At 33.9% G+C, this 144,179-nt stretch overlaps 1 protein-coding gene across 4 annotated transcripts; it reads left to right on the top strand.

Annotated features, from left to right (window-relative positions):
- Positions 1 to 30,448: 30,448 nt before the first annotated feature.
- TES (testin LIM domain protein) lies at positions 30,449 to 133,632 on the top strand. Of its 4 annotated transcripts, XM_052000727.1 has the most exons (8): positions 90,338 to 90,362; positions 95,392 to 95,451; positions 98,739 to 98,824; positions 116,648 to 116,900; positions 118,351 to 118,683; positions 125,334 to 125,549; positions 126,206 to 126,364; positions 132,357 to 133,632. In XM_052000727.1, the coding sequence occupies exons 3-8, from the start codon at positions 98,739 to 98,741 to the stop codon at positions 132,546 to 132,548; spliced, it is 1,239 nt and encodes a 412-aa protein (XP_051856687.1). In that variant the 5' UTR covers positions 90,338 to 90,362; positions 95,392 to 95,451; the 3' UTR covers positions 132,549 to 133,632. The 4 variants fall into 4 exon arrangements, with proteins under 4 accessions (XP_051856686.1, XP_051856685.1, XP_051856684.1 ...); XM_052000726.1 differs by lacking the exons at positions 90,338 to 90,362; positions 95,392 to 95,451 and adding an exon at positions 30,449 to 30,808; XM_052000725.1 differs by lacking the exons at positions 90,338 to 90,362; positions 95,392 to 95,451 and adding an exon at positions 55,261 to 55,481.
- Positions 133,633 to 144,179: the final 10,547 nt, after the last annotated feature.

The following is a 144,179-nucleotide window of genomic DNA, read 5'->3' as shown; positions in this document are numbered from 1 at the left end:
ACAGGGAAATTACATTTTGGGATTCCAAAACTATAGCTTTAGAGTGCAGATCCCCAAATTACCTGAGGAGTAACAGCTATCTTCTTGGGAACCAATCCATGAAAATAAACACAAATTGAGCAGATAGCCAAGGGGCAGTGCCACATGTACAAAATAAATACAAATTAATTTGGAAAGATAATGGGATGGGGAAAGCATTAGTCACTAGGGGATCAGGAAATGCTTCATATTAGAGATGGTGCTTGAGTCATATTTTAAAGGAAGCTTAGTACTATAAAAGGCAGAAATGAAAAGAAAGTGCATTCCAAGCATGAGGAACAATCAGTAAAAAGTTACAAAGACAGGAGAGATGGAATGTTGTGTGTAAACTACAGTAAGCAGGCCAGTTTGGCTGGGCTGTAAAATAAAGCTATATTGTAAAGAGGAATTACATGAGAAAAGTTGGGAAAGGTGGACTGGAGCCAGAGTAAAAAGGACTTAGTCAAACAGAAGTGTGTAGTTTTTCTTGGTGGCAATAGGAACTTATTAGAGCATGTTTAAACATTTGTAGGAACTGAATTAATCAACTCTTTTCAGGTCTTAAATTCTGATTTCTTTTAGGAGTTTGCTGAATGCCTTTGAAGAGTAAATGTGGTATTTAAAAATGCCTAATTTACTAGCAGAAGTAATCTACAGAATGGATAAAAAGCACTGCCTTGTAGAAAGAGCAGTGAACTTGGAGTCAGAAGAGCTAGGTCTCTTACAATTGTTTTTATATAGAGATATAGATAGTGTGTGTGTATGTATATGTGTGTGTGAGTGTGTATGTATATAATGTTTCATTTATATGAGTGGGTTGAGATGGATAGATAAATAGATGATGGATAAGATAGTTAGTCAGACTGATAGACAGAATATTTATTAGCAATAACATCCCTAAGGTTTTGTGCCAGTTGTAGAATTCTCAGATTCTCTGATCAAGATAATTGTATGTCCTTGAATAAATCATATGACCTCAATTTACTTCATTTTGTATGAAAATAAAAGCCTTGCTGAGTGAAAAATTGTACCTCATTATCATTGAGGTAATTATGAATGACAATTCTTCATACTTCAATTCCATTGCATCTATTTATAGAAATGCTAATTTCTCTCTATAGGATCAGCTTGCTACCAAAAAGATTCTAGGCTGACTGCTAATTGTCCATTAAAAGAAAAATAAAATAAATTTAAAAACTTTAAAAGGAAAAATTTTTAAATTGATTTAGGAAAAAAGACAACACATACAACAAGTATATTGTGGAAAGCATAAATATTGATTTTTTTCAAGGAAAGTACAATTAATTCTTAAGCATAATATAAAATTAGACAAATAAAAGTTTGTATTGATTTTGTTAACAATGTAACCTGAATAGGCAAATCATTATGGTTGTATTCCAATGTAGAAAACAAGACAATGATAAATATGATATCTTTTCTACTTTTAATGGATTTAATTCTGTAAAATAATACCTTTTGGAAACGTAGCCTAAGACCAAGATGAACATTGCTATTCAATCTATATTGAGCCATTGTGGAACTGTTCTCCATTCCTGAAAAGCATTTTCTCTTTAGCTTTTCCTCTTAGAATCTGACTGTTCCAGTTTAAGTAATGGACTGCTTCCTTTAGGAAGATTTTCCTGGGCCTCTAGGCTGTGGTGCTCACTATCTCCTCAAATTATCTTGCATTTACCAAGCTCTGTGCAGCTTGCATCCCCCAGGAGAACTCTTCTCCTTAAACATAGGGATTTGTTGTTATTATCTTTTTATCTCTAATGCCTAACACAGTGAGGCAATAGTTTCCATATTGAATTCAGAGTGACAGCATTCAAAAATCTGAGGCAGTTACTGCGCCTGAGGCTTTATGAGGGCCTAGTAACATATATTTCAACTTCTGTCCTCTGCCATGATTCCATTTACTGACATCCCAGGAATTCCCATCTCAGAGGAATACCATCAATTTAAATTAAAATAACATTAATCCTCTTAGGAGTCCAAGAGAGGAACCTTTAAAACTAACATTAAATTAAAGGGTTATTGCTATATTATGTGGGTGCTGCCTTGTACCATGTGGGCCCTTTTGGATAAAGCATACAAGAGAAATGGATTTCCCATTAGTGTTTTTCTTGGCAAGTCTGTTATAAAATATGACCTCATTACTTGCTACTGTCCTTTTGGTCTTCTCTGACAGTCTATATGCTTAAGAAAGCTTAATAAATTATGTAGTTCCTAATTGGCCCTGTTAACCAAAGGCCATTACTTTGGGGCTTGCTGGAAGTAATGCTGCCTCTTTATATAAGGGTTGGGTGGCTGAGTCTTAGAACTGTATTGCTTAGAACTTTGCTTGAAGCTATATCCAGGCATGAATAAGGAAATGAAAAATTTAAGCAGTTTTTACCCTGGTAATTCAGAGAATTGAGAATCTCACAGAGTTGAAAAAAAAAATCAGAGGTCATTTAGTCCAATTGATGCTGCAACAGGAATTTCTATAATATACCCCCAAGTGGTCATTCCACCTTCTTAATAAAGTTATCCAATAAGGGGAAACCTACTATGTCTGAAGGCAAGCTATTCTACTTTTGGATTGCTCTAATGGTTAGAAAAATCATTTTACTTACATTAATTTAGAGATTTGTCTAGTTCTGTCCTCTAGGAAAAAGGAGGGAAAAAAAAAAGCCTGATTCTTTTTCAATCATGAGAGCTCTTCAAATACTTAAAGATAAGTATTTCTCCCCTTAGTATTCTTAAGGATATCTTCTTAAGGATATCTTTAAGATTTACTTTCTCAAGATTTCCCCAGTTCTTTCAGCTGATTCTCCCACTGAGATTTGTCTATATTCTTTTCATCATCCTCATCTCCAAACATTGAATATGCACCTAAATCCTTCCTAAAATAGGATTACCATATTTGAAAAAGCAAGGGGATTGGGATCTGGAAAACCATTTAAATGAACCGCAATATTTTGAAGACAAAGAATTCTGAAAGACTTTAGAACTCTGATCAAAGCAATGACCAATCATATGTCTAGAGAATACCTGATGAAGTGTGTTAGCTATCTCCAGAGAGGTGAGGGCAAGTGCAGAAAGAGACAGTCTGGACTATAGCTACTATGTGGATGTGTGGATTCATTTGCTTTACTATATTTATTCTTTAAAGTCTTTTTTCCCCCTTTCTTTAGGTTTTTAATGATGAGGAAAATGGGGACTGAATAAAATCCCAGATCTTTGATAGGAGTAGCACCAGGAGAGTGCCTGAATTTTACTGTCCAGACCACTTCCTAAGGCATGCATAAAGGAGCACTGATATGATTTTCTTTTTAAGTGGACCTTTTATTTTTAAATAGTTCTTTTGCTCTAAGTCAAATACTTTGCATTGACAAAATCATCATAACCCTACAGTTCTAATCAGAAAGCCAAGTTATGATGTCAATCCCAGAGTTTATATTTTCCCTCACTCATTCCTTTTTAGGGCTAGTCACCTTGGCAACCATTCTAACTCTGTTAGAGTACTAAACCCTTTTTTTTTTTTATTTATTTTTTTTTTACAATTAGCCTATCATTTAATGGCATAATCTCCAACTAAACTCTTCATTTAGGAACTTAACCCTCCTTAAAGCATTGGGGAGTTCATTAGGAACTTGCCATGCCTAAATAGTTTCTTTCTTAAAGGTGTCTTAGACCCTTTGTTAATGAAAACTTCTTTTCTTTGCTAAAAACCTCATAAGAATTTAGTCTATAATAAAATATTTGCCTTTTGATTTAGAGAAGGTCTAAAACTACAAAGTCCTTTGAGACAATCTACAATACCAACCAAGATTCCAAAAGCATATTGGGGTCCAAAATACCTCCTTTCCCTTTGGTGAAGAAACCTCATCAGGAGAAAGGAGGAAATTAGGGTGATTATAGTGGTATAGTGGTAAATACTGTTTTAATAACTAGTACCCCAAATGTACACAAGATACATTTTTAACTTCAATCTGAAATAACATTTCCTTTTTGCTTTTAAGTCTAGACAATCAACAAAACAATAAATCAAGCTGATGTAAATATCCGTTCAAAATTTAAGAATTGGCTCTTATAGGCTAGTTCAAATTGGTTCTAAAACATCCCTGGGTGATTAACAATAGTCAGGGAGGGAGGAGAGAGACAGACAGACAGACAGAGAGAAAGAGACACAGATAAAGAGAGACAGAGAGAGACAGAGAGAGAGACAGAGACAGACAGACTCATCACATTTTTTAAATGCACAGAAGAGAACAGAAGAAAGTTCAGAAGAAAACAAACAGGGCAGTTTTAAAAGTAATATGTAAAACTTATTTTATGGTTGTTTTTTTTTTTAAAGCACAAGGTTTTAAAGGGACATTAGTGGTTTCATATTTTCATATTCATATTCATATTAAGTTAAGTACAATGCTGATGAAATTAAAGAGTGTGGTGCTTCTCAATTAGCACCACCCATGCAGCAGCTTTGTCTACCCCTTATGACATGATTACAAAAGGCATTAAGTAAAGCTACAAATGAAGGACAGGATACATCTGATTTGAAAATAAGATCATACTCTGTGATTGAAGAGTTTGACTCTTCAGGTCAAGGAAAAAAAGACACTCCGTTTAATTTGGAAATTCACAAAGGTCTGAAAAAGGCTTGTACTCTTTATGGGTCTACATCATCTTAAGTTAAGATGACATTAAAGAATTTGGCTTTTGAAATTTTAACCCCTAATGATTGGAAATCAATAGCAAGGACATGTTTAGAATCTGGACAAAACTAGTTGTAGCTTTCTGAGTATAGTGAACTCTGTAGGATATAAGCCCAATGAAATAGGCAACCTAGAGTTAATATACCAGTCACCTCTGACCAACTAGCAGGTTTAGGTCCTTATGCAGACACTTTAGCACAGATTAATTACCCTTTGACAGTATATGAGCAAATTGCTTCTGCTGCTATCAAAGTATAGGGCACCCTCTCAGGAAGACAAGATGGAGTGGAAGCCTTCACAAGAATAGAGATCCAATGAACCCTTTGCTAATTTTATGGGATGTCTGCAGATAACTGTCATATGAACTGTGATAGGACAACTTGCTAAAGAAAATGCTAATGAGGTTTGTAGAAGAATTATACTAGGACTACACAAGGACTCTCTTTTAGAGGAGATCATAAGATGTTGTGCCACAATGGGAACTGTTGGAATCCTTACTAACTGCTAACTAATTAGAGTTGATCTAATCTTACAAGAAGATTTTGGCCAGAACCTGAAACAAGGTACTAAGTAGAACTAATTAATACAAGGCTTGTGTTCACACCTTTACTCATTGGAGTTCACAAGTATGCCAGCTTCACAAAGTAAACTTTCTAACTTCAAGGGAGTTCACACCTCCCTTGAAGCTCTTTGGGCCAGAGAGCACTATGGGAGAAAACCCATAATCCCTCTCTCTTGAAAGAGCATAAATAGAGCTTCAATGGGCCAGTCAAGGAAGTTCTTCAGAGTGAAGAAGCTACAAGTCGAGATTTCACAGGAATGACATGAAGAGTGGAGCTGGCTGGAGGCTGAAGAAAGCAGAGGCAGAGGCTGAAGGACCAGACCTTTGGATTTGGCGACATTCGGAGAGAGCTCTTGGAACCAAGCAGAGAGATAGGCCTCTAAGCTAACCGGGCTATATTGGAGATAATAAAAGATCTGAACTTTTATCACCTGGCTGAGTTTTGAGAAGAAAAAGCTCACCACATTTTGGCGCCCGAACAGGGACCGATTCAGATCCATCTGAACTAGATCACAACAGGGAACAAATACCTTTTATACCCAGGCTATGATGCAGATTTCTCAAGATCTGAACATGGGAAGACTCATAAGTGCTTTCAATGTGGTAAAGTAGGGCATTTGAAAGCTCAATGTTGGCAGAGAAGACAGGGTGGGAGAACAAGACCCCAAACTCTATGTCCAAAATGCAACAGAGGCTTCCATTGGCATCAGAATGTAGATTGATTCAGGGAAACGAGAGGCAGGTTCCAGCTCCAGGGCCCCAGGCAAAAAATACTTGAAGCATTATGGCAGCCCATGCTACATCCAGAGAGTCTTTAGCAGTTCAGTACTCAGACATGATCAATCAGCCAAATAGCAACCTGACTGGGACTGCTGAGATATCATCCTGGAGAAGTGAAATCTGTTTTTCTCCAGCCTATGGATCCCTTGCCTCCAGGCATGGTAGACTTGACCATTTCACCTCCTGAGAGTGCTTACAGAAGAGTGTTCATCCATACACTGATGTGGGAAACTGGGGAATGTGTAACTAATATCCTTGTCACTAATACAGGTAGACAATGTGTGACTTATCAACCAGGAGAAGTAGTAGCATCAGGTTTACTGATATATATTCCTAATAGGCAATTTGGTGATATTTACCCAGATTTTGACTCTCAGCAACACAATCCAGGAATATTCTGGACTACAGCTATTATAGCTGACCAACCTATGCTCACTACCCATGTAAATGGCATACCACTGGAAGGATTGGTAAAGATAGGTGCAGATCATACAGTCATTAGAGGTGACAATTGGCCCAGTCATTGGCCAAAGATTAAGGCAGATGCCTATATGTCTGGTGTAAGAGGATCAATAGTAGCTGAAGTTAGTGCTACCCCTTTAATAGGGATATTTGATGGTGAAACAGGAGTTTTTACTTCTTTTGTAGTTGAAAAATCCCCATCAATATGTGGGGAAGAGACATTTTACAACAGTTAGAATTACAGTTGAGTACTTTGGCTTTTTAGGCAGGGTTGTTGTTGAAGGGCCCGCAAATACTCTCACCTGTTCCCAGTCAGTGGAAAACTATTACACCTGTATGGATAGAACAGTGGCCCTTACAAAGAGAAAAAATTCAGGCCTTATTAGATATAGTACAGGAGCAACTTCACCAAGGCCACTTACAATCTTCTCTAAGTCCTTGGAATTTCCCTGTATTTGTTGTAAAAAAGAAATCTGAAAAATGGAATGTTGACTGATTTAAGAAAAATAAATGAACAGATGGAACAATGGGAACTCTTCAGCCTGGACTTCTATCTCCTACTCAATTGCCTAGAGAATGACCTCTTTGGGTTATAGACACTAATTATTGTTTCTATTCTATCCCTTTAGATATCAGGAAGATATGAAAAGATTTGCCTTTTCAGTACCCAGCATTAATTTAGCTAATCCTTATAAAAGATATAAATGGACAGTTTTGCCACAGGGAATGAAAAATTTTTGATAAAGATGCATTGACTCAAGCAGACAGGTTTTATAACCCACCAGAAGGGCAGTGTCCAGTGCAAGCAGCTCCACTATTTTTAGATAATCATCAGGTGATGTCGAGAGATCCAGAAAGTGGTGAATGGAAGGGACCAGATAGGTTAACTGCTTGGGAGAGAGAGTTTGCTTGTATCTCAACAGATGGAGAAGGAATTAGACAGATGCGAACAAGCCATATTCACCTTGTCCATCAGAGAGAGACAGACAACAGAAGACTCTCAAAACAAAGGAAAAGACTCAAGAAACATCAGATAATTCTATCTCTGACTACATGTTCACAGTGAACATCAAAAATTGTCAATGAGACTGCTGCAGGACTTCAAAACCCACAAGAATCATTGGATTCCCTGAGACAGGATAAGATTGTTGCAGGACTTCAAAACATCCAGGAATCATTGGATTCCCTGACTAATGAAGTAATGGACAATAGATTGGTTTTGGACTATTTCTTGGCAGCTAAAGGATATGTATATGTGAATGTTATTCATATATTCTCCTTCTAGGACTTATGGACATGTATATTCATATTCTAGCTTGAGTTATATTACTATGTGCTTGTGTAATACCTCCCATCCTGATGGATTTATGTATACTTGTTTCAAGTAAAACCTTTCAGCCCAGAGGAAACCTGCTAACAATATCTGGTTTGGTGTTCTCACCTCTCTGAGAAGTTAGGGAGGACGTGCTCACCTCCTTTTTTGGTGTTTTCATCTCTCTTCCTGAGAAGTCAGGGAGGGCTTGATCACCTGTGTTCTAAAACAAAAGAAAGTGGGAGATGTAGAGGGCCTTAGTCTGGAGAAGTATACTTGAAACAAGTATACTTGAAACAAGGTTTTAACTCAGTGCAATTGATGAGACAATAGTTATCTAATTTACATATACTTAGTACTTAGCATAGTGATGTAATAGTTCTACAATTGATGTAATTGTAATAGGGTATTTAAACTGAGAACAAAGTCAGCCACAGACATTCCATCTCCCACTATCCTGGTGGCTCTCCTGTCTTCTGTATTCCTCCACTGAGACCAAAGCCATTCCTTGGTCTTCCAGGAAGCTAGCCCACACATTACAAGAGGAGCTATCAAAGGCTTATGGGCTACATTAAAAAAACTTTATGTCTACATGACATGAATAAGTTTTGCAGGAGATGCTGGGTATGGCAAATATCCCCCAATTTAATTCTGTTTATTCTATTAATTAATAAATTTTATTCTAATGGAAAATATCAAATTACTGTTGTGAATGTGTGACAATTAACTTTTTGCTAGGCCCTAGCTGATGATTAACCTGCCTAGGGACTGGAAAGTTCCTATGTACTCAGGACTGGCTTAGTCAACTTTAGTTAGGCAAAGAATGCAAAGCTGTCCTGATTATAATCAGTTTAACAAATTTCATTTAATCCATGTATACAAACTTTCCTAATAATAATGCCTTTGTGATTAGTAAGATGGGAAAGGGATCATACTCTGGGCCACTCACCACTGACTCTCCCTAAAGTCTCCTTTCTTATCTTGTCCTTGTGAATTTGCCCAGCAAAAATAATTAGATATAAGGGCAAAGACCCAAAGCTCTGTCTTCTTGAACAAAGTTCACATCATGAAATAAGATCAGGGAGCCATTTGCTTGGATGCAAACTGTCTGGCTTATGATCTTTTGAGCTCTTCTGTTCCTTCTTGGCATCTGACCCAGTATCTCCTCACAGGTATTATTTCTGAATCAGTGGTCTGTATATTGTCAACTTTTTAGGATAAAGATCAAAATCAATATCAAATGTGAATAAATAATGAAAATGACTATATGTGGCATGCTATAAAGACAATTTCAACTTAACCCATCTACATAAGCTTTTGATGCTTAAAAAAAAAAGTGAAAAAATAGGGAAAAGAACATATACAAATATAAACAATATTTTTAATTTTTTAACTAATAATTTGATACACATGAACATGAATATTACTATATACAAAGAAGAAAAAGAGATTTCATATGAAATCATGAATGTCTAATATATCTAGCTTTTTGTATATATATATATATGTAGAACATATATTAAATTTAACCTGATAGTAATAATACTCTCCTGCTTGTGTGTGTTCCCCTTTACTCTCTTTTGCCTTTTAAAATGTTTCTTTGGTACACTTTTTTTTATCTCTTTATTATTGTCACTACTCTCTAGTCTTCAGCCAAACTTTCCTTCTATTATCCCACCAAAAAAATCCAGAACAATTACAAAAAAAACCCACCTTTCCTTTATAATAGAAAAGTATAGTTAACAAAAACAAATTTGCACATTGATCATATCTAAAAATGAATCTCTTTTTTCGGTACCTATAATCCATTACCACAAAAGCTTAAGGTGGGACTTCCATCATCAGTTATAATACAATTATCATTCCATAAAGATACTTAAGAGAACAGTGAAGAAACCAAAAAAACAAACAAAACCAAAATACTCTGGAATTCACCTCAGTCCAGGTGCATTGACTAAAAATAGTCAGTCCCACGATGTGGTCACAGAAAGACAGTTCTAAGACTAAGAGGAAAGGTGGTACTCACTCATAGGAGAGGGTAAGTCTCAGGTCTCTGTCCTAAGGCAGAGGGGTAAATTAACACTTGAAGCAGTTGATGGTATATTTCCTGATTGCAAAGAGTGAAAATGTTTCCTGTTACAGGAGACTTACGGGTAAAGAAGAGTACCTGAAGTCATTCATAGACCAAGGCATGAGCCAGGGAGCAGTCTGGTCTTGGATAGTAGCACAACAAAAGAATCAAGAAAACAGAAACCCCCAGATAGAACTTTTAATACAGTGGCACGAAAAACATGAAGTTTGAGACATTATCTCCCACAGCCCAAAAGCAGAGCTGACACTAACAAAATTAACAGCCAAGAAATAGTCAGTCCATTTAAAAAATGAATAAACAACCAAAAAAGAACTTGACCATAGATAGTTACTGTGATAATAGAGATTAGGATTCAAACTGCGAAGAAGACAATGAAATCAAAATAGCTGCTTGTAAAATGGTTACAAGCCCCAAAAGAATTCTTGGAAGAATTAAAAAGTACTTTAAAATCAAATAAAAGAGTTAGAAGAAAAACTGAGAAAAGAAACAAATAATGTAAGAAAATTGGGGGAAAGTCCAAAAACCTATTGAAGAAAATTAAAAATTAGAATTGGGCAATGACTTCATAAGACACCAAGAAATAAAAAAAAAAAAAAAAAAAAAACAAAGGAATGAAAAAATTGAAGAGAACGTGAAATGTCTCATTAAAAAATAACTAACCTAGAAAACAGATAAAAGAGAGACAATATAACAATTGTTGCAGTAAAGTTGAGAGAAATGTTTACCTTCTATTATATTAATAACACATTATTAATTAGGAGCCAGGCTTTTTATTTCTTTATTCAAGTACCAGTGCCTATTATTCAGTCAGTCAGTCTCTGAAGGACAAGTGATAAATGAGATTGGCCCAACCCTCTAGGTACAGGTTCCTCAATCATAGTCAGGACCTCATCTAACTAGTAAACCTTACTTCTTTTTGATGTTAACAAAGTCTATCCTAGTCAAATTCTAGCCTTGAGAGAATAAATTCATGTCCTTGCACCACTCCATTGGAATTTAAGGGAACCTAACTTATGATGGAGAAAACCAACCCCAGTTATCTAGAAACAGATATCTTTATCAGATTGCTGAAGGTAGCTGAGTATAGTGATCAAGCATCAACATTTTCAACAGGAGGAGATGAAGACTTTTATCCTACCTCCTCATTTAAATGTCTACCATTCAGGGTTGATTTTTCTTTTTAGGGACATTCCTTTAAAAAAATATTTAAGGTATTCAGTATCTCCATTAGGTGTTTTTAGTTAATGAAAGAAAATCAATTTATTGATACTAGCTAGCTAAATTAATATATATATATATTATTAATTATACAGAAACTCTGGTAGGTTTTCATTTGTTTCAATCATGAGATTAAAAAAAAAACAGTCTAGATATTGTACATCAAAAAAGTAAAGAACATTATCTTGGAAGTTCTAGAATAAGAGGGTAAAATAGAAATTGAAAAAGAATCCACCAATTAGTGCCTGAAAGAGATCCTAGAAGGAAAACTCCCAGGTTGAGAAGAAAATATTACAAGTGAAGACAAAGAAAAATTCAAATATTGTTGACATAAGTCAGGATAACATAAGATTTAGCATTTTCTATATTAAAAGATCCAAGGATATGTAATATGATATTCCAAAGAACAAAAGGGCTGGGTTTTCTACTAATAATAATCTACCCAGCAAAACTGAGTGCAATCCTGTAAGGAAAAAATAGATATTTAATGAATTATAGCATTTTCAGACATTCTTGAAGAAACACCAGAATTGAACAGGAAATCTGACTTTCAAATAAATAGAAACATAAAAAAGTAAACATGAATCATAACGGATTTAATAATGTTAAACTGTTTATTGTCTTACATGGGGAAATGATATTTGTAACTCTTTAAATGTTATCATTATTAAGGTAGTTAGGAAAAGTATGCAAAGATAAAAGGCTTAGATTTGAATTAATTTAGTGATATCCTAAAAAATAAAATTTGGCAGGGAGAAGTAAAATGGAGCAAATTATTTCATTCAAAAGAGGTATGGAAAGAACAACTTTTATAGAAGAAGGGAGGATAAAGTAGAGGGCAGGCAATTCTCATTGGAACTGGTTTGAAGTGGGAATAACACTTATATATAGTTGAATTGAAAAGTGTTCTCAATTTACAGTAAAATAGGAGGCCATGGAGCTAAGATAAGGGAAGGAAGTCTTAGAAGAGTGTGTAGATTAGGAAGAGAGTGGTCAGAAGCAAACTAGACTTTTAAGGAAGCCTAGGGTAAAAAGAGTGAGAGGATGATAAACAGTAGGGTAAAATAGTGTGAAAATAAATACACAACTAATAATTATAACTTTGAATTTAAATGGGATGAACTTGTTCATAAAACAGAAATGGATGGCAGAATGAATTAAAATCCAGAACCCAACAATATGTTATTTACAAGAAACACATTTAAAAATGAGAGACCCACATAGAGTAAAATTAAAGGTCTGTAGTAGAATTTAATATTCTTTGGTTGTTTTTTTTAAATGAGTACTGGTCATAATCTCAGAAAAAGTTAAAGTTAAAATGAATTTAATTAAAATACATAAGCAGGGTAATTACATTAGGTTAAAAAGTACTATAGATAATGAAGTAATATCAATACTAAACATATATGTATCAATGCTATAATATCCAAATTTACAAAGGAAATGATACATGAATCATAAGTAGAAATAGTAAAACCATAATAGTGGGAAACTAACTTTTCTCTATCAGAATTAAGTACATCTAGTAAAAATTAATAAGAAGTTAAAGGAGATGAATAGAATTTTAGATGATAGATATCTAAGAGATTTGAATGGGAATAGGAAAGAATATATTCTTTTCTCAAAGGTGGATTGCACATTTACAAAAATTGATCATGTAATAGGACATAAAAAGTTCATAATGAAATGCTGAAAATCTGAAATATTAAATGCATCCATTTCAGATCGGAATGCAGTAAAATTACATTAGATATAGGATCATGGAAACACAAATTAAAAATTAATTGGAGACTAATCTAATCTTAAAAAAAAAGAGTGAATCAAAAAACAAGTTAAAGAAGCAATAAATAATTAAAGAGAATGTTAATAATGAGGCAACCTACCAAACTTATGGGATGAAGCAAAAGGAGTGATCAGATTTACAAGTGTATCTATCAAACATTTAAAAATCAATTAATTCCAATATTAAATAAATTGTTTTGAATAATTGGCAAAGAAGGAGTCTTACCAAACTACACTTTTAAAATAAATATGGTGCTGATACCTGAACTAGGAAGAACAAAAACAGAAAAAGAAAGTTATAGACTACAGACCAATTTCACTAGTGAATATTAATGCAAAAATTCTAAATAAAATACTAGCAAAGAGACTACAGCGATATGTTACAAAGATTATATGCTGTGACCAAGTAGGCTTTATACCAGGAATGTAGGGCTGATTCAATATAGGAAAAATTAATAAGTAAATAATTATATTAATAATAAAATAATTAAAACATTATTATATCAATAGATACAGAGAAAGCTTTTGACAAAAGATAACACTCATTTCTACTGAAAGAAAAATACTTGAAAAACATAGAAAAAAATAGATTTTTCCTTTAAAATTCGAAGTATCTATCTAAAACCAAGCATTATCTGTAATGAGGATAAACTAGAAGTCTTTCCAATAAGTTTGAGAGTTAAGCAAGGATGCTTATTATCAATATTGTGTTAGCAATAAAAATAAAAGAAGAAAAAAATTGAAGAAATTAGAATGAGCAATGAGGAAATAAAATGATCTCTTTTTGTAGATAAAATCATGGTACACATGGAAAATTCTAGAGATTAGACTAAAAGAATTAATTATAACAATTTTAGCAAAGTAGTGAGATATGAAATAAACCCACACAAATCAGCAACATTTCTATATATTACCAACAAAATCCTTCAAAAAAAGATGTTTCATTTAGAGTAATCATAGACAACACAAAATACTTGGAAGTATACCTGCCCAAACAAACACAGGAACTATATGAACATAATTATAAAACTTTAAAAAATAAAACAACTAAAGTCAGATTTAAATAATTAAAGAAATATTTATTGTTCATTATTAAATGAGCCAGTATAATAAAATGACAATTCTACTTAAATGTAGTGCCCTTCTGGAGGTCTCTGTTCAGGTGCCAAAATGTAGTGTCCAGACTAGCTCTCTGGAAGATCTTGGGATCAGCCTTGGTCTTAGTGGAGGAATAAAGTAGGCAGGAGAGCCACCAGGATGGTCCAAGATGGAGTAAGTTTCATTTCCAGTCCTCTCACCCCTTAAATACCTCAGTATGATTACATCATTATAGCATACCAAGTATATGGGATCTGGAGAATTATTATCTCATCAATCACACTGAGTATGTGCTAACTATAAGCACCCTGCTATGTAAAGTACCTCTTGGTTTAAGTATCCCTTGTTTCAAGTAGAACGCAGGTAGTCACATCCTCCTTGACTTTTCAGAAAAAGGTGAGAACACCAAAGGGAGGTGATCATGCCCTCCCTAACTTCTCAGGAAAGGAGATGGGCACCAAAGAGAAATGGGGAGCCAAACCAGATATTGTCAGCAGTTTTCCTCTGGGCTAAAGGGTCGTATAACTTACCCAGAGTCCCCCACTATCTGCGGCCCTCTACACCTAAAACTAATTTACTTCCTCAATACCATGCAAATTAAATTACCAAAAAATTATTTTGTTGAACTAGATAAAATAATAAAATTTATTTGGAAAAACAAAAAAATTATCAAAGGAACTATCAGAAAAAATGTAAAAGAAGTAGGTCCAGTAGTACTAGATTTAAAATTTTACTATAAATACGTAATTATCAAAACTATCTGGTACAGGCTAAGAATAGATCAGGAAAATAGAGTGGCGATAAAAAAATCAGTAGTAAAAGGGTCATAAGCACCTTGTGTTTGATAAAGGCAAAGATCTAAACTTTTGGGGTAAGAATTCATTATTTGTTTTTTTTTTTTTAAATTCTTAGGCAAACTGGAAAGCAGTCTATCAGGAACTAGATATAGACCATTATCTTGTTCTGTTTATCAAAATAAGGACAAAATGGATCTATGATCTAGATTTAGAAGGAGTTATCAGAAGTCAATTAGAGGAACATAGAACATATTATCCATCTTATTTATGATAAGAGAAGAATTTATGAATAAGCAAGAAATAACGAGCATTATGGGATATAAATTGTATAATTTTGATTACATTAAAAATAATTTGAAATTGTACTTAGCAGGAGAGATTTAGGTTTAATAAAAGGCAGGAAATTAACATGATTATCAAATAAAGCCTTCTTTCAAAAGCACACAAGGATGAGACATGATACATACCATTGGAAGGAGAACCCAATGCACTGGTGTTTAGGCTTTTTAATATTCCCTGAGCATCAATTCAGAACCCAGGTCTATCCATCTGTTTTCTCTCTCTCTTGACATGTGACTAAACCACATCCTTTTTTGATCAGACATTTCCTGAATTCCTGGATGTTTACATAAGTAACAAAAATAATTTTATATGAAATCTTAATTTAAGTTACAGGGTTGGTTAGAATAATCATTTGAAGTTCCTTTCTGGTTTTGAATTGCAGATAAAATATTGTTTAAAAGTTGAATAATATGATCATATTTTAATGTAAAACTGAGCATAAATATGTAATTAAAGAGACTAGAAACTAAATACTTCTAAGTATGTATGTATTCATACTTTACATAGTAGAATTTCATTATTCCTTCTCTAATTCCATCACATTAAATGTCATTAATTTTGCATTTCATAAGATGGAGAAAATTGTAATTATGACAAGCTTAACTTTGAAATGTTGACAGTAACAGAGCAGGCATAATATAAATATATTATGTTTTTAAAGTCATGCCTTATTACCAAAAACAATGATTGAAGAGAAATGAATAAATACCAATCGTAGGCAAGTCACTTAAATATTCACAGCTTTAGTTTCCTCATTTAGTTCCCTCATTGGGAATAATGCTAGCATCTGTCTCACAGGGTTGTTGTAAGTATCAAATGAGTTAACATGTGTACAGTGCTTTGTACACTTCAAGACACTACATAAATTCTAGCCATTGTTATTCTCATTTTCTATTGCTTTAAAAAAAAAAAAAACCTTTTCTATGAGAAAAATCTACCCATGAATCAATAACAATATTTGTGAAGGTATGACATTGGACTTTTGCTAATCACATTCTATAGCAGATCACAATCTTTATAGTTATACAATTGCCTGAGAGTAACAAAACTTATGTGTATTCCATCATGCTGATTTGGTTGTTGACAATTAAAAAAATTGTTTTAGACAAAATATCATTTTAAAGTTTCTCTCCATCAACATTATCTTCCATATGTGTTAAAATAAAGGGAAAGAGGACGAGCATAAACATTTAATAATTGTGTACTATGTATCATGCACTAGGCTAAGCACTTTACAAATATCATTTCATTTGATTCTTACAATTACTCTGGAAGTAGGTGATATTATTATTATTTTTTAATTATAGCTTTTTATTGACAGAATATATGCATAGGTAATTTTTACAACATTGTCCCTAGTACTCACTTCTGTTCCAACTTTTCCCTTCCCTCCCTCAACCTCCTCCCCTAGATGGCAAGCAGTCTTATACCCATTAAACCTGTTGAAGTATATCCTAGATATAATATATGTGTGCAGATTTGTACAGTTCTCTTGTTGAACAAGAAAAATTGGATTCAGAAGGTAAAAATAACCTGGGAAGAAAAACAAAAATGCAAGTAGTCCATATTCATTTCCCAGTATTCCTTCACTGGGTGTAGCTAATTCTGTCCATCATTGATCAATTGGAACTGAATTAGATCTTCTCTTTGTCAAAGAAATCCACTTCCATCAGAGTACCTCATCATAACAGTTTTGTTGTTGAAGTGTATTCTAATTCTGCCCATTTCACTTAGCATCAGTTCATGTAAGTCTCTCCAAGCTTCTCTGTATTCATCCTGCTGGTCATTTCTTACAGAACAATAATATTCCATAACATTCATATACCACAATTTACCCAGCCATTCTCCAATTGATCCATCCATTCATTTTCCAGTTTCTAGCCACTACAAACAGAGCTGCCACAAACATTTTTGCACATACAGGTCCCTTTCCCTTCTTTAAGATCTCTTTGGGATAAGAGTCCAGTAGTAGCACTGCTGGATCAAAGGGTATGCACAGTTTGATAACTTTTTGAGCATAGTTACAAATTGCTCTCCAGAATGGCTGGATCCATTCACAACTCCACCAATAATGCCTCAGTGTCCCAGTTTTCCCACATCCCCTCCAACATTCGTCACTATTTTTTCCTGTCATCTTAGCCAATCTGACAGGTGTGTAATGGTATCTCAGCATTGTCTTAATTTGCATTTCTCTGATCAATATTGATTTGGAACATTCTTTCATATGAGTAGAAATAGTTTCAATTTCATCATCTGAAACTTGTCTGTTCATATCCTTTGACCATTTATCAATTGGAGAATGGCTTGGTTTCTTATAAATTAGAATCAATTCTTTATATATTTTGAAAATGAGGCCTTTATTAGAACCTTTAACTGTAAAAACATTTTCCCAGTTTATTGCTTCCCTTCTAACCTTGTTTGCATCAGTTTTGTTTGTTCAAAAGCTTTTTAATTTGATATAATCAAAATTTTCAATAATGATCTCTAGTTCTTTGATCACAAATTCTTTCCTCCTCCACAAGTCTGAGAGGTAAACTTTCCTATGTTCTTCTAATTTATTTATAATCTCATTCTTTATGCCTAAATCATGAACCCATTTTGATGTTATCTTGGTGTATGTTGTTAAGTGTGGGCCCATGCCTAGTTTCTGCTATGCTAATTTCCAGTTTTCCCAGCAATTTTTGTCAAATAATGAATTCTTATCCCGAAAGTTAGGATCTTTGGGTTTGTCAAACACTAGATTGCTATAGTTATTGATTTTTTGTCCTGTGAACCTGATCAATTAATCTATTTCTTAGCCAATACCAAATAGTTTTGGTGACCACTGCTTTGTAATATAGTTTTAGACCTGGTACAGGTAGGCCACCTTCATTTGATTTTTTTTCATTAGTTCTCTTGAAATTTTTGATCTTTTGTTCTTCCATATGAATTTTGTTGTTATTTTTTCTAAGTCATTAAAATAGTTTCTTGAGAGTCTGATTGATATAGCACTAAATAAATAAATTAGTTTAGGTAGAGTAGGTGCTATTATTCTCTTAATTTTATAGTTGAGGAAATGAGGCAGTTTAAGTGATTTACCCAGTGTTATACATAATAAATAAATGATTTGAAATCAGATCTTTCATAATCCAGGTTTGGTATATTATTCACTTTGCTACCATAGTACTTCACTTAAGATTATTAAAGAACCACTAAAGATTGATTGGAAGATATAACAACAGCACTGTATGATGATTTCTAATAAAGCATATCAAATGAGATTTAAATCAAAGAGGTGTAAGGAAATTATTTGATACTGTTAAGATGGAAGTCAAGAATGGAATCCAATTCAACAATGAAGTGATTCTGGGCAATTCCAATAGACTTGTGATGGATAGTGCCATCCACATCCAAAGAAAGAAGTATGAAGACTGAATATGGATCAAAGCATAGTATTTTCACCTTTTTATTATTATTTGTTTTTTTTCCTCTTTTGTCATGTTTTTTTCCTTTTTAACCTGATTTTTTTTTTTGCTTAGTATGATGAATGTGAAAATATATTGATAAGAATTGTAGACATTTAACCTTTATCAGATTGCTTGCTGTCTTGGGAAGTAGGAAGAGGAGAGGAGAGGGAGAAAAACATTGAATACAAAGTTTTGCAAAAGCGAATGTTGCAAACTATCTTTGTATGTATTTGGAAAAATAAAATAACATCAAAAATAAGAATAGAATATTCTTCAAATATTCATGTTCAGAATAGAACAGATAAAGAAGTCCTTCTGATACACCTGTTGGTGAATGATATTATTTTGATTATATCAAATCCCAGCACTTGGAAGGTCTCCTAACTGAGATCTATAATTACTCAAAAGAATTCAGTCTAACAAATAAAAAAAAGGATGGATAAAGAATACCTATTATCAATATTTTGACATGTAGTTGGATGGATAATGCATAGATCTAGTCCATCATTATTCTTGGTGGATAACACAAACAATGAACTGAAATTGAAGTGAGCAGAAAGAGTTAAATATGGGTGAAAAATTGAAGAAATCAAAGTGATTTTAATGACCTTGAGTTTCTCCCTGTAATAAAGGCCATTTAAAAAAAAATCATGAGTTTTCCAGTGCTGCTAGAGGCCTATGAATCATAAAATTTAAGCCTTTTCAAACAAATAAAATCTCACAGCACAAAAAGGAAGAAGCACAAAGTAGATTTAATTAGGTTGAAGCACATTAGCATACATTAAATATGGATGTCCCCCAAGGTCTGTCCCTCTGTATTAGTTTACTTGAAGATTCATCCATCAGCTTATATTCAATAATCATCTCTTATTCTGATAATTCTCAGATATATTTATTCAACTCTGTCCTCTCTCCTGATCTCTAGCCTTTTTCCATCGACTACCTATTGACATTAAATATGTGATGGATATAGATATAGGTAGATATAAAAACATTATCCACAGGACATACTACTCATCATGTCAAAACTGAGCTTATCTTCCTCTACAAGCATTCTCCTGTTTTTAAATTTTCCTATTACTATCCCTATTACCACCATCCTCCCAGTCATGCAGGTTCCTATGTGTCATCTTCAACATCCATTCTGTTATCAAGCCATGTCAAAATAGCTCTAGGATATTCCCCCTTTCCTGCTCTGGTGCCTTGCTCACCTCAATTTTGTACTGTTAGAATAGTCTCCTGGTTGGTATTCCTACCTCAAGTTTCTCCCCATTCCAATTTATCCTCCATTCAGTTATCAAATCTTTATAAAGTGCAAGTCTGACCATGTAACCTCCCCTTAGACAATAAACTCCAGGGGGTTCCTTGTTACCTACAGGATCAAATATAAAATCCCCTAGCTTTTAAAGTTCTTCATAACATGGCTCTGTTTTCACAGGCTCCTTCCACTTAATCCCCTCCATAGATGCTGTGTGCCTTATTGTTCCTTGCATTAAGATTCTCCATCTCCTAATTCCATACATTTTCACTGATCCTCCCCCATACACAGGATATTCTCATTTCTTATTGCCATATCCTGGCTTCCTTCAAGTCTCAGCTAAAATCTTACCTTTTGTAAGAAGTTTTGGTGGTAATGATCAATATGGCTTCTCCTTTGAAACTTCCTCCAATTTAGTCCAATTATTGACCTTACATCTGCATAATTGGTCACATGTGAATGCATATCCATTAGAATATGAACTTCTTTAGGACAAAGACTGCGTTTCTTGCCTTTCTTTGTATTCCCAGCGCTTTGCAGAGTGCTTTGCACATAATCTCTTCTTAATAAATGTTTGCTAACATGACTATTGGAAGATAACCTGCACTTTGGGTCTTCATAACTGTTTCCTGTCACTTGTAGAAAAACACACACATAATGATTTCCCACTTGTGAGCCATGGACAGCTCCAAGTGGATAGCTCCACTTGTGATCCATGCTTGGTGAGTGAGATGCCTAGTTCTCTGACATTCTTTTGGGGAGCTTTTACTGCTTAATTCATGTAGCTACCATCCAGCAAATTATAGGTTAAGTATAACATATTCACATTCACCTTGGACTTGTTAATGGTAATTAATAGGAAGATTTCTAGCCTTTATTTGGGGTTTTCCTGTTTTTTTTTCCCCACTTGTTTATGACCTCTGGGAGAAGTCTGATATGGTAGAAAAAAAGTAACAATTTATGAAGCTAGAGAATTTGGCTTCAAATATTGCCTCTGATGCTTACTACCTATTTAATCATGGTCAAGTCACTTACATTCTTTATATTTCAATTTCTTCATCAAAAAAATGAAGTTTCTCCCAGCTCTTTATCTCTTATACAGTGAGGGTGCTGTCAACTAAAATTGCTGTCAAAGCCATGATGCAAACAGAAGCTGCAGTCCACCATTACTAGTTTAGGTTTCAGTGAAAGACTTAAGACAATCTATCTTTTTCCTTTTTTCAATTCTTTCTTCAAAAGAATAATCAGACTTCAGCTATTTCTATTCCCTCCACTTACTTTTTCACTGCTTCAGTTTCCCAGAATTAGTTAAGCTTAAGTATCTAAACATTTCAAGTTTAAACTGGTTTGGAAGTATGAGTTCTGTAGAAAATGATTGCTATTTCCACTTCAATTTTCATTTTTTAGACATGCTAAAAAGAAGACTCAGCTTAAAGATTTGATTATATTCTTTCTATAATTAACATATTTTAACTATAGGGTATCATTATCACAATACATATTTTGCTAGTGAGCCTGTATTATTCTTTATCATACATTTGAACAGTAACCCAAGAATTTTGTGTTGCTATGCAATCAACTCTTGATCATGTGACTGTGGATAGAACATTGGACTTGGAATCACATTTACCCTCAAACACTATCTGTGTGACTCTGGGCAGGTCATTTAACTTCTGTCTCAGTTTCCTCATCTGCAAAATAGGGATAATAACAGTATCTACCTCTCAAGGTCATTGTAAGGACAGAATAACTTTATATTTTTTAAGCACTTTGAAAACTTCATAGCACTATTATAAAGTCTAGTTATTATTATTATTATCTTACAATAATGAAGAAGAGAGGTAACATAGATATATCTCATATTATTTTTGTTTTACTTTGGAATTCACAATATGACTTTCCCCAGCATATTTAATACCTTATTTATTTAACTTTGGTTGATAAACTACTAAAAAGTTTACATTCCTCAACAGATTCCATTATACTTGATACCATGTTTCCTCTCTCAAAAGGAACCTTCCTGCCATATTCATCTTTTCTATCTCCCTTAATCTTTACCCATTATTCTCACTTCTCCTTTGCTTTCAAATCTACTCAGGTTTCTGATTTTTAACTTTACCTCCATTATCTAGTTCCTCAAACTTTTCTATTTTTAATTTCTGTCAAACTTCTAGAATCCAGATATACTATTTCCCTGCCACTTTTTTCCTTCTGCAACCTGGCTCCCATTTCAACTAATATATTGAAATTATCATTCCAGAAGTCCAGAGTAACCTCTTTCTCTTCAAAAACAATATCCTATTCTCAGTTCTTATTTTTCTTTTTTTAAAAATCAGTTTTTTGTTGTTATTGCTCAGTTGTATCTTTTGTGTCTAACTCTTGGTGACCCTTTTGGAATTTTTTTGGCAAAGATATTGGAGAGATTTACCATTTCTTTCTTCAGATTATTTTATAAATGAAAAAACTGGGACAAATAAGGCTTGCTCAGGATTAGATAAGTAAAAAATATTTGAGGTCAGACTTGAACACAGGAAGAGAATCAGAAAGGAAGCAAACATAGTTCTGCAAAATTGAAACAACAAAATATATATGATTATTTATTATATTCTCTCCCCTGCAATGAAGGGAATAATGTATATTTTTTCAACTTTCTTCAGAATATCCATGCAAACAACATTTGTTTTAAGATCTTTCCTACTACAGAATAATTGTTTGCTTTCCTTTGAGTATGTAGGCTCTCCATATTGAAGGGTATAGACATTCTAGAAACTTCCTTAATTTAATTCCAACTTGCTTTTCAGAATGGTTGGACTACTTCTCAACTTCTCCAACAACATATTAGTGAGTCTGTATTTCTAGAGACCATTCCACCTAGTTCATTTCTATCTTTTCCCATCTTTTATGGTCCATATGTTTTTCTATTTCTCTTGACCTCTCTTCAGTATTGAATGCTAACTAAATGGTATAATGAATTAAGTCCTGGTTTTGGCATTAGTGAGAACTGAGTTCAAATTATGTTACTTACTTAATATCTGCATTTGTATCATATATTTTCCATCTTTGGGGAAGACTAATTTCCATGAGCATTCTCTCATCTGTAAAACTGGAGCAATAAGCTTTACAAGGCCTTCCTCACAGAATTGTTTAAATCTTCAATAAGATAAAGGATGAAAATTATTAAATAAATGCCAGAAATTATATTATCCTTCTTGAAACTTTCTTTTTTTTTTTTTTTAGCATATTTTAATGCCTTATATTTCTTACTCTTCTCCTTCCTCTTTGATTATTTCTTCTGTTTTATCTCCTAACTGTAGATATTCTCTCAAGACTCAGATCTTAATTTTTTTTTTAATTAACTCACTTTTCCATCCCCTCCATCTCTCCTTCTGCAGTAGTTAGGTGGCATAGTAGCTAGATTTAGAGTCAAGAATAACAGCAATCAACATTTACATAGTCATTATTGTGTGCCAGGCACAACTAAGAGCTTTACAATTGTTATCTCATTTGATCTTCACAAAAACTCTGGGAGGTAAATGCTATTATTATTCCCACATTACAAATGAGTAAATTGAGGCAAACAGAAGTTCAGTGACTTGCCCAGGATCATATAGCTATTGTGTCTGAGTTCAGATTTGAATTGAGTCTTCCTGAATTTAGATCAGGTGCTCTATCCAATTTAATGCACAGCTTAATAGTTGTGTGACCCTTAGCAAGTTAATTTCCCTCAATCTCAGTTTCATTACTTGTAAAACGGGGATAATATTAGGATGTACCTCATAAGACTGCTGTAGGAGTCAAGTGAAATAATGAAGTTGAAGATCTTTGCAACTTTCAAAAGCTATTTAAATATTACTTGTTGCTATAATTATAATTGATAATAACTATCAGCTTCACTTATGACTTCTAAATCTTTATCATGACTCTTAATATTCCTTTCCTGAGAAAGCAATTGAATGTAAGAGAGCTGACATCAGGTGACCTAGATTTGAATCCTAGTTCAAATACCACTTAACTGAAAGATTCTGAAGGAGTTACTTCTCTCCTTAGCATTTCCATGTCTCCATCTGTAAAATGAGAATGAAAACAGGTATACTGACTACCTCACTGTGTTGTTGTGAGAATATTTAAAAGGGTTATTGAAAGATGAGTTAATCTGACTGTGCAATTCCAATTGCCCTCAGCTTCAAAACTGAATAATTCTTCCTCTTCCAACCAGTTCAGTTCCCTTATTTCTCTCAAAAGTGCCTTTGTTTAGGAGGCTAGAATCCTTGGGATTATTTTCATGTCCTCATTTTCCTTTACCCCTTATATCCATTCAATCAATGAATTCAGTTATCATGATAAGAGAAATGCAGATCAAAACAGTTCTGAAGTTTTACTGCATACAGAGAAAATTGGCAAAAATAAAGATGGTACTGGTACATGCTATAAAGGTTACAGAAAGATAGATACATTAATGGATTTTTGGTGGAGCTATGAGTTAATGTAATCATTCTGGGAAGCAATGTAAAAATATGTCCATAAAGTGACTGAGCATCCATACTCTGATTTTGAATTTTTTATTCCTTTATATTTACTCCAAGGATCACAATAAAAACATGAAACACCTCAGAATATTTATAGCAATATTGGCTATGGTAGCAAAAATATTGAAAATAAAACTAGGAAGAAAAGCAGAAACACTAGCTGAATGTCAGCTAGTATCATGAAAGCGTAGAGAATTGGGCTGAATTTATATCAGGATAAATGTAAAGTCTTGCATATGGCTACTAAAAAATCAACTTCACAAAAACAAAGTAGAAGAAAAAAATATATATATAACAATTGTTCTGAAAAAAGATCTAGGGAGTCAGTAATGTGATATGGCAGTAAAGAAGCTCATGTGTCTTAGGCTATCATAAGAAGGGCATAGCTTCATGGAATAAAGAGATGATAATTCCATTGCATTCATTCCTTAGCAGAATTCATATGGTGAAATGTCTTTGTTTCTGGATATCAAGTTTATCGATAAGCTGAAACATATCCAAGAAGGCAATGAAGATAATAATGGACTTTGAGCTCATATCCTATGAGGTTTGGTTGAAGGAAGTAATCATGTTTAGCTTGGAGAAAATTCAAGGGGGTCATTAGAGGTGTCTTTAAGGATTTGAAGGCTGTCTTGTGAAAGAGGGACTAATAGTGTTGAATTTGGGCCCAGAGAACAAAATAAGGAGTAACAGGTTGAAGTTACAAAGAGTCCAATGTAGGCCTGATTTCGTCAAAAACTTCCTAACAACAGTTTTCAAAAGTGGAATTCTGTACCTTGAGATGTGGATTCTGCTTCCAAGCAGAAGCTCTTCAACCACTTGCCACTTATGATACAATGGGGTGATAGATTGAACTAGAAGGCTGCTGAGGTCTCTTTCTACTCTCAAATTTGATGATTCCATAACTGGTTAATGTCTGAAGTTCCATTCAGGTCTAGAGCTATGATTCTATAACTATAAGTTCAAATAATAGTCCTATTATTGTCCAATAAATCCTATAATCAATAGTCCAATGAGTTCTACAACTATAAATCCAAAAACCTAGGTTAACAGAATAATTAGGCAAATTACTTAACTTCTGAGTCTCAGTTTTCTCAACTATAAATGAAGGTGATAATATTTATATACCTAGTTCTCAAGATTAGTGTGAGGAAAGTACTTTGTAGATTTTGAAATGTTTTATAATGTGCTATAATTATCATAGTAGATACTCACTAAATATTTACTGAGTTAGGTAAAATTAAATGGTATAGAAGTTAGCCTAGATGTATGCTGAGCAGCAGTAGTATGCTAGCAAACTCCTGCTTATTTTAGATAATTCTGAGGAGAATTAATTAAATAATTTAAAGACTACATATTATATACCCTGGCTACTAAAACTAATCTGTGAGTCTGAAGAGAATGGGAATATTGGTTAAAAGTGTAAAAGAAGTTAGTCTGGTTGGGTTTTTTTTCAATAATTGTAGATTTTCATGTGTATATGAAAACAATTTTACTTCTGGGACCCATCAACTAGATGAAATATTATGGAAAAAATATTACACAATTCGCTTTTCCCAGAGCCAAATATAGAGTTTTGGCCTAATTTGGAATCTTTTCCACATCATTATTTTGGCCAGTCTATTTGTTTAAATGACAAAAATCCTAGAAGTTACTCCATCCTATTATACTAGAAGGCTGAACACTATAGGGAACAGACCCACCAGTTCTCCTGTAGATGTGACTGGGATTGTTAGGAAGGGGATTAAAAACCTGGAATGCAGCAAGTGAACACATTCTTCATCTCTTTCAGGACCTTATTAATTGATTTATTTGCTTAGCCAGCTGTGACATCAAGTGATGTACTTAAATAGATACTGAAAGGTCAGCGTCATCCCTTTTGGGGGATAACAACTCTTGAAAGATAAATTAGTGTTTTTTACTCTGACTGAAGCAGAGCAGACACCAATGTTTATGTTGCACTTAAGAAACCATCTCAAAAGCACAATACTGTCACTAGTCATGACATACTGAGCTCTAGGGAAAATCATAACAAGAGAAATTAGCTCTTAAAAATGATGTGGGTGCATTGTTCCCATTTTTTAAGTAGAAGAAGTTATTAAATATCAAACACATGAGATGTTTATTATAGGTGATGAGGACAAGATGCTGTCACCCCCTCAAGGTGGTTATCAAAACCTCATGATTGTACATATGTAGGAATTGAGCTAAGGCTGTTGCAAAATTAAACCTAAATTTTGATTTATAAAATTCCTTTTATGCAATACTAACTTCTCTTTTTTACCAAAAAAAATATATCTTGACTCTCTAATATACTATTATGACCATATGACTTGGAATATATATGCTGAATGTCTTTCTCTTCCTCCAAAAAGTTATTAAGAAAATACCATTTTAATATAAACTGCATTCATTGTACTATCTAGAGAATGTTTTAGTAATTGTTTCTCGCTTGATAAAAATGGGATAACCCTCATGCCTTGTTCCTAAGAGTGATTTCTCCTTATTTGAAACTATGTCATCCCTCTAAATAAGCTTGCTACCATAGAAACTAATTCCATAAATACTGCGCTGAGCTCAGTGCATTCTTGTAGAAACATTTGTTTTTAAAATGCTCCATGAGTTATGTCTCTGTTTTCAAAAAGCGCATGGTTTTTAAGCAAATTATTTCTTTTTTAAGTGAGTAAAAGAACATGCAATAGAAAAAACATTGTGCAAAACTTTCATTTTATATTATTCTCTCTGCTTTACTTTTTCAGTGATTGGCTAGGTCCATGTAAATAAAAAATTGGTAGTTATACAAAGTAGCCTGACAGGATGGTTAGAGAGGTAGTCTTAGAATCAACATCACTTATATTCATGTCCTGCCACTGATATACACTTTGCTCGATTATCCCAGACAAGTCACATAACTTCTCAATGCCCTCAGATAACTCTCTAATACAGCAAGTTATAGAACTACTAGATTGTATTGGTGATGGTGATTGTGATGATAATGGAAACAGGGGTTCTACCCCAAGAATTCAACACATTGATAAAATATCAATATTTCATGTATAAATAAACATACCCCCAAAATATCCTCAATATTAAAGTGAAGGGGTGACTTCATATTACTGAAAATTATGCCCAGAAAAGCAAATTCTGGGAAGGTTCTACTGATTTTCAAAGACTTTAAGGACAGGTACCAATTTTTCTTAGGATCTGCCTACCTAAGTATGGAGCTTCATCATGTCAACAGAGGGTCTAGTCACTAGACAGCCATTTAGTCTGGCCACAATTACCTATTATCCTCTAAGTTTTGGAGGAGTTGCTATCTGCATTAGTAAGAAAACTCACATGGATGAAATTACAGATCCTTGAAATACTGAAGTGTTCTCTTGTAAAGTAAATAGTTATCCGTCCTGTAATCTCTATTTCCCAGGGTATTATAAACTCCAAATGACATTAAACAGTATAAACATTATAAATTTTAAACTTTGTAAACTTAAAAAATTATATAAGTACCAGTTCATTCATTTAACAAACACTTATTATGCTCTTTCTATGTGCCATACAGCAAGCTAAGCACTGGAGTCACAGAGACAAAAAATATAAAATAAATAAAGAACCATTCCCAAGACGAGGAAAGGAAGGACCTGTGGGGGAGGAAAAGTATGAGAGCAGAGACAGGGTGAGAGCTCTAGTATGTGCTTTCAGAAGGAGACAGCATTTGAATTCAGCTTTGAAGGAAAAGAGGAATTTTATGAGATGCAGGTAAAGAGGGATAAAGTACATCTCAGGCAGCAGAGGCAATCCTCAAGATTGTATAAAAATAGGAAATGGCAAGTTGCCTTGGTTAAATACATGTAATCCAAACAATTATTATTATTTCAATAAATCTAAATTCTTCTTCAAACATTATTTTTCATTTATCTGGCAAGTTAAAAGGCACCATTACTAGGTTTAATATCTTTGGCTAATGCAGAATGCTGGTCTCAGAGTCAGGGAGAGCTACATTTAAGCCCCACACATAAGGGCTGTGTAACTTTGGGAAAGTCTCTTAACCTCTCATTTGAATGAAACTCTAAGATGAAGTTTTACTTGTATCTGTCTATAGTGAAAGAGGACATTTCCACCCGAATTGGTCCTTATATTTAAAAGAATCACAAAACTAAACTAAAATAACATATATATAACATATATAAAATAACATAAAATATAAAAAATAAACAAACTAAAACCTATAAAAAATTAGTAGCAAGAATATATTCCTTTTTATGTCAGACAAAAGGAATGCCTTATTCCTAGGATAGAAAAAGGAATAGTTCATGACAGTAAATTGTCCAATAATAGTGTCTGTAAAAACATGAATAAGTCCAAGACTGGTTAGTTTAATAGGACAGTAATGTTGCTTCTCCAGCAAAAACAATAAAAACCACTTAATTGAAGTCAATTGTTCTGACAGGAGTTTGGAGGTCTTTTCTATTATTAATTCAGGCAAAAGAAGATTCATTCCAATGGATCATAATATTTATTGTATTAACAGTAATCGATATTACTTTAGAATTGGCTTTAGAATGACTTAAGTGGATTATGTTATTGTCTTTCCAAGATTTAAATAATCAGGTGAATTTGCCTCTTATACAGGATATTTCTGAACTCATTGGTAGTTTTCTTTTCTCTGGGTGATGTGCAGAGACAACCTATAATAGCACATTCTATAATAAGATTTTACACACACACACACACACACACACACACACACACATACACACAATATTTACTGAATAGTGAGAGGCAGCATAGTTGAATATAGTAGTTCTCAAAGTGTGGCATATGAATTCCTGGGGAGTTCCAGGGTTCTTGAGGTTAAACCTAATTCTATGATAATATTAAGATTTTGCTTATTAAAATACACCTTGATTTTCTAACTAAATATCTGTATGGGATCAGATTTTTTTCTTATAGTTTGACCAAAACAACATATTAAAATATAATGAATGCAGAAAAAGAATTCATCTTATATTAATCTTCCTTTAAACCATATTTTAAAAATATTTATAAAAAAATATGTAAAATAATACTACTCTGGTATGTTTGAAAACAGTTATTTTAAATAAAATCAGTTATGTTAACATATTATGGATTTATTTTAATTATTTTGAAATGAATTAATAGATATTTTAAAATTTTGGTTTATGGCATATCTCAATAGATATAATCCTAATAAATAAAGTCTTGGGAGGGCCTCAATAATTTTTAAGAGTTCAGAAATGTTTTGAGACCATAAAGTTTGAGAACCAATGGCATAGTGGATTGATTGTGAGCTCCCAAACATTTTTAGTACTAATAACCTTTAATAAATCTTATACCCCATATTTATTTTGAAAGGAAATAAATTCTAGAGTTTACCATGCATAAAAAAACCTTCTCCTGTATTCTATTAAGGATGAAAGGAAATAAAATCTAGAATTTACCATGTATATGCAAAAAAAGACATAAAATAAAATACATTGACTTCAATTCAATAACAATATATTTTTTCCTTATGCCCTTTACAACCTTCTCATAACTCTTGATCTAAACAAATTTGGAATACCAAAATATAAGGGTGGGAGTGAACATCCAGCTGGCAGTTAAAGGTATCACAGCCATAAACTCCTATCCCCTGGGGTCATGTATAGATATCAGAGTATGGATGAGAATTTATGCCATCCATGATGTGTGGGCTTGTAAGTACATATAAATGCCCAGGACAGGAAAACTTAGAACACCTGACGAGCGGCCTCAGGATCAGGATAGCCTGGCTTCAAGCTTTATCTCTGATCCATGCTGTCTATGTCATCTTGGACAAGGCACTTGGCCCCACAGGTCCTGAAGCAGTTTTAACTGCAGAACTATTGTCCCTCTGCCATGTTAGCTGTTTCCTTATCAGGAGCTCCTTATATCAATGAAATCACAATTCCAGACAATATTCATTAGTTTTACTTTTCTCTTGAAGAATCAGTTTCTATGGTGATATGTGGTAGAATTCTAATCCAGCTACCATTCTACTTTACTCTTCCATAGAAGAAGGTTTTGTGGGAGAAGAAGCAGAGGAAGGTCTTGAGCTGAAGAGTAAGAGGAAAGAGAAGAAAGAGCTTTGGTGATTTAGATGACTTTTGAATTGTAAAGAAGATCAGAGATTGAATTTGGGGAGGGAAAATTTGAAAAGAAGGGCTAGAGTTAAAAGAGTAGAAACATTAGCATAAAAGGACTCACATTGAAAGAAAAATATTTGAGGAGAAGGAGAAAAAGAGGAGGAAAGGGACCTGAAGAGGAGAAGGAGGAGGAGCAAAAGGAGAATGAGAAGGATTCTGATTGAAGGAGAAGGACCATTGAAAGAAGAGAAAGTGGAAGAGAAGTAATAGGAAGATAAGACTTAAAGGAAAAGGTAAGGTAAATAAGACAAGTTGGTAAGGCAAGGTAAGAAGTTGAGTGATGATCCAAAGTTTAAAGAAAATAGTTCTGCTGCTTGTTACCCTTGTCAAAGCAGTTTCCCACAGCAGTTATTCAAGGGAGCTATTATCAAGAAATACATGTGCTGGAGATCAAACTTGTTGAAGTAAGGAGAGCATTGGCATTGAGAGAAATTTGTAGTAATATACAAATTTATAATTAGGAATTTTTTTCCTATAGCAAAAGGCAGGAAAGGCCTAGAATTGGTGGGAGGATAAAGGAAAGAAAATAGAATTCCTAGGAAACAGACACAATTCTAGAACAGGAGATGAATTTACCCTGTGGGTCATCTGGTAACATATTCTATTGATTTGCAAAATTATGTAATAGCTAGGTTGCACATTACCAGCTCCAACATTTTAGCATTATGGAGGGAATCTACTTTCTAACAGATTTTTTTTTTACATACCCATATCTTCCTTCCATTACCACTATCCTAGGCTACCCAAGTATGAAGCACTAATTTCTCTTAATGATGTCAAGCACATAGTATGAAAACCAAGCCCAAGCATTCCCTTCCCCCCATGACAGCCTGAGCAAATTTCACCTTGTGATATTACCTCGGGAATGGGTAGAAGAATGGCATATGTATGTAGTCACAAGCCCACTCATCATCGATGGCATAAACTCATCTATACTCTGATTCTGTACATGGCCTCAAGGAATAGGAATTTATGACAGTGATACCTCTAAATACCAACAGGATATCCACTCTCTCCCTTCCATTTTAGTACTCCAATCCTGTTCACATTGGTTTAGTCCAAGCCTCTTTTCCATCATTGGAATAATTTTTTTAAATTGCTCAAACTTAATATAATTAAATGTTTGAAAATTAAACAACTTTATTACTTCTCATTCATCAAAATAGCAAAAATAATTAAAATATAACAAAATTAAATGCTAGCAAGATCATAGAAAAGTAGGTACACTAATTCTTCACTTGTGGAATTGCAACTAGTGAAATCTTTAAGATAAAAATCTGACAAGATGCAATAAAAGTTACAAAGAAGTATATATTATATCATTTCATTGTTATGAGTTTGCTCCAAAAGTCTTATAAAAATAAATGTATGATTTGAAATTTTTTCATACCAGTATTAATTATCATTGCAAGAAGTTCCCCCAAGAAGGGAAAGCTTAAATAAATGCTATTATGTTAATTTAATGAAATACTATATTTAAATTATAACATATAACAAATATGGGGATTCTAAAGAAATACAGAAATATCTTTATGAAAGTAGAAGGAGGAAAAGGATAAAGAAAAAAAAGCACATAGTGATGATTACTACATAAGAAAAAAGTAGAGATTGAATCAACAAATACAAAATATGTATGAAAACCTAAAGAGAACGCCTGTAAAGATATGAAATGTGCTGAAAATAATTTGAGTAGCAGAGCATGTTTAACTAGTGCCAATAGTTAATATTAAGCTTATAATAAAAATATTTTAAAATAAGAATGTCTCATTTTGTGAAGAAATTGAGCAACTACAGAAGAAGATGAGAGAAATACCAGCTGAGGCAGGAATAGAATCAATATTGTCATTGGAGTTGTACCAAAAGCTACCTAAGTAGGAAAAGGAAATAGATGAAGAGTTTGGTAAACAGATCAAATGCTTTGCTTATTATGTAATAGTGATATGAAACTCTGGTTAAACTGATAATATCCTTGTCCCTTTCTGAATAAAAAAAAAAAACAGATATTAAGTGTAAGGTTCTCTTAATGATAATTCCATAGTTCAAATAATGGAGAACCAACAGGGAAAGATTTCATTTTTTTCTTTAACTTTTTTTCTTTCCACTTCCCCTTGCATTGAAAAAAATATAACAAATATGGGTAGTTAGGCAAAACAAACTGCCACCTTATTATTTTATATCTCTTTCTACATTTTGAGTCCAAAATATATTTGTGTCTTTTAGAATCATGTCTAGTCATTGCATTGACCAGAAATCCTAAGTCTTTCAAGATTGTGTATTGAGTTAGAATAACACAAGATTTAGCTGCTTCTACATTAAAGAACTGGAGAGCTTGGAATATGATATTCTGGAGAGCAATGAAGCTAGGATTATAACCAAGAATCACCTACCAAACAAAATGGAATATAATCCTCCAGGGGAAAAGGTAGCTCTTCAATGAAGTAAAGGATTTTCAAGCATTTGTGATGAAAAGATTAGAATTAAATAGAAAATTTGATTTTCACATGTAGGACTCAGGAGAAAAATAAGGAGGTACTCAGGAAAGTGATATAAGGGGCTTAATAATGTAATTTTCCTACATGGAAGAATGATACTTGTAACTTATTAGAATGTTTTCATTATTATGGCAGTTAGAAGGAATGTATATAGACAAAGGATATAGAGGTGAGTTGAATATGAAGGGATAATAACCAAAAATATATAAAGAGTGAAAGAGGAATGTACTTGGAAAAAGGGAAAGGGAGAAGTGGAATGGTTTAAGTTATTTGCCAAAAAAGAAGAAAGAAAAATCTTTTACTGTGGAAGGGCAGAAGGGGAGGACAGGATAAGTGAGTTAACCTTACTCTCATCAGAAATGACTCAAATAGGAAATTACATACACCTTCAATATAGGTATAGAAATCTATTTTACCCTGCAGGAAAGTAGGAGAAGTGTATGTGGGAAGGTTGATAAAAAAGAGGGCATACTGGGGAAGGGAATGGACATTAGCAAAACACTTTTGAGGATGGACAGGGTGAAAAGAGAAACAAAATAGAATAAATTGGGGGAAATACAGTTATCAATAATAATTGTAAAAAGAATTTTGAAGCACGTTTCTCTGTTAAGGTATCATTTTTCAAATATATAAGGAACTGAGTCAAATTTATTAAAAAAAAAAAAGAGCTATGCCCCAATTGATAAATGATTAATAGATATGAACAAAGCTCAAAGGGGTTTAAAATCATGTGTATCCTTTGTCCTAACAATGCCACTGCTAGGCATAAATCCCAAAAGAGATGTTTAAAAAAGGAAAGGACCTATATGTACAATAATATTTATAGCAGCTCTCAGGGCAAAAGAAAAAAAAAAAAGAAAGAAAGAAAGAAAGAAAGAAAGAAACTGCGGGGGATGCCAACAACTGGGGAATGGCTGAATAAATTATGACATGTAATTATGGTGAATTATTATTGTTCTATTGGAAATGATGTGTAGTGCTCTCAGAAAAACCTGGAAAGTCTTCCTTGAACTCAAGCAAAGTGAATATACTATGTACTAAGTAATAGCAATGTTCTGGGATAATCAGCTGTGAATGATTTTACTCTTCTCACCAATACAATGATCCATGACTACTCTAAAGGATTTGGGATGAAAAATCCTATGGATACCCAGAGAAAGAACTGATTAGCAACATATCCGCAATTTTCAGTTTTAGAAATCTGCATGAACTATTGAAAGATTAAGTGATAGCCACTGAACGGCATAACATCTGAACATTTAAAGGAAAGTAAACGAACTAAAAAGACAAATAGATAAACAATAGTTATTTGGGGCTCCAACATAACCTTTTCAGACCTAAATGAATGTAAGAAAAAAAAAAAAGAACAAAGTTGTTTTGAATAGAATTTTAGAAAAAATAGATGATAGGTTTTTATAATGATTACTGAATGAAAATCATAGGAACACACACATATATTCAAAAATTAACGATAAGTTAGGGCATAATAAATTGATAAATTTAAAACTAAGAAATATTAAATATCTTTTATTTAGCATAACTTTTTATCAATTAAATATTATAATTAATTATATATATCCCTTAGTGAATTGCTCTCTAATTACTGATATTTTGCCTGGACTCTCTTTTTAATGACTAACATAGTCTCATATTCTAATGTTTTCCCCAGCCTAATGATTCTGAAGATCCAGTTGCTAATGTATTATCTATTTCCTATCCTCATCTGGCCTCAAATCTATCCGCACAATGTCCCCACTTCTTTAGATCTACCTGCAGCTTCTACTGTGTTTTTGGAATGGTTGTGCCTTAATTAATAACCTTTTTATTTTTTTTTTCTCCCTGGAAATCAGAATTAAGTGACTTGCTCAGAGCAACTAATAAGTGTCAAATGTCTGAGGTCAGATTTCAATTCAGGTCCTCCTGATTCCTGCAGGTGTTCTGTCCATTGTGCCACCTATCTTAAGCCACTTCTTTACTCATTTCTTCCCTCACTAATATATGTGTGTGTGTGTGTGTGTGTGTGTGTGTGTGTGTGTGTATTCCTCTTGGTGGTACCTCTTCCCTTGTCATCCCCTGATTCACTGGTCTCTCCCCACTGCCAAATTTAGGCACTTCCTATACCCACCTCCACTAAACAAACTCTCTTCCTTTAAACTTCATAAAACCTAAATTTACAGTTCAATGAAGATCCAGGGGCTATTATCTAAGAATGCCCCCAGGACATTCATTTTCTATTCTTATTAGTGATTCCTTGTACTTTCCCAAGCACTGGCTTCCCACCTTTGTATTTCCCATTACTTCCCTTCCCTATCCCCACCATTTGGTAAACTGAATTCACATAGGATACATGCTCACCATGTGGTCAGAAAAAACAAATAAAGAAACTTCTCAAGGTCTCTCAAGAACTCTGGAATTGATTGGGACATCATGGGAGACATTGTCACAGGACTGCCCAGCATTGCATTCCCTCATCAGAAAAGTGGACTTGGGTCCACTTTGACCCAAGTAGAATCAGCTCAGAAAAAAAAAATGCAAGTTGTGCAAAGTTAGAGAAGCCACCCCAAATGTTCATAGGAACTATCTGTGTCTGACCTGTGGCAGAGCATTCCAAGCTCTTATTGATCTGATCAGCAACAGTCAGATACGATGTAATTCAACTCCTAACATAGTTTTGTCTTTTTGGTCTTCTTCTACAACAATGGACAAAAACCAACTAATCAACAAACTTTACTCTCAAGTATCCTTATCCCTTGTCCTATCATTATTTATACTTTTCTAAACCCAAAACCTGGAGTACTTCCATGTTTTTACTCCTTTTGTATTTGCTACTTAATAAAGCTCTAGGAAATCATGTATATTATAAATTTATGTCATTTAATTTCAACTGAGCCTCCAGTAGAACTAATTAGTCATCTATTGTATTCTCTACAGAAACTATTTCAAATCTTCTTGTCTCCTCAAAATTCTGATGAGACTGTTTCCTTCTTTCTGCCTACCAACTTGTAGTCAAAAACTTGTCCTTTCACTTCAACAATAAATAAGATCATTTTCCTAGGACATCCCTTCAACAACAATAAATAAGACCATTTTTTAGGACATCCCCTCTCCCTTTTCCCCCATTCTCATCTGACATAATTCAAATTTCTCCCTCTACTATTTCTACCTCTTTCCAATCTCAAATGAAGTAACCTTTCTCCTTTCCAAGGCAAATTCCTCTCTTTGTATTCTTGATCTTATCCCTTTGGTTTTTCTACAGTAAATTGTTCTATCACCATTCTCTCACTAAACTAATCTTTAATCTCCTCCTGTATACTGGATATTTCCCTATTTCATGTAGATATTCCCATGTTTTCATCACCTTTGAAAGTAAAGTTTATTTCACATTTTCCCAAGCAACAGTAGAATCCAATGACTTCAGAGTAAGAGGTGGAAAGTAGAAATTCTGGTGTGGATAACAAGATATCTGGGATAAATGGTTGGATGTAAAACATGATCTGGTCTAAGTGGTCTCAGAGGGCCTTACTAGGTGAAGTAAACTAGTTAGTACAATAACTTATTAATCATTTATCTGTACCCAGCATTTTAAAAGTAAATGGGAAAAAAAATTGCAAGCACTGGAGGCATTATATTCTGATTTCTGATCAGTATGATCAGTAGTATTCATGGGGCGGGGCAGGGAGCGGGGAGGCAGCTATAGAATTGATGGTAAGATGTTAAGGATAGAAGGCTATATAGATTTTGATGGCAAACATGATCTGACTGAATGCTTTGGGATAAACTAGTTGAATTTGTATTTACTCTGTCATAAAAAAGTCAACTATTAAGAAACCTCATTCTTTTTTGTTTGTTTTTCCTCCAAGTGTAATATCATTTTTTAATTAAAACTTTTTATTTTCAAAACATTCATGGATAATTTTCAACATTCACCCTTGCAAAACTTTGTGTTCCACATTTTTTCCTCCCTTTCCTCTACCCCCTACCCTAGACAGCAAGTAATCCAATATCTGTTAAACATGTGCAATTCTTTTATACATTTTTCCACAATTATTGTGCTGCATGAGAAAAATCTGATAAAAAAGGGAAAAATGAGAAAGAAAACACAATTCGAGCAAACAACAACAAAAAAGAGTGAAAATAATATGTTGTGATCCACACTCAGTTCCCACAGCCCTCTCTCTGGGTGCAGATGGCTCTCTTTATCACAAGACCATTGGAGGTGGCTTGAATCATCTCATTATTGAAAAGAGCCATGTTCATCAGATTTGATCATTGTATAATTTTGTTGTTGCCATATACACTGATCTCTTAGTTCCGCTCACTTCACTTAGCATCAGTTCATTTAAGTATCTTCAGACTTCAGTGAAATCATCTTGCTAAACTGTAACTTATTCAGCCATTCTTCAACTGATAGTCATTCACTAAGTAAGAAACTTCATTCTTATATGTTATAAATACTTTTCTTAAAAGAAAGTCAGAAGATATTAGACAATTTTTTCTAAAAATAAAATATTTAAATCACTGTGAATTGAATTTGAAGTCTGCCACTTTCAATCACTCTTGAGCAAACAGATTTTTATAAAATAGCCTAAAACACATATAAACATAAAAAATCTATATTTGTATGTGCATGAATACTTAGTGAAAACTGAACAACACAAACAATGAAATTGACTATATCTTAACAAACATGAAATGATTACTTATTGATATGGGAGTAAATCAGAATTGACTCTCTGCAGTCAGATTACATCTCCAAATCAAATGTTCAAGTGGACTAAGCTTGTATTGGACTAATAAGCCACAGTTGAACACATTGTACCTTAACTCAACATCATGATGTCATTGATTCTCTTTAATTATGAAGGATCAATAACAGTAATCAGAACTGACTTTGGTGGGTAGGGCAAACATCAAAATCAACATCAAATTATAAAGATGATAAAAAGATACCATGTTAATTGTAATAGCTTCAACCTGTGATATTCAAACAAGTCACTGATATAAAAAACAAATGGAATGAAAAGAGGTAAAGAACCTGACCTTCAAAATCACCATTTCCCGCAGAAATTTGACTACCCTTAAAGTCTTCCTTCATATGCTCAGAAAAAAATTTCTATTTTTCTCAAATCCCTTCCTTTTAAATTTATCATAATATGTTTACTGGTTTATTGGTTATTATATTCTACTTTGGACCATTTATATTGGAAATATGCACTATCTAACTGATTAGATTGTAAGCTCCTTGACTGTGGTCATGTGTTATTTTTCATCTTTGTGTCTAAAACATTTTTGCCTATACTAGATTCAAAATTGTGTGGCAATGAAAGAGAGGATTTGACTATATAAGGATAGGGTAAGAGAGATTCTGTTTCAAGTATGGGGATAGATATGAATAAAAAAAGGCACAGACTTAGGAAAAAAAGCAGGATGAGAAGGAAAGATGACAAGTTTGACTAGAACACAGCTTACAACCAGATTTTCAACAGCTTTACAAAAACTTTATTCATTAGTCAACAGACTCAGTAAAAATGTTTAGATACAAGACTAGCATTGTCATGACAATGCATTAAAAAAATAAAAAAATAACATGGACATTATAGAAGCTAGATTGAATAGGGGTATAGAAAAGGAAAGAAAACCACTTATGAGATTATTACAGTACTTGTGACAAACTCTGTTCAGTTTCAAAGGGCCAGTGGCTCAGCAGTCAGCTGTGAGAACTCTAATACAACCACAGAAGACAAATTGTAAGCCCCTGAATCCTAGGACAACAGGTGGGACTAGGCCAGGCTAACACAGTGCAGCAGAAAAGCCTGCAGCACAGCTGGCCCCAGCACAGTGGAAATTCAGTGAAAGTCACCTGTCCACCTGCAAAAAAACAAGTCTTGGGACAGAATCCCCTATGTTCTAGGAGCAGAGCTCAACTTTTAAAAATGAACAAAAATGCAAAAAGAGTTCTGAACACATAAAGCTATTATGATGACAGGAAAAAGGAGACTACAAATCCAGAAGAGGACAGCAATGGCAAAATACCTACTAGTGAAATGTAGGGAATTATTAACTGGTCTCAAGCTCAGAAGGCTCTCTTGGAAGAGCTCAAAAAAGATCTTAAAAGAAAAAAGAAAAATGGTGAAAAGAAATGAGCTATGTAGAAGAATTATAAAAGATTTTTTGGGAAAAGCCAACAGCTTGAAAAAGGAAGCACAAAAAATAATTGAAGAAAACAACTTAAAAATAAATTTGGTGACACGGGAGGAAAAATATACTGAAGAAAATAACTTCTTAAAAAATAAATTTGGCAAAATAGAAAAAGAAAAGAAATCCCATAAAAGTACAATTGATCAAATGCAAAAGGAGGTAAAAAAAAAAGCAAACCAAAGAAAATAATTCACTAAAAATTAGAATTGGACAAAATGAAGAGAATGACAGAATGAGTCAACAAAAACCTCAAAAGTATGAAAAATAGAAGAAAATGTAAAATACTTATTGAAAAAACCAGTGACCTGGAAAATTGATCCAGGAGAGATAACCTTAGAATTATTGGACTATCTGAAAGTCATGATAAAAAAAAAGAGCCTGGAAAACATCTTTTTTTTTTAAAAAAATAACTTTTTATTGACAGAACCCATGCCAGGGTAATTTTTTACAGCATTATCCCTTGCACTCACTTCTCTTCCGATTTTTCCCCTCTCTCCCTCCACCCCCTCCCCCAGATGGCAAGGGTTTACATGTTGAATAGGTTACAGTATGTCCTAGATACAATATATGTGTGCAGAACTGAACAGTTTTCTTGTTGCACAGGGAGAATTGGATTCAGAAGGTATAAATAACCCGGGAAGAAAAACAAAAATGCAAGCAGTTTATATTCATTTCTCAGTGTTCTTTCTTTGGGTATAGCTGCTTCTGTCCATTCTTGATCAATTGAAACTGAATTAGCTCTCTTTATCGAAGAGATCCACTTCCATCAGAATACATCCTCAAACAGTATCATTTTTGAGGTATATAATGATCTCCTGGTTCTGCTCATTTCACTTAGCATCAGTTCATGTAAGTCTCTCCAGTCCTCTCTGTATTCATCCTGCTGGTCATTTCTTACAGAACAATAATATGGAAAACATCTTTTAAAAAATCATTAAGGAAAACTGCCCTCATATCCCAGAACTAGAGAGTAAAATATTCATTGAAAAAATCCACCATTCACCTTCTGAAAGAGACCCTAAAAGTAAAATTCCAAGGAAGATTATAAATAAATTCCAGGACTATCAGATCAAGGAGAAAACACTCCAAGAAGCCAGAAAGAAACAATTCAAATATTGAGGAGCCATAATCATGATTACGCAGGATTTAGCAGCTTTCACATTACAGGACCAGAAGCCTAGAATATGATATTCTGGAAGGCAAAAAACCTTGGACAACAACCAAGGATCAATTGATGAGATTTGGTTCCCCTCGATTCTTGATCAGGGAGCCAAATGATGAGGTTTGTCACAGGCAGGGAGTTGTGGGAACCCTGTTTTGTGGTGCAGATCCTTTGTAAATGAATTTATGAACCTGAAAAGTTAAACTGGCAAAATAAGTTTATTAGCATTGGGAAGTCAGCCTTTGCTAGAAAGACTACATTCTTTGGTGGCAAGGTCCCAAAAGAGGGATATAAAGTTTTTTAGCAGAAAAATCCTATCCTAGCAGAGAAATCCCAACAGGAAAGTTAAAAGGACTGGGGAAGTCAGCCAGAGAAATCCCAGCAGGAAGGTAAAGAGGGAGTCCTGTTAGGGAAATAGGTGAGAAAAATAAAGAGGGAGTAATGCTGAAAGAGAATGTCATTTAGTGGGCAGAGATTCCCTTGCAGGTAACTATGCCAAGGGAGATCCCTTGGTCTGGTACGATTCCTGCTTAGAGATCCTTTACAAGGAGTTGGGTTGAAGGAAACTTGTTATATGTGCAATTCTTGGTGGGGACTGAGAGTTGAAATCAAAATAGAGTATCTTGGAATTGAATGAGAAGTTCTAGACTAATTTTCAACTCAACAGAGAATGTAATTAGTAGTGAGTGTTATCAGAGGAGGGAGGGCTGTTCTCTCAGGATAACAGAATGAAGCTACTTATCCTATTTCTCTCACGTTGGTCTTTTATAGAGGCAAGAATTCTAGGAGACTATCTCTGTGAAGGAGTTTCAGAGAGAGAGAGAGAGAGAGAGAGAGAGAGTTTTCGGGGTCCCCCTTCAGTTTCAGGGTTCTCATGTCACAACTACCTAGCAAAATTAAGCATTAATCTTTCAAGGGAAAAGATGGAAATTCAATGAAATAAAGGGATTTTTAATCATTTCTGAAGAAAAGACCAGAGCTCTACAGAAAATTTGATCTCCAAATACAAGACTGAAGAAAGGCATAAAAAGGTAAACAGGGAAGGAAAAAGCCACCTTGGTTTTTAAAGGTTAAAATGTTTACATCCCTACATGAGAAGATGATACTTGTAACTCCTGAGAATTGTATCTTTGTCAGGGCAGTTAGAAGGGATATTCATAATCAGAGGGTATAGGTATAAATTGGCTTTAATGTGATAATATAAAGAAAAAATTAGGGATGGAAAAAGGACTTTACTGGGAAAAGAGGAAAGGTGAGGTAAAATGGCACAAATTATGACATATGAAGAAGCATAAAAGACCTATTATAAAGGGAAAGAAGAGAGAGGGATGAACTTAATCTCAACTGATTTGGCTCAAATAGAGAATAACATACATACTTAATTTGGTATAGATATTTATCTCACCCTATAGGGAAGTAAGAGGGGAAAGAGGAAAGGAAAGAGGTAGGCTAAGATGAGAGGGCAGAACTAAAATGGGAAAGTGATAAGAAAGGAGGGGCTGATAAAAGGAAGAGGAATTAGAGGACGTGGGGGTCAGAAGCAAAACATTGGTGAAGAGGAAAAGAATGAAAGAGAGATAAAAGTATAAACCTGGGAAAATTGGATGATGGAAAAAACAAAGTTAGTAACTTTAACTGTGAATGTGAATGGGATGAATTCTCCCCCAAAATGGAAGTGGATAGCAGAATGGATTAAAATTCAGAATCCTACAACATATTGTTTCCAAGAAACACATTTGAAACAGAGAGATACATATATAGCAAAGATAAAAAGGCTGGAGAAAAATCTATTATGCTTTAAGTGAAGTAAAAAAGTGAGGTGGTGATCCTGTTCTGAGACCAAGCAGAAGTAAAAATAGATCTAATTAATAGAGATAAGGAAGGAAACTGCATCTTATATAGATAATGAAGTAATATCAATACTAAACATATATGCACTAACTGGTGTAATATCCAAATTCTTAGAGGAGAAGTTGTTAGTTGCAAGAAGAAAAAGAGAGCAAACTATACTAGTGGGAGATATCAACACTCTCTCTCTGTGTCTCTTTCTCTGTCTCTGTCTCTCTCTGTCTCTGTATCTCTCTCTCTCTATCACACACGCAGAGAACTAGATAAATCTAACCATAAAATAAACAAGAAAGAAACTAAGGAGGTGAATAGAATTTTAGAAAAATTAGGTAAGATATATCATTGGAGAAAATTGAATGGAAATGAAATACACCTTTTCCTCAGTGGTACATGGCACCTACACAAAAATTGATCATATATTAGAGTATTAAAAACCTTATAATTAAATACAGAATAGCAGAAATATTAAAAGCATCCTTTTCAGATCATGATACAATAAAAATGCATGTAATAAAGAGCTATGGAAAAATAGAATAAAAATTAATTGAAAACTACTCTAATCCTAAAGAATGAGTGACTCAAACAACAAATCATAGAAATAATAATTTCATCCAAGAAAATGATGATAATGAGACAACATAACAAAACTTAAGGGATGCAGCCAAAGTAGTTATTAGGGGAAATTTTATATCTCTAAATTCTTACATGAATAAAATAAAGAGGAGATCAATAAATACACTAAAAAAGCTAGTAAAAGAACAAATTAAAACCTCCCAATTAAATCCCAAATTTAAAAATTCTGAAAATCAAAGGAAAAATTAATAAAATTGAAACTAAGAAAACTATTGAACTTATTTATAAAATCAAACGTTGATTTTATGAAAGAAACAGCAAAGGAGATAAACTTTTAGCTAATTTGATTATAAAAAGAAAATTACTGGTATCAAAAATAAACAGTGAACTTACCACTAAAGAAGAGGAAATTAAAACAATAAGTAAGAGCAATTTTGCCCAATTGCAGGCCAATAAATTTGACAATCTAAGTGAAATGGATGAATATTTACAAAAATATAAATTGCCCCGATTAACAGAAGAGCAAATACAGTACTTAAAAAGTTCCATTTTTGAAAAACAAATTGAACAAGCCATCAATGAACTCCCTAAGAAAAAATCTCCTGGGCCAGATGGATTTACAAATGAATTCTACTAAACACTTAAAGAACAATTAATACCAATACCATATGAACTATTTGGAAAAATAGGGAAAGAAGGATTCCTTTTAGAACACAGCAAAAACTTACCTAAACCAGGAGGGGCCAAAACAGAGGGAAAAAAAAATTATAGACCAATTTTCCTAAAGAATATTGATGTCAAAATTTTAAATAAAATGTTAGCAAAGAGATTACAGCAATTTATCACAAGGATAATACCCTAAGGTCAAGAGGGATTTATACCAGTAATGCAAGGCTGGTTCAATACCAGGAAAACTATCAGCATAACTGGTTATATCAATGACAAAACTAATAGAAATCGCATGATTATCTCAATAGAAGCAGAAAAAGCATTTGACAAAACAAAACACCCATTCCAAATAAAAACACTAGAGAGTATAGGAATAAGTGGAATTTTTCCTTAAAATGAAAAGTAGCATCTATCATTATATGTAATTATGTGTAATGGAGATAAGCTAAAAGACTTCCCAATAAGATCAGGAGGGGTGAAACAAAGATGCCTATTAGCAGCATTATTATTCAATATTATATGAGAAATGTTAATTGTTTCTAGGCATTTTTTAGTTGATTCTCTAGGATTCTCTAATTATACCATCATATCATCTGCAAAGAGTGATAGTTTTGTTTTCTCAGCATCTCCAATAATTCTTTCAATTTCTTTTTTTTCTCTTATTGTTAAAGCTAGCATTTCTCATAAAAAATTCAGCAAATTTGCAGGATATAAAATAAACCCACATAAATCAATAGCATTTTTATATGTTCTCAACAAAATCCAGCAGTAAGAGATAAAAAGGGAAATCCCACTTAAAATAACTGTAAACATAATAAAATATTGGTAAGATTACCTGCCAAGAAAAAAACAAAAACTATATGAACAAAATTACAAAACACTTTTCACACAATGTTAGATCTAAACAATTGGAAGAATATCAATTGTTCATGTATAGTCTGCACCAATATAATACAGAGTTTAATTTATAAGGATACAAATTATTCCCTAACTGATAAATAACCAAAGGTTATATATAGACAATAGTTGATGAAGAAATTAAAGCCATGTCTAGTCATATGAAAAAAAAAGCTCTAAATCATACTGATCAGAAAAATTAAAATTAGAACAACTTTATGGTATCACTTCACACCTCTCAGATTGAAGAAGATTGACAAGAAAATGTAATAATAAATGCTGGAGGGAATGTGGGGAAACTGGAACACTAATGCATTGTTGATGGAATTGTGAATGATTCAACCATTCTGAAGAGCAACTTGGAACTACCCAAAGGCCTACAAATCTGTATATACTCTTTGATCCAGTAGTCTCCCTATTGGGTCTGTCCCAAAGAGATAATAAAAGAGGGAAAGGACCCACAAGTACAGAAATGTTTGTAGCAGCCCTTTTTGTAGTGGCAAGGAACTGGAAATTGAGTGGATGCTCATCAGTTGGAAAATGGTTGAATAACTTATGGTGCATGAATGTAATGAAATAATATTGTTTTATAAGAAATGATGAGGAGGGTGATTTCAAAAAAAGCTTGGAAAGCCTTAAAGGAGCTGATGCTGAATGAAGTGAGCAGAACTAAGAGGCTTACACTGTACACAGTAATAACAAGATTATGTGATAATCAATTGAGATGGTCTTGGCTCTGCTCAAAAATGTAGAAATTTAAAGCAATTCCAATAAATTGGGGTGGGAAAATGCCATATTCATCCAGAGAGAGAAGTGTAGAGATTGAATATGGATTGAAGCATAGTGGTTTAACCTGTGTTTATTTATTTGTTTCTCAATTTTTCCTTTTTGGACTGATTCTTCTTGCATGACATGACAAATATTGAAATATTTTTGAAAGAATTGCACGAATTAAACCTGTATCAGGTTGCTTGTTTTCTAGGGGAAAAGGGGAGGTAAGAGAGGAAAGAAGAAAAATTTGGAACACAAAATCTTATAAAACTATCTTTACATGTATTTGAAGAAATAAAATACTATTGCAATTAAAAAAAAAACTAATGCCTGTAGCAAGAAAATGTAAGGGTATCAAGTAAGAGAGTTACAGGGCTTAGTCTAGAAAAATGTATATAATAGTTTCAAAATTAAGCTGAACTCCATCCAGGCATACACCCATTTAATTCAGAAGGGGTTGAAGTTATATATCACTGCAAAATTGGCAATGGAAGAAAGGTAAATGACTATTAACAGAATTAGGAAAAAGTGGTGATAAGAAGGAAAGATGATGAATGACTAATTTGATTAGTACACAAATTTCACAAATACTTGTCAAACTTCAGAGAATGTGAACACATCATATTTAATATACTTTTCAAAGCTTACACTATTTCAAAAGTTGTTGGAAAAGTGGCCAATCATGTAGATATGATTTATTTCATTTCTAATTCCCATCTAAAGAAATATTCAGTGTAACAAAGCTTATCAGCTTAATCAGGCACTCAATCAAAGAATTAATAAACATCTTTTAGAGTAGTTAAAATGTTAAGTAGAAGAAGTAACATTGTTTGGAAAAGTGGAAGAAAGTTCAAGCTGAAATGGAAGAAAAGAGGACAGCTCATTTATCACAGGATATGCACTATAACACTTCCAATATTCAAATGACACTTCCACAGGCCCCAGAGTTGGAAGCCTAGGACTAGATAGAGTCTGAGAGAAACAAAAAGGCAGCAAGGCTTCATCAACAAATCCTGTTGCTCTAATCTCATGTCCTGCTTGCGAAAGGGAGTTTTATATGTGAAGAGAATGTTATAGTTACAATTTACCTAAATTTTTGCAAAGTATTTGACAAAGTCATATCATTCTTCAACAATCATTTTTGTAAGACTTTGTTTTCCAATTTTTTTACCTTCCTTCTCTTCCCTACTCTTTCCCTAAGAAAGCAAGCAATCTGATATAGGTTAAATATATGCAGTCCTTTTAAACATATTTCCATAAGTCATGTCATTGTTCCTGGAACATGTGTGGGCAAGAAAATATTATGATAAGATACCTTCAAAAAAATTTAATGGTCAGGTCCAAGGACTATTTGTCAATGAGTGGATGTCAAGTTAAATGGTGCCCTGGCAACTGATTTTGGCCCTATGATTTTTTTAGCATTTTGTCAGCATTTTGCATAAAGACTTACATAGCAAACTCATGATTAGAAAATACAAAGCTAAAAGGTGATAGCTAACACATTGGATGACATATGGCCTAAAAAGATCCTGAAAGGCTTAAGCATTTTAAAGCTTTATACTTGGGTTTTAAAAATCAACTTTATAAAATACAAGATAGGTAGGTATAGTGAAATAGGAGTGAATGTGAAAAAATCGGTGTGTATTCGTAGACTACAAGTTCAATATGATTTAGCAGTGTGAAGTACCAGTTTTAAAAAGTAATGCAATCTTTTGGCTCATTGAAGAAAGACATACCTTCTGGTAATAGAAGATGATAGTAGCTAAGTAACTGTACTCTGCCTTGGTTAGGATATATCTGTAAACTATAGTTTACAATTAAATGCCACATTTTAGGAAAGAAACTGAAAAACTGGAGAGTATTCAGAAGAGAACAACCAGATGATGAAAGGTTTTGAATCAGTCTTATTATATGAGCATTAATTGAAGGAACTGAGCATGTTTAGGCTGGTGATGAGAAATGGGAAGTGGGGATGAAGTTTCATAACTTTATAACTGTAGAAGCAGCTAGGTGGTGCAGTGCATAGAGAACAAGACTCAGAGTCATAAAAACCTGAGTTCAAATCGGGCCTCAGATACTTATTAGCTACATGATCTTTGACAAGTATTTTAACCTCTGCCTCAGTTTTGTCATGTGAAAAATGGGGATAATAGCTGTACATTGTTAGGAGGATCAAATGAGATAATGATTATAAAGTGTTTAGCATAGTGCTTGGTACATAATGTTATATAAATGTTAACTATTATTATTATTTGTCAGATCTAAATATTCTTTTGATCCTACATTTTTTTTTTTTTTGAGGCAATTGGGATTAAGCAACTTGTGCAGGATCCCAGTAGTGAGTATTAAGCATCTGAGGCTGAATTTGAACTCAGGTCCTCCTGACTTCAGGGCCAGTGCTCTATCCACTGTGCCATTTATCTGCCCTGATCATGCATATCATGGATGATGGCTTTTATTTCACTTTTAATTTATCTGGCCATTGCAAGCAATATTTTAGGATTTAGAGCTAGAAAACCTTAGGGATTATCAGAATCAGCTCTTCATGTTGCGGATTGGAAAACTGAGATCAAGAAAGATCAAGTGATCTTCCAGATAGTGGAGCTGGGATTCAAACCTAAATTCTCTGTCTCCAAATCCATTGATTGAACCACTAATCCATATGAATGTTTTCTCATCTTTAAAAAGGTCTTTTTTAATGGTCTACACATATATGTAAAGTAGCTTTAAAGAAAACTTTAGTCAAGTCTATAAAAACAATTTTATGATGCTGACCATGTCTTTTTAGTCCACAAATGAATTTATAGAATATAAAATATGGTGCTCTATATTGTTTGCTAATTTTAACAAACCAGTTGACTACATTGATTTTGCTCCCAAGAAATGTCTTCCATATTTATTTTCACATGACAAGATCTTGTAATAATTCAACAACAGAAATTACTTTGTTCAGTGACTAGAGAGACTTCCATATAAAACATGCTCATTAGCCTTAAGGAGGATATCTTGTACTGAGTCCAAGTAAAATTAGTTTTTCCTTTCAAGGGTTAGGCTCTCCACATGTCCCTATTTTCTGATGATATTGTTTTAATTATGTTGAATCCTGGAACATTAAAAAGTTTCCTCAGAAAAATCCATAATTATTCAAAGGAAATTGGTTTAACAATCCACAACAGAAAAATAAAATGAATGAAAATGAATATTAGCTCTGATTTGTAGGTAGATACATAATTAATTCTTTTGGTAATTGTTATGTCTGTGCATAGTTACATATTTTGTACATATGTGTATATACACATAAACACACATATACATATATAGCATAGCAATGGATAAAGAGTTGACATTGAAGTTAAGAAGACCTTTGTTTCTAACTTCAAACTCTAATACATACTCTCTCTATATCAAACAACTCATTAAGATTATCAATTGTAGATCAGGTGCTGATTTGCATTGTCAGATAGAATTCCTCACTAAGTTTTCTTTTACCAGAACCTATATGTACAAAAATATTTATAGCAGTTCTAACGAATGGAAATTAAGGGAATGCCAATCAATTGAGAAGTAGATAAATACATTTTGTTATGTGATTATAAAGAAATACTATCATGCTTTAAGAAATGATGAGCAGAATGCTGTCAGAAAAATCCCACAAAGATTTCTATGAGTTGATGAAAAGTGAAATGTACTGTGTACAAAGTCACAACATTATAGTAAGATGAGCAACTATTCTCAACAGAACAATTATGAAGATGCTATCTCTGTTATCTTTCAAAAGAGTCCCGATTTCTCAATTGCCAGAAAAATATAAATGATGTTTGAATGTAGCAATTGTAATCACTGCATTCTTAACACCCCCAAATAGATGTCACCAAGAACTGGACGGGACTGAAAAACAACTCAACAACATTATTATATTTTTTTGACACTCACAACAACCTTGGGAGAGAGGTGGTATTATTTTGCAGATGAGTTGTCATTTTGCAGATGACGAAGCTAAGGCAGATTCAGTGACTAGTTTAGGGCCACATGACTAATAAGTGTCTGAGGCCAATTTTGAATGTAGATCTTCTTGACTCCAGGTCTGATATTCTATCCACTGTACCATCCTAACAGCCTGTAGATGATTCTCAAATCTCTATCCTCAGTTTGAACTCAACTCCATATCCCCATACTCATCTGCCTACAGGATATGTTAAATTGATTATCCCACTAGCACCTTAAATTTCATATTAATTTAATTAAATATATTCTTAAATTTATGTTTAATGCATTAAAACAAATATTCTCTTCTTTCCTAACCCTATTTTCCCTTCTAACTTCATCATTTCTTTATTCTCCCTGTGTTCATTATTTGTAACACCAGTATTATTTTTCTTGCTTTTTCTTTTATCTAATTAGTTTATTTATCAACCTCTATAAATTCCACATTCACATTTTTTGTATTATTCCATTGTTACAATTCTAATATAGGCTATCATCATCAAAATTTTTGTAATATTTAGATACTTTGTCAGTATTCCTGACCTCACTTTCCCTTCCAAAAGATCCTTCATAATTCTAGATTGGACTGTGATGTAACTCTCCTACACAAGAAAATTTCCACTGGACTGCCATTACCCAATGACCTATTGAGAAATAATATTAAAGGCTCTACATAATTTACTATTCCCTTCTCATCTCAAATATTCCCCTATGGCACTCTATAATCCAGTCAAACTAGGCTACTTTTTGCCCAACAAATGTCCTGTATCCTTTACCTCTTTGTGCCTTTGTTTTACCTTTCCTGATGGCTACAGTATTGTCTCTCCCCCTCCTTACTTGTTAATTTGCTATGTATCCTTTAAAGCAAGACTCAAGTACCATTAATTTCAGGAAGCCTTCTCCCAGATCAGTAACAACCTTCAAATCAATTTAAGAAGAATTTATTAAGTACCTTTGAAGTACTGGGCCCTGTTGGAGGTATGGAGGATGCAATACAAAGACAAAAATGACAACATTTCCTGAGCTCTTCCAATCTAATTCCTCTTTTGAGCTCATTTAGTATTTAATTTTGTTATTCTCTAATACTTTTATAATGTAATATATCAAAAGCCTCTAATTTTGTTCTTATTGGATTTTCTTTAAAGCAACTCAGATCACAATTCAGTTCAATTCATAAACATTTATTAAAAGTCTAATATGTGCCAGATCCTGTGCTAAATATTGGGGGATACAAAAAGAAGTAAAAATTCCCTTCCTTCAAGGAGTTTACAATTTAATGAGAGAGACAATGTGAACACAAATATATACATATATATATATTATATATATAAAACAGCTATATATAGGATAAATAGGAAATAATAAAAAGAAGGAAAGAATTGCAATAAAGAGACGTTAGAGAAGACTTCCTGTAGAAGATATTTTATTTGGGACTTGAAGCCAGGGAGATCAGGAGTTGGGGCAGAGGTGGGAGAGCATTCTAGGTATAGGGGACAGTCAGAGAGAGAATGTCTGAAACTGGATATTAGATCTCCAAGATTCATTAATCTGTGACCAACCTGGTGATAAGCCTCTCCAACATCAGTCATGCTGCTTCAAAGACAATTTATCACCATTTTCCAGGTTTATATTCACAACCTTTCCATTTTGGTAAGATCTGTCAGACTTTAAGACTTTGTAATTAAGCATTTGTTGACTATATATGCAGATCAATGTGCAGGTCACTGGGATATAAGGCTTAATTAAGATTCAGCCCCCCTGCACATAAAGTCTATGGTCTCATCCTAGATATGACACAGTACACTCAGATAACTATAAAGAAGAATAATATTTTATTGTGTAATAATGCCAGTTCTGTATTGGCTTCCTTATTGAATCCTGCTTGAAGACAGGGCCATGTTTTATCTAAATATGTTATCTCCCGCAGTGCCTATAATGCAATATAAACTTAATAAATGTTTATCATATTGGATTTACATGACTATTCCAGAAATAAGGTGGAAAATTCTCATAATTATGGTTTTATACCTTCTCGGCTCTCAAGGCTTCAGGAATCTATTTGATCATAAAATTGGCAAAGATCATAAAGAGATTTGTAAAGATAGCATTTGATACATATTGATGGAGTACCTATATTGTTCAAAATATTTTAGAGGATTCAATAATAAAATAAAACAAAATATGTTGGTCCCTGGACTCATGGTACATGAAGTATATTTAAGGAGACAAGATGGACTCAAAAAAGGCAAACTATAAAAGATAATATAAGTACCATAAACTGATACCAATAATAAATACCATGAGTTCAAAGAGAAGAAAAGTTAAGTCTATCTGGTATTATAATTGAAGACTTCATGTTGAAGGATAGCATGTTAGATTTCAATTGCACAAACAAATGGCATTAATAAAAGTAGAGAGATGGAAACACTCTCTTAGAGAAATAACAAGTTTAACCAAAGGCAGACATTATTTTATTTTTGTCTTTGAATTCCCAGTATGTGTGCATTGCCTTATATACAGATGGCACCTAATAAATGCTTGATTGATTGATATGGCTTATTGAGAGAGAAATCTGCTACCATGTTGTGACTTAATTCAACAATTGAATTCAAATCTACAAATGATTATTAAGTGCTAATAGCATGGAGAATACAATGGTAGGGCCATGGAAAAGATAAAAGGTTTAGTAAAACACATTCCCTTCCTCCATGGACCTACAGTAAAAGGTGATACTTGTGCACCATTGATTTACTTATCTCTATAACACTTAATATGTATTCAATGCTCTATCCACTAAGTTATGCTGTCTCTTTTAGTAAGTGACTAAGAAAGATGGAAATGTTGAAGAAGAGTAGCAAAAGTTTCCTGGAAATAGAGGCATGTGACTTGAAATGTAAGGGTCTGATAAGTGTTACACGGGTATTTAAAAAAGGGGAAAAGAAGCTTTCCAAACAAATATTATGAGTAAAGACACAGAAGTAGGAAAATAGTGAGTATGTATGCAGATAATATGTACTGAAGTAGAGATTAAGAACACAGAATTAGTATGTGAGGAGCCTAGTGAAGCACGGGAGAAGAATCAAAGACAGTGCTAAAATAGGTACACATGTATGCATTTATTTTTATGCATATACCCTTACATATATTTATATAAATATACGTTTGTATGTATGTGTGTATTGTGTACATATGTGTATATGGGTTGTTCAAGGAAGATTAGTACTTCTGATATGAGAGCTTGCCAAGCCCTTTTCAGAACTGCTCATCCACGTTTGGTGTCTGCATCTGACATCCAACTCATCTATGGTTCCAAGAAGATCTAGCAAACACAGTAGCTATACCCTAGTAAACCATCTCAGCAATTTAATTCTGTGATGTCCCCTAACAACGAGTTAAGTGGTTGCCTAATGAATACTATCAGGATCAAATATAAACTTCTTTGACATTTAAAGCTTTTCATAATTTTTCCATTCTCATTTTTTCATATACTCTGGCCACACTGGCCAATTTACTATTTCTAAAAAAAAAAAAAAATCTACCAAATCCACTCTTTTCCACAAGCTGTACTCAGCCTAGAATGCTCTACCCCCTCATTCCTATCTTTTATCTTCCCTAGATTCCTTTAAGACTAATCTCAAATCTCACTCCTTCTGGAGGGATTTCCCAGTCTTCTAACCTGGCTAGCCACTAGCTGCTAGTTCCTTAACTTTTCTACCAGCCTTCCAGTTAATGTACAGATATCTAAAATCTACTTAGTGGTTTATACTTTGTCACCCTCTCCATTAGAATATGTTTCTTAAGGGTAAACAATGTTTTGGACCTTTCTTTCCATCTTTATAGTGCTAAATACAGTTCCTAGAATATATAATCTTTGACTATAAGAATTTAGATGCACTACTCTAAAAGGACAGCTTAGATTCATTACTTTAAAACAATAATTGTCAAATAATTTTCATGTATGGAATGTGATAATTGTGCCTTATTTTCATTCATAAAACTATTTGAGGTTTCCCCACTTCTTCCTAAGGATAAACTCATAAAGTATACTTATGGACTTAGATAGTTCCATATCACCTGTCATCATAGACAATCCACATTCTCCTTATTAGTTAACCTTTGATAACTCATAAAACATTCTAATTTCATACTGTCATTTCCCTCAAGCAGTTACTGTTTTCAAAGATCTGAGGGTTAGATCTGAAAGCAGATGCAGTATACAATACCTTGCTCGCCCAAAATTGATACTATGGAACTCTCTAAAAGTAGGGAGCACCTCTGTACTCATCATGACACAGATATCATAAAAAGGTAAAGCTGGGAAGCCATTTATAGAGTTGCCATAGGACCCCAGTCAACCAGTATACTTTATTCTCCTTTGAACACTTAAACCTTATACAGGAATTTCCTTTTCTCCTCTTGAGTGCAGATTATTCCCATAATCACATATTTGGAGAGGGACTTACCAACATGAAATAATTGAAATAGGAAGGCAAAAATAATTAAATTTCCTAGTTCATTCTTGACTTCCTAAAGCTTATGGAGCCCTCCACACAGTTAAGAAAGTTAGTGATCCTTACATAGAAGGTTCCTGAATGCTAGGCTAAAGTATATGAAATTATATTAGAGGTGATAAGAAACTACTGAAGGTTTTTGAAAAGTGTAATGAATGGCAAGAACGGTGTTTTGAAATATCAGTCCTTCCAAGGAATGGGGCACAGACTGAAGTAGGGGTTCTTCATTATGTCATGAACTTTGATTGCAATCTGATGAACTTTCTGGGAATCCTCAGAATGATATTTTCAGATGAACAAACTGCACAGGATTACAAAGGAAATTGATTATATGAAACATTATTTATAAATTATATGTGTATGCATGTATACATATGTTTGTGTATATACACACACTTAAAGACAATTCATTTTCCAACCCCAGATTAAAAACCAATGGTGTAAATGGAGAGAAGAAGAGAACCCAAAAGAGGGCTTTGGAAAACTCCTAAAATTAATATTTATGGCATACTTGAAGATGTCAGAGAGAAAACTTGATTACTGGTCTAACTCCAGCAACAGCTCTCTAACCATGACACCACTACACTTCTCATATATTTACATAATTAAGGATTAGGTGAGGGAAGAGAAACTAATTTATTTGCATTTGTTGGGTTACGGGATACTTCTTGAATTCATTTTTCAATACCCAAAATTCCTTTCTCTTTTAATCACAATGAATTTAAAGCCACTTTTTGGTTGTTGTTATCATTAGAACTCTGCTTTCATGGTTGATATGCTCTAGTTGATGTTTTACTTTTTTTTTTTTTTTTTTAACATCATTGGAACATATTCCAACACAGCTGCTGCAAGAGTGCTAGGATAATAGTCACACACGGACCTAGGCACATGCAATTTCAGTATTTTCACTTTAGAGCATCAAGGACTTTGGACAAACAATCCCTTCCAAGGCAGGGATACTTTCTCTAGTGAAAGGTTCATTTGGATTTGTCTTCCGGTGGTCTTGAAATTAGGTAACAATCTTTTGTTTAAGAAATCAAAACCCAGTCTTGTTTCCTGAGTTAAGGCACGTGTAGGGGCAGATCCTAGGATGGGTGTTATGGAACAGCATCTTTCCGGGGGGTTTCTTCTCCTGGGGATAATTAATCTCCACGTGCTCTTTGTCTCCCTCTTTGCTTTCCAAGAAAGCATCTCTTAATAAACACATAGCCTGGAAACAGCACATGTCCTTGAAAAAATTAGGGCGCTAAGGCCGCTCATAGAGCAGTCAAAGGACCCTCCCCTCCTTTAGCAAGCCTCTGGGGCTGCAATTCAACTCCCTAGAGAACTGATAAACTGGGCTTTGGAAACAGCCCGCAGGGGCCTCCCAGGTAGCCTCTAATCATCTGCCAGGAAAAAGCAGCCCTCCCGCCTCGCAAAGGCCGTCATACAACTGACCCGCCCCACACCTTCTCAGCCACAGCTGGCCTGAGCCTAGGAAGGTATTTGAAGCGCTATGTGATTGGCGCGCCCTCGCAACCCGCTGAGCTGCTATTGGTTGTCCCGCGCCTTTGTTTCCTTTTTTCCACTCCGCAGTCTGAACCCCTTTAGGGCAGCGGAAGTTTCACTGCTTGCAGGGTTAGCTCGCCTCTGGGTCGGGGTTTGGAAGGGAGCTGCAACTCACTCCGGCCAGATTTTCTGGAAGCCTCCCAGTAGCAAGCTAACCAAGCCGAGGCAGCCTGTGCCGCCGCTTCATTGCCTGGGCAAGAGGGAGGAAGACCCGAGCAAGAGAATCATGGATCTGGAGAACAAAATGAAAAAGGTAAGAGAGGCAGGAAATGCATTCACCTGAGCTGGGCTGTGCCCCCGTAGCATCTCATCTCCGGGTCTTCCCCAGCCCAGAGCTTTTGCCTAGTCTCTTGTCTTGGAATAAAACTGCAGTGAAAAAACGTGCCCTAGAAGCTCGAAGCCTAAAGGGACCCAGGTATCCCGCCCGAATGGGCTTCAGGTACCCCGCCTGCTGGGGCGGGAGGGAGTGGCTGACCTCTCCTTAACTTCCTTGAAACAAAAGGCGAGACTGGGAGGGAGAGAGGGAAAGAGAAAGGGAGAATAAAGAAACTTCTGGGTTCTGCCTCGGCACATTCCGGGTGCTTGCAAGTTGACATCTGCTTTCCTGGGGGAGCTAATTGGAAAGGGGGTTTAAGAGGAGACGCCCCAAGAACGAGGCACATTCTTTTCCTGTCTCAGGAAATCTGTCTTGAGCTTTCGTGGTTTTCAGGGCACTGGTCTGACTCTGACAAGCCTGCGGAAAAGACTCATTTTTAATTCCTGTAAAGCCGCACGCAGAATTCTGGGACTTGGGCAGTGATTTTCATGAAACCTGCTTCTTCTCCTTCCTCTGGTTAATTTTTTGAAACGTGACGATAGCTGGACACTCGCTGTTTAATTCTAAGTTTGATATCGGTGTGTTATCTCCAAAAGAAACCTTGTTTCCCTTGTTCTCCCCTTCACTTGATGACAGCATGCCATAAACAGAGATTGTTAAAGAGAATAGCTCTGGGCTAGTAACTTTTCCCCACCTTCAGTTGAGCAGGATGTCAGTGATAGTCTTGAGGTATAATCTTTCCAGACATTCCTGCCAGTACCAGTCACCTGAGAGGAAGGGAGGGGATGCAGCTGGTGAGTCACAGAAAGTGGCAGTTCCAGGTTAAGTTCTCATTGCACTCAGTGGAAGATATTATCTCTGGGGATCTTGATAGTTTTGTGCATTATGAATGTAAAAGTTCCTACTTAGAAAAGTTGGAGCATTTCTGGGCAGAAGAAAGTAGAAATTTTAAAGACTTTAATAGTCTGCATATCTCTAAAACATAGCAAACCGTATTGCTGTGTTTATTTTTTAAAAAAATGAAATTTCTTTTTCTAGCAGGATTCCAGTTTTTTTTTTTTTTTTTTTTTTTAAGCGTAAGGAAGCCTTAGAGAAGAACAACTAAACGTTGCATAAACTTGTGCATTCTATGACTAAGCCACCACATAAATGGAGCTTGAGAAACAGGAAGGCATATGAAAGGCTTGGGGGAGTGCCCTGCATGTGCTGATATCTTCCAGTATGACTACGTTTTCTAATATGGTTTTAAAATTGGGGCTCATCGACAAATTTCTGTGCACCTTGGAAAGTTTTGCATGTCATTGAAAATAACTTTCTGGTGATAAAGATATCTTCAAAACTTATTTTTCATAAATAAAAACCCATTTAAAATTTTTTTAAAAATTTGTATTTAAAATTTTGAGTTCCAAATTATATGCCTCTCTCCTTCCCTGCCATTCCTCCTCCCTGTAAAAGTAAAGCAACAATAGAGGTTATATATGTGCAATTACGTAAAACATTTCCATTTTAGTTATTTTGTACAAGAACACTTGAATAAAAGAAAAAAAAAGAAAGAAAAAAGTGAAAAATAGAATGTGTCAGTTTATATTCAATGTCAATTCTTTCTCTGGAAGCAGATAATATGCTTTATTAGTCCTTTGGCATTGTCTTGAATCGTATTTCTGAGAATAGCAAGTTATTCACAATTCTTCATTGAACAATATTGCTGTTATGTTAAAACGTTCTCTTGGTTCTGTTTACTTCACTTTGCATCAATTCTTGTAAGTCTTTCCAGGTTTTTGTGAAGTCATCCTTCTCTTGTAGCACAATAATATTCTGTTCCAATCATGTACCACAGCACCACAAAAAAGAGCTACTCTGAATATTTTTGTACAAATAAGTCCTTTTTTTGTTTTCTTTTTTAGTTGTTTTGGATATAGACTTAGCAGAAGTTTTGCTGGATCAAGAGGTGTGCACAGTTTTATAGTCCTTTGGGTATAATTCCAAATTGTCCTCCAGAATGGTTAGATTAGTTCACAATTCCCCCAACAGTGCATTAGTATCCGTCCCAGTTTTTCCACAGACATCAAACATTTTTTTGTCATAACAACCAGTCTAATAGATGTACCTCAGTGTTGTTTTAATTTGAACTTCACTGATCAATAACAATTTAGTCTTTTTTCTTATGATTGTAGATAGTTTTGACTTATTTATCTGAAAACTGCCTGTTTATATCCTTTTACCATTTATCAACTGGTTAATAAATTGTATTTTTATGAATTTGACTCCATTTGCTATATATTTGAGAAATGAGGCCTTTATCAGAGACACTTGTTACAAATTCTCCCTCGTTTTCTGTTTTCCTTATAGTTTGAGTTGCTTTGATTTTGTTTGTGCAAAAATATTTTAATTTTATTTAATCAAAACTATTCTACATGTTGAAATGCTTTCCAGAATCTTCTCTGGTTCTAAATTATTCCCTTTTTAATAAATCTGACATAAACTATTACTCATTGTCTTAATTTGTTTATGGTATCACCATTTATGGGTAAATCATGCATCCATTTTGACTTTGTATTGGTATGCAGTGTGAGATGTTAGTCTACCTAGTTTCTGCCATATTTTCTCATTTTCCCAGTAGTTTTGTCAGATAATGAGTTTTTGTTACAAAAGTTTGGATCTTTGTGTTTATCATATATTAGATTACTGTGATCATTTACTACGATGTGATTTGGTTTAGCTGATTTACCACTCTGTTTCTTAGCCCAGTATCAGATTGGATTGGTTATGATCATTTTAAAATTTAGTTTGAGATCTGGTATGGCTACTTTTGCATCTTTTTCCATTGATTCTTGACTTTTGGTTCTTCCAGATGGATTTTATTTTTTTTCTCTATAAAATAATTTTTTGGTAGTTTGATTAGTATGCTATTAACGAAATAGATTGTTAAGTAGAATTGTCATTTTTATTATATTGGCTTGGCCTACCCATGAGCAGTTAACATTATTCCAGTTTTTTAGATCTGCCTTTATTTGTGTGAAAAGTGTATTATAGTATTGTTAGTAGAGTTTCTGGGTTTGTCTTGGCAGGTAGATTCCCAAGTATATTATGTTGTCCACAGTTATTGTAAGTGGAATTTCTCTTTCTATTTCTTGCTGCTAGACTTTGTTGGTAATATATACAAATGCTGATGACTTCCATGGGTTTATTTTGTATTCTGCAACTTTGCTGAAGTTGTTAATTTCAAGTTTTTTAGTCGATTCTCCAAGCATAACATCATGTCATCTGCAAAGAGTAACTGTTTTGTTTCCTCAACTATTCTGATTCTTTTAGTTTCTTTTTCTTCTTTTATTGCTATAACTAATATTTCCAGTACAATATTAAATAATAGAAGTGATAATGCTTTACCCCTGAGCTTATTAGAAAGGCTTCTAGTTTATCCCCACTACAGATAATGCTTGCTGATGGTTTTATCAATTGCAAAGTACCGGCTAGCTCCCTTGAGGGCCTCAGGATCAGCCAGAGTCAGGATAAATCAAAATCCTTGGTTTTTAGGGGTAGAAAGGAAGGAGGCAGGTAAGCTGCATCTTGGATTCTGGAGTCAGGAGCCTCTCTCCTCCTCTTCTGCCTCCAAGTGACTCTAACTTCTCTCCCTCCACCCTCCAATCATTGCCTAAGATTATCTCACCACCAAACATTCAGCAAGCATCAATGGTGAGGAGAGCTATAATCCAAATATAAACTAATAGAGCCATTATCTCACATCAGATAGGTAGCCTTAAGTGCTCTCTTGTCTGATTCAGAGTTTCAGCCTTCTACAATAAATATTACTTATCATTTTAAGATAAGCTCCATTATTCCTGTGCTCTCTAGTGTTTTTTTTTCCTTTTAATAAGAATGGATGCTGTATTTTCTTAAAAGCTTTTTCTGCATCTATTGATACTCATATGATTTCTGTTGGTTTTGTTATTGATATGATAAATTGTGCTGGTTGTTTTCCTAATAGTGAATCAGCCTTACAATCCTGATATAAATCCCACCTAGTTATAATGTATGATCTTTGTGTAATCTTTTTGCTAACATTTTATTTAAAAATTTTGCATCAATATTCATTAGGTAGAGCATCAGCCCTGAAGTCAGGAGGAACTGAGTTCAAATTTGGCCTCAGACACTTAACACTTCCTTTGCAGATTAATGTGACCCTGGGCAAGTCACTTAATCCCAATTGCCTCAGATATCTATCTCTATCTATCTATCTATCTATCTATATTCATTCATTAGGGAAATTAAGATAATTTTCTTTCTCTGTTTGGCACTTCCTGATTTGAGTATCAGCATCATATATGTGTCATAAAAGGAATTTAGTGGGACTTATTCTTTGCCTGTTTTTCCAAATAGCTTATAAAGTATTAGAATTAATTGTTCTTTAAATGTCTGGTAGAATTTGCTTTTGAATCCACCTGGCAATGGGGATTTTTTCTTAGGACATTCATTGATGACTTGTTCGATTTCTTTTTCTAAGATTGGGTTATTTAATTAGTTTATTTCTTCTGTTAATCTGGATAATTTATGTTTTTGTAGACAGTCATTCATTTCATTTAGATTGCCAAATTTTTTAGCCTATGATTAGGCAGAGTAGCTCCTCACAGTTTTTTTGATACTAGTAATTTGTTTTTTTCCCCCTTTTTAAAAATCAAATTAACTAATAGTTTGTCTATTTTATTAATTTTCCCCCATAAAACTAGCTCTAGCTTTATTTACTAGTTCAATGGTTTTCTTATTTTTAATTTTATTAATGTCTCCTTTGATTTTCAGGTTTTCCAATTTGGTGTTTAATTGGGGCTTTTAAATGTATTTATTTATTTTTTTTTCAAGTTAAATGCCCAATGCATTGATCTGTTTTTTTCTCTATATTTCATTGATGTAAGCAATTAGAGAGATAAAGTGCTTTGGTTTCATCTCATAGATTTTGGCATGTTGTCTTATTATTTTCATTTTCTTTAGTGAAATTATCTGTTTCTATGATTTGTTCATGTATCTTTATCTCTTTTAATTATACCTATTTTTGTTTTTGCTTTGTCTGAGATCAAAATTCCTACCCCTGCTTTCCTTGCTTCAGTTAAAAGCATAATAGACTCCACTCTAGCCCCTAACTTTTATCCTGTGTGTATTTGTCTGCTTCAGATGTTTTTTTATAAAAATAAAAACAAAACCATATTCTAGGATTCTAATTTTAATCCATTCTGCTACCTGCTTTCATTTTATTGGTGAGTTCATTCCATTCACATTTTTAGTTATGATAATTGTATTTGCCATCATGCTATTTTTGTTTACTTATCTCTTACTCTCCATCTTTTACCGCCTCACAAATTTCTCATCGCTGCCTCCCCAATATATCCTCCCTTTTATCAATCCTCTTCTTCTTCTGTCTTCCCCTTTTTACTTCCTTATAGGGTATGATAGATTTCTTTTTTTTATAAATAATAGTTTTTTAATTTTCAAAACATTTGTAAACCTCTCTTGCAAAATCTCATGTTCCAAATTTTTCTCCCTCCCTTTTCTCTTCCCTCTCCCCTAGACAGAAAGCAATCCAAGATATGTTAAACATGTGCACTTTTTTCTTTTAATTTTTTTATTTGAAAAAAAATTGTAAAGAAAAAAGGAAAACAGAAAAAAATACAAAAAAAGAAAGCAAAACAATTGTCATGTGCCCAGCAGAACATAAGGAGGATTCAAGATATATGACAATAAATTACCAAATCAAGAAAGCATATATATATATATATATAAAATTAGTAGAAGAAATTATATTCATGAATGACTATTTTTTCTTTACTTTCTTGTAAATTGTTCTTTGATTCTCTGCTGCTATATGCAATTCTTTCACATGTATTTCCACATTTATCATGCTGCACAAGAAAAATGATCAAAAAAGGGGAAAAATGAGAAAAAACAAAAAAGAAACAAACATCAAAAATGGCGAAAATACTATGTTGTGTTTTCCCATATTCAATCCACACAGTCCTCTCTCTGGATACAGAAGGCTTTTTCCTTAGCAAGTCAATAGGAACTGACCTGAATTACCTTACCGCTGAAAAAGAATCATGTCCAAATGATAGATTTCTATGTCCAACTGAGTGTGTATTTTATTGCCTCTTTGAGTCAGTTTTGATGAGAGTAAGATTCAAACTTTGTCTACCACTCCTCTCCTCATCTTCTCCTCTAATATAATTGCTCTTTCATGCCTCTTTTATGAGGTATAATTTACTCCATTCAATCTTCCCCTTCCTTCCAGTGTAGTTTTCTTTCTCATCCCCCCTTTTTTTGTTCATCAGCCTATCAAAGTCACCTTATAGTCACATCTTTTGTCTCTCTCTCTCTATTCCCTCTAATTGCTCTTATTACCATAACATTACTGAATTTACCTTTTTACATTTCCCTTCAGTCTTATATTTGAAAATCAAATTTTTTATTCAGTTCTGATCTTTTAAGCAGAAATACTTTGAACATCCTTTATTTCATTAAATATCCATTTTCCCTCTGAGAGATTATATTCAGTTTTGTAAGGTAGATGATTATTGGCTTTAATTCTAACTACTTTGCCTTCTGGTATGCCATATTCCAAGCATTCTGTTTCTTTAATGTGGAAGCTGTCAAACTCTATGTAACTCTGACTAGCTCTAAGATATTTGAGTTATTTCTTTTGGTTGCTTATGATATTTTTTCCTTATTCTGTGAACTCTGGAATTGATGATCTGAGAATTTTTATTTGAGGGTTTCTTTCAGGTGGTGATTGGTTGTTCTTTGATTTTCTGTTTTGCTTTTTGGTTCTATCAGTTTTTTTTCATACTTTCTTGAAAGATGTTGACTAGGCTTTGTTATTGTTATGGCTTTCAGATAATTAATAATTCTTATATTATCTTTTTGGTATCTATTTTCTAGGTCAAATATTTTTTCCAATGAGAATTTTCACTTTTTCTTTTGTTTTTTAAAACTTTAAAATTTTATTTTATCATATCACAAAGTCATTATTTTTCATTCGTTCAATTAAGAAATGATTTTCTTCAGTGAGCTTTTCTTCTTTTCCATTTGGCCAACTATTTTTAAAGGTATTATTTTCTTGGTAAATTTTTATATTTCCTTTTCAATGCTGTTGACTTTTTTAAAAAAATGATTCTCTTGCATTACTCTCCTTTCTTTTCACAATTTATCTTCTACTTCTCTAATTTGTTTTTTAAATCCTTGTAAAGTTCTTCCAGGAATTCTTTTTGCGCCTGAAAGCAAATACTTTTTTTTTTTTTGAGGCTTCATATGTAGACATTTTGACACCATTATCTTCTTTCAAGTTTATTTATGCCTTGAATCCTCCTTATCAGCATAGTGATTTTATATAGTCAAGCTCTATTTTTGTTTTTTACTTTTTTTTTTTTTTGCCTTTTTTTTGTAACTTGGTGTTTTTATGTGAGTTGGACTGTTGTCCTTGCTGTCCCAAGCTTTTTGTGCTGGGACTCTGTCTCTTATGCTAGCTTTCCCTAGACTGCAGGGCTTAGTTGCTTGCTTTCTCTAGAGAGTAAGTTTCCCTTCTGACTTATACTAAGGGGTGGGAAATCCCCATTAATCTCCCCTGGGTGTGGGGTTTTAGCTGCTGGGCTATTCTAGGGATGGGCCTTGCTGCTGGGTTGCTATGGTTACAGAGTCTTTCTGGTGGTTGGCCCTGGAGGTGGGATCTTGTTGCTGGGCTGCATGAGGGGTGGGGCCCCGCTACTGGGTTGCTATGGAAGCAAGGTCTCTCTGCTATTAGGTACCAGGAGCAAGGTCTCACAATTGGTCAACTCTGGGACAGACTTCTTTACTGGTTAGCAAAGGGATCAAGGTGACTTATCCTGGGGTGAGGGTCTTGATGCAAGCACCCTCTCCCCTTCTTCCCACCCCAACCCTTCTCTCCTGCAACTGCTATTGCTACTCTTGAATCTCTCTCCCTTCCCACTGTAGTGAGACAGACCTTTCCTGTAAGGCTGGTAGATCAATTCTGAGGTGGTTTTCTAGCTGGTTGGAGGAGAATTTAGGAGAGCTTCAGAGTGTTTCTTCCTTCCTTCTTCATTTTGGCACTCGAAATAAAAAAAAACTTGTATTTTGAAATTTACTCATTTCTGTGGTCTTATTGTTGGCCAGATCAATTGATTGAAATTATATATATATTTTAATAAAAGCAAACATGTAAAACATGTTTTGAAAATATTTTAAAGAACCAGTCATTTGGAAGACAAATTATCCAGTTGTTAGTAAATAATTAAACCAACCATGAAGAAATTGACATATTATTTATAAACAGTTGTGTAACCCTGCAGTTTTTTGAACAAATATTCCCAATATGGACTCTGAGAAATACTATCATGATAAGATCAGGTTTTTTTTTCCTCTCCAGCTTCCAACACTCAAAACTTACTTTTTTTTTTTTTAAATACATTCTGGTCTTTATTTGAAAATCATATATTTCAGGAACAGTTCCTGAAATAGTCTTTTTAAAATTCATCCCCAAATTTAAGTTTTCCTGATAGATTCAGAAATTTTAACTAATAGATTTTTTTCATGCTACTTTCTTCTGTGGTTTTCATACCTAAATTCCCCTCCATTTTCTTAGTTTCCTAGACTTCCAACTGGGAAAATAGCCAAACCCACAGTGTCCTGCATTTCCATTTGGAAATATAAACCCCATACTTCTCCAAAAAGTTTATAAGGAAATGAAAAGTAACTCACAGGTTGAAGACCTTGACTTAGGAAAAGGGGCTTAGTAAATTCAACTTTAAATTAAAAATGGATAGGAATGAATAGGAATGAAATGGGAATAAAAGAATAAATAGGAATATAGAACCTATGTTCCCTGGAGGAAGTTGGCCTTCAGCACTATCCTTGGCCAAATTTTTTTGTGACCCTCAGTTAGTGTCTTTAGTTCATCTTATTTTTTGTAGCCCATCAATCTTCCAGTATTCTTGCTTATTCATTTAAATGCATACTAGCAGTTTTAGATTTTGAAGAAAATCAGCATTGAAATTGTCACATTATCAGAACAGTGCAGCTGTATCTTTTATGAACTAAACTGTTCAATGTTAAGAAATGCTGGGCTTTTCTAGACCAATATAAGAGGACCAGCATTAATAATTCCATAAAGAATCTTGATCAAACAATGGGAGAATCTACCTTATTTTTTTTTCTATTATCCTTTTTGTTCAAATGAAAAGTGTTTAGCAAAGAACATCTAAGTAGTATATAGTAGCCATATTGTAATATTCAGTATCACAGTTAGAAACCGAGCATTTACATGGTTCTCTCATGCTTAGATAAGTCAGAAGCTTAGAAAAGTTTACCAGTTTTAGGCCTCCATCCATCTGCTTTCTCCTTTTCCATCAAGATTGGCTTTCCATGTGGACTGTTTTTGTTTTTGTCAATTAAAAAAAATTAAAATGGGGATGTTTTAGCTTTAACATGTTCCTTTCTTAACTAATGTATATTTCTACATAGGGTCAGAAGTCAAGAAGACCTGAGTTCAAATCCAGCCTCAGACTACTTAGTAGTTATGTGGTTGGACAAATCATTTAACTTTTTCTGTCTTAAGTTTCCTTAATTGTAAAATGGGGATAATAAGAGCATTTACCATATAGAGTTGTTGTGAGACTCAAATGAGATGCTATTTGTAAGTTACTTAGAAATATGTATGCTTATTAAATTCTTTTTTTCCTTTTTTATTCTTCTTTAAAAAATTCTTAAGCAAAATTGAATCAACATTGTAAGCTACAATGAGAAAATTCAAAAACAACAACTGAATACTGTAGCATTTTCATAGTGTGAGATGATTTAGAGTAGAAAGAAAGTAGAAAGATTTGGAGATAAATTGAAAGTTATTTTAGAGGTTATTTAATTTAATCCCATCATTGTATAGATTACATTCTGAAACTCAGACAATTGGTGACTTGCCTAAGGTTATACAGGTATAACATATCAGAGGAGAGATTTGAATCCAGTTCTGTCTTCAAATCCAGCATTTTCCTCCTGCTCCATTTTTCTGCTTACACTGGTTTACAACTTGTTTTGAAGATAAGCACACACACCCTTTCAGTATTCTGGAAACAAATATATTATAGAGATGCAATTTGGATAAATCTTAGCCTTTTAGGCTTTAATGTTTTGGAGAATTATAGATTTAACAAATCTCATTTATTTATAATTTTTCTCAAGCTTTCAGCAATGACAATTTTAAAAAAATAAACTAAAATGTTATAAAGATTATGGATACGATATTTTACTTATATATTAATCAAATTACTAAGTAACTTATTTAATTTTCAAAACAGCAATAAGAATTGAGTATTTTATTTACAAAATTTCCATCATAAAGGAGCTTCAGAAGTCATTTCACTAGACTGTTTACCCCTAGGCATTCACCAAAAGTTAGAAGAATGTCTCATTGATTGAAATTTAGTTGGGCAGTTTGAGCCATCAATTAACTCTTTTCATTGAGCCAGTAGTTCCCACTATTATACTGCAAACCGTATTTTCTTCATTTGATACAACTCTGATCTCTAGCAATTCAGTTGATGATTGATGTCTTTGGCTCTTTGTATAGGCAGGGCATGACACTGTAGTTGGGATATCCTAGGTAATCAAGAAATTGCTACTTAAAATGAAGTTGAAAATAAATGAAAATAAATTCAACAAGCTGTCACAATTTCAAATAACACAGAAACAAAAGGTTTCATCAACCAAACACATACTATGTCACATTTTGTGCTGTCTAAAAGTATAATCACACCCCTAAAATATAGATCTTAAGAGCAAGATTCAGTTTATCTGAAAGTGAGTAATACCATACAAAGACGTCAACAGTCACTTTGGGGTTACATTTCCTGTCTGCAACTATAATGTTTTTATTTGATTTCTATTGTCATGGTAACTGAAAGTATGATAAATATCTGTCCTCTTAAATCTTCAAAGCACATTATAACTTGGGTCATTTTTGGTTTAAGGAAGTAATGACTTGGATGGAGAATTATGTAATTTCCAAAGAGTAAATACACTCTTAATTTATGGAAAAGTGAAGAGTAATAGAGAGATAATCAAATATGGAAATGGGTTTTTTTTTTTTAATTGAGGATATTTTTCTTGAACAAAAATTTGGTCATTTCTCATTTTAACTTCATTCTTTAAGGGAACCTTCAAAAACAGGAGGGTTTTCTCAAAAACTTTTAGTAGGAATTAATTAGATCCTGAAGAGTTCAGTTTCTTCTTCTCTAAAATCAGTGTGAATATGCCATAGTTTGTTGTATATTGTATCTACAAAATCTGCACAAGTTATTTTATTTTCAAGCATTAAAAAAAAATCTTCAATTTATGTTACTTTGTTTACCTTTGTCCTTTCCTTCTCTGCTTCTCACTGTCCTTTTCACTCCTCCATATCCCCATCTTAAAAGTAGTCTTTTGAGGGTAAATACAATTTTAGTTCTCTCTTTATATCCTTACTTATCAAGCCTTGTATATAGTTGGTACTTAATAAATACCTGTTGAATGATTACCAGATGAATTGATGTGATCATTTAGTAGTCTAGAGAAGAGAGAAGAAGGACCACTAGGGGATTATTGAGAGAACATTCATATGGATATAAATACATCATGTAGTTAAGTGACTTTTCTAAGACCACACAAAAGTGTTAAGTGGTAGAGCCTTGGTTAGATCTTCAGGCTTTTTACATAAATTACTTCACCATTTCCTTTCATCATAGAGTCATTGGATTTAGAACGGAGAGGAAATATAGAGAGTATTCAGCTACTTCAGAGACTTTGCCTAAAGTCACACAAATATTAAATAATAGAGCAGGCAGCTGAATCTAGTTCTTCTGATTGAAATTCCATTATTCTTTCCATTATATCTTATAAGTTTTTGATTGATGAAAACTAACATTACTATCAATGTAGTGGCCATTTCCGAAGGCTAAGAAGCCATTTTGGAATTACCATCATTTCAATCTCTCATATGGGTTAGGAGAGAGCTTTGTGATTCCTCGAGAATAGGTATAGTAATATTTTTTTCCTCCCTGGGGTCCTTAGGATTCTGCTGCAATCAAATTTTCAGGGATTCTTCAAGTACTTATTAATCATGTACTACTATAAGGATCTCTCAGATACCAGTATAAAAATATTAGACTTTTGGACTGTTAGAACTGGAAGGAACTTTAAATATCATGAAATGTAGAGGCCATTAATCTGCTTGGTCCACATATACCTGTCCATGAAAAGATTTCAGGGGAATCCATAAAGTTGGATGGCAAAAAAATAAAATAAAATTGCATCTTCATTTAAATACAATTGGTTTCTTTAGAAGTCCTGTGTATTCTGTTCTATGCATTTAAAATCATTATTCTGAGAAGGACTTCAGATTTATTAGGCTGCCAAAAGGGGTCCTTGATACACACAAAAATAAAAAAAAATCCTCCATCAAATTCAGTCCCTTATTTAAAAAAAAATTTTTTTTTTAAACACATTGCTTTATGAATCATTTTGGGAGAGAAAAATCAGAGCAAAAAAGAAAAACCACTGGAGAGAAAAAAACAACCAAAAAAAGAAGTGATTATAGCATATCTTGATTTCAATCTACATAATTCTTTTTCTGGAAGCAGATGGCATTTTCTGTTCAAAGTCTATTGGGGTTGCTTTGGATCACTGAACCACTAAGAAGAACTGAGTCTTTCATAGTTGATCATTGCACATTCTTGCTGTTATTGTGTACAACGTATTCCTGGTTCTACTTGTTTCCTTCAGTATCAGTTCATGTAAATTTTTCCAGGCCTTTCTATAATCAACTTGTTCATCATTTTTTATACAACAATAATTTTCCATTATCTTCATATACAACAACTTGTTCAGCTATTCCCCAATTGATGGACATCTACAGTTCGTTACTATCATAAAAAGAGCTGCTGGAAACTTTTTTGCACATGTGTGTCCTTTCTCCTTCTTTATGATTTCCTTGGGATACAGACCCAGTAGTGGCAATGCTGGGTCAAAGTGGCAAATGCTGCACAGTTTGATAGGCCTTTGGGCATAGTTTCAAATTGCTCTCCAGAATGGTTGGATCATTTTACAATTCCAACAACAATTTAGCCCTTTATTTTAGCGGTACTGCTATTGCATCCCTAAGAGTCTGTGATTTGCCCAAATTGTACCTCTATGAATATATTTGTTTCCAGAATACTGAGAGTGTGTTTATCTTCAAAGCATACATATATGTTTTTAGATTCATAACACCATGAAATTCTGACCACAGTGAAAACTGACCAAAATTGATTTTTCGAAAAAGCCCATGTAATTTTTTTTTTTTTGTAATTGTCAAAACAATGAGCTCAGCAAGGGCTGCTTATGCAGAAAACCTAGTGTAAACTCTGTAAGGATATGCCTTAGTGAGTCAGTGCTTATCTGAGAAGGCTCTGCCCCAACTACTTCATAGGATTTTTGTAAGATTAAGGAATATAGATTCAGTGCATCAGAGTGGATATCCTGAGTCAGCAATGACTGCATTAACTTTTAGTAAGCCATAAAAACCATTATATGCATATATACCAACCATTATTAATAATATTAATATAAAATGATCCAGTCTTTTATTTTTTAAATGTGTTAGGGAATATAAAACTATTCCAGAAATATGATAAAGGACATAATTATTCTTTGATTCAGAGTTGTTTTAATTCTCATCATAAGTGAAACCATATAGACTAGATTTTGTGGGGAATGAATAACATCATTATTATTAGGAATAAAGTTAGGTTATTTCAGAAGAAAATGTAAGGGCCATTGTATGATATGATGTATAGAACATTGGATCTGGATCAGGGAGACTTGGATTTGAATTATGTCTCAAGACACTTAATAAACCTTCATCTCATTCATCAAATATGAGGATTAAACCTAAGTATCTGGTTCACAGCACTCTTTGGAGGTTTACATGGAATAATGTATAAAAGGTGCTTTGCAACCTTAAAAAGCTATAGAGACTTCAGTTATTTTTATTCAGAGAGAGAAAGATAAAGACATAGATTTTCATACAGTGAATAATCACCTTTCCCCCACATAGTACTTGTTGATGGGCCAAATGAAACTAAACTTGGACCCTAGCACTGGGTTCACATTTTTTTTTCTCTGACTCTTACTACCTCTTTGACTAAGGGGGTAAGTTATTTAACCCCTCTGATCATTGGTTTCCTAATGTGATAAATGAGTGGTTTGGACAACTCTACTTGAACAGCAGTTCTTTCTACAACAATACATATGAAGCCATCTAGCTCTTTCTTGAAGACCTTCAGTGAAGGGGAGAATTCATTGCTTCTCAAAACAACCCATTTCACTCTTAGAAAGCTCTTGAGTGAGGACATGTGTTTTTCTCTCTCAAGTTCAAATTTGCTGTTCCACAACTTTTGCCTATATTTCCCCTAGTTTTTCCATCTGGGATTACTTACTCTTTCATATGACAGGCACTATGGTGTTCTGGGTTGCAAAACAAGGCAACAAAACAGTATCAGTCCTCAAAAAACTCTCATTCTAATATTGACAGAGAGAAACATGGTAATAACCAGGAATATATAAGATAAATACAGAATAGCTACAAGGTTATCTGAGAGGGAAAGGCTTCAACAGCTAGGAGGCACTAAAGATATCCTACAGAAAGTAGAATTTAAGCTGAGTCTTGAAGGAAGCTAGACTTTTGGAATAAACTGACAGTATTAAGAAAAGGATTGTCATATAGTGAGGAACAATAAGTAAGTAGGTATGGCCAGATAATATCATGTGTAGACTTTAATCTAAACAGTTTGAAGGGAGTGTAGAAAGGTTGGAAAAGTCCAGGTTATAAAGAACTTTAAATGCCAAAGAGGACTTTTTATCAGATCCTGGAAGTAAGAGGGAACCACTGGAGTTTATTATGTTGGGAGAGATGAAGGTGACATTTCCAGATTTATGTTTTAGGAAAATCTCTGATATCTGTTAGGAAAATGTACTGGAGAAGAATAGAGCTATGAGGCAAAGACACCAATTGAATTAGATGCCTTCCTCACTTTCTCTTTGGGTTATGTATGAGACATACCTGATTATATTTTTCAAATAAGAAGAAAATTTTAATTATGAGTAGGGGGAAAATTAGAATTTTTAGATTAAGGGAAAACATCATTTGTCATAGTTATTTCCTCAGTGTGTATTAAAGCATTCTGTGTGTTTCCAAGAGATATCATGAGAGAAACATGTTGGACATCCGTAGATTACAGTATTTTACCAATGATAACTTGTGTACAAGATGTAACTGGCCTAAAGAATAAGCTACTAAGTAGAATATCAGAAAAGAAAGTTGACTGTCAGTGTAGAAGGAGTAAGAGAGATGGATATCCTGTATTCTTCTGTGAGATCATAGAATTTTAAAATATTCAAAGGAATAGACCTTCCTGAGGTGGCTTTTAGGGAGCAAGTGGAAAAGAATCACATAGCATGAAATAGATGGAATTGATGGTCTACTAACAATACCCCCATTAATGTAACTGCAGAACCAACCAAGTATTAAATATTTGCGTGGTCCCAATAATAACACAGAAACATGTGGCAAATGAATAGGAGCACCAACATTTTCATTAATTATAGTTCTTTGTATTTTTGAAAGTCCTCCCAGGCCTATAAAGGTATACTTTAAATATTACTAGGAAAGTGTCCTTTAAAAACTATTTAAAATGCCTATCTTTCTATTTTTTAAAATGAGAGGAAGAGAATGGAAATCTTTTGAAATGAAAAGCCAATGATCATAAATACCTTGAAGCAGCTAGGTGTCACAGTAAATAGAGATTCTGGGCTTAGTGTCAAGAAAACCTGAATTCAAATCCTACTTTAGATTTACTATGTGATCCAGGATGAGTCATTTGCTCTCTCTCATCTCCAGTAAAATGAGGGAGATGGACTCTTCCCTTCCACTGTTCTTTCTAGCCATAAATTTCTAGCCAGATTTATGGCTAGAAAAATCGGTGATCCTACAATCTCCTCCCTACCCCCTTTTTTGTCTTAGAGATTTCTTTCCAAGATTTATGAATAATGTGAAATGATTATAGTCAAAACTGTCAAGTGGAGTCAAATCACTAACAATAGCTGCCTTTTTTTCCTAGAGTTTTTTGAGAACCTTTTCCACATGAACAACAGCTGTTACTGTTGATGAAATGTTTATATTATATATTAAGTCATCAGTATACACTGCCACCACATGTTTTCTGTGATTTAGTTTAGTATGTAAGGTAAGAGGAACAGAGGGAACTTTCAGCCTTGTGTTTTCAGTTCCTGTGTTTGCCAAATACAATGCTTTCCTTGTATTTATCCAGAATACTTCAGTTTTGTAAGGCTTTCATTAGTTTTCAATTGCCATCTGATTGAAGGCATGCAATACAGGCTTTTATTTTCCCTCAAAGTTTTCTGGAATACCAGTTTTCAATAGTAGCATTTACAAAGTGCAGAATCAAATTCAGATTTCAAAAATAAGGTTGGGAAGCAAAGGAGGGGAGAAAGGATGGATTCCTTTTGTAATACAGATAAGATAGGTGCTGTTTCTATAAATCGTCTTTTCTTTTTATATGTGTTTGGCTTCTTTCCCTTAAGTGATCAAAGACTGGTCATATCAATCTATTTATTGAAGAAATTTGTACTGGGAAGATGGGGAAGGAAAAGAAGTTTATGTGAGAGTTTTAGATTAGTCTTGGATCGTTTAACAGGGCACTAATTATCTCTTGACCAGTTTATAAACCATCTACTCTATGTAGGCAAATCATAGCTGTCCTTGGCACTATGGAGTGGGGAAGAAATGAGTTCAGAAATCTTCTGTAATTGTGTACTAATCATCTGGGAGTCAAGTTCAGGGTACCGTGGAACAGAACCATCTTGAACTTCCATAACTATGGATTTTTTGGATTAATGTTCAAACAAAATACACACAAATATTGTATATGCAAAAATGTGTGTACAGTATTCACTTGTACAAAAATGATAGAAAGTGATATTTTATCCTTTTGGTCTCTATCTTTCCATTTTAATTTGCCTCAGGAAGGAATGGACACACACACACACACACACACACACACACAACAGAGAGAGAGAGAGAAAGGGAGAGAGGGAAGGAGAAAGAGATTTAGTATTTTTTATTGCTCTTGAGACACTGTCATATCATACCTAGATAGACTAAGAGAACTACAAATGCACCAAACTTAGAGGAAGCAAATGTAGCTAAAGAACAGAAATTGGTAGAATTCCTTTTGGAATTGAGGCCCATACTCATGTTTGGTCGCGCTAGCCAACCTTGTCTACATGTTACCTCTTCCTCTGAATAAAGGCACAAAATACAACTAGTCTATATAGGGCCCCAGAGACACAGAAAGGAAAAATTCTGGAAGGGAGCTTGTCTGAAGTGAGTCAATTAGAACACCAGTTTCTGGGGTTATATTTCTGTGGGTAATTGGGAAAGCCAAGACCTTTATAATTTTTATTTTTTATTATGAAAATTAACATGCAAAATAATATGTCCAGTCATAGGGTGCTTTAAAGTTTACAAAGCACTTGATGTATTCTATTTCCTTTGATTCTCACAACAACCCAATGGATAGTGTTATTATTTATCTCTTATGTATTACCAAATAGAGACTGCAAGGATTTAAGTGTGTCTTGGCCAGGACCACCACACCAGTAAGTGTGTGGGAAAGGTTTTAACTTGAGTTCTCTGACTCCAAGAATAGTATCATATTTCAGTATACAAAAGAGAAAAAAATATTGAATTAATAAGGAAGAAGGTGTTGGCAGCTCAATGTATGATTTTCTCTGAAGTCTCTATACCCAGACCTTTTCTCTAACTTGAGTTAGCAGGAGTAAGAAAAAGAAGAGATGTGTGTGTGTGGGGGGGAAATCAAAAACCCCCAAAGCTCCTCCAGGTTTTAGTTTTGGTAAAAGGACCCAGTTCAATGTGATTTCCTTAATTTGTAAAAGCTAGAAAACGTACAAATATGGACTGTAAATAAAGCTTATAAAATGCTATCAGCCCAGAATTAGTCTTTTGGTTGCCAGGAGGATGGTCTCCCAGTGGAATTTGGTGTAATCAGTTCAGTTCTTAGTAAGGTCTTTCCTGTTCGTACCCATTCATCCCCATTATACTGTCTCTCCAAAAATATTCTGTACAGCTCTGTGGTGCAGTAGATAGTGTGCTGTTCCTGGAGTCAGGAAGACTCAGCTATGTAGTTCAGTTATGGCTTCAGACACTAGCAGTGTAACTCTGGACAAATCACTTACTCCTGTTTGCCTCAGTTTCCTCATCTGCAAAATGAAATGGAGAAGGAAATGGAAAATCACTCTCGTGGCTTTGCCAAGAAAACCCCAAATGAGGTCACCACAAGACAGGACTGAACGACAACACAATGCTGCTTATTGCGTGTGACAGAACAGGAGGGAAAAGCAGAATGAGTAAATCCATCATTGCAGCAATTTTTCTGAGTAGCCTTAATTTAGTCATTCACTGATAACTTCTCTTTATAAGTGAAGTGGTACATCAGGCTTCAGCAGTGAAAAGCTTAAAGTCAGTGTGTTGGAAATCTTTCATCTGCTTCTGCTTTGGTGTTCCTACTTCTGTCACTGCCTCTTAATATACTTACCTCTTACATTGTGGGGGAAATGGGGAGGAGAAAAGCATGTCCTCCAGTTTTGATCCTTTCCTAGCTTTGTCTCTTTTAGAAACTAGTGAGAAATACAATTCCCCAAGATCTTTAGGGACTTTGGTGCCTCTCCCAAGGCAGCTAGTTTGTGCCTTGCCACATTGAGTGTTACAAGCAAAAAGAGAATTAAATTGAATCTTGGGGAAAAATAAGTAGTCTATCCAATTTTTCAGAGATTTTTTTCTTCCAAGCCACCGTGCAAATCTGAAATGTCTATTGACAATTGTTTCTTTTGTTGTATATGTTTCATTCTGCCCTCCCAAAAGACAAAGAATGATGGTTCAAAATTGCCTTTGCTATTATAAGATATGCAAAACCTTTAATTTTTCTTTACTTCCTCGGTGCAATAGGAAGGAGTAAAAGATAAGATAACTAAATGAGTTTCTTCATCTTCGCCTTCCTCTCTTTAAGACTTTAAGACTAGTGATTTCTAAGCTTTTTAGGTTGCTTTGCCCTTCCTGTTGTTGTTGCTATTTTTTTTTAAAATGTTGCATAACTCTGATGTTCCAACTCTAGGCAAAACTATGAACTGGATATTTTAAAGAATTGACATCAGTAAATATTAATGAAGTACCTGTGTGCAGAATGCTGTTGTAGGAACTGTAGGAGTTAGAAACTAAAATTAAGATATAAATTCCTACCCCTCTTTTCTTTATCTTTTCCTCCCACCATGGAGTTTGCAAGTTAGAAGGAAGATAGGACATGGATAATTAGCTATAACACATAAATGTGTTGAAAATTGTCACAATATATAGGAACTAAATATCTGGCTTTTAAGTTAGGAGATCCAAGTTCAAATCCTTCCTTCTGACAAATACTTGCTATTTTACTCAGAGCAGATCACTTAACTCCTAAGTGTCCCAGGCAACCTCCAAGAATAAGTTCCTCATTAATTGATTCAAAAGTTCTGAAAGATGTAGGTTAATAAACCAGCACATTTATTAATAAAAGAATGGTCATTTGGCTCTCTTTCTTAGATCTCAGACCCTTGTGGTATTGGAGTCACATTTTATATGCCCTTTAAAGAGTAGGAGTTCCTGAGGAGTACCAGTCAACTCTGAATGGTTAACATAATAGGTGATGAGCTATATCAAAATGAGAGTCTTGTGGTATGTGACTTGAGTCACCCACATGTTGGTCAAAAAGACATCAATTTCCATATCACCAGTATTTACAAGAGGGAGAATCAGTACATCCCTAGACCTGTCTGAGCAATCATGATGAACAGGAATACACCCCATTGTCCCAGATTTAGAAATTCTGGATTAGATCTTGCCTTGGCTAAATCTTTAAAAGAGATTTCCCATATTGGATTTCTGGATGAGAGAGTAGAAAAGGGGAAAAACCTTGATCTTGAATTCAGTAATTAATTATTAAATACAAAAGAGAAATATTCATTTTTTACATAGCTGATCATTTTATCCATGAAATTGACGAACCATTAAAAAAAAGTGTGTAGAAGAAAAGCTCTGTCTTAGATTTCCTTTAGACAAAGTAATTGTTATTAATGTATTGTATTACTATGTTGGCTCTCTCAAACATTCATATCTCAAATTTTGTTTGGGGAATCTTGGAACTTTTCCCAATTTTATAATCTGGTGGGGGTAGACAAAGCTTTTGTGGACCTTGGCTGTGTATTTCACATAAGAATTGAGTTACTGTGTAATATAATTGTTACAACTTGCTTTCTTTTTTCAGGCCCCCTTTACTTTCTTGTTCACCACACTTAGTTTCCGAATGCTCTACAAATACTTTCTCCTGACGATGGGGAAGAAGTATTCCTAGCCAGTTACAGGCTATCTCCTTGTGCTCTTGATGCTAACATTTCAAAGCCACCATCTCACCATGATATGGACATAGATAGTATCCTAATTAACCTTTCTTCTCCACTATACTCTGTGAACTCTGAAGTCTGGACTCTGTGACTGATAGGTGTTTGATTGTGTTCAGTCATGATTGATTCTTTATGACCCCATTTGGGATTTTCTTGGCAAAGATACTGGAGTAATTTGCCATTTCCTTCTCCAGCTCATTTTACAGATGAGGAAGCTGAGGCAAATAGGGATAAGTGCTAAAGTTACATAGCTATTAAGTGTTTGAGGCTGGATTTGAACTCAGATCTTTCTGACACTAGATTCAGCACTCAGTCCACTGTGCTACAGATAACTATCCATTCTGGTAGGTGATTTGGCTTCTGTAATACTTCCTAGCCTTCCCTATGCTTTGTTCCTTCCCCTTTTCACCTCCACCTCATGAACTCATGAGTTCTTTGCTAGTTAGTAAACTTTGTGAGGGCAAGGACTGTCTTGATTATTTGAATTTGTGCCCCTAGCACTTATCCCAGTTCCTGAGACATAATATTTAAAAAAATGTTCTTCTTCTCTTCTCCTCATTAATCTCTTTTCTTCCCCTTGTTTATTTACTTTATTCACTTAAAAAAGCCCCAAACTTTCCACATTTAATGCTTCTACTTCCTAGACATCCATGCCTTTTTAAACTGCTATCACTCTACTAAAATTACTCTCTCCAAGATTACCAGTGACCTTGTAACCAAAACCAATCTCCTTTTCTCAGTCTTTATCCTCTTTTACTTCTCCTTTACATAGGACACTGTTGTTGATCACAGCCTCCTGTTAGAGACTATTACTGTCTCTTTGTTTAGCTTCTTGGCTAGAAATCTATTCAGATTCTCTTATTACATTTAACAGAGACTTCTCAGTCTCCTTTGTTACTTCCTGTTTCTTACCACATAAGGTGAGTATTTTCCAAAATTCAGTCTTTGACCCTCTTCTCTGTTTGCACTCTCTACCCTGACATCCCCATGTCTTTGCTAACATTTCTCCTAAATCTTTACCCATGATATGGATTTCTCTTATTAGTTTCAGATTCATTTCTTTTATTGCTTGGAGGAATATTCTACCTGGATGTCAAACTCAACAAATTGATATTATTATTATTATTAGCTTTTCCATAAATCTGTTCCTCTAAGTATCATATTTTGAAAAACTTGGGATTATTTTTTAGTGTCTTCCAAAATCTCCAATCACTTGCCAAGTTCTTTTGATTCTTTCTCCACATTTTCTTTCCCATCTAAGTTTTTCTGTTCTCTTTATCCCTATGATTACCTTTACCATCACTATTTGCCTATCTGTATTTTAATAACTTATTAATGGATCATCTTCCACTACTTTCTCACTCCAATTCATTCCTGACCTAAATAATCTTCCCTATGCAGCTTAGATGGTGGAGTAGATAGTGCTATACCTGAGTTCAAGACCTTAGTTCAAATTCTGCCTCTTAACAGTTTTGTGACTTTGAATAAGTATTTAACTTCAGCCTCAGTTTCTTCATCTGTAAAAAAAGAGATAATAATATTACTTCTCTCACTGGGTTGTTGTGAGGATCAGAAAAGAGAATATATGTTAGGAGAAGGAACAAGCATTTATTAAATGCCTGCCATTTGCCAGGCGCTGCACTAAGTTTTATAAATATTTACTACATTTATGAATATCTCAAATGTAAAACACTTTGCAAACCCATAACTATGATTGTTATTATACACAGATTTGATTAAGTTCACCCATACCCTGCTCAAAAATCTTTGGTGGCTACTTATAGCCTTTAGAATTAATTCAGTTTTCCATTGAAGAAAATTCAGTGTGGCATAAATTTATCACATTTCATTCCTCTCTTTCTTCACTATGAAAAATGTCTGTTACCAGGTTATAAAGTACATTTGGATGGTTATCATATAGAGCATGTCCATCGATATGTACTTTGAAGACACAGTACAAATGGATAAAAAGTTGCATCTTGAGTTGAATTGAGGAAAGAGACAGGTTGGATTGATTCTTGGAAATCCCAAGAGAAATGTAATAACTCAGGCTTCTGGAAACAAAGACCCATCTTTTTAATAACAGGATTCTAGTGGAGCTGCTATATGGTAAGAAAAGGAAATAACACATAATCTAGTAAGAACTGGAAGGTGAATATCACACAGAGGCTAGTGCAGAGAAACCCATTGCCTTTTAGAAGGGAAAAACAACCAGTGAAGAACTTGAAAGAAGAACATAAGTAGAAGTGACAAAAATGTATGATAGGAAGTGGCGAAAACTGGTCAAATGGTATAGGGTGACCGATGCATGGACAGAAAGAATGTACTTCTGTTATCCTCATTTTGTCAGGCAGGCATGTTTGTTTAGTGGACCCCTGGGTAAACTTAATGAAAAACATGCATAAAGACAAAGGTTCTTAACCTGGAGTCTGAAATAAAAAAAAAAAAATCTTGATAACTAAAACTTTTGTGAGAATCCAAATAATCAATAGATATGTATTAAGTGTCAAGTACTGTGCTAAGCCCTGGTGCTTTGCAAACCTTAAAACACTACTTATAACTACTAGCTATTATTATTATTATGTATATTATACATACATATATCATTTGTATCCCTTTATTGATTTACCAACAACAGATCCTAGCCTAAACCCCACTTGACCTTTGTTTGGGTCCTGACGTTCTGAGTGAATGTAAATAGGAACTCTTTCTGATTTTGGCCAGAAACACTAATGATCTTCCTCTCCCTGGTAAATTGTTTTTTGTTCTGGGTAGGTAGAAGAGGCCATCCTCTGTCTATTTCCTTAATAGGCTTCATCACTAAATGGGTGTTGCCTCAGTCCAACTGAGATCTGGGAAACATGGGGCCATCTCCAGTCATCTTAATCTATATCATGTTTCTGGACCCAGATGATTCCAGAAGAGAAATGAGGCTGCAGACCATACCCAGTTCCCTTTTACTTAAATCTAAGTCACTTGCATGTCATAATATTACTTCCTAATGTCATTGTCCTCTTGGAGAAGGAAACACAAATAGCAAGTTTTGTGAGGATAAAAACTGTATATATTGTCTAAGCCTTCTCCCCAGCCTTGCACATAAGAGATACTGAATAAATGTTTTGCATTCAATTTGCATTGCAAAGCTGAGCCCCTTAGTAAAGGAACACATATAGATGAAACATGTCTGGCCTGTGACTTAATTCTCTTTCTAGGAACTAGAAAAAATAGAACATAGATTTAAAGCCCATCAGAGCTAGACTTCAGAACTAGATGTGCGTGTCTCTATACCAAGAGCCTTTGAAGGGAGCCAAACTTTTGCCAAGCCAAGTTGAAGGAGTATTACTGAAGAAATTATATCTTGCTAATTGTGACTTTTTAAATAGCTGAATTTTTCTTCTCCAAGTATAAAAACTTTGGAGTTAGGCCTTTTCTAAGGAGAAACCACTAGAGACATATTTTATTTATTATACTTTAGTGAGCATTGGCTTCCTCTTACAGAATTTGAGCAAAATTGATTTGAGGCAAGATATTCTGACAGTTTGTGGGTAGCTGGGAAAGTCTTGTGAAAATTGAATTTATCTTCTTCTTAATCATCTCCTTGACTAAAATTAAAGTAGATTTTGAAAAGAAATACCAAAATGCTTTTCTTCCTTAGATAAGGTTGCTGTGTTTTATTATTGGATTTTGAGAGGTCATTCTTATTCTTTTTAGACTAAAAAGAGTAATGGGAATGTTAACTAGAAATTGCCAACTAATTTGCATGATAATTAATTTACTTCCTTAGCATACCAAAAATAGCCTTTTCTTCCTGACCAATGTCATCATCATGTTTATATTAATAACTCAGGAAATTATTGAAACTATTGCCTATTTTAATAGTATTCCACGTGCTCTATGAGGAATGGAGTTAAATCCGTATATTTTTAGTCTGAAAACTTTTATCACAAATAAATTTTTTTCTGGAAATTCCCTATGTGGGTGTAAGTAGGTGTGTGTGGCTGGATGAGGGTGTATGGCTGACCCCTGCTAAGCATAAAGGGCATAAAATGAAGGGGAGAAGTTAATTTGATTCTGAGCTCATATCTTCTGGAAAAGTTTTAACTCATGTCTTAGAATCACAGATTTAGAGTTAGAGCTGAAAGATCCTTAGAAATCATTCTTCTCAATTTATAGACAATGAAATGTAGACCACACCAGTAAAATAGTTTGCCACAGGTCACAAAGGTAGTAATTTCAATTCAGTGAACATTTATTAAGAACTTATGTAGAAAACATTAGACATTGGGAATATAAATTTAAAAAAAAAAAAAAAGAAACAGTCCCTGCCTCGATAATAATAATGAGATAGCATTTACTTTGTGATTTAAGGTTTGTAAACTGCTTTACAGAGCACTTAGTATAACACTTAATAAATAGTTGTTTCTTTCTTTATGTTAATAATAACGAGGGGAACAAGCATTTATTAAGTACTTACTGTGCGCCAGCCACTATGTGAAATGCTTTACAGATACAGTCTCATTTAAACCTCACAACAACCTGGAAGGTAAGTGCTATAATTATTTTTATTTTACAGTTAAGGAAACTGAGATGGAGGTAAAGTTATGTGACTTGCTCAGGGTCACATAGCTAATATGGATTGTCCTAACTCTCAAGTCCAGCACTGTACCACCTTACTGCTTATAATAAAAGCTAGCATTTCTATATTTTACTCATATTTTCTTATTTGATCCTAGAAGTAAACTTATGAGGTAGCCCCCTTTTTATAGATAAAGAAACTGAGACTAAAGAAGAGGAAGCAGCTTTCCTATAGCTAAGTGTCTACGGCAGGATTTGAATTCAGAACTTCCACATTTTAAGTCTAGCACCTTATCTACTGTACTCCTAGCTGTGCTTAAGGGATTTATATACCTCTTGAATCTTGGGCAGATATTTAGCTTCTCTAAATTTTTTTTGTTTGTTTTTAAGCAAAATGGCTTAAGTGTTGGTTGGCCCTGATTCAAAATGGTCTACAGCAATATTCAGTAGTTAAAATGTAATGAAAAGCTTCCCATATCCTTTCCACAAATAGAATGAAAATCTTTCCATAGTTCTCATTTTTTAATAATAGCTTTTTATCTTCAAAAATACATGCAAAGATAGTTTTTAACATTCACTCTTGCAAAACCTTGTTCCAAATTTTTTTCCCTCCCCCCGCTAGACAGCAAGTAATCCAATATAGGTTAAACATAAGCACTTTTTAATATTTCCACATTTATCATGCCGCACAAGAAAAATCAGATGATATGTATGGTTATGTAATACTCAGCAAAGCTTGGACTGATGATTCTTTTTGTGTTTAGGACTAGTAAACCCAAATAGGTAAGAGCGAAGTTGAGGACAGAACAATATTCTACTATAGTAAGTACATAAAACTTTTGGTTTAGTGATCCTTAAAGATTTTAAAAGTCAGGCAAGGCATTAGGTCATTGCTATTTTAAACTTAGCACTGTCTTATCATAACTCAAATCTTTTCTGGCATCAAAACCAAAATACAAATCAGATTTGCCAAGAAAAATGTGTAAGTGATTTAAATAAGGAACCACCATGTTTCAAGTCTTATGCCCAAATCTGTCTACTTCATAAAATGGTATTCTCCAAATAAGGAAAAAATTTGACCACTGACTCTTAAAATTCCTCCTTTTGAGTGGTCTCTTTGATGGAAAGCTTCAAGCTTTCTCTATTTTATTTCCATGCTATGACAAAAAGGCACAAAACAAAACTCTTTCATTATGACTCTACAGAGAGTTACCAAGTCCCATTTTTGAGGGCTCTTTCAGTGTCACTCAGTGACCTTGCAATCACAAGTATTAGTGCAGCTGGTCTTCAGACAGAGCAGCTTCATACAATAAATAAATAATTCATATAGAAAGGAACTACTGACTTGGGATGAACATCTGTCTTTTTCATTTAAAGTTAGTCTTTTATAAGGATTTCCAGATGATGATAATCACTCATTCAATCATAGATCAATGGCTTCTTAAGTTAAAAAAATAATTGGAAGAGGTAGTGGTGCAGAATATTTCCAAATGACATTTTACTACAAAGACCTAACAAGTCAACTATTGATAAGAAAATGTTCTTAATTAATAATATTTTATAGTGACTTTTCAGGGCCTAAACATTTTGCAATTTCTGTTTAGAAAGACAGCATAAATCTAGCTCAGGGTTTTTTAATAGCTAAGATGAAATGATAATTTATTTCTTAGAAGTTTTACTTCTGCTGCATTCTGAAAATTTCACTTTGGTGATATTTAGATTCCTGTTTACTGATCTGTATTAAGGACTCCTGGTTTTCCATATCATATATGAGGAAGAATTGGATTCCATGGGAAAATGCATATGTTTTCAAATCAACCTCAAGCTTTTCTTCAAAAACCTGCTTCCTTCATAAGAATCAGAATTGCAAGTTACTCAAAGTTCATGGATGGGCCTAAATAGCCTACAGCATACTACCTAATCATCTCTCCTTACTAAATTTTAAAAATTTATTCTAAATTTTAAAAATAAAACAAAAATTTCCATAATTAAGTAGATTAAAAATATGATTGTATGTGAAACTGCAAATCTATTATGTAAAACTTTCTATTCATTTTAAATATATAATAAAATTATCATGTAACTTTCTTTTTTTTTCCTTCCCTCCTGAGAAATGGCTACCATCTGACACAAATGTGTGTAAAATCATTCTATACATACTTCTTCTATTTATCATTTCTTTCTCTGGATTTGGATGGCATCTTCCTTTCTTCATATGTTCTTTATAGTTAATTCAGGTATTTGTAATAGTTAAAATGACTTAACAAATCAAAATTCTTAAAGCAATATCTTTGTTACTGTCTGCAACATTCCCATCACCACTCTTGTAGAAAAATGGCATGATTATATCTATATATGCCCCAGGATGGCAGTTCCTATATTGTACCAGGACCCTTATAATGCCAGGAAACTTTTAAATCTCTTTGGGAGAATGCTCAACTTCTAATCTCCTACCAAAAAAAATTTTAAGTTAAAGATCTGGAATAAAAAGACAGGAAGGAACCTCTTATTATACCCCTTCATTTTATACAGAAGAGAAATTAGTCTTGGAGAAGAGATCTGATTTGACCAATGTCACAGAGGATGTAGTTGGGAACAAGAGCCAGGATATGGACTAAGATTCCATGGCCTTAAGTTTAGTGGGGAAAATTCAGTGTTTTTTTCATTATTTCATGCTGTAAAAAGGCATATATGGATTGCTTTCCATACAAGTGTAAGGAGTATACAACATTTGTGATTTCAGAAATATTAAAGTATGCATATAAAAAGTGGTTCTATGAATATTTGCATGCTAATACCTTTTTTTCCCTCTAAAATATTAAATATTTTGGGGGGAGTATGAAAAGAAGCTTAATTTTCTCTTAGTAAAACATTTACCTGACTTACCCCTTTTGCTGTGATATTTCCCAGTTGACCACTTCTGGGTAAAGTTATATATGGAATTAATATATTTTAAGAGTTGTAGTGTTCCATTTCATAATTAATATGATTTTGGGAAATGCAAGTCTTGGTGAATTGTACCTGTAAGGTAAAGGCTGGTGTAATTCTGAGTTAGTTCTAAGAAGGGTAGGTATATTTTGTGTATCTAGATTGGGGACAGAGGTGGAAATTTTGGGGGGCATAATGGCTTCAAGTAACAAATAGGGGGTGAAATGTGTAGAGCTCCTGGCCCAGTTAGGAAGACCTGAGTTTGAATAGCTTCAGACACTTACTGTTTCTTCACCTTGAGCAAGCCATTTAAATCCCTGTTGGACTCAGTTTCCCAAATGGGGTCACAGAGAGTTGGACATGACTGAAATAATTGAGCAACAATTATATCCTAAGAGGACTCAAGAATTTGATTCAAAATTTCTGGAAGATACTGTGTATAATATAAAGTAACACGAACAGGCAAACTTTTTAGTCTATATGAAGCAAAGAACCATTGTTATTACTATCATGTTTGTCTTAGCCCTTAGCCAAAACTACTTGAGTTATCTTGGGATGAAATTGATGCTCAAAGTACTTCCACTGTCTTGGCTACTTATTTGCTTCATAGTTAAGGCTTATATACAAAGAATATAAGGATTTTTGGTGATTAGCTTTAGAATGAATATTAGAGGATATGGAAGATTCTGAATTAATAATAATTAATAAATTATTTTAATTAATAAAGTTGTTGCTTAAATATAAGGCAGTAGTTTTTTGTTAAGGGCAGTTAAGTAGTATTGTGGAGATAGTGCCATGCTCACAAACAGAGAAAGACTTATCTTCCTGAGTTTAAAGTACAACCTCAGACACTAACTGTGACCATGGGCGAGTCACTTAACCCTGTGTGCCTCAGTTTCCTTATCTGTAAAATGAATTAGAGAAGAAAAGGAAATGACAAACCATTTCATTTTTTTTTTTTTTGGCCAAGAAAATCCCAAAGACAAAATTGAAATAAATAAACAATAGAATTTTTTTTGTTTGGGGGAAGGGGGGACTAATGGTCTTTTATATTATATCTTCATTTATACAATTTTAAGTTTGGGCTCATAGGCCTAGAGCTTGAAAGGACCACTGAGATCATCTTTGAAGTTGAGAAAACTGAAGTCAGAGCAGTCAAGTCACTTGCTTATGGTCATTTAAGTAATTAGGGACAGAGCCAGAATTTGGAATTGTTTTTTTGAGACCAAATCCAGCTCTTTACATCCACTGTATCATATTATCTCCCCAGCTTTGGATAGGACTCTTTAAGAAGTGTTGGTATCAGTAGCTTATCTTAGATTTGGAAAATAAATAACATCATTTCTTTTTTCATTTCTAGAAACTGATATATTGGCCGAGGGATATGAGAGGTGGGCAGGTGGTTACAGATAAAATGATTTTCTGATTCTCAGTGAGAAGTTTCTTCTGTAACATTGGCAAGTTGTGTGTTGGAGTTTAGAAGGTTTAGTCACCAATGTTGTATAAATAAATAAAAGACTGGTTTTCTATGTAATTCATTTTTTTGTATGTATTTAAGGCATATTCTTAAATCACTTGATCATTTCATCAAATTTTAATCAAACTATGGAAAAGGGTAAATAAAATTTATAGGATTTAGAGGTGGAAGAAACATGTGGTACCTAATTTTACAGATAAAGAAGTTAAAATCTTAGAAGCGAAATGAAATAAGTGCTTGGGGTTACACAGAAATAAATAGCAAAGTTAGTATTTGAACACAGTGTGGGTACAGAGTTTGTATTTTGTTTTTCCTACTGCCTGTTTGCATTTCTTTCTCCACTTCATAGATTAGATCAGTTTTTAAGTCACAGTTCCTTTTTTTTTTTTTTTAAAGAGGGTCTATCTACATGGTCATAGATTATGATTGAAATAGAAATGCAGATTAGACATGGTAGCCCAGGCTTCCAATTTCAGCCACCCAAGAGGCTGAAACTAGTCTGTGTCTTGATCTTGGAGGTTCAAAGTTGGATTGGTTTATGGCTATATAAGTATATCAGGGATTTACACCAAGTTCAGAAGAACTTTGAAATGGCTCAGGTTAGAAACTGAGTAAGTCAGAGTTCTCATGATAAGCCAAGATCAGATTGGAGATATTTAATAAAGCCTTTGCACTTTCAACTGGATCAGAATGGAACACAAGGGTAGAAACTAAGAGAGAAACAGTCAAACAGAAAGACAGACAGAGAGACTGGGGAGGGGGGAGGGTAGGAGGAAGAGAGGAGTGCATAGTTATGGTGTTCTACACAATTACCCATATTGCTTTTAAAACCTAAGGTTTCATAAAACTAACTAAAATAGAAAATTAAAAATATTTTATAATACAGATAGTCTGTCTTTGAAGGTCAACCTCATTCCAGAATGACTAAAATAGTATTAATAATATTTACTTGTTTGCTATCGTGTATGATCCTTTACTCTGGAGGGAGATTTAGTTTTGAAAGCAGCATGAAACAGATTATGATCTCATCCTAAATTCTTTATAATATCTTCCAGACCCAAATAGTCTATAAATCAGACTAGGGCATATTTGAAATACCAGATGTTTCCTAATTCTTTTTGTTCTTTTAAAGTCACTGACAAGCACTCTCCATTTCCCCCACACCCCATTCTCTATCCCCTTTCCTTGGTTATATGAAATGTTGCCAGTCTATCTAGTTACTTGGAAGTTTTGTGTTTAAAGAAATTTATTCCATTGCTGTTTTTGTCCTCTTAAGTATCAAAATGTTTTAAGTGTAATATTAGGATTCTGGCAGTATAGCTCCATGCTTGGTATGACAATAGCTGAATGTATTTTTTTAAAAGCTACTTCTTTATGTGGGATTTGGGGTCCTTCCAGATAAATTTATTATTGTTTTTAAGTCTTTAAAAGGGACCTGCTTGAAGTTTTTAAAAAAGACTTATAAGCAGAAAAGCTGCTACTCCAAAACTTCAGTATTATCTATGATTCTGTAGATTCTTCAAAGAGGACTGCCCTACCCCCTCAAATTGGCTGTATATCTTCCTCTGCCTCTTTTAATATTTTGTAGAGATTGGTGCAGTATTTGGGTTACCCAATTTTTTGGTTGGTCATATCCATAATGGCATTTATAATATTTGACATTAATGATAACTTATGAACTATTTATATCTATCATGCATGGTAAAAAAAAAAAAAAAGAGAGCATTTATCATGCTCTTATGATGTGCCGGACATTTGCTGTGTTGGGAATACAAAAATATGTCTGTGTCCTAAAGAAGTTTATCTTCTATAGGTAATGTCAATTTTGTTGTTCATTCGTTTTGATTGTGTCTAACTCTTTGTGACACAGAGGTTTCCTTGGCAAAAAAGAGGTTTCAGGAGTGGTTTGCCATTTTTTTCTCCAGGACATTTTACAAATGAGTAAACCAAGGCAGCATTAAGTAACTAGCTCAAAGGATATGATGAAAATGAATGAACAACAAAATTGACATTCATTATAGAAGACAGGAATATCTGAAGCTGGATTTGAACTTATGGAGACATGTCTTCTATACTTCTATAGCCACTGCACCATTTAGCTTTCCCTAGGGGAATTAAACATGAGGTAATTTTGTGAGGGAAATAATCACAGCTGAGAAGATGGGGAAAAGACTCATATAGGACCTAGTGGCATTTGAACTAAGCTTCAGATTTAAAAAGGTGGACTGTGATTCTTTCTCAGCTTAAAGTTTTTCATGATTTTATGCCATAAATTATTACCAATAAAATAAAAAGCTATAATTAAAAAAAAAAAGAAATAAGCTTTGGAGCAACAATTCCACATGGCAGTTTCTCATAGAGACTAACAACTCTCTATGCTGTATCTTCCTTATAAAGAGAAACCCTGTACTTTGCTCTTTGTAATTAAATATCATCATTAGATTGCAAAAACAAACAAACAAATAAATTATTACCAACAATATATTGGTGTTAAATGGGTTTTTATGATAGCAGAGAATAACTTGTCATCATCAAAATTCTTTTGGGTTTTGAAATTATGACTCATCTTTTAACTTTTCCTGTTTTAATTCTGAGTCATTGAATGACTTCATTCCAAAGTCATTGTCCCTCTAGCCAAGAATTGCACTCATTGGAGGCCTGACCAATTACATGCATAATAGGCAATCCCTGTTCCTTATGTACTTTACTCTTCCACTATGGATGTCTCTTTCTTTTGACTGTCAGGAAGTTCTAGCACTTAATGTAATCAAATCAGCATCAAGATCTACAAACAAGAGGTTATCTAGAACCTCATGTCATTGTGAAACCCCTTTTCTGTTTGGACTTTACATTAAATGCTTGTCATGAAACTATAGACCCTACCCTTGGTGAACATCACCCTCCTATTGTCATTAATTTTCATGACTAGTCAGCTTACTGTTAAACAGAAGTAATGTTGGTGGTCCCATCTGTCATGAAAACTTACATGGCTTTGTATACATGGGAGGTAGATGAAAGTTGCATTGCAAGTCAAATACTGTCTGAAATACAGACATTATGAGTATTGTATGGATATGAAAATGCTTTTTTTTGTGAAGAAAATTGTTTTTCTAAATCCTGCTTGTTCCCTTTTCAGATATAATAGGATTTGAAAATTGATTGGCATTCTGCTGACTTTCACTCTGTCTTCTTCTGCATACTTTAAAATCCATAAGCCATCATTTAGTTTTTTTTAAAAACCCATTTTAGTAATTTCCATTTAGTCTTCTGAAAGTTGTAGGAAGTTGGCCATATCAATGATTATGTTTGATTATGAAGCAAATTAATTTTTTTTCATAGCTGTGGCTTTTTACATAAGCCAATCCCCCCATCCCCAACACCTACACAGATTGAAAATATGAACAGTATTTAGTGTTGTAAGCAAATAAAGAGAGGAAGCATGGCATAGAAGACAGATGGTTGCTTACCAGGAAGATGTGTCAAGACTTACCCCAGATCCATACACTGGATGAGTCTCATAACCTCAAATTGTCCCTAGACAAGCCTCTAAAACTAATTGTAAAGTGGGTGGTGATTAGCATTAATACCAGGGGTTTTCCTGCTTGGGAATTCCACATAGTAGTGAAAATAATCACAGGTTCAGTTCCCTTCAACTGTACTTTCACTCTCAAAAAAAGAAAAAAAAAGGGGGCAAATAAAAGTAGAAATATAATCTAACATATACTAGCAGTCAGGTAACCATAACCACATTGTCATTCAGATTCATTATAGTATAGATGCTTGATCTAACCCCAAAATAGCTTTATCTCGGAACCTGAGATTTTTTGAGGTTTCCTTTTTCTTTGCCTTTTGTCCTGGAGGAAAAAAAAAATGGAGCACAAAAGGAAAAGGAAAAACCTTGGAAATTATTGTTAACTCTTCATTTTCCCTGACTTCACTTCTTCCACCAGTCACTTGCCCAGTCTTGTTGAATCTCTTTTCAAATTATAGCTTCTTTATGTCCACGTCACTATTGTAATGCAGGTTCTCATCACTTTGCACATGACCTGTTACAGTATTCCAACTGTATTCCCTGCTGCTAATTTCTCCCTTCTTCAAACTATCTTTCACACAGCTGTCATATTGATATTCCTAAAACAAACCCAACCTTGTCTTGCTTCCATTCATTAAGCTTCAGTCCTTCTGAGGTGGGTGAAAGAAAAACTCTTTTTTTGGCATTTGAATCCTTTCGTAATTTTTCAGCCTCTCTTCCCCCCCCACTTACTTCACATTAGTCCCTCTCATGCACTCTATGATTTAATCAATTGGCCTTCCTTCTTTTCTCCATACAGGTTTCACCTCCCATCTTTGTACCTTTGTCTTCCTCTTTGCCACATATCTAGAATTCTCTCCTTCTTCTATCTCATGAAATCCCTAATTTGTTTTAATGCTCAGCATAAATATCACTTCTTGAATGAAGTCTTTCTTAATTTTTGGATTCTCCTCCACCAAATTATTTTGTGTATTTGCCTGTGTATATGCTGTATTCCCACCAATACACTATAAGGTTACTGAAGGCAAAGAATATTTCATTTTTGCCTTCATATACCTTACACAGAGTATGCCCTTAACAAATGTTTATTAAAATGAATTGACAGCACATTACAGAAGCAAGATAATTTTACCAGGAAAGTAGGACTGTGATCATGGATGGTAACATGCTGTTTCCTTAGCCTCCCAATAAAGAGGAGAGGAGACTATCCTTACCCATCTCTAAATTCTCCTTTCTTTTCTTTTTTAAATAATTTTTTTCCCAAAAAATAAATATTTATTTTTTTCTCTCTTCCAAGAAAAAGAAAAGAAAAGCTCTTGTAAGAAAGTTATAGCAAAGTCACATCTAGTCAACCAAATCAAATTCTTATATTGTAATGTTTTACAAATGTTATATTCTATCCCGACTCCAACCCTTATCTGGAATTATTAATACTCATTGAATCGATTATAATAAGTTTTTCAAAGTTGTTAATTTTTTGCAGTGATGTAGTAGATACTGTATAAATTGTCTTGATTCTGCTCACTTCACTTTGTATCAGTTCATACAAGTCTTGCCAGGTTTCTCTAAAATCATCTCCTTTGTCATTTATTACAGCACAATGGTAGCCATACTTTGTTGAGCAATTTCCCACTTGATGTCGCTTTACTTTTTTCATTCTGACTTACCCCAACTCCATAGTACAGCCATTGGGAAGGAGATGGGTCTATTCTGTCTACATGAGAAAAGCATAGTAAGTTTTTTGGTCTTAAAATATAGAATTATATTGATTTGCATCAGGAAACAACTAAGGGATTATATCTCCTGTGGGGAAAGAGGAGGGAATAGTTAAAATGTTATTTTTGCTTTTTTCCCAATAATTTTCTCTAGGTTGTCTCTTAAGGTTACATTTTCCCTTTTCTATTCTCATTCGCTCTCCTCCTTTCTGCCTTTCAGATTTAACATACCTGCTTTAAAAGAGGAGCTCTGTTTTTAACAGGGAATAAAGCCTGGCACAATGCTTTTGTATTCTGTTGCCATTGAGAACTGAAGGAGCTAAATTGTGTTTAGGATATAGGAAATTGAAATGTAGTAATTAACCTGGGTGGGCTGAAAGGTAAAAAGTTCAGACTTCATCCAGGTCTTACCTAGTAGTCCTAGGTGTCTCATCAGGCTTTGCTCTGTCTCTCTGATCTCCCTTTGGACTATTGCTTGGTGTTCTCCTCAGCTCCCATAGGTTTTGCTTGTCAAAGCAAAGCTCTGACCTTAATCTCTCAGAATTAGGCTGGTACCACATTTCTTTTTCTTTTTCTCAGGGGTCTATGGGTACTCTTGAAGGGTGGTGATGGTTGTTGTTGTTGTTGGTAGTGGAGAGCAGAGGTTGGACTCCCAAAATATAGTAGGGTTATAGGCCAGTGTGATGAGGTGTCTCAAAAAAAATTCGTTGGTTTAGACCATCTCCAAATTGAGCCAAAAATTGTATTATGCTGCTGATAGTGGGATGATTTTCAGAATGGATTTTTAGCTATTAGCAAGGAAAAAGACTTGGACTCTAAATTCCCTAGCAGAATTCACAATCAGGAGAAAGACCCCATAAAGGCCGACTAAGTTCCTAATGAACTAATGATGCCATAAGGTGGGCAATTCCTAAAGGAGTTAACCATTAGAATCCTTAGCAAGTAGGCTAATCCCAAAAGGAGTTAGTGGGGTTTATGCCATTGATGAGTGGGCTAATCCTAAAGGGGAGTTAGCATTTTAAAAGGAGTAAGCTTTGTTTTTAGTAAACTTTAATAAATGGAATCAACATCCTAAATAGCTATAATGAGAAAGATGCCATAAATCAAGCAGTTCTTAAAGGAACCTGCAAAGAAGGTGGGGTATTAGTAGTTTCTTTTAAAAGAGAAAAAATTACTTTGATGGTTTATTCTTTAGCCATCTATTAACTCTGGATTCATGATAATTTTGTCAATATAAGTAATTTGAGAAGGAACAAAAGGCCCACTTAAAGAGATCATCATATCTGTGTTCCCTGTTTCAGTAATTCAGATCCTTTCCTGTCAATTGCCCCTCCCTGTGACTCACCTAGTTCCCTTATTCACCCTATCAGGGAGTGTCTTTTCTGTAATGTTTTCGGTTTGATCACCCATTCTAGTGTATTTTGCTCACAATTTGACACCATTAACACTCTCAAGTTTTTGTTGTTGTTGTTGTTGTTGTTGTTGTTGTTGTTGTTGTTGTTTTGTTTCGTTTAGCAAAAATATTGTTTAACTTTTATAAGGAGATATTTACTTCACAGATTTAGCAAAAACCAAAGTATAAACAATTTCCTTTGAAACCTGGGTTAAGACTGGGGAGATACTTGAGTTTTTACATAGAATTTTAGTTTCATAGAATTTAATTTTTACATAGGATTAGCCCTAACTAATACCCTTCTAAATATGGTTCAGCCACTAAATGACTCTGTGTTTTAGCTAATGGTACAATGGGTGCATTTTGCCCTTTTGAGTTCATTGATGTATGTGTTATTGATATTGACCTTTACCAAAAAGAACAAAAAAAGTAGAAATTGGTTATACGTTGAAGTTCACAGACATTTGTTTCTTACTACATGAATATAAGTAAAGGTTGTTCATGTTCATTTTATTAAGGTGAAGCAGTGCATACAAACATAAGTAAATATAAATATATTACAAACAAATATCAAGTAATGGGGAAGGACTGGAGAAGGTCTAACAACAGAGAGAACCTCTAGATTTCTTGAAAGAAAAGGTATTTTCAGAATTGGTATTTTTTTTTTTGTTAACTTTTTTCAGAGTTAGTAAGGGAGAGAAAAGCAATATATCTTTCGCCTATTAATTACCCTGTTGCCTTTAAGAATGGTGATTTGTGGAATTATAGTTTGTAAAATGGTAGGTGGCCCAGTGGTTAGAATGCTGTGCCTAGAATTTGACCTCAAGCACATACTGACTGAGTGACTCCTGGCAAGTCATTTAATACTTTGCCTCAATTCCTCATATGTAAAATAAGTTGGAGAAGTAAACGGCAAACCCTAAACAGAGTGACAAAATGTCAGACATGATTGAAAAATAATTGTTGGAAATGCCTTCTCACTTTAGCTTTGACAGCCATTATAGCCAAATATTAAAATAAACTTAAATTAGAGGTAGACCTATCAAAAAGTGACAAAGAATTTTATAAAATGAAGCATATTCAGTCAGATTATTCTAATTAATGAAATTTATTTTAAAATACCTGCTTCATCTTTATCTCATCCTTTTAGATATTTTTGTTTGAAATATATAAATTAGTATTTCATATGTATATATGTGTTTATATAAGTAACAACTATATACACATTTGGGGAGGTCATGCTTAAAAATCTAAGCATGGGATCAAATAGTTTGAAGGGGATTCTGCTGAGGGTATTATACTTTTCCTTTTCCTTCTATTGACTTGTTAGCAACAGGTCAGTTGAAATTTCTTCTCCCATTTTTTTCCTTTTTTTTTTTTTTGAAGAAAGATAAAAACTTTTTTCAGCAATCAAGAATCTTCTTCACATTCATCATCTCTTTTTGACAAAATCTTTTAATATTTCTGCCAAATCCTACTTAACTCAGTAGTCATTATTAAGAAAACAGATTTCATTTAATGTCAGTTTTTACAAAACAAAGTTTACTGGTATTGGCAGTTAGTATAATTAATAGATTTGTGGAAATTGCACTTATTTAATTTAGTACAAGTCATCTTTTACTTAAATAAAAGGTCAGAAACATTTTTGGTTTTAATACAGATTTCCAGTTGAGAATAAATGTCCAGGTACTGTACATATTTAAGTAATATCACTGAAAAAGTACATTGGCACAATAATTGCAAAAATAAGGAATTTTATCAGAATGTTAGTATAGGATTCTACATTATTACAGATTTCATTGGTAACAGTATATGTACTGTAATATAATCACATCATTTCTCATTAGCAGTAACTAAGTGAACTTTGTATCATCTACTCTTAATTACCAGGATTTAAAATTACAGTTGTTCATTTTGTGAACAATATAGCACAATAATTATTATAACCGACCAATGACAACCAATGCAGATTTTCACTAAAAAATGATATAAAAATAGGCTTAGAGGTTTTTTCCCATTTTTATTTATAAATCAGTACTTAAGAACTTTATTGGTAAGGGGAGACAACTGTAGAAAATGACTTAAATCCAATGTTTGAATTAATAATAGTCTTAACAACGAAGCAACTTCACAAAGGGGAGGAAACATCTTGAAAGGAATTCTTCTCCCCCCACCCCCCTTTTTTTTTTTTTTAAACAATATACATCAGTATTTTAATTTTATTTAGTTTGGAAAAAATCCTGCTAATTGAGAAAGGACTGAAATGGAAAACAAGAAGCATTTAAATTTTGAGTCACCTGATATGCCTCCTACTCTACTACTACTACTACTACTACACACACACACACACACACACACACACACAAAATCTTTACATAAAATCTAATTATAAGAAAATTTGACCCCACTTTATTATGTTTTTTTCTTTTTTTAAAATGTCTTTTATTTTCATTTATGTATGTATTTGAGCAACAAAGTAATTTTGACTAGTATAAGTAAAAGCTGTATTTGGAGATATTTATGATCATTTGAGGCTAGCTTGCACACAACTTAAAGGAACATTGGTCCACACATAAAATTATAGGTTAGGTACCAGCAAAATCATAAAAAAAGACAGGAAATTGGAACTCAAGAGATAGTACCATAATATTTATCTTTAGTTGTTGGAGAGTCATTGTGACAGAGTAGACAGCCAAGGAAATCTGGGTTCAAGTCCTGCCACTGATATATATTAGCTGATTAACACTGGGCAAGTCACTTAGCTTTGTATTGTCAGCAACTCTCTTAGACTAAAGTGAGTTAGGAGAAGGAGTTTGTTCATCTGAGAGTTGCTTACAACCATGAAATCACATGGTCTTATATTTCTATCCTTTAGTCCTTTATCTTGAAGAAAGAATGAACTAAGGCTTTTGTTTAGGAAAGAAGAATATGATTTCATGTTTTGAAATTTTAAATGCTTAGCTGCTGAATCAATCGGGTTGATCATATATTCTGACCGGGAGACAGTAAAGTTTCTAATTATTTTATTACCCTACTTTTAGGAGGGTAAAAAATTGATGAGAAAGTAAGTGAAGAGGGGGAAAAATTATCATTCTTCCAAATAGATTTTAAAAATAATTAACAAAAAGACATACACAATAGTTATTAATGTCTAGTCTTAAGATATCAGTGATATCAACCTCTTCCAAGAGGAAAAGTTCATGTAACAGTGGGTTAATGATCAAACCAGATCCAGAAGGAGAAAGAAAAAAAGGGAGATGTGAGATGGATTATTCTGTCACAGGGGTTTTAGTTGCCTGGAATAAGCCTAGGCAATCAGATTAAAGGGTCATATTAAAATGGCTTTAACTTGTAAAAGACCATTCATAATTCAGAGATAGAAGATTTCCTTTCAGGTGTCATTTAGGCAGAACAAATTAGTCAAACCTTATTAACTATCCTTACCCTCTCAGGAACAGAGCTGATAGAGAAGATGTATTTAAAGCTAATGTGGAAAAAAAAAAGCCTAAATAATCTAAAATAACAATAGTTAACTTTATATATCACTTAATTTGTGCCTAACACTGTATGTAGTAAGCATTTTACAATTACTATCTCATTTTATCCTCACAAACCCAGAGAAAGTAGGTGCTATTATTATGTCCATTTTACAGATGAGAAAACTGAAGCAGAGCTAGTGATTTGCCTAGGATCATAGAACTAATAAGTCTGAGGTAAGATTTGAACTTGGGTCCTCCTGACTCCAGATCCAGCTAGCTGCCCCAATATATATATATATGGCTGTCCATTTCAGAGTGGAAACTTTAATACAGTTTTCACTTTACCTAAATTTACTTTACACAAGGTAAAGATTCCTGAAAGAAACTTGCATTCTAAAAACACCACCACTATGCTTTTTGTCTCTGTTCCTGCCCCCTCTAGTCCTAACTTCGAGGCATCCATCCTACTGTTACTCCCACATCCCCCTCAAAATCCTAAAAAAACAAAATGAAAGTAGAACACGCTGAATAGAACACCAATGTAGTGAATCAGGGCTTAGCTTGAGACTTCCAGTGCCAAGAAACAAGACTTTTGCCCTGCTCTGCCCACCTGGTCCTCCAGTATGGTGTTCCTTCTGCTTTTTCTTCTCTCTCTGGCCCACACATGTCTTTAAACTGTTCTGGCTTCCCTCCTTCCCTGTGGCCTGGGCAATTATGCATTCTATGAGGTTTCCGAAAGGTCCATTCACATAAAGCAAGAACTGTATGTGTTTTCTTAACCACATTCTTGCCCAGATAATCAAACTTTTTTTTTTTCTTTTGTATTATATATAATGATCATGGAAAAAATCCTCACTGTTACATGTCAGAATCACTAAGAGTGCTTAATTTCCTTTTTATTTATTTTTATTTTTTTAAAACTTTATTATTTTTTTAAATTATAGCTTTTTATTTACAAGTTATATGCATGGGTAATTTTACAGCACTGACAATTGTGCCAAACCTTTTGTTCCAATTTTTTCCCTCCTTCCCCCCACCCACTCCCCAAGATGGCAGGTTGACCAATACATGTTAAATATGTTAAATTATAAATTAAATACAATATAAGTATGCATGTCCAAATAGTTTAATTTCCTTTTTAAACATTAAAAATAAAAATGATTAATTTATGAACAGTTTGGTTTTATTGTTAAATATGTAGTCTAAAAGCAAAATCCATCTACAGGTGTTATTCAGAAGTAGGGATTGGTTATAAATGTAATATCTTTTGTTTGAGAAATCTAGACAAATTTAAATATGACCTTAGCCATGCATTTATCAAAGACTCATCTTTCTGTGATTGTCACCCTGTGGTTTTGAGTATCCATTGATAGGAATGACAGCATAGAGATATGAAGGCCCCTGTTGAAAAGGCCTTTTTCTGGTTTAAAAAGCTATTTCAAGCTTTTTTTTTCAAACTTATCAAAATGATAAGTTACTGAGAGAGTTAGAATCCTGAAGAATCTGAACAACTAGTGTCCTGGTATTCAGAGCTGTTTGTCTTTTTCTTATGTATAGTTAAGCAAAACAAGTTTCTTTAATTTTTTTTTAAATGTTTTTCTTAATTTAAAAAAATTTTTTTTATCTTTTGTTTTCCTGTTTTTTTCAAAAACAAAATAGAGCATTGTCATGTGCCCAGCAGAAGTAAAATAAGTTTCTAACATTTCCTAGGTTCTAGCTGTTTACCCCCCCCTTCTATTAGATATGATTCTGGGAGCTCTAAAGCAATGGTGTCCAACTTATGTAGAAGGAGGGGCTGCTAAACATGAGACTCATTGGTGATCTAATATTGACTTAGAAGAACTCATATTAGTACTACATATTATGTTCTTTTTATTTTAAAAATTTTTCACAATTATATTTTAATCTGATTCAGTTCAGGATATTGTTTTATACTTCTACTATAAATAGGATTATTCTTTAAGTTAAACTAAAATGCTTCTTTCTCTCTTCTCTATCTCTCTATGTGTCTCATCATTTCAATTTTGAAGTAATATGTCAATCTAAGCTTTCTCAAGTCTCCTTTTCCCAAAGGATACATTTTTTTTGTTTCATCTAACATATTTTAGTTTAGTACACTTAAAAAAAATAGGCCATTTGTTTCTTAATACTTTATCTCCAACCAACCTATGCTTTGAACTTCCCATTTCCAATGGAAGAATTTAAGTAACTTCTTATTTCATATAGCAGAAGACAGATCAAGCTGACCACTTACTGCTAAGGGACTTTATAATATTTTCTTGCTTTATGAAATATTAATTTTAATATTATCTCAATTATTTTTGCATAGTCCCACCACATACTCAAACCTTATTTAAATCTTATGTTGTAACTAAAAAAACCCCAAAAAATAAAAACCCAAAGCAATAATTGTGCAAATACAAAGGATATAATGACCCTATCTTACTGTTTATTCAACATTTTGCCCTTTTATAGTCTTCTCTCTCTGACAAGAGGAGGGAAATTGTTACATTATCTTCTTCTTGTTAAAGATTGCTTATTAAAATTACTCAGTCACATTTCCTTTTGGAATTCTTTTTATTCAAGTTACTGTAATCCTTGTATGTATTTATCTTTTGGTTCTGATTACTCTGTTTGTGTAAATCTGGTTATTCTGAATTGCTTGTATCTATAATCTTTTACAATCCAATAATGTCACATTACTGTCATATAATCTTCTGAGCCTCAGGAATGAACAAAAATGTGTTGTGAATCCCCAGAGTAATTTAATATACTACTCAAATTCTTTTTAAATTTATTCATCAATATACAATAACTTGCTTACATTAACTACAATGATAACCCCCCACCTCTAAATTAAAATTTATATTATTTAATTACACTTATAAAATTTTACTGAATCAAATTCCATTGAAGAGTTTTAACATTACATATTTGGACCTTCAAGGACTAAATGGAAATCACTGCTCTGGGTGGAAACCATGAGTTTATATGCCATAATTTAATCATTTCCTGTACATAAAGCACTCTCTTTGTTTCTAGTTGCTTGCCACCACAAAAAGTGTTACAATGTTTTGGCATATGTTAAAGTTTTCTTTATTGTAGGATTTTCTATCCATTTTTTCTGCTTATGGTGGTGTGTGTGTGTGTGTGTGTGTGTGTGAGAGAGAGAGAGACACACACACACACACACACACACACACACACTACTATAGCACTTCAAGGTTTGCAATTATGATTCTGTTGTTTGTCAGATCTTATTTTAGTGTCCTTTTATGTGAAATTGATTCTGAAATAAATTATAATAAGTATTACTAACATCCCTAATTTTCTCTGCATTGGACTTGAGATAACATCATCTACCAAGGTGTTGTCACAGTTTAATGGTATAATATTCTCCTCTTCCTCCAGCCAAATAGTTTTTAAAAACTATAAATGGAAAATTAGTGGTAGCAAACTTTTTTAAAATTTTAATTTCAATCTTGCATTAAAGGCACATTGTCTTGTTTTCTCTTGAACAGATGGGCTTAGGTCATGAGCAAGGATTTGGTGCCCCCTGCTTAAAATGCAAGGAAAAATGTGAAGGATTCGAGCTACACTTCTGGAGGTAATGCTTTTTAAAAATTAAATCTGCATTATTAGCAAGTTCTTTCTATGGCAATAATTATTCCTTGGCTTTTTTTTTTTTTTTTTTTTTTTGGTACAGTGAGAGAGGGCCAAGTTTGTCTGTCATGATTGCTAATACAGATCTACCATTCTTTATTCTGAGATGTGAATAAAATACAAATCTCTTTTTTCTTCCTGTTATAATTTTGTAATGAGTTAATTTGACCACAAAACCATGTTTTAAAGGGTTTGATTTGTTCATTTTCCTTTTAAATTGCCTTTAGGTCTAGAAAATGGAATCTGATATTTTTGGAGTAGCCATGTGAGTCTTTTATTAATCTGTTGGGATTACATCTTTGGTTCTGGATTTAAGATACAACAGTGCCCCAACTAATATCTTTTCTACATTAGCATCATTAGTATGTTATAATAAAATAAAAATATAACAAAAATTTGTAACTTTATTTGACCATGATATTATAAGATGCAGACCAACTGATCAGCAATATCATCACTGGAAACTCTTAACAATAAGATCATTCCTATACTATGTAATTGAAAAAATGATGGATTGAGTCAGAAGATCTGAGCTCAGAGTTCCAGTTCTGACAATCACTAATTGTGTGACTATAAAGCTATTGTGAGAAGAACATTTTGCAAACCATAAAGCCTTATATAAAGTAAGTTGATTAATGATTATTGTATTGAATGAATGCCAGGTACAAAGTTAGACATTTGGGACACAAACAAAAATGAAAATTTGGCTTTGCTTTCAAAAGATTTACATTTTACCGGAGGCTGGGAGGTAGTGAAACATGTACTCAGTAAATATATACAAAGAAAATAAAAATAATTTTGATGGAAGGGAAGAGAAGAAAGAACATTTGAACTAGGGGTAATTAAGAAAGGTCTTATGCAGAAGCTGAACCCTATCCTGAGAAGGATAAAGAGCAGCATTGTGGAGGGGAGAGCCTCTCTGAACATTGATGAAAAGCTTTTCTAAAGGAATAGTTACTAAAACTAAAATACTATATTCAGAGAACTGCAGATAATCCAATTTGTCTGGAATGTAGACAAAGTGATATAAAGAGAATCTGGAAAGGTAGTCTGAAATCAGCTTATAGATGATTCAACTACCATATGAAGGAATTTGTGTTTTGCCTTGGAAGGAATAGTGAGCCACTGAAACATCGAGAGCAAGTAGTGGCACGGAAGACCTGTATTTTAGGAAAAAATACTTTGTGCAAGGAAGAAAGTGGACAATGAGACAAATTAGCAGGTTGTTGTGGCAGCTCAGATGCTGGTGAAAATGGCTCGCACTAAAATGGTGACTTTCTAGTGGAAAGATGGAAACATGATTTGGAAGCTGATTGGGTATATTGACATGAGGGAAGAGAATTGAGGGAGTGATTGATTCAGATCAACTTAATCTTGGCAATTAGAAAGGTAAGAGAGTTAGTCCCTGAACTGAAGTTTAACTGAAATTAAGAATACTAGGAGAAAGGGATCAGAAGAGAAGAAGTGCATTTCAGACATGGAGAATAAATGGTGTATGGGCAGTGAGGGGATGGAGATAGAATACTAAGTTTGGAAAGATAATGGGATAGATGGGCTGGCAATATGAAATAAATTGAGAAAGGTAGGTAGAAACCAAATTATGAGTAGCTTTACATTTTAGGGGTGTGTGTGTGTGTGTGTGTGTGTTTGCATTTTTAATCTAGAAAGAAGAGGGAGCCACTGAAGATTTTTGAGCAAGTGAATGATATAATCACACTTGATATTTCAAAAAAAGATTATTTTGATAACTGTAGAGAATGGATTATAAAGATATGAGCTTGGAAGCAGAGAGACCAATTTAGAGGGTATTATATTTGTCTAGGAGAGGTAATGAAAGACTGAACTGGAGTGGTGACCATGTAATTAGAAAGAAAGGGATATAAATATAAATGTAGTAGAAGTAGAATTGATAAGGTTTAGCATCTGTTTGAATATAGGGAAGGAGGGAGGAAGAGTAAAGCATGTTTTGTAGGATTGCTAATCTGGATGACTTGCAAGATGATGGTTTCTTCACCAGAAACAGAGAGGTTTAAGGCGTTTTGGGGGGGTGGAGTGGGAAGTGGATGATGATTTTAAGATGTCCATGGCATATTCAATAGAAGATATCCAATAGGAAGTTGGAAAAAGTGGCATTTAAGGAAATGTTGGACTAGATAAGAGAATCATCTATATTGAACACATATAAGGTAATAAGATGAGAGGGGGTTGAAAAAAGGAGTTGTGAAGAGGTCTGATCTGAGTTTTTGAGGTTAAATTTTAATTAGGGAAGAGTAGATATTTTATGATTCAGCAAAAGGAAACTGAGAGGAGAGAACTGGAGAGAAGGGGTTAGAGAATGTGTCAGGAGCTAAAAGAGAGAAAATTCCAGGAGAGATGGGTGGTCTAAAACAGAATTTTATAATGTTTTAATTTATTTTGTTATATTTTCCCCAATTGTATTTTAAATATATAAATATTGCCAATTATATTTTAATCTGGTTTGAACTTCACCTGTGAGTACTTTAAAAAGCCACTGGACTTAGCAAATAATATATAGTTGATAACCTGGAGAGAGAAGTTTTGGAGGAGTGGTGGGGCTAAAACAACCTTAAAAGCAAGAGGTAAGGGCAGTAAAGAAGTAGAATCTGCTAGTATAGGCATCAAAACTTTTAAGTTATAAAAAGGAGTAGAGATATAGGGTAAGAATATGAGGGCTTGGCAGGATCAGGGGAAGAGTTTTTATTTTGTTTTTCAGAATTTCAGAGACTTGAGCTTGTAGGTAAGGAGTTAGGATAGTAGTGGTAGATAAGAAGTAGTAGATAAGACAGTGCAAATGAACAAGCCAGAGAGAATAATAAAAACTGCCCAGCTCTAGGAGGAGATGGAAAGGAAAATTTTGAGGAAACAAGTAGAAAAAAGGAACATCTCTTCCTCAGGTATTGCAAAACAGGAGATAATAGGAGATGGCATAGTGGGGCTTTGGGTTCTAGAATAAAGGACAGATAGCCTTACTCTTCTCAATGAAATAAAACACAAAGTATTACAATTAATATCACTTTTTTGCCTATGAATATTTTCATGGATACTGTTAATGATGCTGTGGGGCATTATTTAAAATTGTGGTAACACTGGTGGTAAAAAGTGATCCTACTCTATAATAGTATTAATAAAAATTAAAAGACCTAAAGGTCTTTTAAAAAGTTAAATGTGACTGCTAAGAAAAAATATGAAATTCTAGCAACTTTTAAAAAGGAAGAAAACTTTATTATATAATATGCTGGCATAAATCACATTTGTTTATATAATGGTTAGAATCAAAAAGGAATAGGTAATTCTTCTCAAATTTTCCTCAGTCACTTATAGTCATTTGACATTCTTAATTGGTTGTTATGAAAATTACAGTCATATAAGATCATAATACTTTTCAAATTTTAAGGTTCATAGCAGGAACTTAGAGATAGAAACAGAGGTCACCAAGCTTTCCAGTAAGGATCCCTTCAAGCTACATATTGAATTAGTTCTAAAATGTAATACTATCTGTGTTTTGTTGTATTTTTGTTTATTTGTTAAATATAACTTTTACTTTTTACTTTTTACTCTAATTACTTTTTAATCTAATTCGATCTCTCTAACTCAGAATACTGTTCCTAAGAAGAAGCTTATTTTTGATAGAAAAAGAAGCATATTATTAAAATGCTTGAATATTCTGTTTATAGAGAAGCATCACAGACTTCCATATTTTTTTTAGTAGCTGGCTATAAAATACCCATTTTCACCTATGCTGATATGTGAGTATTAATGTTTATTTTTAAAGCAGACAGCTTTCCAAGGGACTTCCAATACACTTTCAAAGGGACTTTATAATTGTGCTCCCTTATGTTTCCTTCTCAAGGGGGTTATGTTTCTAGGATGCCTTTGAAAGATAAAATCTATAAATACAAAATTGGATGTTACAGAGTACTTCATTTAAAGTTGATACAACTTCTTTGAAAGCTGATTTTTCCTGTTTTGTGAGAGGCTATACTACCCTCTAGTGGGCTAAAGTGTACTTGTCATTTCATAATCCTGTTCACAGTTATAGAGTTAGCCCAGACTAAGTCTATGAAAAAATGTCAGCTTTTTCTGAAAAGAAAAGATTGAAGTTCTTGTTTTTATTGATCTAATGCTATGTCTGTGTACGTTTTTCCTGTTTGTTATATGTTCTTATAGTCTAATTTTTCATGTAAAAGTTTTTAAACTGTTTTGCTGCTGCAAAGAGATAGATGATTTGAATCTTACAAAACTTAAATATTGAATTTAAACCAGATATAACATATTTTAAAATGAGACCTTTGTCATCTTTTTTTTTTTTTACCAGCTGAACTTGTTTGTATGTTGCTTAGCTATCTAGATAGTGCAGAGTTGGGATTTTTATAAGCCATAATACACATAAACATATGTATATAGTTATATATATATGTGTGTATGTATATGTTGTATATACATGCATATGCTTAATATGTCTTTATCTGTATATAAAATATGTATATGTTGATAACAGAAAAGTTAACTGAGTTAATTTTGCATTGACTTTGCCAGTAGAATTGATAAGAGACTTCAAAGACCTATGCCAGAAATCTTTTTTGGCTTATTTCACTACATCATCCTCCTACCTTCCAGCTTCACAAACTCTGGCTAATCTTAAATGGAATGACTAATTTAGCCTAAATCTTCCCTGACACAGTTATGATTTTTCAAAGCTCAACAATGGCAGATCTTTGATATATAAAAAGGATTGTTCATTTCCATTCTCCTATACAAAGACTAATGATTTCACCCAGATGTAACCTCAGAATTTATTAATAACCATAAAAGACAACGAGCCTAGACAAGCCCTCATATCTATCATGGTTTTTCCAAGGTCATTTGAGACAAGAATCCATCTATCTTCCTTCTGATGTGCATTAGAGATAAGTTTCTCTCTTCGTTCTGGCCTTTAGATTCTGGCCTATAACAAAATATGTTACTTATCCTTTTGACTTTATTTCCACAGCTAGAGATGGAACTTGGAACTCTTTCTTATGGTGACAGCCTCCCAGATATAACCTTCCCTTTCTCTGTACCCTCCCTCCATTTCACCCTGTGTATGTGTGTGGGGGAGAATGTCACTTCCTACCCAATGTAGACCATTTATTTGTAATGCAATAAAAACTCCTGGGTATAAAAGTATGAGCTGTATACAACTTGGCATTTTAAGGCACCCAAAAGAAATATGAAACTCGAATTTGGCTGTTTCAGTGACTTCTTATTTAGACATTCCATAAGTCTAGCCAGGCAGCCAAACACAATCCATTCCCAGCTCTCAGCCTTCTGTCTTTGAGTGTATGGCAAGTCCATTTTCCCTTTTTAGTTGCAAGCTAGTTCTGTTCTCAGGTAAAGTTGATTTTTCCTTAATTACAAAGCAACAGTAGCTCATATGTGCTCAGCCATCTTGGAAAATTTTCTAGTTTAGTGATTTCTTTCATAATCTTAAATTACTTTTCAGAGCATCTGTTCAGATTGAAGCAGTTTGGTGGGCTCAGTGGATAGTGTAATAGGCCTGGAGTCAAGAAGACCTGAGTTCAAATCCAGCCCCAGACACTTGCTGCTTTGACCTTTTATATGTCATAAAATGGCTCACAGTCATATATATTTTTGTCAGTTCTCTGTAGCTATTTAAGAATTTTTTTTTTTGAGATAGTATTTGCAAAGGTAATTTTGCCCCCAAAATTGACTAAAGTAGCATGGATAAGAGAAAGAAGATTGGATTCTGGAACAAGAATTTAAATTCTTCTACATTAACTACTTGTATGACTTTAGGCAAGTCTTAATATTTTGAGGCCTTTTTCTTTGCAGATTTAGGGAGTTAATGTATTAGATAGGCTCTGCTGAGGTCTCTACCAGCTCTAGTTTTATTACGATATAATTGTTAACTTTTTTATACTATCTGAGGTCTCTACCAGCTCTAGTTTTATTATGATATAATTGTTAACTTTTTTATACTATCTGAAATGATTTTATGTCTGAAACTTTAATTTTAAGTAATTCAAATTATTTATTTTGCCTTTTTTCATTATTTCTATATGTTGCTTTCCCAACCATTGATTGTAAAAGTTGAGAAATTCTCCAACCATTGGTTGCAAAAGTACTATTATCTTTTTTTTTCTCTTTTTAAAAATGATATAACTTTTACTTTTAGATTAAATATGTATTGTAGGAAATTGTGGCATACTGTGTAAGTGGTACAAACCTTTCTAATAAAAAGTAGAGGACTTGGAGTCAGGAAAACTTGAATTTTCTTTTGACCTTAATCAACTGTGGATTTGGGCAAGTCACACAACCTCCCTAAGGCTTTTTTTCACATCTGCAAAATTGGGATAAAAACACCTGTAATACTTATCACATAGGCAGTTCATAAGATTAAAAGGAGAGAATGCTCTCAGGCATTTTATAAATGTTGATAGTAGTCGTGGAGACTTCTTGTTTCACTTAATATTTATTCTCTGCTCAGGGTTGAACTTTAGTTTAATTCTTGTACCATTTCTAAATATGTTTGAATCATCAGTTTGCATAGAATTTACTTAATAGATTTCTTTGTTAACTGCTTTTCTGTCTTCCATCTGGATATCATCTCAGGTTTTTGTTTTGTTTTTGTTTTTACCTTTAGCTCTTTTGGTAAAGTTGAAGTTCAGAGCCACCACTCTTACCCTTTAGATGTCACCTTTTATTAATTTATTATCCCTTAACCCTTGAATCTAGTTAGTAACTTTTATATAGGAAAAGAAATTAGATATACAGAAGGCAACATTCTTATTTAACCACAGAAATGATACATGCAGGTACCAAAGGTCATCAGGCCCTTGGGATTTCAACCAACCAGCAGGAAATATATTTAGAGTACCATTTTCCAAATATATGTGAATAATACATGTATAATAACTATCATGTGATACTCTGAGTAGTACTTTTGAACTTACTTTTCCTAATGTGCTGCCATTTCAAGAGATAAGGAATAAAGCTCTGCTGCCTGTAGGCAGGAAACTTCAAAGTTTAATAAGAAGATATTGAAACTGATTATTTGAACAATGTCTATCAAAACTTATATGCTACCACTTTAGGAGTGCTACTTTGGCATACTACTAACATATTCCCTGTAATGGTATCATTCCTTTAAATATATGGGCTTCCCTTAATTAGCCACATATTAACCATTATCAAAAAGTTCTCATTATTTTATTTTGCTCTTATTCATCATAAGTTCAATTTTTAAAATTTACTTTTACCAAAATTTATTTAAATGATCTGGCTATTTCTGAAGACCAAATTCACCCTTCAAAGGAAAACTTGACATTAGTGAGGAAATTCAAAGTATGTAATGTGCCAAACCTGGATGCCAGGTTTTAACAGCCTTATTTCCCCTCAGAGCAAGAGTGTGATAAGTAGAGGAAAATACTAAAAACCAAATCATTAGATCACAAAATTATAGTGATAGAAAGTCATATAGAGATAATCTAGTTTATGTTCTTCATTTTATAAATGAGGCAAAGTCAATTATTTGAGGTCCTCAAGCTAGAACTGTATTACATGTTTCCTGTTTTCCATTGTTCTTTCCATTATACCAAACTTCTGCCATTAAGTTTCTTTGATTCTCTGTCATTTGATATGCTCAAGAATTCCCAGTGGCTTGGGATCTGTGGGTAGGTTTTCAAGATCTATTGGATAAATTTCTATTCTAAGCTGGGTACTACTGTTATGCATCCTTGGGGACATATTCTACCAAAATAATCACTGGAGAAGGATCTGTAACTGGAAATGGTAGCCCCTCCCTTGTGTCACTGCCTCCCTCCTTCCTTGTTTCTCATCCTGCCACCTAATGATTTAAGGACTTTGGGGAAATAAAAAAGCAGGTCCTCCATTAGGAAACTGTGCAGTATGGTGGGAAATGTACTAGATCTGGAGAATGCTGAAAATGATGTCTTTGAGGCTTCCAAGTCTTGTGATAATGAGCAAGTCATTTAAGTCTCTAAACCTCAGTTTCCTCATCTGTAAAATCAGGATGAAAATATTACCTATATTAACAACTTGAGAGAATTGTTTGAAAGGTCAAATGAGTTAATGCTTAGTTTTATTATCTATTTTATTATTGTTGTTACCACCAATATTATCACTTATAATCAAGAGACTTCATCCATCTCCTCTTCTCTCTTTACTAACGTTGTATCTTATCCTTCCACTGATATGAAGAATTACAAAGTAGCTTCCTAAAAGTTAGGGGCCTCTGATGGATATCTACCAACAAATATTTTTATTGAGTTCTGAGCATTTACTAAATAAACACTAAGTAAACAAGATAAACCACTAAAGTAAAAAGTTCTAAAGTTATATATTCTTACAAATGTCTGTTATAGTCATCTCATTTCAACTATAATTAATGCGAAGTTCTTGGGATTATTAATAGAACAGTAAAAAGAGTTCTAAATCATTAGAGGAAAAGTTTGGAATGTAAAATATACTTCTGTTCAAACTGGTTTTGATTGGTTTTGAGTAGACAAAAAAACTCCACACATCCAAAAATAGATTAACACATGTGTTTGTCAGGTTCAGTAGCAATAACAAAGATTTCTAGCCATATATGTATATGCTTATTACCAAAAACTTTCTCCTATTTAAAATTATAGTTTGCAACCATGACCTGATTAAATTAAACCAATGTTAAATGTTGATATCATTTTAAGGACCTCCTTTCTTTGAATTGAAGCTCCATTTAGTTGTCTCAGAAAAGCTGTTGCAGAAGTTGTCTTTTTGATACTAAGTATAAAACAGGAGAGGAGGAAGAATTACAACTAGGTGACGGAGTGTGGAGTGCGTCCAGAACTGGACTGAATCAATAAGAGTTAAGTTTGAATGCTCTCTCAGACACTAGTGATGCGACCCTGAATAAGCGCTCAGCCTCTTTGTCTCTGTTTCCTTATCTATAAAATGGTGATAATAATAGCATGTACATCATAAGATTGTTGTGAGAATCCAATGAGATATCAAACCTTAAAGTATTTTTTTTTTGTTGTTGTTGTTGTTGTTTAATTTGTCTGTCTTTCCCATTTGGGATTTTCTTGGAAAAGGTACTGGAGAGGTTTGCTGTTTCTTTCTTCCGCACATTTTATAAACGAAGGAACTGAGACTGATAGGATTAAATGATTTACCCAGGTTCACACAGCTAGTAAGTTATCTGAGGCTGGACTCGAATTTCAGATTTTCCTGACGCTAGACTGGGAACTCTGTCCACTGTACCACCTAATTGTTATTTACATGTTAGCTATATTACTACTACTGTTGTTACTACTAGTATTGCTACCACCACCACAACCACTACAGAATAATACTTTATCACCCCTCTGATTTTAAACATTTATGTAATATTCTATAAAGGTAATAGTCATTTACTCTAGATTTTAATATTTTGTTACAGTACTTCTTACTTAACCACCAGCGTGCTCTCTGAATGTGTATGTGTATTTGTTTTGCAAGGCAGTCTGGAATAGGAAATACAGGGCAGGTCTTGAATTCAGGAAATCTTGGGTTCCTTTCCTTCCTCTCACACAAATAAGTTATGGGATAATGTGCAAGGTTCTTAACCATTCAGTGGCCTGGTAGCTTTCTAAGACTATAAGCTAGCAATCAATAAAAGAAGCAAACATTTATTAAGTTATGTCTCAGGTACTAAAGATTCAAAAACAGAAGTGGAGCAGTCTCTAGTCTCATGGAGCTTATATTATAAAGAGGGAAATATATATACAATATAGATATCAATATAATTTTAATATATAAAATGTTTATTGCAAAGGAGAATATGTACACATGTAATTATTATGTTTTCCATTAGCTAGGCCAATTGGATGAATAGCTAGGTAGGTAAGGCAGGTAAAGAGAAAGAAAAAAGAAAGAATCTTTGGAAGGAAAGACACTGGGGGACCAGGAAGGAACTCATTTAGAAGGTGGAATTGAGGGAAGTAAGAGAGAACATCCTAGGTGTGGAAGAATAGCCAATACAAAATCCTGGAAATGAAAAAGAGAATGAGTTCAAGGAACAGTAAGGAAATTGATGTGAAGAGACTACAGATGTATGTATGATGGGGATTACTATAGTGTAAGAAGTCTAGAAAGATAGGATGAGGGTAGATTATAAAGGATTGTAAATACAAGACAAATTGGAATTCAGATTTAAAAGTTTTATCAAAGAGATCAAAAAGAGAAGTGGATGCATTGTGTAGACAACTTTTATCAAGGAGTTTGATTGAGAAAGGGAGGAAAAATTTAGGATGATAATTATCTATGTTGTTCTTTGAGTTGAGTTTTTTTTTTTTTTAAAGGATGGCGGAGACTTGGGCACATTCATAAGTAATAAGGAAGGAACCAATAGCTAGAGGAAATATTGATGATTAAAGAAAATAGAGGATGAGGATGCAAGTTCATCTGTTGGAGAATATGGGAGGGATCAGATCTAAGATACATATAGAAGACTGACCTTGTTAAAAAGAACCATTTCTTCATCAGAGTATAGATTTAAGGAGGGAAAGAGTGGGTGATAATGTCAAAATGAGATGAGGACAGGAAAACAGAGCTCATAGGGCTGGACTGAAATTGATTGTTAAGTATAAGGTGAGAATCTATGGTTGACACTTATGAGTAGGTTTAAGAAAGAAGATGAGAGTGAAATGATGGAAAATAAATTGTGAAAGAATAAAAAAAGATTGTCTTCATACAGAGAAGACCTAACTGAGATTAAATAGCAAAAATTTGTAGTGGATGCAGGAAGCGTGGTTGGGAGACGTCTTGGACAGTTCAACAACATATGAGTAGAAGAGAAGATTGATACAGGGAGCAATTGACTGTTGAAGCTGAAAGATCATAAGTAACAAAGAGAACTACTCCCTTACCAAGAGCTATCTCCACTAGTTCTGCCCTCAGTCAGTAACATATTGAATACATTCACCATGCTTAGGAAAAAGAACAGGGAACACAGGGGATTCAAGCATAGAATTTGTAGAGTTGATCAGGTTCACTAAAGGATTCAGACAGTAAAAGAGAGTGGCCAGTGTGGGTCATGGAGTGTTGGCCATCAACTCAGTTGGTTATTCAGTCATTGGTTGTCTTCCAAATGATTTCCTTTTTTTTTTTTTTTTTTTAAGATCTCAAAAAATATTTTCAAGTATAAGAATAGAGATAACATCTAGATCGGGACCAGATCTATGGATTTTCCTGGTGAAGGAAGACTTCTTGGGTGAAGAAATTCCCTCTGTGAATTCATTATGGACTTAGACTAGAGGAGAAATGTCTTATTCCTTACTACTTTGAGAGGTATAAAACTCCTTTGCTGCCTAAATCTGATTAAAATATAATTGGGAAATATTTAATAAAATAAAACTAAAATATAATGTAAGATAATTATTATTTGTGGTTTTCTAAGTCAATATGTTGATGACAGAAATCCCTTTCTTGCTGAGTTTAAAATCAACGTAGAGGAGGGTTGGCCAATCACACAGCAAATGTCAGAGACAAGATTTGATCTTATTTCTCTGACTTCAAGGCTACCTTTCTATCCAGTGTGCAACATTGTTTGTCAAATATAAAGCCTTTCAGAGTTAATTTGAAAGGTTAAAATTTAAAAAGAAGCTTCTGTATCTCAGATCCAAGAACTAGACTTTTCCTTTCTATTGTTTACAGTATAAGATTGGAGCTAAAACGAATTAATTCCAATTGTCCATCCAGCCAGTGCTGGTTCTGTTTGTAATTACCTTCTACCACTGCACTGTAGGCAAAATGTTCTTATTTTATCCACAATCTAAAAGGATCTACTTATAACCAGACCCAAAATCTTAAGAGTGCTCATTCAGCCAAGATTATGCTACTTTCTCTTTCACACTGCAGTTTAAGAAAGGAAAACATCCCTATTGGCAGAACCTATAGATTAATTTGTATATACTTGACAATATATTTTAAGTTACAGTTTTTTCCTAAGCATGGTAAATGTATTTAATATGTTACTGACTGAGGGCAAAACTAGTGGAGATAGTTCTTGGTAAGGGAGTAGTGTTTTACCAGTCACTGTTCTTAGAAAAATAGATAGAGATGAAATTTAATATTCTAAGCATCCAATATGACCCTAAACCTCCTAGATCCCAAGTGAATTATCTTCTTTCTTTCCTTCCATGTAGCTTTATGCACAAAAGGTGCATTTTTGTGATTTCATGTCTACTTTCATATTCATTGTAATCTTATCTCCTAGGAGTTAAAACTAGCCAGTATTTTTATTTGCTTCTCCAAGGTTGACTTTTACTAGTGGACAGAAAGGCGTAACATATTGCTGTTTCAATGGGAAATATATAATGTGTCACAAAGAGGTATTTTACTTTTTTTTTAAATAACTGCTTCATTACTTCATCATTTTGGGGTTCTTTAGGCTAATTTTCACATGACAGAAAAACACTTGCCTTAGGGGTCTACTAGCTAAGTAGCTAGATTTGCCTTGAGGTTTTTCTGTCTATAGAGAACCCACCAGAGCTTGCAGCTAACTTTCTGGGGTCACCTCAGTGAGTAATATCTTAAGAGGACAAAAATCCAAAATTTCCAATTTCCCTCCTTCCTCTGTCATATACATATTACATATGCCTAAATATATATTTTACAGAAACCATCTGATATCTTGTCTTGTTATATTTGGGTATTCTATAAACAAGCAAGAATTATTTCATTTAGTAAAACTTTTCATTTTCCTGTTTGACATCATTTTCAAAATTTTGCTTTTCATTCTTTATTATGTACATATAACCATACCTTAAGTAACAGAATAACTGTTTCTCGGTTTTAATGGCATCCATGGGGATTTGGACACAACCTTACAATCCCCTATCCTGATTCCTATTATAAGACCTCCTTTGGGCAATACTTTTGTTGGCTAGGTCTACTTCTTAGATAAGAAGTCTCTTTGACAAAATATTACATATTTAAATTTTTTGAAAAACTTAAAAGCCTGTTTGTTTTTATACCTTTTCTTCAGAAAAACAGCTATGAGTTATCAACAAAAATATATTTAAAGAGCATCAAAAATCCCTTCCTGTGAATTTGTAAAGGACAGGAATAAATGAATAGAAACCTCAGAAAGAGAAGTTGCACTTTTTTCCACTAGATGGGAGTGTATGATAACAGCCATGAGCAAGAAATCTTTGAGAACCAAAATGGCTTGTGCTGACTGTTTGGAAGCTATTTGCAAAGTTTAGAATTCAAACCAATGTTATGTGGATAATAAAAGTATTTTGTATTCTCCCTGGGGACTTGAAGTTTTGAATTAACTATTTTACTCTATTTGCCTTGCTTTAAGGCAACACTATATGCAAAAGAGGCAAACATAAAATGAGGGAAGAGAATAGTAGGAGAATTGAATCAGAAAAGCTGGAAGTAAGGCAATGGAACTCTCTGGGTTTTTTGTTTACATAAAAAAGGACTAATCATTCATGCCCCAGCTAAATTCATAAGGTTGTCTATCATTAGGATCATATGAAATTATGTCAAAGGCTGTTTTTCTCCCCATGTTGTTTGTTATAGAATTATGTAAAATAATTTATGTAGCTTTTCAAAAAAGTGATTTTACATGCACACTAGAAAATAGCATTTCTAGTAAGTTAAAATTGAAGAACAACTGTATCAGTGACCCTAAGTTAAATTTGAAATGTTTAGCTCTATCATATTCTCCCAGTTGTGAGGTCTGATCAAATCACTCTATTGAGAAAGCTTCAGTGTTCCCAACTGCTTCTAAGATAAAATGTAGGTTCTTCTTTTTGACATTTTTAAAGTCCTTTAAAGTAAGGATTATTAACCTGGAGGCCTTGGGCAGATTTCAGCAGATCCATGAACTTGGGTGGGAAAAAATACATTTTTATTTTCACTGACTTTTCATTAGAAGTTAACACTTCCTTAAACTTTTTTTTTTTTCTGAGAAGTTGTCTATCTAGCAATTTTCACCAGACTGCTGGGGGACAGGGGTATCCATGATACAAAAAAGGGTTAAGAACTCTGACTTTAAAGACTATTTTCTATCTATTTTCCCAGACTTTTCATATTTTCATATGTTTTTCAAACATATTGTATTCCATCTCTAGACTTAGAATTGGGACTCATTGAGAATATTTTGGACTTTATAGATTAGGAAACTAAGGCCCAAACAGATATATGGTTGGTTTTGTTTCACATAGGAGCGAGAAAGTATCATGGAGGTTTGGTTCAAATTCTACCTCTGACAGTTTTTCCTTGTGTGACCTTGGGTTTTAACATCCCTTGGTCTCATTTTCTTTCCTAGTCATTCAGTAAATATTTAAGTGCCTACTATATGTCAGGTATGGGCATAAGGCTAAGTAGTTCAGTGGATAGAGTGCCCGGCCTAGAGTTAGGAAGACTGATCTTCATGAGTTCAAATCTGGCTTCATATACTAACTAGCTATATGACCTTGGACAAGTCATTTAACACTGTTTGCCTCAGTTTCCTCATCTGTAAAATAAGCTGGAAAATGAAATGGCAAACCACTCTAGTATGTTTGCTAAGAAAGCCCCAGATGAGGTCATGAAGTCAGATATGACTGAAAACTGAAATAACATATGTCAGACACTCTGCTAAGCACTGATATGATTTGTGAATAGGGGAGGAACACAAGCACACCTCTGTCTTAGGAAGATGATTTCACCAGCTTTGTGAAGGATGAATTAGAAAGAGGAAAGACATGAAGTAAGGAAAACTAATTGGGAGACTATTATAATTCTATAAAAAATGATGAGCAGGCTGATTTCACAAAAGCCTGTGGAAAGACTTACATGATGCTGAGTGAAGCAAGCAGAACCAAGAGAACACTATTATATGGTCACAGCAAATGATGATCAACTATGATAGATTTAGCTCTTCTCAGCAGTACAGTAATCCAAGACAATTCCAATAGACTTGGGATGGAAAATGGCATCCCACATTTAGAAAGAGAACTAGAAAATGAATGTTGATAGAAGCTACTATTTTCACCTTAAAAAAAAAATTGTGTCAATTTTCTTGTTCGTGGTTTCCCTTTTGTTCTGATTTTTCTTTCATATGATGACTAATGGCAATATGTTTAAAATGATTATACAGTATAACATATTAGATTGCTTGTTGTCTTGAGAAGGGAAAAAAGATAAGGGAAGGACAGAGGAAAAATTTTGAACTCAGAATCTTACAAAAAAATGAATGTTGAAAACGATGTTTACATGTAATTGGAAAAATGAAATACTACTGAGAAAAAACAAAGGTATCAAATTTTTTTTAAAAGAGGCAAAAATAGAAACTATTATAATAAACTGGATGGGAAGCAGTGAGTACCTGAACCTAAGGTAATAATCATGACAATGATGAATGCAAGAGATTTGTGGAGGTAGAATCAACAAGAATTAGCTATTCATTAGACGTGTAGTATGAAGTGGAATGGGTTAATGATGTCTGAGTTGCAAATTGCAAGGTTGTTTCTATGGCAGAAATAAGGAAGTTTGAAGGAAGAGCAGTTTTAGGAGAAAAGATAATGAGGTCTACTTAGGATATTTGGTATGATTTTAAAAAAAATGTAGAATCATAATATTTTCATTTTAAAGGAGCGACTAAGAAGAAATGTCACTAGGAATCTCAGAATAGCTTATATTGCTTCCCTCCATAGTTCTTCTGCAAAAGGCACTTTCCTTTTACTCTTTGCTGTCACTAGTTTTCATCAGGGATCCAAGAAGACTTTCATTTCTCTCCTACTTACTGGACCAGAAAGATACCTCTCTCTTTTAATGAGACAGTTGATATTTTAAAAGCTCTTCTAGGGAAATAAGTTCAGAAAAAAAGGTCAAATTTCTCAAATATACAAAGCTAGAGAATAGATTAATTAGTTAACCCTGGCTGACCCTGTATAGTCCCAATGTCAGAATATTTCTATTGACCTTGACCTATTTATATTTCCAAGTCAGTGGTCTTACCTTTCCTTCCTTAAATGAAACAAAGATTCTTCATCACTTAGCATGGCAGTATAAGGAAGGTCCATTGTACATGATGCCTGATGGCAGTTCTGATTTAAGCTTCCCCTTCTATACTACAGGGTAATATAAATATGCACACCTCAGTGTTATTTTGAGACTGAAATGACACAGAGCACAGCTAGTTCATTGCATACCTATGAATGAGATCATGTAAAATGCTTTGCAATTTTAAATGGTTATGTAAGCCTGTGTGGTGGGTATGGTGGTTGGTTCAATGATTTTCTTCAGGTTGCTTGATTTTTTGACTTCATAACACATTTTCCATTGCTACTGAGTCCCAGATTCTACTTCTGGAGTAACTTCTGCAACTTAATAAATGATGGCCCATCTTTCACAGTTGGTTAACATTTTCCATCTTTCCATCTTAAAAGTACATAGCTCTCTATGTTAGAACCATTGAGCATGAGTCTCACCAAATATATCTGGTGTATTGTGTTCAATTCTGGATACCACATTAAGAACATTGTTCTTATTATTCAGAATAAGTAAACTCACATGGTGAAAGGATATTGAGGATGTCATATATGGATCTGTTGAAAAAATTGGATATACTTAGGCTGAGGAAGAGAGGATGCAGTAAGGGCATCTTAATAGTTGCCTTCAAGTGTTTGAAGGGCTACCATGGGGAAGAGGGATAAATTTGTTCTTAATATTTGGCATCTGGGGGCAGAAGCAGGAGCAATGGAAGTTTCAAAAACATCAATATAGGTTTCATATCAGAGTAAACTTTGTGAATAATTAGAGCTATCCAAAAGTTAAATGGGCTACCTTGATAAAGATTTAAGTTTCTGCTTCATGGAGTTCTTCAAGCAGAGGCTGAATGACCACTTGTTGAGTGTTATATAATAGGGATTCCTTTTGTATAGGTTTCCTTTTGTTGTACTTGATAGCCATAGTATTCCTTTCCAGCTACCACACTCTGTGAGTCTTTTGTTGACTCATTCCAGGCTGTTCTTTGTCTTCTATATCCTACCCTCTCAAATATATAGCCCTCCTTTTTTGGTAATCTTTATTTAAATATGAATTGACAAGTGGTTATTTTCACAAAAAAAAATGTTATTTCAATAAAAGGAAACTCAATGAAGAACTTTTTTAGGCAAGTTGCAAAATGTTATTATGTATTATAAATTACTGAAGAGCTTTGAGGACTTTGCTATAATAGGAATATAATTTCTAGATTGCAGCCAGCCTCTTGGATTTTTCCAGGGATAGGGATTTAGAAGTATTAAGAAGGCAAGTAGTGATTGACTTCAGTTGAATGTGATTTGTACACATTGTACAAATTGTACCTAATCAGAAAGTTTATTTATGTCTTTGAACTGAAGGCCTCTCAGATACCATAGTAAATATAGGAAGAGAAATATTAGAAAAAAGATAGATGAGAATACAGGGATTTTGGTATTAGGAAGACAGATCTCCCTTTTTGCCTTTTCTTGGTGGCAGCAAAGTGTTAACCTGAAAATAGAGAAAGGTATTATAACTTTGGGTAGAATTATTTTTTGTTTGGGATGAGACATGTTATCCAGAACATTTCATAAGGAGCATGCTGCTATTAATTGAATTAACAGTGTATTCTTTTTGCCTCCATTGTGAGTGTGTATATATTTTTGTTAGAAACCAGGACAAGGTTATCCCACAGTAAGTAAATAGAATGCTTAACATTGCTTGCTTTTCTCCAAAATGATAGGAAAATATGCCGCAACTGCAAATGTGGCCAAGAGGAGCACGATGTTTTCATGAGCAATGAGGAAGATAGGAAAGTGGGAAAACTTTTTGAAGATACCAAATATACTACCCTGATTGCAAAGCTGAAAACAGATGGGATTCCTATGTATAAACGCAATGTTATGATCTTGACCAATCCTGTCCCTGCTAAGAAGAATGTCTCCATCAACACGGTTACCTATGAATGGGCTCCTCCTGTCCAGAATCAAGCTTTGGTAAGTTGTTTTTTTTTTTTTTTTGGAAGTATGTATATGTACATACAAGAAAGAGAATGTAATAGAAAGTCAAAGATACAGACACACACACACACAGATAAAAGATCTCTACATATGGAGAATATAGAGGACCATGTTCAAACTGGATTTTTTTTTTTTTTTAATATATGGGTTTGGGGATTTTTCTTTTTTAGTCTTTTTGACAAAATTGTAATGAAATTGATGTTAATCATTTTTCTTTTTGCTTTTTACATCTTCATTCATGTTATAATAGGTTACTACCTATTGTCCTTTGTTCTGTTATTCTTATAAATTAAACTCCATTTTAGGGAGTTCCATTGTTGAACTCATAGTTTTTTCTATCCATTACAATTATGCCATGTATGAATATATTAAGGAATATTTTGATGAGTTCTGAGTCTGTTTTTAATTCCTTGAAGAGGACATATTCCCTTAAAATAGCAGGAGGAGAGTCATATACGTTTTCAAGCTTGCAAATCTTGAAACTTTTCCATTTGTTAAAAGGCCGTAAAGTTCTGTAATAGTAAAGAATATAATTTATATCATTGATGCTCAGGAAAGCATTCAGTGGAGCTCTTCTATTACTGTATAAGGCCAAAAAAATGAGTGTACTATGCAGAGTGTTGTTCCAGTTTTCTTAGAACTACAGCCAAATTGGACATCTGAAAAGTCTTTTTAGGAGAGTTTCTTTGCTCAGAAATTTAGAACTGAGTGAAGGCAGCTTTGTGAAGACATGGTGAATTAATGTTATTTGTGTGTTTGTGTGTGACCAAGAAAATAAAATGAAAGAAGAAAATACTCCCAGTTCTTTAATATATGTGTTGCCTTATAACAACTGTATTTTTATATACTGTAAAGGAATATGTTATATGGATTGTCAGTAGTACAAAACTAGCTTCTAATTTGTGGGTGGTCAGAGCTGAACAGAGAAGGCTAAAGACAGGGATTAAACAAAAATATAATTTCAGTGAGGCAAACAAGCTTGCAAACAAGGACATGTGTGCTGGAACCCTTCCCTAGTTGGGGGGGGGGAATCCAAGATCATTGAGGGGTTAACACAAATATTATTATGCCAAGCTCAGGACACATCTTGCTTGCTGAAACTTAGTTCTGGAAAACAGGGTATCTTCTATATCTTGACAGGCCTCATTATTTAAAAACTGATCAGGAAGTTGAAAACAAATTAGGCTGAATTCTGAAAAGAGGATCTATTTAGTTTAAAATGTCATAGAACTGAGTCTATAATAGTTAATACTATTCTCAAAATTTCCTTTTTAAAAAACACGCCAGGATTTATTTATATTGGGAGCCTTTATTCTTTTAGATAAAAATGAAAGCTTGCTTACGTGAAATGGCAAATTTATCTCTAACCTTTGTTTTTAAAGTGTTGAATTCTATAATGGCGCTCTGGTTCTTTGTTTAATTCTAGGCTAGAAGATATATGCAGTTGCTTCCAAGGGACAAACAACCTGTGGCTGGCTCAGAAGGGGCCCAGTATCGGAAGAAGCAATTAGCTAAGCAACTCCCTGCTCATGATCAGGATCCTTCAAAATGTCACGAATTGACTCCCAATGAGGTGAAGCAGATGGAACAGTTTGTGAAGAAATACAAGAATGAGGCTCTCGGTGTTGGGGATGTCAAACTTCCAAGTGAGATGGATATCAAAGCTTTTGATACAAGTACACTTGATGGAGGGCACAGGGGCACTACAGCTTCCGTGGGAGCAATGGAGGATAAATCAGCAGAGCAAAAAGAGGACTATGTAAGTAAGATTTGTCCTTGTTATTCTGAGTCCATGAGCCACACCTTCATTTTAACTCAGTTTCCCTAGGATCACTAATTTTTCTACTTCCTCATACTACTCCAGAAGAACTACAGGCAAAGGAAACAAAAGGAACCAAAATTTAACTCAAATCAACTGATTTAAGTGAGAAGTGACATTGAGGTTATTGTTCAAAGATAGATTTTCATCTATGGGCTTCCCCAAATACACTAAAGAATTGAGATATTAATGACTATGAACCTAACCTCTTAGTCTTTTTTTTTTTAATATCACTTTAAATTATAGAAATATGCAATTATAGAAAAAATAAATTTTATAATAATATTATAACAGATTATGATAAAAATTATATTGGTATTCATCTGCCACCAGAATGTCTATGTGGCAATATGTCTATTGATTCAATTGCTTTCTTACCTGTGAAAATTTAAAAAAAAATTTCTATTTATGCTGGTATTAAATACACATTAATAAATAATATGTTTATGTGCCATATCCACACAGGCCACTAGAGGCAGCATGATCTAGTAACTATAGAATTGGCTTTGACATCAGAAAGAATGGGGTCCAAATACTGATATAGATTTTAAAGAGAACTGAGTTTTTTTTGGCTGTCCCATAAAAAGAAAAAGCTAAGAAATGATACCTGCCATTTAATTATTTGAGCTGGTTTTTTTTTTTTTTTTTTTTTTTTTTTGCTGAAGCAGTTGGGGTCAAGTGACTTGCCCAGGGTCACACAGCTAGGAAGAGTTAAGTGTCTGAGAGCAGATTTGAACTCAGGTCCTCCTGACTTCAAGGCTGGTGCTCTATCCACTGCGCCACCTAGCTGTCTTACAGACAGTCTGTGTCTGTGCCTACAAATGACTGAATAAGAACTAAATAAGAGACTTTTGGAATGGGTTTTAAGATACCTTACAGACATGTCCAAGAAGATATTAATTTAAGAAAAAAAATTCTATTGCCCTTTTAAAAAAATTTAAATGCTAATTCTTTCTTTTAAAAAATTATTACTAGAACATTTGATATCTAAGTTTTTTTCCAACTCAGGTTTGAGGGGGAGGGCAGAAGTAATGCTAGTATGTTAGACTCATGAATAGACGTGTCAAATACAAATAGAAATAGAGCCAATTAGTGTTCAGAAAGCTCCTTGCAGTTGTGTAATTGACTTAGTTTTTAAAATGTGAAAATTTTTGTTTTACTGTATTTTTATTTATTTCTTTAACTATTTCCCAATTACATTATTCCCAATCACCATCTGATTCTTCGGTATTCAGAAGTGTTATAGGTTGCATCAGGCTATGTGTTTGACACCTTTGGAAGAGAGTAGAATTTTAGACCTAGTGTCAAGAAAATCAGGATTTGAATTCTCCCTACCTCACCTAAGTAATAATTTAACTTCTCTGGGCCTCAATTTTTCTCTTTCTCTAAAGTGAGGGTATGGTACTTCATGACTTCTAAAATCTTTTCTAGCTTTACAACTGTAATCCTAGGATAATTAATATTTCTTCCTGCAATTTGATTCAATTTAATAACTCAGTTTTTCAAAAACAACTATTAAGTATGATTCATTTCCTTTATCTGGAAAAAAAAAACAAAGGATTGAGGTGAGGGGGGCAATTCCTGAATCATTGTTCATGTTTAGTTGAATTGATCTTTGAAAAATAGTTTATGGTGAAATTCTTTTAACATGCTCCTAATAATGTGGAGAACCTTGAAAGTATTGACAAATACTTCAGGACAATGATCCCTTAATTTCATGTGACTTCTCTTTGAAAGTATTCAGGGTATTTTCAGAAATGCCATTTGATTTTTTTTCCTCACAAAATGGCAATCACAGAGAAGGAAAAAAATGCCCTTTTTATCTGGAGAAATAAAAGCATGTAGATAATAATTTTTTTTTTTTTTTTTTTAGTATTTCATACAAAACCAGAAGAACCACCAGAAATATAATCCTAACTTTTAACTTTGACTTCTTTCAAGCTAGCAATAATTTGAATCTATAATGACTTTTTAATATATTAATGTAACTTTTGGTACCTAGATGATACAGTGGATAAAACTCTAGTCCTGAAATCAAATTTGGCCTCAGACTCTTACTAATAATATAATTCTGGGCAAGTCATTTAAGTCTTCTCTTCCTCAGTTTCCTCAACTGTAAAATGATTTGTTGAGAGATAATATTCATAAGGAGCTTTACAGATTTTAAAAAACAATGTAAATGCTTGTTGTTGTTAAGTTTGTTTCACTCTTGTGGACAAATTAAAGTAGTACTTTTTAATCTCTTACTGTAAGTAAACATTTATTAAGCACCTTCTGTATGCCAAGGTACTATGTTAAGCTCCAAGTATACAAGAAAAGTAAAGTATAGTCCTTATCTTCCTAGAAAGATTAATCTAATGAAGAAACAACTTGCATTTGCAAACAAGCTGTATACAGGAATAATTGGAAGTAATCCAATTGGAAGTAATAGAGGAAAGGCACTAGAATTAAAAGGATTGGAAAAGGCTATCTGAAAAAGGGAAATTTTAGCAGGGACATGAAGGAAAGCAAAAAATCCAGGAGGCAGAGGTGAAAAAAATCCAGGAGGGAGGGAGTGGCCTTGAGAGTTCTAGGTATGGGGGTGGGGTGAGGCAAGGAACAGCCAATGAAAATGCCTGATTCAGGATTTTTTTTGAGGAACAGCAAAGAGAGCCAGTATTATTGACTCACAAAGTTTGGAGGTGGATGGCTAAGAAGATTTGGATGAAGGTTTGGGGGGATGTTATGAAGGACTTGAACAAGTACTTTGTTTAAGTTGGAGTTGGATAAAATTCACATAAAATGTATTATAAAAGTACTCTTTGAAACTTTTATGTTTGTTTTTTGTGACTGGCAAAATATAGTATTAATTCAAATCTCAGGATCTGGAGGACAAAGGGTAGAATGTAAATGATGGGGGAGGACAGAGAAAAGAGAGAGCACAAGCTCTCTATGACTCTTTAAATAGCCTGTACTGTTTTCACAGAATGTTAGAGCTTAGGGCAGTAGTGGACCCAAGAGATCATTTAATCTAGGAGTAATTTATTATTATTTTTTTTGGTATTATAGACTCCTTTGGTACTTTGGTGAAGACTGTGGTCCCTTTTTCAGGAAAAAAAATGTTTTACGCATAAAATAAAATATTTAGGTATTTAAAGAAAATCAATTACATCAAAATATAGTTATCTATCTTTCTATTTATTTTAAATTTCACAGACCCATATTTACTACCTACTTTAATCTAATGCATGTCTTACTACTGAGAAAACAAGAGTCCAAAGAATTTAAATGATTTATATAGATAATTAGTAGGATATAACTTGGTGAGTCTCAACTTCTAATTCAGTAGTTTTAGTGTTTTCGTTACATAATTTTAGATTTTGATAGGCATATAGAAATAAAATTCAGATAGCTCTCTCATTTTATAAATGATAAAACTGAAGCTTGGAGTAAGTAAACAGGAAAAAAGGAAATAAGCAATTATTAATCTCCTACTGTGTGATAAATACGATGTCACTATATTGCTCTTATTAATTATCAAAACAGTCCTGCAAGGGAGATGATATTATCCCTACTTTACTATTTAGTAAAATGAGAGTAGATAAAGGTTGAGTGACTGGCCCAGGATCATATAATTAGTATCTGAGTCTGGATTCAGACTCTGTTCTTCCTAACTCTTGGCCCACCATGCCACCAAACTGCTCTTAAAGTAACTCTCAAGGTAACTCATACTGCTAATTTAGTGGTAGAATAAAGAGTAAAATTCAGATTTCCTCATAAGGACACAGTGCCTTGAGTTCTGATTTTAGACTCGGGGAGATCCTGAGTTTAATCTCTGCTTCAGATATTCAGCTGTGTGGTCTTGACAAATCACCTCTCAATGCCTCAGCTTCCTCATCTGTAAAATGGGGATAATAATACCATCTATCTTAAAGAGTTGTTGTGAGGACTAAATGAAATAATATATTCAGGCTCTTTGCAAACCTTAAATTGCTATATAAATGTTAGCTGTTATTATTTCCACAATAAATGTACCAAATGTAGAAAAAGATGTGAGGCAAATAAGTTGTATACTTTTATTTTAAAACTCGACTAATAAAAGTGTATATGTATACACACACACACATATACATACATTAGAAACACACACACACAATGATCTTCTATGTAATAGTGTTTATATATGTATGTGTGTATGTATATAATCAACATAGCAATGTTAGAAATGGACAAACTTCCAAATAGTATATTGATAGATAGTATTTTAAGATTTTCAAAGAATTTTGCAAATATTCATAACTTTTATCCCTACAATTCATTTTACAGATGAGGAAACTCTAAAATCTGTGATCCTGTATCCTAAAAGAGGCCACTTTTTAAATCTTTATTTCTTTTCTAATAAATGTTACAGCATATCTATACTGTGATCATATGAATAATGACAGTGAAATGAACTAGACAAATTAATTGTTAATCTTTTAGATCATGCTTTTTTTTTTTTTTTTTTGTAGATTTCTTGCCTACTTTTGCAGATAACTAGAGTTATCTTTCTTGTCTTTTCTTTCACCATGAGTATGCTGGTACTTAGTTTTACCAAGTACTTTTCTTTTCCTTTCTCCAACAGATCGCTACTTGCCTCTGTTCAGTAACTAACTTTTCATTTGATGCTTTTAATTTCTTATTGTTATCTCTTTAATTTGCCCAGCCTTTAAGTTGCCAGTAAATTATGTAACAACTTGATTATTTTTTTAAAATGAGACAAAAGCAAGCTCTGACTCAAAGTATTGTGTTTTTCAATGTGGAAAAACAGATATAAGTAACAGATAGAAAAGTTGTATATACAAGTCAAATCTCTTTATAATTTTATCATATTTCCAAATATAATAGAATGTGAATTATCTAAAGAAATCCTACATGAATTCTTTTGTACAAATCAAAAACTTTTTATAAAATGACTAATTGTCTCTTGATTATATAGGGCCAACTGTGTAATGAAATTTCAGCTGCCAATGAGGAAAATCCCTCCATCCATGAAAATAGACAGACTTCTAATTTTATTTATTTATTTGTTTTTATTATGTCTTTTTATTTACAAGATATATGCATGGGTAATTTTTCAGCATTGACAATTGCAAAACCTTTTGTTCTAACTTTTCCCCTCCTTCCCCCCACCCTTTCCCCCAAATGGCAGGTTGACCAATATATGTTAAGTATGTTAAAGTGTTAAATACAATATAGATATACATGTTCATACAGCTATTTTGCTGTATAAAAAGAATCTGACTTTGAAATAGTGTACAATTAGCCTGTGAAGGAAATCAAAAATGCAGGCGAACAAAAATAGAGGAATTGGGAATTCTATGTAGTGGTTCATAGTCATCTCCCAGAGTTCTTTCACTGAGTATAGCTGATTCAGTTCATTACTGCTCTTTTGGAACTAATTTGGTTCATCTCATTGATGGAGATGGCCAGGTCTGTCAGAATCAATCATCATATAGTATTGTTGAAGTATATAATGATCACCTGGCCCTGCTTGTTTCACTCAGCATCAGTTCGTGTAAGTCTCTCCAGGCCTTTCTGAAATCATCCTGCTGGTCTTTTCTTACTGAACAATAATATTCCATATTATCCATATACCACAATTTATTCAGCCATTCTCCAATTGCTGGGCATCCACTCAGTTTCCAGTTTCTGGCCACTACAAACAGGGCTGCCACAAACATTTTTTGCACATACATCTTTCTCTCCTTTAAGCTCTCTTTGGGATATAAGCCCAGTAGTAGCATGGCTGGGTCAAAGGGTATGCACAGTTTGATCACTCTCCAGAATGGCTGGATGTATTCACAATTCCACCAACAATTTATCAGTCAGACTTCCAATTTTTAGAGACACTGCCTGGAACATAGAGAGATTCAGTGATACATTTATGGTCACACAGTCATACGTGTCCAGAGAAATGTTTCTGGTCAAATTCTCCAAGACTGCCTCTCTATTCACTAAAGCCATGCTGCCTCTCTCATTTGTGGAATGGATTCCCATTTGTCATAGTTCACTTTCTTAAAGCTAAAGGAGGGAGGAGAAGACTTGTATATTATCTAAATTTCTTTTGTGTCATGGTACCCTTTGGAAAGCTGTTGAAGCTTATAGACTCCTCCTCAAAATTATGTTTTCAAATATGTAAAATAAAATGGATAGGATTATGAAGAAAATCATTTATACTTCTCCCTCCCATGTTAAGAATCCCTAATATAAATATTTTTTCCCCCAGCAGAGTGGTGATGCTGGGATATAAATTAGATTGGGATTGTTTAATTTCACAAATTTAAAGCACATTATTTTTCCTTCATGGATAACTCACTGCTCCATACTAGCTTTGATAGGTTAATATTTTTTTGTAGATAAATTAGTGGAAAGAAGAAATGGTCCAGTTGTTTGGACAGAGATGAGCAAGATATGGAATATCAGGGATGTATATAATGCTTTGTCCTCATTGTATCAAGTGACAGCAGCCCTGAATTTATGTGTGAATGAGGGGAATTCCTAGTAAATCTGATGTATTTATTAGCATTGTCGTTGCATGACTTAATTTTCCCACATTGTGTCCGTTTCAGTCCTGCTATTGCTGCAAGCAGAGCATGAAAGAAGGTGATCCCGCAGTTTACGCTGAGAGAGCTGGGTATGACAAATTTTGGCACCCTGCCTGTTTCGTTTGCAGCACCTGCAGTGAGCTTCTGGTGGACATGATCTATTTTTGGAAGAATGGGAAACTGTATTGTGGCCGGCATTACTGTGACAGTGAGAAACCTCGGTGTGCGGGGTGCGATGAGGTAAGAGATTTCTGGACTGACTGCACACTCATACAAATGTCCACGGTAGTCCCAAGCTGTCCTCCTCAGTGATATAACCACACAGAGAATTGGGATATGTTCAAGTTAAAATGTTTTATTCACCTATCAAAGAATTGATATTTAATGACTAATAATTCCTTCTGAGTTCTTGTGTCACTTAGACAGGAGAACTTATGATGAATGTTTAATAGTGGAAAATATAAAGAAGGCTGCCTTGTATGTATTGAGATGACTGGGTCAGACCTTAGATTTGTTTTTCAAAGTATGAAACTTAAGATGCTACATTTGAGGAATTTGAGGGGCTAGGAGGGCAGGGAAAGCAAACTCGCAAGGAATTTCTGGTATGGTAGCTATCACACACTGGCAATTCGAAATCTTGGAAAGCTGGCAACCGGGGACTCCCAAGAGTTTAATTAACTATGGGTACTATGGTCACCCAATCAATATGTGTTAGGGATGGTACTTGAATTGACTTTCAAAGTTAACCCTTCTATGGTACCTTCTCTCAAATTGATTGTATCTAAATGTTTTAAGGGGTCAGTGAATCTAATTATAAATGGGTTTTTGAAGTTAAATAGAATTAAAGGGGAAAAAAATGACTTTTTTCTTTTATGTTGTTGTTGTCATCTTTCTAGTTGATATTCAGCAATGAATATACCCAGGCAGAGAATCAGAGCTGGCATCTGAAACATTTCTGCTGCTTTGATTGTGACTGCGTTCTTGCTGGGGAAATCTATGTTATGGTCAATAACAAGCCCATATGCAAGCCTTGCTACGTGAGGAACCATGCTGTGGTAAGAGATCTTCTGGACACAGAATTATCCCTAATATCCTGTAGCACAATAAAGTATTTACATACATCAGTAAACTTAGGAACAGAAAGCAAAAGGCTCTACTGAACCAGAAACATATGACTTCTCTAGGAGGACTTTGTATAAAGTGTTGTATCCAAGGAACTTAAACAGAAAGGGTTTGTTAAACAGAAACCACTGAAGAGTTCTTGCAGTCCCTTTCCTACAGTACATTCTTAGTAAAGCTTGGTTTGAAAAATAGAATTCTACTCTTGAAACCCACTTATAACAACTAATTCATTCACATACATATGTCAGAACCTACTCTAGTGAACTGAGAGACTAATTACTTTTTTTGTAGTTATAAATGAATTTTTACCTCAACTATATCTGTACTTCCTGGGATGTTCATTTCTTTTTTAACTCAAACTTTTTTCCTTCTTTCTCTGACCTTCCACCAATTACTAAAAAACAAAACCCTTTTATCATAAATATGAATAAACATGTAAAAATAAATATGTACATGTCTCAAATCTTTGAGCCCAATACCTCTTTAGTTAAGATCTCCATCTGGAATGTGAAAAATAAGTTAGCTATATGTAGATTTTTTTGGTAAGAACATGAATTGCAAAATAATTTGAAGTGTGTATACTTCAAGTCTACCTTGAGAAGACATAAATATTTAAGTACCTTAATTCTATTATGATCTCTAAACCACTCATTTATAATTTCATAATTCATTATAAGGGCAATTTTGTTGGTAAACTTCTAATAACAGATGGTAGTAACTTGAGCTTGTTTCACATAGTGTGTCCGTTTTTTGAGCATACATGGACAGAGAACATAAAGCTCAGTTAGATAATCCAATCAATTGTATATAATTTAAGAGTTTAATGTAGCACAAATTCAAACTCAGAGCAAAGAGAAGAAAATATGCTTTTTCTTTTTTCTTCATAATGAAAAGTGATTCTTGAGGTTCCATTAGTTTCCTATTTTCTTACCTATTTATATGTGGGGCAGCTAGGAGGTACCATGAAGAGAGCAATGAGCCTGAAATCAGGAACTCATTTATCTTCCTGAATTCAAATCTGACCCTTGAGACACACTTTACTAGTGGTGTGACCCTAGGCTCATCACTTAATCCTCTTTGCCTCAACTGCCTTATTTTAAAATGAGCTGGAATTGGAAATGGCAAACCCATGGCAGTATCTTTGCAAAGAAAACTTCAAATGGACTCACTAAGTTGGATATCATGATTAGAAAAATGACTGAACAACCAATGTACAAATGTATAATAATGAAATCAGAGGAAACGAGAAGGGAAAAACTGAAGGTAACAAAAAGTCAAGAAAAAAGAGAAGCCCTGACAGAAAATAATTAGCTCTATATTCCTGATGGATTTTATAGTTTTCCTAGGATGCTACTAAAGGCTCTTTATGATGTTAGGACTTTTCTAAAAAAACAGTCCTCATAGTCCTAGTCCTTATTATTTGGTTGGCCTCTCAGCCTTTGTTTGCTTTTTAAGCAACCCAAAAAGGATTCACATTTCATCAATCACATGAAGTCATTCAACCATTAGAGTTATTATTTTCGGCAACTTATTGCTTTTTATTGTAAAAGAGAAAACCAGATGTTTTGTTTTATTATCATTTTATTATCAATTATTATTATTATTAATTATCATTAATTGTATTCCTTTGCTAAAGAAAACATTTAAAAAGCCAATATAAGTTTAATTTCTTATTAAACATTTGATTTTCACACTTTCTCAAAGAATAAAAGATATTCAAAAGAATGAGAGGAAGTTCACTGACTAAATTATTACCAATAACTTGTGCTAATCACACCTGTTTGATCATTTTAAGAAATCTTTTATTCAATATAGTAAAAATGTATTAAGCAATTACTATTTGCAAGACAGCTTTAGGGAGCCCTTGAAAATAGAAGGGATTAGGCAGGCTTTCACATATTATAGTCCCCAGTAGAAATTATCTTCACTTGCATAGTTGATTAAAAAGTAGGATACAAAATCTTTTTGTGCTTTTAAAAAAAATTATAAGATTGTATAAACCTCTGAGCAGAACACAGCATTAAAGGCTCTTCATCAACAAGATGCCTCACATGAAAATATTAAGATTATATAGGATTTCTTTTTTTCTAATTGGTTTTCTAATTATCAATATTCAGTAAAAGATAAAAACAGAAACTTCAGAAGGATTCCTTTGAGGGGGCAAAATATTCCAGATGCTTCTGTTTGGTAGTGACATCATAGTAGTTGCATTAAGCTCCTAAATAACATGGGTCCTTTTCAATGAAATTTATAGTCCTTTGAAGTCAGCCTTAAAATCCACACAGGAAAAAACGTGGATGAATAATATTTATCACCGAGACTATGACATGTAGTTGTATGGGCTTCCTATTTCATATTACTTCACGAGGAAATTTTATCTTGGACAAAAGACTGAACTTCAGTCCAAAATTAATGAGCAAGAGACAGGCCTAGATAATTATACAATTTATTTTTGAGACCACATCCTCCCTATATTTCTCAATCTGGAAGCACAGTGACCATTCACAACCGGATCCCAACATTGATTAGCGCAGAAGTTTTGACTTATTTTATTTTTCAAACCAGAACTGGTTCAGTCCATCTCAGGTAGCTCTAATTATCTTACTTTCTCAGAGGCTTACTATATTTTTGCCAGACTTAGGAGACATAGTGAACTTTATGTGCATTGTAGCTCAGAGCTCTTGAACTCATGTAATCCATGAACAGGGATTATAGATATGGGCCATCATGCCCTGACTACATAGCATTTCAGCAATAACTTCTCTTTGAATTAAAAACTCTTTATCTTTTCAACACTGGTGTTTTCCTAATGATGAGGATACTAACGACTTAGCAAAAACCTCAGAATCTTCTCTCTCTTTCTCTCTCTCTTTGTATGTATATATATATGTATACACACACACACACATGTATACACATATATAAGCAGCAGAGTATTGGTAACTACCAAGCCTATTTTCTTGTTTCTATAAAATTTCCCTTAGAATACTCTAGAAATACATCTGGAACATTCTAGTTAAAATCTATGAAAGGGAGCCAGTAGCCTTTTGCTATATTACACATCAGACCATCTCAATCATTAATCATCAGGATTTAGTGAGCAACAGGCATCCAATGGAGTTTCTGCTATGCATATATGAAAATCATACAAGAAGCCTTGGTTAGATGATATAATACTAGAAAGAACTATTAGAAAGATGTAAGGAAAAAAAAAAGGACACTTGCTCACCAAACATGTTTTCTACTGTCATGGAGAAAGGTCCAGGACAGAGTCCAAAAAAAGGAAGGAAAGATTCCATAGAGATGGCAGAGTCCTCCAGATGTTCCTGATTTTGAATGACATTGTGTTGATTGCAACAAACCCCAGGACACCAAAGTGCCTCCTAAACAAGATCCTTAATTACTCAAAGAAGTTTGACTTAACTATCCATCCAGGAAAAACCACACCATTGAAGAATGCCTATTGTGTAGAGGATGCTATTTATAAATAAACCATTAAAGTACTCTATAAGGACATATTTTAGACAGATGTTGCACACAGACAATGAAGAAATCCCAGAATTGAATAGGAGGAGGAAATGCTTGGGCTGAATTGCATTTGGGATATTATCTAGTGCACCGACAACAAGCCAAAAGAGTTCTTCCATGATGTTGTGTGCCTGCAAGTTAGAAGAAACCCAGTGTCTGAAGAATTAAAGTTGAAAGTCACTGAAAGGGCACTTTAGAGGCACATGGCAGACATTTGCAGGATGAAACATTATAAAAATTGTATAGGACAAGCAGCTTAGAGGCTATAATCAGAAAGATACAAGATCAGGAAAAAAGTGAGAGCAGGGAATACTTGAGGGACAGTCCACTTGCTCCATTAGTATCTCAGCTGTATTAAGATATATGGACATGACACACACTCATATCTCAAGGCTGTCAGATGGACCCCCTTTGGAAGATTCATAAAAATTGAGCAGACCCAGAACTGCCACCATCTCAGCAATCTCTCTTTCTTGGAGGTTTGCAGCATCCAAATGCATCATTCCATCCATAGCTTGGTGACAGTTATTTCTTAGTTCCCAACTCATGCTTCCTCCTTTTTCAAGGAGTTTAGTATCTTACTGATACTATTCCTTTCAACCCTAAGCTGTTCTCTTATACTTTAGGTCTTCCTCTCCCTCTTCATCTTACCCCTACACCACACCTGTTTTTCCCATTGTACCATTTCCCGTATGTACCATAAACTGTCATTTATGTCTAACCTCTGTATATTCACTGCCTGATGATGTAAGCAGATATGTATCATTTTCTTTTTTGTTTTGATCATTGTTTTCTACTTGGAACTCCTCAACTTCACATCCCTAGTCTAGTTGTAAGTTTTTCTAGTCAATGAGGTACTGAGGTACCTCAGATACTTAGTTACTGAGGTACCTCAGATACTTAGTATCTGAGGGGAAGAGTAAGCATGCACTTATGCAAACCTGGCAGGAAAGCACACGAAGAAGGAAAAGCCATAGGTTGTTCTGGATAACTCACAAGTTTGGACTGTGCTCTGTGATGTCATTGGTTCATTCAGGAACATCTCCATCATGTGACATCATTTCTTTGTTAACTTGTTTTTTGGTCCTTACTGCTTTCCAGTTGGCAAATGCTTTTCTATATTGGAAACTTAGAATTTACAAGATCTTTTAATGTAAAAATCACCCTTAAAGTGGTATTTTGACAATGTTGCTTCCTACTGCAAATAGTAGTTCTCTTTAAATCAGAACTGAAAAAGCCCCTCCAACTGGCAATCTCTGGCCTCTGCTCACTGTCCTAGGTAGTCTCTTCACTCACCAGGACACAATGTTATTCAGTCTGAACATAGCTCTTAAAAGACCTTAGGGTTAACTAATTCTGAGCAAGGGAAATCAGCCTACCCAGTTTTTTTCTCTTATACTGCAGAATCTATAGCAAAGCAGCTACAATACTAACATTTCTTGTCATTTTCTAACTAGGAGGAGCAGAAAAGGACCACAAGCTCTTTTAGGAGGTTTCACCTCTCTTAAGTGCTAGGTGATGCTAAAAAGGCATTAGTGACATCGGCATTCTTCAATTAGCCAATTATGAAATAGCAGTTGAACCTTTTTGTTAGCTGCAGCTCCTGCCACTGGCTCTTAAAGCAATTCTTACAAGTTGTTTTTGTTCCCTTCTGTTTCCTTCCTTCTCTTTTAGGTTCTTCCAATTCTTCAACACCCTAATCATAACCCCTGTCTTCTATAGTTCTCAGTCTCTCATACTAGATCTTCCTGTCTTTGAATGACTGACCTTTTCATTTAAAAACAGCTTGCCAAATTTTCTCTGTGAAATCAGTAGTTTTTAAAATAATAATCTTGTCTCCAAATAAGTATGTAATTTATTATATATCATTGTATATCTTTTACTAAGCCAATTCTTAGTCTTTTTAAGTGAAATCTTTGATCACCTTTAATATTTCCATTCAACAGTCTATAAGAACTATAAATCTTAATAAGTAATACAGCTCTAATGAAGCATGAAAATCTTTTTTTAGATTACTACAGTTTACAGTGAACCAATATACATCTTAATTGTGTATAATAGAATTAAACTCATATTTTTTTCTGAAACCATTCCTTTCAATATTAAGCACAATGGTATTCCATCACTATCATATACCACAGGTTGTTGAGTCATTCCCCAATTGAAGGGACAATCCCCTCGGTTTTCAATTCTTCATTGCCATAGAAAAAAAATGGAATTTCAAGGACAGTGTTTCTGCCCAAGCTTTTACAGTAAGATCCTCTACCTTTGGGTATCTCCTGCATTTAAATAAGACAGATATTTAATGTATTTTTTCAAAAATTTGAGTCAATAAATGTTTGGTGAAGATAACTATAATAATATTTGATTTGACTCTTTTTTTCCTTCTTTCAACAGATTTGCCAAGGGTGTCATAATGCAATTGATCCAGAAGTACAGCGAGTGACTTACAACAATTTTAACTGGCATGCTACTGAAGAGTGCTTTCTCTGTTCCTGTTGCAGCAAGTGTCTGATTGGTCAGAAGTTTATGCCAGTAGAAGCAATGCTTTTCTGTTCAGTAGAATGTAAAAAGATGATGATGTCTTAATGAGAAAGCACTAGATAATTCTGAGCCATTGCTGTCTTCCAAAGTGGTCTGCATTTCTACTGTAAAATGGAATTTGGGCATTTGCAAAAAATAAAAAAGAGGAAAAAAACCCTAGAATAAATTGAGAAATTTTTATTTGTTTCTCTTTCCCCTTTTTCTTTCTGCCTTTGCTTTCATCTTTTAGAATTTGTATTAAGTACATATTCAATTCTAAAATAGATGAAAATGGCATATTTGATATGGGGAAGGCCAAGTATTTCTTTATTTGTTTCTTCCCTTCCCCTCTCCCCCTTCATTTTTAAGAATGGAAGGAAGCAACTTAGTAAAAAAACATGTATGTATCCTCTCTCAGTCCCTTTTTATACAGTTTTCTGATGGTGTGTAATGATGAGCTTTTCTGACAGTAGGAAGGAATTGAAAGATATACTTAGTGCTTATGAAACAAGCATCTCAGAAAAATTTCTGTCATTTATTTCTAACCTCTGTATATTCACTGCCTGATGATGTAAGCAGATATGTATCATTTTCTTTTTTGTTTTGATCATTGTTTTCTACTTGGAACTCCTCAACTTCACATCCCTAGTCTAGTAGTAAATTTTTCTAATCAATGACTTGCCCTTGAGCTATAGATACCATTTTGGGGGGTGGTATTTTTGTACATAGTACAGAAATACCTACTTTACAATTTCTATAGATGGGTCTTGGGCTTTTTTTTTTAAAGGTGATGTTTGAATTTCAGACACTCAGTTACAGAATGTTGTCAATTCTAAGAACATCTGTGTCTATATCTTAAGGTGTATACCGTGGAGCCACAAGAACTTGTGAAATGTATTAATTGCCATTGGCAGATTTGGAATTTGATAAATCCTTGTATGTTTTTTTTTTTCTAAATGATAACTGTTCTGTGATGATTTATAATAATGCTTATTGGTGTGCCTAATTTCTTTTTCCTCAGAAAATGTGTGTGTGTATTATAAACAATTATGTAGGATATTATTTACAAAAGCATCCAAATTATACATACCTTAGAGAGGTGTATTTGTGCATGTTATATCAAAATAAAAAAAATCTTTGATCACTTTAATGGTTGTATATTCTCATCTTTTTAGTAGAAAAATGCAATCCTATTGCAACTATGTTTTTTTTTTTACAGCAGGGGGCAGTATCTTCAAGGATTAAAGATGCTTTAAAAAAAAAAAAAATGAGTAAATTATTGCTATTCCTTAAGAGTCTGGCAATACATGAGCTTTTCAAAGTGAGAAACTTTGATATTAAACTTAATACTTTAATAAAAGAGTAAAGGGTTGAGAGCATCAATGTTTGGCTAGTTAGGAATTGTAATTATTTTAATTAAAGATGGTTAGCACCTACATTTTCTATTCAGAGAGCACTGGATTTTAGAATTGGAAGTGAATTTAGTAAGATTCAGTAGTTCGCAAGCTTTCTATTCTAAGGACTCCTTTATAGGCTAAAAAATTATCAAGGTTCCCAAAGAGGTTTTGTGTAAGACAATAGCAACATACAGCATTAAGAATTAAACCATCTTTGTATTATGAATAATGTGTGTGTCTTTGGACAAGGCACCGTCTCAAATGCCCAGGAAACTTTCCAGGATTATATATCATAGACAAGTTACTGTAGAGAGATAGACCATGCTTTGAAAACCATTGATCAGATTTAATACCTTCATCTATAAGATGATGAAACTGAGGTCCAGAAAAAATTAAGTGCTTTACCTAAGGATTCATAGATAGTTGTGGCAAAATGCTAAAATTCATTCCAAATCCAAGGAGATCTGTGGGTTCCTCCTAACTAGACTTCCAGTCCCTGCTAACTGCTATTTTTGTATAATAGTAACAATACTTCTATATAAGACTGCTTTTAAATGCCTTTTCAACATTTTTTTTTCCTGTTAGGTTCCAAGGCAAAGAAAATTAGGAAATCTGAAAGTCTGTTTTGATCTTTTTGCATGCAGAGCATTCTAGAATGTTAGAACTGTAAAAGACCGAAGACCATTTAGTCCAACTCACCCCTGCCTAAATTTTAGAACATATTTCCATAATGCTGAAATAATTTTCTCACCTCAAAATTAGTCACTTCTACTATAAAATAGGTTTTTAATCCCCTACATTTTTTGGGAAATATATCTAATTCTCCATGTTCCTCTGGGAAAAAGACAGAAAATTGACCTTATCATTAGTCTCAGACTATTTTTCTTCTGTTAACAGGAGCATCTGTTCCTGTCTGAACATGGTGTTCATGATATCATAAAATTAGTTTCTTAAAAGGGGGGGACCCTAAAGGCCATTTTGTTCATTTAACTAATAATTGCTTTTTATAACACAAGTCCTTTACTTCTGTTTTTTTATTTTATTTTATTTTTATGAGTCTTATTTTATTTTTAGTTTAGAGAAGAATTTATTGTTTTTAGGTAAATTTTAAAGGCTTCTATACGAAGATGATGATCAAAATTATTTTTCATATATGAAATAATTAAAAAGTAAAATATTTCTGTCGTACAGGTTCTATACAGCACCTTATAAAGAACTTGATGTGTATTTTTTCATGTTATCTTTATAATCTTGAGAGCTAGGTTTTAAAAGTTGAGGAAAGAAGATCAAACATAGTCCTTGAATTAAGAAAAAATTAATATAATGGTTTTCCATTATAATTCTACATATTTTATGAATTCCAAATTCCAAGGACAGGTCCATCAGTCTCACTAGACTGTCAAAAAGGCTTATGACAGAAAAAAACAATTTCCATTCTTCAGCCTCCGACAATTGAAAGAGACATAGTAGTTCCAAAGTATATGGAGATATTTCATTATAATTGATGAAACTGATTTTATCATAGGATAACTTTTCCTGTCTATCTAAAAGATCAGTAAGTTGTTTATGACTTATAGTCCTGGAGAGTTTTCTGGGCATTTGAGACAGTGTCCTGTCCAAAGACAAATAGCTTATCTTTGTCAGAGATGGGATTTTAAACTCAAGTCTTTCTGGTTCTGAGACAGTCTGTGTACTGCTTGCTAATATTACTGAGGTCACAGGAGATTGGCCCATTTCCAAATTAGAAGCTGGGTCTGTTGTATGCCCTGAGTAAATCTATATATTTGGCATAATAGGTTAACTAAGGGACATCTAGGTGACACAATAGATAGAGAGTGCTAGGCCTGAAGTCAGAAAGACTCATTTTCCGGAGTTCAAATCCGGTCTCAGACACTTAATAGCTGTGTGGCACAGGGCAAATCACTTAACCCTCTTTGCTTCAGGTCCTTATCTGTAAAATGAGCTGGAGAAGGAAATGGCAAATCACTCCAGTGTCTTTGGCAAGAAACACCAAATGGGGTCATGAAGAGTCAGATAAGACTGAAACAAATGAATAACAAAAAGTTAAATGAAGGATCATCAGGTGTATAAATAATATGTATTTTTTCCTAAAGGAGATTGCCTTACTCCACCAAAAAACATTTTTTAAAAAATTAATTTTGGGAAGATTGCAGTTTTTAAAAAATTAATATTATTTTTAATTTTAAAGACATTCATTATAATTTATTTTGGTTTGGGATTCACAAGAATAGATTTTACAAAGTTTTGTTGTTGAGTATTTGTTCAGTTGTGTCTCACTCTTTGTTGACCCCAATTGGGGTTTTCTTGGCAAAGATACGGGAGTGGTTTGTCCTTTCCCTCTCCAGTTCATTTTACAGATGAAGAACTGAGGAAAACAGGGTTAAGCGACTTGTTTTGTCACACAGTAAGTATCCGAGGTCACATTTGAACTCAGGAACGTGAGCCTTCCTGATTCCAAGCCCAATGCTCTATCTATTGTATCTTCTAGCTTCCTTTTTTTTCCCCCCCGTATTAAAATTTAATATTAATATATTTATCTGAAGTCATTTAAGGTTATAAGAATTAAGTGAGATAAATTATACAGCCACTATTGGCTCCATTTTACAGATGGGGAAATGGAGACTTAATGAACTAAGTGACTTGCCAACTTCTCACAGTTGATTTAACTGAGAATGAATTTGAATACAGGTCTTTCTGACTCAAAGGCCCAGCAAGTAATCCATTGTGCCATCCAATAAAGCTAAACAAAACTTAAGTGAACTCATGTGAACTATGGTTGAATAATAAGACTTTTAAAAATAATTTTTAAAATTTAAAATTGTTAAATTATTTAAATAAAATAATTTTAATAACTTTATTTTTCAAAATGCATGCAGTTTAACATGCAACCTTGTAAAACCTTGTATTCCAAATTTTCCTCCTTGCCCACCTTCCCCCTCCCCTAAATAGCAAGTAATCCAATATAGGTTAAACGTGTTCAATTCTTCTAAACATTTCTACATTTTTGAATAAGACTTTCAGCTTCTAATAGAACCTGTACAATCCAAAAATTCTCTAAACCTGAATCTAAATCTTAATTTTCATTCAGTCCAAGAGAAATGAAAGAATAATAGCATTATTGGAAAAATGCCTTTGTATTATTTTTGTCAGTGGTTAAAATTCTAGTGACTGATAATACCATGTAAGGTTGACAAAGTTTAAAAATTCATCTGGGATTGAGGCACAAGATAAGACTGGATGACTAGCCACAAGAAATGCTGGTAATAAAAGGGTTTTATTTAGCATATGAAATAATATGGTCTCCTAAACAAAGCTACCTGAAAGCAGCAAGCTTCTTATAACCTGTCCCCAGAATACTTTAGATTTTCTGATCCATAACAATATTCATTTGGCCGACAACTACTTTTATCTTTATTTTTTCTACTTATTCAAATGCCAGATTTTAGATTTATCAAGGACAGCTGCATTAGGCAGTCCCAATCTACTACACCTTTACCAAAATGAAGGGTCACTAAGAGAACACCCAATAGGAAGGAGAGATATTTCCAGGTGGTAGGAGCAAAAAATACCAGCATTGGTTAAATCATCTTGGGAGTCTTCCAGTTACTTGTACTGCTTCTGGTCCATATCCTCTTATAATCATCCTCCACATACTTGTCAAAATAATCTTTCTAAGTCATAGGCTTGACAATGTCACCGCTCTGTAAAATTACTAGTGGAAACTTAAATTGAAATGAAGTTTGCTTCTCTGTCACTTTTACACTCTATTCCCACTTCACTAAGGGATAACAGAAAAAAGTTTGATCCCTTTTCAGTAAATCAACCCTATACTGCTTGAAAATGGTATCTTCTACCCTTCTCCAGTCTGCTCTCCCCAGTTTTGGACACATCCTTCACAATGCTGAGGTTTTATTACCTTTTTTGCCTGCATAACATTCCTGTGACTCATATTGGATTTCTTATCCACTGAAGCTTCCAGAGCCCACCCTCAGCTTCTATCTGTGAATTTATTATAGTAGACTTTACATTTATCTTTTTTAGATCCTGTCACTCACCATAGTAGCTACTTTTGCAGCTCCCCAGGCTTGTGTATTCAGTGAATTTGATAAGAATACCATTTTTGCCTACATTTAAGTTACTGATAAAACATAACGGGGTCTTTGTGCTAACTTGGAGTGTCCCAAGATACTATGATTGGCCCAGGGTGGGGGATAAGTTGTTTGTTTTTAAATAAATTATGAGGCAAAGGTTGCTTTTAAATAAATTATGAGGCAAAGGAGGGGGGGAATCTATCACTAACTGCTAACGTGCAAAGCATGAGAATATTCAGGTAAATGGCTAGTGAAAAATAAGCTATCCTCACTAATGGAAACAACCAAATATTTTCAAATGTAAAGGCAGACATATTTGGCTCGATTAGTGTGTATTCATTCATTGAAATATTTCTTTTATACCTACTCTGTTTGAGGTTCTATATTACGTACTATGGGCAGCTTTGTGACAGAGTAGATGGACAGTACCCAGCCCCAAATTAGGAAGATTTGTCTTCCTACGTTCAAATATGACCTCAAACACAAGCTAAATGACTCTGGGCAAGTCACTTAACCCTGTTTGCCTCAGTTTACTCATCTGTAGAATGAGCTGGAAAAGGAAATAGCAAACTTCTCCCAGAATCATTGCCAAGAAAACTACAAAAATGAAGTCATAAAGGGTAAGATATGCCTGAAACAACTAAACATCAACAAATTAGGCACTGAAGAATAAAGAAGAATAAGATCATGTCTTTAACATTATGGAGCTTTACCATAAAAAATCTTTACTAAAACAGATCAGAAGGTTATTGACCTAGAGCTAGAAAGAAACCTTGGAGGACATCTGGAAAGACCTTATTTTTTGCAGATGAGGAAACCCAGGTGCAGAGAGGTTGAAATAAATATAAATTATACAAGGTCACAACAAATACTGCCAAAGACAGAATTGGAACCTAGATCTTCCGACTTCTAAAGCCATTTCTCACAGAACATTGCTTTTCATAAAGCATACCAACAACCAGAATAAAAAGGTACATTAAGAAAGCACACAATGTCATGTATATTAGAAAACATTTCTTCTGGTTAGACTAAGAGCAGAGAAGACTTCAAGTTTGTATTTGAGCTGATCCTTGATACTATGATTGATAGATGGACAGGAAAATTGGACAGGCAGAGCTGGACAGGGTGAGAGGGCAAGGATGGACCAGGAGCCCAGTACTGTACTTACAGAACAGCATATGGTTTGGCTTAGCTAGTAGGTGGTCCCTGGAAAGTACAAGTTGGAGATAAATTGGAAATGAGGATTGAGGACAAATCATGGTCTTGGATGTCATAGAAGTGAATTGTGGTAGTTAATTGAGAAGTAATCAAATATTTTTGACCAGGAGTTGAAAATATTTGACATGATAAGAACATTGCCTTTAGAAACTTTATCTGGAAGCAATATATACATATATATATATATATATCTTCTCTCTCTCTCTCTCTCTCTCTCTCTCTCTCTTCTCTCTCTCTCTCTCTCTCCTCTCTCTTTCTCTCTCTCTCTCTCTCTCTCTCTCTCTCTCTCTCTCTCTCTCTCTCTCTATATATATATATATATATATATAATAGATTGGAGTGGAAAGAGACTGGAGGGAGGAGAGAGACTAATAAGCTATTGAAGTCATTTAGGTGAGAGATGATGACTGGAACAAGAGTGTCAGCTATTGGAATGATTGACAGATTTTCTTAGGACACTTGGATTTCAAATAGCATCGGAGGATTGATGGTTTTTTGCTAAAGAATCATAGTATAAAATCAATATAAGTCTTTTAGATTTAGCAGCCCTGATATTTGGCATGGTTTCAAGTGAAGTGTGGGTTTTTTTTCTCTTTACATTGAACACAAGTTGCCAAGCACACATCTCCCAGTTTGAATTTAGTGAAATGGGACTGAAGTATTTCAAAGGCAGAATCTTTATTTTCTCACCCAGAAGGCATTTTCAGTTTATCTGATTTGATCATGGTTACTAGGGAGAAAATCCCATGGATGAATAATGGTGTATCTTTTTCTTGACCCATCACCACATTTCAGCTTGTCTTTGGGACACTTGTTTAAGTACCAGAAAAAAAAAGTATGACTATATCTATATCTGTGTAAGAAAAAATAACAATAGGCTTAAAAATCAGGAGATTTGGGTTCAAACTCCATCCTTACCACTTAACTGTGTGATCTTGTTCCCCTTGGCTAGCCTTCATTTCTTCATCTGTAAAGTGAAGGGTTGGTGTATGTGGCTTCTAAGGCCCTTCTGGACTCTAAATTGATGATTCTATCATTCTGCTTTGTGCTTATCCAGCATTTCCTTCCCATTCTAGATTTTTCTGTTCAGTGTATGATTTTGATGTATTAATGCAGAATATTTAGACTTAAATGAGATAATACAAAGTACCTTATAAAATTCCATGTAAATATCATTAAAATCATTATTATAATTACCATTATTAAATCTAGAGTACCTTTCTTCTACAGTATCTTTTGTTTTTTGGTGGGCGTATGTGGGAAGAATTTTTCAAAAAAGTTGGAACACAATTTGGTTTTGACTAATGTAAGTTATTTAGTATATTCACAAGTGGTTATTTTATACATATATGTGAGTTCAAAATTACGTTTTTGAGCTTGTTTATATATACCTCAAGGGAAGATTAAGAGCTCATGAAAATTGTGAAAAGTTGCCTAAATATATTTGCCAAATAATTTTCGTCTTTAATGAGAAAAAATGCCATCACCTTGAACAAACTACATAAAATTTATAAAGACCAGTATTATCGTATGTAAGACAGGCATGATCAGACCCTTAAAGATACTCAGCAATATTTTATTAATATTTGTACTTGTATTTTGAACAATTTCTTTAAAAGATTATCTAGTGGATGCTGACATTTATCAAGAGCTGCTATGGATTTTTTTTTTCCATTGCTGCCCCTCTCCAGGGTGTCTAGACCTTCAGATAAAGAAAGGAAAATCATTCCTAATTACCTTTCCTGGAACTAGCAATTGTTGAATAAGGGAAACACAAGTTGATTTTTCAATATATATTTGAATAAGTGAGTAAGTATGATGGTAAAGGGAGCACAAACTCTAGGAATTAGGAGGTTTGGATGCTTGAGAAAAAAAAAAAAACCTTTGAATTTTCTTGGGTTTCAGTTTCCTCTTCAGTAAAACAAGGAAAATAGAAGTGTTGATATTTCAGTTCTTTTCCAACTCTATTCTCATTTATGAAAGAATTTTTAAATAGGTGAGGAACCAGAAAACAACTTAAGCTCAGTTACTAACATCTGTATGACCTTCAGCAAAAAAAAAATTAAGAACTTATTTCTTTATAAAATGGGAATACTAATACTAATACTACCCATCTCACACAGGGGTGATCAAATCTAAGAATTATGTAAAAGCTTTTCAAAGCTCAAAGTGTCATTGTTGTTATTAACATTATAAAATCTTGGAATTATTTTTACCCTTTAATGGGCAATGATCAGAAAAGAGGAGCAGTATGGATGATTGCAAAGGGACTTTGTAGAATTTACTTTGTTTTGTCTTTGAATTTTGCTATCCAGCAGCTCAGTTCTTCAAATAAGCCTCCCATTTTTAATCCAGATCCAGCCTTCTGATTCAGGGAGCTCCCATGGGGCATGTGCTCTGGCTCTGGTTCTGGCTACAGGACATATACTTTGAAATGTTGTGGCCATTCCTGGAGTCATAAAGACCTGAGTCAAAATTTTGATCTCAGGAACTTACTATGTCACTCTGGGCAAGTCACTTAACCTCTGTTTCATTTCCTCATTTGAAAAATGGGGGCAATAATTCTACTACCTTCCAGGATTATTGTAAGAATTTTTTCAAAATGCTTCACACAATTCTTGATATATAGTAAGGACTGTGTAGATGCTAGATGTCTTATTATTGCACAAAGGTATCTGGAAGGGAGCAGTGCTGCTAGAATATAGTTACGAAAGATTTCTTATTCAAAAGCTCCATAATGAGTAAAATATAGCATTATATAAAAAAATAATGTTGAGGAAATCCAAGGATCAAAATTGAACTAAACATGGTAGAGTTTGAATGAGATTCCACAGAAGCAATGGTTTGGTGGGGGACTACATGATTAGAAAGAGGAAAAAGACAAGTAATTAAGGAAACAGATCGTAAATCTGAAATTCAAGCTTGATGTAGCCAGATGGAGCTCTTCAGTTCTGTATTTCTGTAGGAATTTCTCCTCCTGCTAAAATTAGAGTAACCATTAAATTGTTGTGTTGCCATAACAATTTCATTCTCTAACAGCTAGAGGAAGTGATTTGGAGGAGATGCCGACCAGGTGTCATCTCATCCTTCTAGCCTTATTTTATAGGATCATAGATTTAGAATCCATTTTAAAAATGTAAATAAAGGACCTTTGATATCCTCCAATGAGTGCAACTAATTACCTTCTGAGGAAGCCCATTGCACTTTTAGATCAGTTCAATTACTGGAAAATTTTTTCTTACATCAAATTTAAATCTACCTCCCTGTGATTTCCTTCCATTCCTCCAGTTGAATAATGGTTGTGATGGTGGTCAGGATGATGATGATAATTGTAAATGACATTCCTATAGTGCTTTAAGGTTTTCAAACTGTTTCCCATGTACTATATCCTTGAAAAGAAGTTAGTACAGATACAATTATGACCAATTTAGAGATGAAACTGAGAGTTTACTCGAATAGAGTCACATAGCTAGAGATTAGCAAAGACAGTATTCCATCCTAGGTCTGAGTCTGAGTCCATTCCAATATAGACCTCAACAGGGAGAATGAGAAGAATTCCTCCTCCATCTTCAAATATAATTTTGTTTTGTTTTGTTTTGTTTTTTGGCATATGGCTGCTATATTCTTTCCTGTCTTATCTTCTTCAGAATCAACTTCTCAAGCTCTTTTAATGTGACTTCTTCTCCTATATAATACACCTTTTTAGGTTGTCAACTCCACTTAGAATGTGAACTGCTTGAAGGGACTATATCACTTTAGTTTTTATAACCTTAGAATTTAGCACAGTTTTTGAAATATAGTGCTTAACATTTTTTTTACACATTAATTCAATCAATTATCATACATGATGACAATAAAGCCTTTCACTATCCTTGTCACTGCCTTTTGGGTTTTCTACAGTTTATCCTAAATTATGATATTTAGGATATACTTCAGATGTGCACTATTTAACACTAGGGGATAAATATATAGAGAGAGACAATACCCCCTGAGGTCATAGTTGAATAAATATTTATTGACTAATTTATGCCACTGAGAACTGGTGGACACTTTAGAGTACAGGATCTTATATACACACAACTAGAAGTATCTGCAATCAATTATTAAGACACCAGATGCACAACCATCTCTTCACCAAGACCACACATATTCCATTCATTTTTATATCTGTGTAGGAGTATTATGTGGGATTTTAATACCTGGAAAATGTTGTTTCAAGAACAAGTTTATTAATATTTAAAGCTTTTAAGTTGGATTCCCTGTGGGTAATGGAGTCTGGGCAGTGCAGCTGTAGGGCTGAAGTATTCCCTTCATTAAATCTAGCCACTGCCATCATTTACTTTATTATTTTTAGTGCCATCCAGGTGGAATGATTCAGGAAGAGACTTACCACTGAACTATGATAATCTTCACTTACAATTATGGCAGGATTAACAAGTTATACAATTACTCAGACTGGCATTAAAGGAGGGAAAAAGAAACAATTATACTACTACCTGTTGTGTGTAAAGAAAAGCAAGTTAAGATTTTTGTGAGATTTTCACTGACTGGTGTATTTATATGAAATATGACCTTGTAACTACTTTTTAATATATTTTAAGTCAATCCTGAACCTCACCATCATTTTCAATAATAATAGGTCATGTGTTACAATTTTGAAGTTTCCAAAAGGGAAATATTATATGGAGCATTACAAACCTCTCCATGACTTAATCGAGTTTCATGAATTCCTATGTTCAAAAAATGCACTACTTAGCAGCATAAACGTGCATAAAGTACTAGCCAGTTCACACCCTAAGATGTACTAGGACACTCTGTAACCTTCAGTCCATGTTCTATATATTTCTATGCATTGGAGTGAAGCTCTGATGGACAATATCTCTAAATTTAGTTATCCTATTCCTTGGGTGAGGTATGTAGGTGGCACAGAGAATAGAACATTGGGCTTGAAATCAGGAATATTCCTCTTC

The sequence above is a fragment of the Antechinus flavipes genome, chromosome 5 (assembly GCF_016432865.1).
Source record: "Antechinus flavipes isolate AdamAnt ecotype Samford, QLD, Australia chromosome 5, AdamAnt_v2, whole genome shotgun sequence".
NCBI classification, from domain to species: domain Eukaryota; kingdom Metazoa; phylum Chordata; class Mammalia; order Dasyuromorphia; family Dasyuridae; genus Antechinus; species Antechinus flavipes.
The sequence above is the reverse complement of the archived record's forward strand: the minus strand, read 5'-3'. Positions and strand labels throughout refer to the sequence as shown.

What these genes read in the sequence shown, in the direction of transcription:
- TES (XM_052000724.1), top strand. Translation starts at nt 90,330, where the DNA reads ATGGGTCTATTCTGTCTACATGAGAAAAGCATA. An exon ending in CTGTCCAGAATCAAGCTTTG is followed by an intron (nt 116,901 to 118,350) that starts GTAAGTTGTTTT and finishes GTTTAATTCTAG; the next exon opens with GCTAGAAGATATATGCAGTT. An exon ending in CAGAGCAAAAAGAGGACTAT is followed by an intron (nt 118,684 to 125,333) that starts GTAAGTAAGATT and finishes TGTCCGTTTCAG; the next exon opens with TCCTGCTATTGCTGCAAGCA.